The sequence below is a fragment of the Bos indicus x Bos taurus genome, chromosome 5 (assembly GCF_003369695.1).
Source record: "Bos indicus x Bos taurus breed Angus x Brahman F1 hybrid chromosome 5, Bos_hybrid_MaternalHap_v2.0, whole genome shotgun sequence".
NCBI lineage: Eukaryota > Metazoa > Chordata > Mammalia > Artiodactyla > Bovidae > Bos > Bos indicus x Bos taurus.
In genome coordinates this window covers 59,064,814-59,194,541 of record NC_040080.1, presented here as the reverse complement: position 1 = coordinate 59,194,541, position 129,728 = coordinate 59,064,814, and the positions used below count along the sequence as shown (strand labels likewise).

General features: G+C 39.4%; 1 protein-coding gene across 2 annotated transcripts; it reads left to right on the top strand.

Moving 5' to 3' along the window:
- The first annotated feature begins 31,011 nt into the window (after positions 1 to 31,011).
- NEDD1 (neural precursor cell expressed, developmentally down-regulated 1) lies at positions 31,012 to 83,325 on the top strand. 2 transcript variants are annotated; one of them, XM_027542089.1, is made up of 15 exons: positions 31,012 to 31,114; positions 33,260 to 33,403; positions 37,512 to 37,606; positions 41,319 to 41,435; positions 43,258 to 43,398; positions 53,072 to 53,301; positions 57,762 to 57,963; positions 58,322 to 58,517; positions 61,579 to 61,707; positions 67,599 to 67,646; positions 68,806 to 69,008; positions 70,046 to 70,199; positions 71,366 to 71,522; positions 81,517 to 81,583; positions 82,027 to 83,325. In XM_027542089.1, the coding sequence occupies exons 2-15, from the start codon at positions 33,268 to 33,270 to the stop codon at positions 82,129 to 82,131; spliced, it is 1,980 nt and encodes a 659-aa protein (XP_027397890.1). In that variant the 5' UTR covers positions 31,012 to 31,114; positions 33,260 to 33,267; the 3' UTR covers positions 82,132 to 83,325. The 2 variants fall into 2 exon arrangements, with proteins under 2 accessions (XP_027397890.1, XP_027397889.1); XM_027542088.1 differs by lacking the exon at positions 31,012 to 31,114 and adding an exon at positions 31,398 to 31,478.
- The last annotated feature ends 46,403 nt before the right edge of the window (positions 83,326 to 129,728 follow it).

The following is a 129,728-nucleotide window of genomic DNA, read 5'->3' as shown; positions in this document are numbered from 1 at the left end:
TTGCTAAAGATCATTTCCTATTTTTACTTTATACTTCTGTAAAGCTTTATGAGTTGCAACTTTGACACTAAAATTTCCATGGCAACAGATTTTTTTTTTTTGTCATAAACACAGGCATAATTAAGAAGAAGGGTTTAATGACAGCAGTTTTCTTCATAATTAAATTCATTACTTAAAATGCTGGGTTAAGAAGTGTAGGAATTTTATTACAACAAAGACGTTTTCAACTGGAGCTTTTGAGACGACACAAAATTAATTGCTATTAAATTGCCTTTGGTAATATTTGATATTTAAGATAACATTTATACATTTTGTATTTAATAGCTTAGAATAGAACATGTCTAAAACCATATTCTGCCCAAGGGCTAATCACCCTGAACCCTCCCTTTAAATTGTCCACAATGTGAAAACTCAGTTGATTTCTAAGTATTCCACGACTTTTCTAATTTAATTCTCCACAACAAGATTCACATGCATTTCTTGACCTGATTTCTCTTCTTGTCATTATAAAAGCGATTCAGAACTGATGGAGAGGATTTGCAAAATACCGAAATGTACAAAGTGGAAAATAAAAGTTACTCAGAAATCCTCTACTGAGAAACAACCAATGTTAGCTTTTAAATGTTTTTCCTATAGCACATCTGTCTTCCCTAATAACCAAGAAAAAAAAAAAACCTTCAGCTGAAAAGTATCGAGATTTATGGCAACTATCCATATGTCCTAAGGTTTAGCTCAGATGGGCTTTTTCAGAGTCTTGACTGGGAATATTTCTGAGTTGGGAGTATTTAATCCTGGTGGTTGGGATGAAATGCAGTTAGAAAAATCAGGATGTAAGTGAATCCAAAGGAACTGTTGAATTGTTTGGAGTTCTCCTTTCAAGTAATAAGATGTATGGTAATGATCCATAGGAGGGGAAGAAAGTCCTTTGGAGGCTGTTAGTTTTGTCCTTTGGAGGCTGGTCATTTAATTCTTTCAAAGATGCATTAGTATGTCCCTGACAAACAGCTCATTCATTCATGGACCCATTTGTTCATTTGATGGATTTTTTTCTGGGCCTTTGCTTCCCGGCAGAAATGTCCCTTCTCACTCTTTTTATCTAAAAAAAGACTTATCAAGTGCCTTCTGTATGCCAGAGATTGTGCACTTGCGGAATGCCACTTAGGCAGTCCCTGCCTTCAAAAACTCACATCTAATGATCCCAGCTCTTCTTTCCAGATTCTTCTGGGATCTCTCCAACCATGAGCCTGTATTTTATCTTCCCTCTGGTGTTTCCTTGTAAACACACATATACTCTGTCACAGCCACTCTATCCTATACATGCTTATCTGCATGTCTGTTCCCCTCCTTGAGGTCAGGGAACAAGGTAGGTGAATTCTGTCAACTACAAATTGGCACTTACCATCTACCTCTACAGGACTTCCCAGGTGGCTCAGCCAGTAAAGTATCTGCCTGCAGTTCAGGAGACCTGGGTTCGACCCGTGGGTCAGAAAGATTCCCTGGAGAAGGGAATGGCAACCCATTCCAGTATTCTTGCCTGGAGAATCCCCAGGACACAGGACCCTGGTGGGCTACAGTCCATGGGATTGCAAAGAGTCAGACGTGACTGAGCGACTAACAGTTTCACTTCATCTACCTCTATAAGGATTAAATCATGTGCTGCTACAGCTGCTGATTTTCAAAACCCCCTGAAAGGAGTTTCAGGGTAGAAAGCAGAAATGAAGCACTCTTTGCTCAGGGGGAAAACTTGCAGAACAGGTCTTCAGAGAAGAGAGTTAGATATTTGCAGGAGCTGATTTTATGAGCCCAATTCTTGTATCTCTTCATATCTAGAAAAGCACTAAAATCCTTCATAGTGACATCTGCTTCTTGTGACTAGCAGAAACCTTCTGGAAAAAAACACGTGCTTGATTGCATGTATTCCTTCTTCACCAGATTCACATGTATACTGACCTCCCCAGTACCTCTTTGGAGCAGTTTCTCAGAGCTATCTGAGGTGTTGTATCCCAGGCTTTCTATTGTCCTCATTTTTTTCCCAAATAAAACTTCACCCACAACTCTCACATTGTACAAATTTTTTTAAGTTGACAATTCCAAGGAAACCAATTTATTTTTCCATTGTTTATGGGAGTTTCTCATCAAGTTTTGACTTGCATTTCTTGAACTAAAACTGAGGTTGGGTTTTTTCCACATTGTTATCTGCCCATTGCATTTTTTTCTCTTCTTGTATCTTTTTTGGACCTTTCCCCAGTTTTTTACTTGCAGTTCACATAGTTTTCTCTTGTTGACTTCCAATATTCTTCACAATCAAGACTTTTCACCTTTTTTTATATGTCTTGTATATTTTGGTCAGGTTTTTATTTGCCTCTCAGTTTTCATTTACTGTTTGGTAGTTCTTATTTTTAAAACTGTGGTAGTCAAATTGAGAGCATTTAGTTTTATTCAGACTTTTTCAAAAAGGGATTTAAGGGGACTTACAAATAAGCATTTGTTAAAACCAGATAAGAAGCATGAGGCCAAGAAAACAAATAAAAAGAGAAAAGTAAGATGGAGCCAGAAGTTGTATTAATTTCTTGAAAAAAGATGCTGCTACAAGCTTTAGTCTTACTAGTCATCAGCCACAAAGATAGCTGTGTGCTTTCCTGCAGCATGTGTTGGCAAGTAAATACAACACATTACAAGATCAACTTTGTAATGAGGAGAAAGCAGACCATGGACTTTGAAGAAGTGCTGCTGTTCCTGGTACTAATTCCAGAAAACAGTTTTTGCTGAGGATCCTCATGAGAATATGCTCTAAATAAACTATGAGTTCAGCAGCAGCCTACAGTAAAATATAACACATTTCATGGATTATTTCAAGGACCGTAGACTTCTCTTTCAAGCGTTTTTCATTTATTTTATTTTTGCAAAACCGTATCCATTTCTGATTAATTAGTTTACAACAATTTGGCAGGCATGTAGCTAGGGATGGATGTCAAGGAAGGGATATTTTTATTGATCTTAAGAACAGTTTCATTTTTGTCCAAGGAAAAATACTTCAATGTGTGTTTTTTTCCCCTTAGAGCAATTTCACTGGTTAAAAATATTTTCTGAATATATGGGGTGGCATGGAAAAACACCCAAATGGCTATTTTTCAAAACTTCAAAGACTGATGCTCTGAATTACTTGAAGTAAGTTGGTTTATCAGTCTTGACATTACATTTGGAATCAACACAGGATGCAACCAGCACTTCAGCCATCAGTTCAGTTCAGTCACTCAGTCGTGGCTGACTCCTTGCAACCCTATGAATTGCAGCACGCCAGGCCTCCCTGTCCATCACCAACTCCCGGAGTTCACTCAGACTCACATCCATTGAGTCAGTGATGCCATCCAGCCATCTCATCCTCTGTCGTCCCCTTCTCCTCCTGCCCCCAATCCGTCCCAGCATCAGAGTCTTTTCCAATGAGTCAGCTCTTCGCATGAGGTGGCCAAAGTACTGGAGTTTCAGCTTTAGCATCATTCCTTCCAAAGAATACCCAGGGCTGATCTCCTTCAGAATGGACTGGTTGGATCTCCTTGCAGTCCAAGGGACTCTTAAGAGTCTTCTCCAACACCACAGTTTAAAAGCATCAATTCTTTGGTGCTCAGCTTTCTTCACAGTCCAACTCTCACACCCATACATGACCACTGGAAAAACCATAGCCTTGACTAGACAGACCTTTGTTGGCAAAGTAATGTCTTCGCTTTTCAATATACTATCTAGGTTGGTCATAACTTTTCTTCCAAGGAGTAAGCGTCTTTTAATTTCATGGCTGCAGTCACCATCTGCAGTGATTTTGGAGTCCAGAAAAATAAAGTCTGACACTGTTTCCACTGTTTCCCCATCTATTTCCCATGAAGTGATGGGACCAGATGCCATGATCTTCGTTTTCTGAATGTATATTGTGCTACATGAGGTGCTGTAAGTCAAATTCTAAAACAGAGAAAAGAGAATTGACTTTTGCAATAGCTGGGTAGACATGCAAATACTCTTATTTTGTGTGCTTTTTCTGGATTGAAGGGACATAATTTTTCTTACATAAAAACTTAACATTTTTTGCTGATTGAGGGTTATAATTTTTTTTAGACTAGTCGATTCATAGGTTTAAAAGAACTATAAAGGTTATTCAGTTGAATTCTCTAAGCTTAATCCCCTTTGAAATGTCTCCACCAAGGAACAACAAGCACCACTTAAGTAGCATCATAGCCTCACTGTTAAAAGGACCAATGTATCAGGTCATGTGAGTTACAGTCTTGGTTTCCCTAGTTACCATCCTTATGAACTTGGGCAAGTTTCTTAAACTTTCTGAACTTGTTTGCTTATCTGTCAACTGGGGACAGATAAAGCACCAAAATCATTGGTCTAGCAGATACTGAATACTCAAAAACAGTGATCTCTTATTATCATTACCATTATCACATTCTTATATTATTATATACACCTTCCAGGAAAGTTCAGTTCTGTCTAAAAAGACCAGAATTTTGTGTTCCTAGTAATAAGGGGAGTTCATTTCTGACAATAGTAGAGTAGCATTTATTGAATGACCATCTGCTCATCACAATTTTGAATTTTCAAAAAAATCAGCATAAACAATTATAAGATCCGAATTAAAATAACTGAAGCTCCTGGGGAATGACTGGAAATATGCAGATACTAGAGGATACATGATTATTGCAATAAGGGAGACCAACTAGGTGAGAGCCACACTGGACAGCTTTTTCCTTGAGGACATGCCTCATTTTGTATTGTAGTTGAGGAAGAGAGCTCAGGAAGAGGCTGACAGACTGGATTAAGGATTCAGAGGTCAGAGTGTGGCATTGCCAGAATTTCTGGAATTAAGGAGGGATGTTCCAGAATACAGGGAGGCAGGATGGAGTGCCCCCTGTCTGTGCACAAATTCTCTCAAATTGTTGGCTGACTACCAGACTGCAGGTGCTCACAATGAGACCTCAGGGAGTCCAGTGGAAAGCACCAGTGGAAAGGTCAAAGAAGTGGTCCCCAACCTTTTTGGCACCAGGGACCGGATTCCCAGAGGATGATTTTTCCATGGACCGGACGTGGTGGGCTCGGGGTGCGGGAAAAGTTTGGGGATGATTCAAGTCTATTACATTTATTGTGTCCTTTATTTCTATTATTGTTACATTTTTGTTGTTTAGTCACTCAGTCGTCTCCAACTCTTTTGAGACCCCATGAACAGTAGCCCCCCCAACCAGGTTCCTCTGTCCATGGGATTTCCCAGGCAAGAATAATGCAGAGGGTTGCGTTTCCTTCTCCAATTGGTACATTGTGATATGTATAATGAAATAATTACACAACTCACTATAATGCAGAATCAGTGGAAGCCCTGAGCTTGTTTTCCTGCAACTAACTGGTCCCATCTGGGGGTGATGGGAGACAATGGCTACGGCTCCCCAGCACTAGCATCACCACCTCAGCTCCGCCTCAGATCATCAGGCTTTGGATTCATAGCAATGTGCAACCCAGATCTCTTGAAGCAGATGTCTAGTGCAACCTAGAAGCAGTAAAGTTTGTGCTTCTTGTCACTGTAGATCTGACAGGAGGTGGAGCTCAGGTGGTAATGCAAATGATGGGGAGCAGCTGCAAATGCAGACAAAACTTCACTTGCTTTCCCACAGCTCACCTCCTATTATGCAGCCTGGTTCCTACCTTGGGGTTAGAGGAATTGTTGCTCAAGTGCTCAGACCCTTGGGTTAAAGATTCTAAGCAGAGATTTCATCAAATGCTTGATGCTGGAGAGACAAGGTTTGGAATTCAAGTCCAGCAAAGGACTTACTAAATTCCTTGTGCTTTTCATTGAAATCCTAAGAGGGCTACATGTTAAAAATAAAGATGCAGGAGGAAGTACTACAACTGAGACCCAAGAGCAAAACAACAAGGAGCCCATCCTGTCAAGCCTCCCTAAGATCAAGGTGATTCATTAGCATTTCAACAGTCTACTAGAACAAAACTCAACGCATCCCAAAGGTAGATAATGTATCCTCTATAACATATTGCTCACAGTGTACAGTATACAACAGAAAATTGCTATATATTCAGAGAAGCAGGAAAATACAGTCTACAGTCAAGGGAAAAAACAATGAAACAGAACCACAAAGTCCAAAGGTTAGAATTAGCAGATAATGACTTTAAAATAATTATGATATACAAGAAACAAATCTACTGGGAAAGATTGATATAATGGTTGATGAGATGGGAATATCAAGAAAGATATAGAAACTAATTTTTTAAAAGTAGAAATCCTTGGGCTGAAAACTAAAATATTTAAAATTAAAAATTCATTGGATGAACTTAACAGCAAATTAGGTATCAAAGAAGAAAATAAAGGGATGGAGAAATGTATACCACACAAATAGTGAATGTAAGAAAATTGGTGTGACTTTTATTAACATCAAGATATATTTCAAGGCATGGATTACTGCCAGAGGCAAAACAGAACATTTCAAAATGATAAAAGCATCAATTCATTAAGATGATATAATCCTAAGTGTGTATGTATCTATTTGATAAATGTTTATTTTCTCAACATCTGGTATAGGGAGAGTTGCCTTGATTTGGAAAATGTTTGATATGTCTCTTGGAACAAGTGGCTTCTGTGAGTCATGGGTGTGGGCTGGCTCTGCTGCTTCAGAAAGGGACGTGGTGGTATTTAGTCACTAAGTCTTGTCCAGCTCTTTTGCAAACCCATGGACTGTAGCCAACCAGGTTCCTCTGTCTGTGGGATTTCCTAGTCAAGAATTCCTGAGTGGTTGCCATTTCCTCCTCCAGGGCATCTTCCCAACTCAGGGATCAAACCCACATCTCTTGCATCTCCTGCATTGGCAGGTGGATTCTTTACCACCAAGCCACCAGGGAAGCCACCAGAGAGGTAGGTAAAACTACTTAACTTGAGACAAAAAGATAGAGTTAACAATCTTTCCAGTTTGCCCAGGACTGAGATATTTTCTTGGGGCGTGGAACTTTCAGTGCAAAAATCAGAATACTCTCTAAACTGGAAAAAGTCCCAGGCAGTCTGAAGTCATTATTCACCCTACAAAGAGAGGAACAGAGAATAAAGAGCGTTTGTTTTTGATATTTGTAAGTCTGTTTCTATTTTGTAAATAAATTCATTTGTATTGTTTTTTAGGTTCCACATGTAAGTGATGCCATATGGTACTTGTCTTATTCTATCTGATTTACTTCACTTAGTATGATCATCTCTAGGTCCATCCATATTGTTGCAAATGGCATTATTTAATTCTTTTTTGTGACTGAATACACAATAGTATTCCACTGTGTACATATAACACATCTTCTTTATCCACTGAATTGCTCTTTAAATATCTGCTATAAATTGTTTATATCAGGAGTTCACTGGTAACTCAGTGGTAAAGAATCCACCTGCCAATGCAGGAGGTACGGTTCCATCCCTGATCTGAAAAGATCCCATATGCCACGGGTCATCTAAGTCAGTGCGCCACAACTACTGAGCCTGTGCTCTAGAGCTCAGGGGCTGAACTACTGAGGCCTGCACACCCTAGAGCCTGTGCTCCACAAAAGAGGTCACCTCAGTGGGAGGCTTGTACATCACAACTAGAGGGTGGCCCCTCCTCACCGCAACTAGAGAAAAGCCTGTACAGCAATGAAGACCCAGCACAGCCGATAATAAATGAATAAACATTAAAGATAATAAATAAACAAACATTAAAAAAATTATTTACATCAGAGTGCCAGGAGGTCCCAGAAGACTCTCAGGGAAAGGAGAGTGTGACAGTGTGTGTGTGTGGGTGGATGGGTAGGTGTGTGTGTGTGGGTGTGGGGGTGGGGGTGTGTGTGTCTGTGTATGCATTCCCATGGAATTACCCCAGTGCCATCGGATGATGCTTCAGCAATCCTTATAATAGCTATCCCTCTACTTACAACGGAGTTACATCCTGATAAACTCATTGTAAGTTGAGAGTATCATAAGTAAAGAAATGCATATAATACACCTAACCTACTGAACATCAAAGCTTAGCCTAGGCTACCTTAACCATGCTCAGAACACTTACATTGGCCTGCAGTTGGGCTAAGTAATCTAATACAAATCCTATCTTCTAATAAAGTGTTGAATATCTCCTGTAATTTATTGAATACTATAATGAAAGTGAAAACTAGAATGTTTTATGGGTCCAGAATGGCTGTAAGTGTATCAGCTGTTGACATTCATGATCGCGTGGCTGACTGGGAGCTGTGGCTCACTGCAGCTGTCCAGTATCACCAGAGATTACTATACCATATATCACTAGCCTGGGAAAAAATCAAAATTCAAAGTATGGTTTCTACTGAATGCATATCGATTTTGCACCATTGTAAAGTCGAAAAATCATGAGTCGATCCCTTGTGGGACCATTTATATTTCTAGCACACTTATGGTGAAAAGGAAGTATTCTGATTGCTCTTTTTTTCCTCCTCAAGGGATGCATAAAACTTAGAAATAAATCAAGACTGTGACCTTAGACTGAGGAATTTTTCAGCAATATCTGTCAGCTTTTGGAAATTTGGTGAGAAGAAATAGACATGATTCAATATCTTGCTTGCACAGAAGGCTGCAGTTCAGACTTGGATCTTGCTCCACCTGATCAGTTATGATGTATCCAAGTGCTCCAGATATTGCTTTGAGATTTTTCTCTTGCTCAACTGGCCTCTTATAGCCATTAGGATGTCTTAGCTCTCACTGAGGCAGTTTAACTACTTCCCTCCCTGTTACTTACAGATCTGTCTCTTCAGCATGTCCAATGATCTACTTCCTTATCAAGTTGCTTTAGCTTCTCCAGTCATATCTGTCTTTTGAAAAGAACAAAATTTCAAAATAACAATGCATTTTGCTTGCATACTTAGTTCTTCATTTATTCAATACAAATTTTTTGTTTTTATTTTTGCAAGCAAGCATATTGGTTTTAATGATAACATAATGTTTGGGACCGATGAACAAAAACTATTCTAAAGACCACTTATTTGCATTTTAAATAGTATTAAGAAAAAGCCACTCCTCATTTTAAAGATGATGATGATCTTGATGGTGATTGTTGTTTGTGACTGATACACATTTTTTTTTTTATCATTGCTATCCACTAGACACATTGTCAGAGTTTGAAAATACAAAGATCTGTGAGCTGTGGTCCAGCCCATAAGATGCTCACAGTCTATTAAGGACAACAGAAATGCAGACTTAAAATTCATGGTACAACGATATAGATGTTAGAAAGAAGCCTGAACCAAATATTTAGGGAGAGAGGGAACGAACAAGGGTTCACAGAGGAGATAAGGGGGATACTCCTTTAGGGAAAGAAAGAACAAAAGAGGGAAGAAAGGCAAAAATGAGAGTCCCTAACCCAAGATACTGTTAGTTGAGCCACCAGAATGACTACTTCCAAAAGGAGGAAGAATTGAGAAGATGTATTGGGTAGATGAAATGCCTAATGAGACCATAAATGAGGAGAATTGCTTCTTACAGCATATGAGAAGATAATTTTTATCAGATAATGAAATTGTTTTCAGTCTTCAGAATGAAAATGAATCCCTTGCTAATGCAAATCATGCTAATAAAGGGAGTGAGAGAGAATGTCGGAATTACACTTGGCTGGCGGTAGGCAGAAACAGAACCTAAATAGTCTAGGAGAAAAAAAAAGAAAGATAATGAAGTAATCAAAATAATTGCTTAATAGGGAATGTGAAAGATCTGAAATGTTAAATTATAAATGTACATTTTCAAGAAAAATGAGGTGACCTTAAGGAACAGATTGGAAACCCAAATTCATGCCAGGTAGAAACGATGCTTTTCATTAGCAAAGCTGAGGATTAATTAAATCTGGCGCAAGCTCTTTGAAATCCACAAGTGCGAGTTACATTAGAATACAATATAACCGGCATATTGGTATCATAATTAATGATTAGCATGGACTTCTCTATTAAACTTGTTCTGGTATAGCGATGTAACAGATGTGAAATCAAGAGGACAAAAATGTGTTATTTAAAAACCAAAATTGACTTTAGGAGAATTTGCTTTCAAAAGTGGGGAGGGAAGCATAGTTTATTTAGTGAGGAATATATTGTTCCCTTTCCCCTTTGAAATTGCCTTGAGACCCATCCCAAGCATGATGGAGGGGCAGTGCCCCTCACCAACCTCTGTAGGGAACTAGGGAAGAGAGGGGAAGAAGGTGGTTTATCAACTACTTTTCAGTTATCTTTGAATTGATCTCTTGCTTCAGCTATATAACTTCGGAGACTGGTGGTAGAGCTCAGTGCTTCTCAAGACAGAAGAGTTGGAGAAAATGGTCCATTGTTTATACAGCATATTGTTGTTGTTTAGTAGCTAAGTTGTGTCCAACTTTTTGTGACCCCATGGACCACCAGGCTCCTCTGTCCATGGGATTTCCTGGGCAAGAATACTGTAATGCTAATCTGTCTTTGGTTGTCTAGTTCAGAGAGAACCTGAGTCAGTGAACCTAGAAGGGTAGAGAAGAATTTTTTACTCCTGTACAAGTGTTTCCAGAGTGAGGGGTGAAAAATCCTGGATGCTGTGAGCAGCAGATTCAGAACTGGATTTTATGTCCAAGATATTCATAAAGTGAAACAACTATGAGGGGGAAAGAAGAACAATGGTGAAGGCAGGAAATGATAAAAATCATGGCAGAGACAGGGAAGATCTTTCTGGATAATGGGAAATCTTAGAGCCAGAGTCACTTTTCACAGGAGTCCCACATCTCATAGGGACCTGCCAGCCTCAGTATCTGTGTCACTTAGTCAGTGAGCAGTCTAGGGAAGCAGGACAAATTTCCATTCTGGTTATCACAAAACAATTTATTGCATTTAAAAACAAATTTAAGGAATGTCCCTGGCAGTCCCGTGGCTAAGATTCTGAGCTCCCAGTTCAGGAGGCCTGGGTTCAATCCCTGGTCTGGGAACTAGATCCCACATGCCTCAACCAAAGATCTTGGATGTTGCAATGAATACCATATGCAGCCTAATAAATAAATTTTTGTAAAAGTTAAAAATTACATATGTGGCTATTTCCACTTTCTGCAAGGATTTTCAGAATAGAATCTGAATAGACTTTCAGAAATCTTTTAAATGTGACTGAGAGAAGCATCTCTAAATAGTCTAAAGTTTGGGTGTCACAAAAAAACTCAAAATCTTTATGCCAAACTCAGAGTAACAGCCAAACATAAAAACCATCTCTAACATGCAATATTAGGTGAGTTAGCCCATCATTAGAGTAAAGCTAAGCTAAGCTAAGCTAAGTCGCTTCAGTTGTGTCCAACTCTGTGCCACCCCATAGACGGCAGCCCACCAGGCTCTGCCGTCCCTGGAATTCTCCAGGCAAGAACATTGGAGTGGGTTGCCTTTTTCTTCTCCAATGCATAAAAGAGAAAAGTGAAACTGAAGTCACTCAGTCGTGTCCAACTCTTAGCGACCCCATGGACTGCAGCCTACCAGGCTCCTCCATTCATGGATTTTATAGGCAAGAGTACTGGAGTGGGGTGCCATTGCCTTCTCCTCATTAGAGTAAATTTGGCTGTAATTCCATCTTATCACATGCCCTCCCCCAAGACTGTAGGTTAGTTTCTGTCTCTTGCCAGCTCTGTGTATTTCCAAGATTCTGGGAGTGGATTGCACTTTACATTTTTATATCACCTTTGGCTCAGAATTCTCTGAACCAGTTCAGTTTAAGAATCATCTTCCCTCATGCACCCTAGTCCGGGATGGGTCTTTCTTGTTGTGCAGGCCATCTCGGTGCTAACTTTCTGTTTTCTTCATGGTCATAAACTTCCCTGGGAGAGGGGATTTATCAGTAATCATCATTTCTCAGAAGTTTCTGCTTTTCAACAGACATGAAAATCTCTGGGAAGCTTTCTTTCTGCATCTATTGAATCTCAAATGCTTTCAGCTCAAAATAATCCTTATCCTGAAGTGGCATATTTCAGGGTGGCATGTTTTGATCCCCTAGACACTACACTGTGGGGTAAGGAATCTGGTATCCTGAGAGGCTTCAGATGACATGTCCTGGGAGAGCAGGGCAGCTGACCCGACTTGGGTTGACTCTGTCCTGGGAAGCAAGAGGTAGGGGTCAGAACAAGCAGATTGCCCTCCTCCCGTCCCCTCAGTCTGAGGCACTGTTTCTCTCTCTACAGTCATCTTGAGGAATCCTAAATACTCCACAAACACATCTGCTGAGCAAACTGGTATATCTCTTCCAGGCTCACCATGAAGCAGTGGCCAGTGTGGTAACACAGTTCACAACCCTTCTTCCTTCAGTCAAGTCTTCCTCCCTCAACCTAAGATTACCCCTCTCTGTCTCCTGTATAAAGCACCAGAACTGATTTCTGGCCTTTAATTCTGTTGTCTAGGAAACCTGGGCTAAGACAAGTTTTAAACTAATCCTCTATATGTACAGGTAAGAAATAGCAGCTGTAGGTGGAGGAAAATAGTCTAGACTTAGACAATAGTATATTTGGACACCTAAAGGCAAAATCGGAGAAGGCAATGGCACCCCACTCCAGTACTCTTGCCTGGAAAGTCCCGTGGACGGAGGAGCTTGGTAGACTGCAGTCCATAGGATCTCTACGAGTCAGATACAATTAAGCAACTTCACCTTCAGTTTTCACTTTCATGCATTGGAGGAGGAGATGGCAACCCACTCCAGTATTCTTGCCTGGAGAATCCCAGGGATGGGGGAGCCTGGTGGGCTGCCGTCTATGGGGTCGCACAGAGTCGGAAATGACTGAAGTGACTTAGCAGCAAAGGCAAAATGGAGGCTGACTTTTCTGGAAGTTGTAAGAAGTTCAATTTTCCTGGAGCAGAACAAGCCTGGGCGGTACAGGTCAGGGCTGTGAGAGGATTGGCTGGAGAGGCACCTGGTCACAGATTATTGTAGGAGTATTGCATTATTAAGGAGTTATGACAGTGACAAAGGACTTGAAGCTCAGGAATAACAATCAGATTTGCATTTGAGATCTCTGTGGCTGCAGTAAGGATACTAGATTGAAAGTGGGCAAGGGAGAGGCACATTAATCTTTGCAAATATTCCTTAGGGTTGTGGTACTGATGTCAATTTTTATGATAAAGTGAAAGTAGCCTATTACACAGGGCTTCCCGGGTGGTTCAGCAGTAAAGAAACTACCTGCCACACAGGAGGCTCAGGTCCCATCTGTGAGTGGGGACGATCTCCTGGAGGATGAAATGGAAACCCACTCCAGTATTCTTGCCTGGGAAATCCCATGAACAGAGGAGTCTGGCAGCCTACAGTGTGGGCAGGGGTGGGAATGGGTGTCACAAGGAGTCGGACATGACTTAGTGACTGAACAAAAACAACAACAAAGTTACTCTAACATTTAAACAATGTTCTTTGAATAAGACAGCATCTTATAGCTTCCCTCATTAATTAATGAATTAAAGAAAGTCTTTGTCCTATATTCATTGTATATTTCTATAAGTATAGTGTTTTAATTTTTAAAAATTATATTTTGACAGGGAAAAACCTATGATAAACAATATAGGCAATAATGACAATAATTATTTATATGTAGTGGTACTATTTACCTTAATCATGCCAGAAAAGAGAGTCAAGAGATTGGTACTTAATAATCATGTCATTGTCTCCATTAGCACCTACTTCACCTTGGTTTTAAGACATAGACTTCTGTTTCCTAGATATTGCTTTTCCCCCCGTTTTCTCTCTCTTCTCTTCTTTGGAAACTCTTATTTTATTATACATGTTTTAAGTCTTTTCATTCTGTCCTCTCTCTTAATGTGTCTTATATTTTCTGTCCAGGTGTCTTTCTGGATAATGTCTTTAAATTTACCTTTCAGTTTGCTAATTCAGATTTTGTGTAAATCTTGTGTGGTTTGGGCTAAGTTTGGGCTTTTCCAGAGGGGATTTTGCCAGGAACCTCTCTCTGAGAGAGCAATTATGTTGTTAATTTCTCAGTTTGAGAGTCCCAGATCAAATAGTGAAGAGCTGGGCCATGGCAACAAATTCTCAGGGGAGATTTTTTTTTTTTTAACCGAAAGACATAGAAAATTAGATAAGATTTCTTGTTCTTTACCTGTGCTAATGAGCACACTTTTTTCTAGTCTATTACCTGTGGAGAGTGAAGTCTATGTTCATTTCCTACTGTTGCTATAGTTTTATAGGTCAGAAGGCCAAGATGTATATCACTGGGCTAAAATTGAAGTGTCAGAAGGCCTGTTTTTTTTTTTTTTTCTGGAGACTCCCGGGGAGAAGCCATTCTTTGTTTTTCCCCTGCTTGTAGAGGCTGCTCACATTCCTTGGCTGGTGGTCCCTTCCCATCTTCAAATCCAACAGTGGTGGGTTAGTCTTCCTCATGCTGCATGGCCCTGACAGTCTCTTCTGTCTTCCTCCTCCACTTTTAAGGACCCTCGTGACAATGAAACTGAATGGGGCCCTGTGGGACTCCCAGGCATAGAGGTCTTTCTGTCCCCCATTTCTTGCAGGAAGACTCCAGCCATTATAACCTTTGATGGATTCCAAAGGGTGAATTTGAACAGTTGCTAATAAAGGCAGGAATAGCCAAGAAATCACCTAACACAAGATTAAAGGGACCAGAGAAGTTCATCAAGATTAGGAGACTGACCACCTGATATGAGATTAAGGGGGCTTCCTTGGTGGCTCAGTGGTAAAGAACCCGCCTGCCAATGCAGGAGACTCGGGTTTGATCCCTGACCTGGGAAGATTCCAGAGCAACTAAGTCCATGTGCCACAATTATTGAGCCTGTGCTCTAGAGCCTGGGAGCCACAGCTACCGAGCCTCCTTGCCGAAACTACTGAAGGCCATGCACCTTAGAGTCTGTGCTCTGCAATAAGAGAAACCATAACAATGGGAGGCCCCGCACACCAGCCTTGAATATGAAGGACTGATGCTGAAGCTCCGGTTCTTTGGCCACCTGATGTGAAGAGCCAATTCCTTGAAAATGTCCCTGATGCTGGGAAAGATAGAGGGCAGGAGGAGAAGGGAGTGACAGAGGATGAGATGGTTGGATGGCATCACTGACTCAATGGACATGAGTTTGAGCAAACTCTGGGAGATAGTGAAGGACAGAGAAGCCTGGCATGCTGCAGTGTGGGATTGCAAAGAGTGGGACACAACTTAGCTACTGAACAACAACCGCTTGCCTCAACTAGAGAAAGCCTGAGCACAGCAGAGAAGACCCATTGCAGCCAAAAATAAATACAATTATATTTTTAAAAAGGTGAGATCAAAGGATTCAAGCCCTATTCACACCCTAATCTTGTCAGAGACCTCAACTTTGAACAACTGTTATAAAAACCCTAATCAAGTTTTCAGGGGTGGAGACAGAGTGTTTTGAAGCAGAAGCCTGTTGTGTCTCCCTTTGCCTGGCAAAGCAATAAAGCTATCCTTTTCTATTTCACCCAAATCTCTGTCTCTGGGATTTGATTTGACACTGGTATACAGAGGCCAAGCTTTCAACAACAATAACATTAGTAACACTCAGATAACCCAGGATAATCTTGTTATTTTAAAGTGTTAGTCACTTAGTCCTGTTTGACTCTATGCAGCCCCATGGACCATAGCCTGCCAGGCTCCTCTGTCCATGGAATTCTCCAGGCAAGAATACTGGAGTGGGTTGCCATTTCCTACTCCAGGGGATATTCCCCACCCAGGGGTTGAACCCATGTCTCCTACATTGCAGGTAGATTCTTTCCTGTCTGAATGTGATGGGTAACATTCACAGACTCTTGGCATTAGGATATAGAACTCTTTGAGGAGTTATTTTCTTCGAACCACAGAGTTTTCTGAGAATGTCAGCTTTTATACCAGAATCTTTGTTCTCACTTGCCATTCTTTGAAGTTCCAGGCCTCACAGTTATTAAAACCTATTTGCATTCTTAGTCACTTCAGTCGTGTCTGACTCTTTGCCACTCCCACATTGAAGGTGGATTCTTTACCGTCTGAGCTACCAGAGAAGCCCATTAAAATCCACATCCTTAGGTTAACCAAACCAAATACTTCATCCAGGGAGATTGCAGGATCAGCTCATACTCTCTTTACCTTGGATTTCATGTCTCCCTTTCCTTCTTTGGCGATTTCTTAGAATAAGAAATCTTACTACTTAAAGGAATATTTGTTACATTTAACCAGCATTTCTAGGGGTTCACAGAGAATTTGTGGATTATATGGCCAACAGTAATGCCAGAAAAATACATTTCCAGTATGATCATATTCAATCAATGGGGTATGGAGGCATGGGCTTCCCAGGTGATGCTAGTGGTAAACCCCCCCCCCCCCCCCCCCGCCAATGCAGGTTAGACCTAAGAGTTGCAGGTTCAATCCTTGGATCAGGAAGATCTCTTGTGGGAGGAAATGGCAACCCACTCCAGTATTCTTGCCTGGAGAATCCCATGGATAGAGGAGCCCGGAGGATGGCAGTCCGTAGGATCATACAGAGCTGGGCAAGACTGAAGCAATGTAGGGCACATGCACGACTAGAGGCATATAAAGCATATATTCAATACAGAATAAAAGAATACAAATAAATAGAAATAAATACAAATAAAGAATACAAATCAAGCTATAATTTTTTAAGACTAAAATGTATTCCATCATCCTAACTTGGAAAATACACTTCTGTCAGGACCTGTAAGGCCAGATCTGGATGTAGGATTCTCAGATTCCCTGAGGTTCTGTGCAGGACTTTGGCTGGACAGGGTAAGATGCCCTGGGCTGCTGTCTGTCCTTCTTCTCACACCTGGCTCCATGCAGGACTGTGAGACCTCATATATGTGTGCTTGATCCCCTCTACCCTCCCCACCCTCTGTCCAAACCTTTGGCAACTTGGCAATCATGGCTGCTGCTCTGTGTTGTGTATACAAATAGCAAGTTCTGGCCCAAACTGAAAGAGCCTGGAAAAGAATTCCATGAAGGATCTGGATATTCGCTGAGGGCAGTCTAGGCAGGGAATGGATCTGTGCACCTGAGGTTAAAGGGGGACGCGTGGACTTCAGCAGGCCAGTGCCCTTAAAACCATACAACTCAGAGTGGGACTTGAACCCATGCACCAGGACTCCATCCCAGGCAAAACCCAGACCAAGACTTGAATCCACATTCTTTTAATTGAGATCACACACCTGGTCTCAGGACTTAATGAAGCTCAGGTTCTTTTTCTTTTTTTTTTAAACACCAAAAGCATTTTGTATTGGGTTATAGCTGGTTAACAATGTAGTGATAGTTCCGGGTGAACAGCTAAGGGACTCAGTCATGTGCATACATGTATCCACTCTCCCCCAAACCCCACTCCCATCCAGGTTGAAGCTCAGGTTCTTAATGTGTCATTGGATGAAAAATTCAGTGAGAGACAAAGTGATAGGTAAGAAGTGGATTTATTTAGAGAGAAACACTCCACAGACAGAGTGGGGGCCATTTTAGAAGGTGAGAGCTGCACCAGGGTACGGGTTGTCAGTTTTTATATGGATGGGTAATTTCATAGGCTAGTGAGTAGGAGGAGTATTATAGCTACTTGGGGGAAGAGGTGGAGATTTCCAGGTTTGGGCCACTACCCACTTTTTGACGTTTATGGAAATGTCATGGTGTCTGGGGTGGGTCATTTAGCTTGCTGCTGCTGCTGCTGCTAAGTCGCTTCAGTTGTGTCCGACTCTGTGCGACCCCATGGACTGCAGCCTACCAGGCTTCTCCATCCATGGGATTCTCCAGGCAAGAACACTGGAGTGGGTTGCCATTTCCTTCTCCAATGCATGAAAGTGAAAAGTGAAAGGGAAGTCACTCAGTCGTGTCTGACTCTTAGCGACCCCATGGACTGCAGCCTACCAGGCTCCTCCATCCATGGGATTTTCCAGGCAACAGTACTGGAGTGGGGTGCCATTGCCTTCTCCCATTTATGGAAGTCAACTCATCCACCATCTTGGACCTAATTAATTTGAATGAGTTTATGTTGTGTCGTTGGGCTATGCCATTCTTTTAAAGATTTTGCCCTGCCCCCCTCCCTCCTGTTTCACCCTTAGGCCTATGGATCTTGCTCTGCAGGTAGGGGAGTGGCCAGAGAACACTTTTCTAAAGCACCATGCCCTGGGCAGGAGGCCCTCTTGCCTGGCTCTCAGCATAGTTCTGCAATTGGCCAAAATATTTCCACCTGTACCTTGACTGTAAGTTACAACCGTCCCAAGTTATTTCTTGGTTCTCCTATTGCAATAGCTTGCTAATTGGTATCCTGACCACTAGGGTGATGCTTGGTCATTAAGAGGCAGAAAACCTGTTTGGAATCCTGGCCTTGCTACTTATTAGCTAAATAACTTTAGGCTAGTCAACTAATCTTTTTTGAGTCTCAATTTGCCCAACATAACTGCTCTCAAATTCTTGACTCACAGAAACTATGAGAAATAATAAGTATTTATTATGTTAAACCATTGTTTTCTGGATAAATTTGTCAAGCAGAAAGACAAAACTAATATATTACCATTCCACCCCTGCTTCTCAAATTATGGCCTTGGTATCCATTACCTCAGAGAGCCTTTCTGAAGTAATAATGGGAATTTCCTACCTCCCTAATATGGGAATTCCCTGGTGGTCCAGTGGTTAGGACTCAGCACTTTCACTCCTGGGACATGGCTTCAATCCCTAGTCAGGGAACTAAGATCTTACAAGCTGCATGTCCAAAAATAAAAACCTAATGTAAAAACAATAATGAGGATGTTTAATTAGAAATATATTAAAACAGTCTGCCTGTTGTATGCTATTAATTCTTCAATATTCTAAGCCTGGATTTTTTTTTTTTTTTCAAGATAAAGGTTAAAAAAAAAATACTAGTAAATTGTACATGACAGGTCCAATCCCTCTAATACCAATGATTCTTCTCATGACATAAATTGAGGTATCGTAACATGGGGGAGGGAGGCAGTGCTGTGTGATGTATCCCTCACTCCAATTCTAAGCCTATCCATCTTGCCCTACAGCACTGCAGCTACAACACCCTTGAACGTTAGTCACTCAGTAAGAAACCTTATTTTTCCTGACTTTATCTGGTAATATTGAGGAACTGAGGAATAGACTGGTTTGGTTAAACATTGTATATAATACTTACCAGGATTATGAGATTCAAGCTGCTTTGTAGAACATGACCAATGTCTAAGATAATCATGAACATAATTGACTTGAGGGATCTTAGTTTCCTGACCAGGGATCGAACCTGCACCCCTTGCAGTAGGAGCACAGGGTCCTAACCATTCTGTGCCTAATTCCCTGGCACTGGACTGCCAGGGAGTTCTCCCACAATTGTCTTTTACAATGTAAAGAATACTAATTCATTGTATTCTTATTCTGAGACATTAACACCTGTTCCTAATTTCTTTAGTTTTGTTATTTATTCATTCCTGCAGTATATGTTTATATTTACCTAGTAGCTTCTCTATCCTAGCTCCCATAGAATACAAACTAAATAAAACATTTGGCCTACTCTCAAGGAACTTAGAGTCTAATAAAGAAAGAGAAGTTATAGTCTAATAGAAAAAGAGATGCTCTTAAGAAAGTGATCCTTTTGCGTGAAGAGGAAGCATGTGTGTTCCTGGGACATGAATGTATGTCTATTTTCCAGGTGGGAAAGGGACATTTCTGGGTTGTTGTTTACTCTTTACTGACCTTTAACATGAGTTCAGTTCAGTTCAGTTGCTCAGTTGTGTCTGACTCTTTGTGACTCCATGGACTGCAACATGCCAGGCTTCCCTGCCCATCACCAACTCCTGAAGCCCACTCAAACTCATGTCCATTGAGTCGTGATGCCACCCAACCATCTCATCCCCTGTCGTCCCTTTCTCTTCCTGCCTTCAATCTTCCCCAGCATTAGGATCTTTTCCAATGAGTCAGCTCTTCACATCAGGTGGCCAAAGTATTGGAGTTTCAGCTTCAGCATCTGTCTTTCCAATGAATGAATGTTCAGGACTGATTTCCCTTAGAATCGACTGGTTTGATCTCCTTGCATTTAACATACAGAAAATTGCACAAATCCTAAATATATAATTCAATGAATTTTTTCAAAATGAACTTAGTAACCAGCATCTAGGTAAAGAAATAGAGTTTTACTAGTACCCAAGAAGCCCTTTTCTGGTCAATACTTCAGGAAGGGGAAGAAAACATATCAAAGCAACTTTTTTTTTCATTTCAATCATCTGCTTGATGCATACCTTCCTGCATCATGAGTCACCCTCAGACCGTTATTAGTCAGTCTTTAAAAACAGTTTCTGGGACAACTCCCTCCTCCTCATAAGCTGAAATCAGTGATGAAAGTCCAGGTGAACCAGAGTAAAAATTTCCAGTTGTCAAACTAACAGCCGGGAAGCACTTTTTTCTTTCCAAAAGATGGGTCTGGACTTAACGGAAATTTCAAGAAAAAAAATCCATTAGGTCATCAGGTGAAGGATTGTTCCCTCTGATATAATTCCTAGTTTTTTTCTTTAGTTTAAAATGAGAGCAGCTGTTCTTATTCAAAGTCAAGCTGTACACACAAAGCAAACCTAATGTATCCTCTATTGTAGGAGTAGATGGCAAGCAGGCATAGAACCAATTAGATAGTACAACCCCATGATGCGGCATCAAAGCCTGTGGCATGTTTTTAGAAACCTAGTGATACAGAGTGTCTTTTATTTTGTGTTTAGAAAGTATAGGACAGATATCTGACCCAAAGGTGAACCTTACACAGGTACAATCAGACAAAGCACTTTTCATCGAAATGTAGGAGTTTAGAGCTGTGGTGTTCAAGCTTCCTTGAGTGCTATTATCTATCCTTAGCTATAAGAAATGCAAAAAGTCACTCTTTGGATTGAATCTTCCTTTAATCTTCCTTTGATCTTTTCCAGAAGTAAGAGTGGGTCTGTAGTCAGCAAACAACATAGGTTGGGGTCTCTTGTTCGTGGAATTAAAGGGAGAAGACGATGGCATCCACTCCAGTACTCTTGCCTGGCAAATCCCATGGATGGAGGAGCCTGGTAGGCTGCAGTCCATGGGGTCACTAAGAGTCAGACAGGACTGAGTGACTTCACTTTCACTTTTCACTTGCATGCATTGGAGAAGGCAATGGCAACCCACTCCAGTACTCTTGCCTGGAAAGTCCCATGGATGGAGGAGCCTGGTGGGCTGCAGTCCATGGGGTCGTGAAGAGTCAGACATGACTGAGTGACTTCCCTTTCACTTTTCACTTTCATGCGTTGGAGAAGGAAATGGCAATCCACTCCAGTGTTCTTGCCTGGAGAATCCCAGGGACAGGGGAACCTGGTGGGCTGCTGTCTATGGGGTCACACAGAGTCGGACACGACTGAAGTGACTTAGCAGCAGCAGCAGCATGGAATTAAAAAGAGTAAAGAAAACATGAATCACAGCATGTGTGTTGTAAATTTCCATCACATTGCTTAGTGACTTTCTCCAAAGAACTTTAAGCTTATTTGCAAAATATAAGCAAAACAAATAGCTCTTTAAGGAGAAATCTAATTTTTGTTTTCTGCAATTATAGCATTTATCGTAGCACTTGGGTTATGATAAGTATTTGTTAAATATTAGTTGACTGACAAATGGCTGTGTGTACTGAACTGAGTTAAAACTTTATCCTAAAAGCTCTGCGTGTCACTCCCTGAAGCATGTTCAGAAGAGTAAAACAATCCTATTTACTTTGTAGGAATGTGCTCTGGCAGTACGCCAGGCTCCTCTGTCCTCCACTATCTCCTAGAGTTTGCTCAAATTTATGTCCATTAAATTGGTAATGCTATCTATCTCATCCTTTGTTATCCCCTTATCCTTTTGCCTTCAATCCTTCCCATCATCAGGGTCTTTTCCAATGAGATGGCTCTTTGCGTCAGGGGGCCACAATATTGGAGCTTCAGCTTCACCATCAGTCCTTCCAATGAAGATTCAGGGTTGATTTCCTTTAGGATTGACTGTTTTGATCTCCTTGCTGTCCAAGTGACTCTCAAGAGTCTTCTCCAGCACCACATTTTCAAAGCATCCATTCTTCATTGCTCAGCCTTCTTTATGGACCACCTCTCACATCTGTACATGACTACTGAAAAAACCATAGCTTTGACCTTACAGAGCTTTGTCTGCAAAGTGATGCCTCTCCTTTATAATATGCTGTCTAGATTTGTCATAGCTTTCCTTCAAAGGAGCAAGTGTCTTTTAATTTCATGGCTGCAGTCAACCATCTGCAGTGATTTTGGAGCCCAAGAAAATAAAATCTGTCACTGTTTCCACAACTATTTGCCATGAAGTGATGAGACCGAATGCCATGATCTTAGTTTTTTGAATGTTGAGTTTTAAGCCAACTTTTTCAGTCTCCTCTTTCAACCTCATCAAGAAGCTCTTTAGTTCCTCTTCACTTTTCTGCTATTAGAGTGGTTTCATCTGCATATCTGAGGTTGCTGATATTTCCCACAGCAGTGATATCCCAGACTAAAGTAGGGGATTGTTAGGACTCCCCTAGTAGCTCAGCTGGTAAAGAATCCACCTGCAATGCAGGAGACCTCGGTTCAATTCCTGGGTTGGGAAGATTCCCTGGAGGAGGGCATGGCAACCCACTCCAGTATTCTTGCCTGGAGAATCCCCATGGACAGAGGAGCCTGGTGGGCTACAGTCCATGGGGTTACAAAGAGTCAGACATGACTGAACAACTAAACACAGTACAGCACAGGGGATTGTTAAGGTACTAATTTGAAGGATACACAGAAAGTGAAATCTATATGATCATATGATTGATAGAATGTGGAGGGAGAGAGAAGATAGGGGAGGATGATTCTAACAATGATTCTTGGGGATATAGTTTGGCCCTTTGGATGGGTGATGAGTTAACTGGTTGAGATGCAGAACATAGCAGGAAGAGGAGCAGATTTGGTGTCAAAAAAAATAGAGTTTCTTCAGCCCCTTTGGATTTTAGATGCTCATGGGATATCTGATATATAGTGACTAGAGTACAAATGGTTTTTGAAACCATGAGTTTTAATGCTATTTCACAGGAAGAAAGGCATAGCATGAAAATCCAGAGGGCAAAGAAAGAGACCATGATGGAGGGGCTAGAGAGGTGGGATAAAAGCTGGGGAAGAAAGAGAACAGAGCTAATGAAGATACGTACTTCAAAGAGATTGAATGAGGTAAAGACTGTGAAGTCAGACTGCATATATTGGAACTAATGTGTGAGAACAGTAATTGAGTCTCTTTGATCACAAGCACTAGAAACTCAAATCAGCTTAAGGAATTTATTGGTTCATGTTAATGGGAAGGAGAAGGGAGGATCCAGAGTCTTAATTAATATTAATACTGTTTTCTCCCTATCTCTACCATAACCCATTACAAGTCTCCCATACCATTACAAGTCTGTCCTTCCTGTTTGGTCTCACTCTCTTCTACTGCACACAAACATCCTGTCCATGGAGGGGGACAAACCGTAGGTGGCTCAGGGCTTGTATTTTCTCAGCCCTGTAAATCCAGAGGAGAGTGGAAATGTCTCTTTTTCTATTTCAGGATATACAACTTGCTAGAAAGAACTCTGATTGGTCAAGACAGCCGGGATCATGAGCCTACCCTTAAGGCAAGGGGAAGATACTGAGAATGGTTACTCCACCAAAATCATGTGATTTGAGGAAGGAGGAATAGATCCAAAAGAAAGAGGAGGAAAATATGCTGTTCCCAGAATCTAGGGTAGGAATGGAGGGTAACTAAAAACAACAGATGTCTACAATCTGTTGAATGATGCTGGTGGAAGCCAGTTTGCAGTTGAAACCCAGTCAGCTTTTCAGACTCAGCTGTCACAGATATTGATTCAAAAACTAAGACACATTCTCATAGACTGCGCTTCATTTTGAAAATGCTTGCCTATTAATTGAACATATGGATTAAGATATATGTATTCCCTAAAAGTCACACATAAGAGAGGCAGGCTTTTCACTCCTTTATGGTAATTGAAGTTTTGGCATGAGAGAAGATTATAAGGTTACAGGATTTAAAAGTAAATAAATAAAAACACTAGAAAGTTTTTCAAGGTGTTCCCTTTGGGAGTCTGTACATTTATCTTAGCAGTGATGTTACTGCACAAGACAGTTTTGAAAATTCTCTTTTGAATTTGCCTCTGGCTTGAAGGGGTAAAAATCCATGTCTTTTAAGGGCTAATTTGAATTTTGAAAAAACCTAATTTGTCATTTGGAATAAAATCTGGTGAAAAGGGCAGGTTAGAGGCATACAGCACAATCATGTAATCCAATAATGAGATAGATTGATTTTTCTCTCCAAGACCCTAATGACCTCCTCTCCTCTTTATCCTTCTCTCTCTCCCTCCTCCAGTAGCTCTTACACATTCATCCAGACTAATCTTTCTGAAGCATAACTCCAATAATATCACTACCTTTTTCGAAATCTATCAATGACTTGAACTACTGATTTGAAAATATCCAAGCTCTTTGGTCTGAAAGTCAAGACAATTTGTAGTCTCACTGAAGTTTGTTATTTGTTCTCCCTTTCAGCACCCTCAAACTGAACCCTTGAATAGTTTTTGTTAAATCTCTGAATTCTTAACTTGTTGTTTTCTATCCATGACCAGTTTCTATCTCACCCTTGTAACAAGGATCAGATCCCGCATCCGCATGTGCTCTTCTCCCCAAGTCCTGCCCTCCAGTTGATTATTCTTGATTTCTTTCACCCAAGATTGACAAGTAATTCTCACACCACAGGAATGTCTAAACTGCTAGTTTCTATGTATCTGGAATTTTGTGGGTATCTGGTGTTAGATTGTCGTGATGTTCTAGTTATTGATAATAATGATATATTTAATATAGCACTAGAACTTAAAAGAAGTGGACAATAGTAAGACATCTAACACAGATTATATTGATCTTTACAGGCTAATCAAAAGAGTAAGCATAGCCTTTAGAGGCAGATAGATTTTAATACTAACTTTGTTGTTTATTAAATGGGTATCTTTACACAATCTATTATAAACATTTCTCTAAGCATCCATCCTCTCCTATGTAAAATGGAAATAATGACACTAGTTTCATAAATGTGTTGTGAGGATTAGAAGAGGTCATGGAAAAGGTTTTGGAAAGAATCTTAGAGAGAAGAAGACTTCTATAAGCATGAGCAAATTCAGAAACTGTAAATAGTGATATTTTGATTGCATAAAATGTAAACATTTTTATGTGGCAAAAAAATACCACAACCAAAGCCAAAGAGGGTAACTGTTTGCAACATTTATGACACATAAAGGGATTGTTTTAATTCATACATCAATAAGGAAAAAGACCAACCCAGTAGGAAAAAAATACAGACATAGGTCTCAAAAATAATCCACAGAAAAGGAAATATAAATAGCTTTTAAACATGTAAAGAGATACTCAACCTCATGTGTAATAAAGCAAATGCAAATTAAAACTCAGTGATATACTGTTTCTTACCTGAGGGGAATGTACACAGATACAACTTCTTTGAAAGACAATTTGGCAATGACCATAAAATTTATGCACATACTCTTCTGAGCAATTCCATTTCTGGGGATGTATGTATCTATGCTATCCAATACAGTACCCTGTGGCAACATCTCATTACTGAGCACTTGAAAGGTGGCTCATCTGAATTGAGATGTACATTATGTATAAAATACACACTGAATTCCAAAGACTTAGTACAAAGAAAAATGTAAAATATCTCATTATTAATTTTTTTATAATGACTTACAAAGATCCATATAGTCAAAGCTATGGTTTTTCTAGTAGTCATGTAAAGATGTGAGAGTTGGACCATAAGAAGGCTGAGCACCAAAAACTGATGCTTTAGAACTGTGGTGCTGGAGAAGGCTCTTGAGAGTCCCTTGGACTGCAAGGAGATCAAACCAGTCAATCCTAAAGGAAATCAATCCTGAATATTCACTGGAAGGACTGATGCTGAAGCTGAAAATCCAATACTTTGGCCACCTGATGCAATGAGTCAACTCATTGGAAAAGACCCTGATTCTGGGAAAGATTGAAGGCAAAAGGAGGAGCAGGTGGCAGAGGATGAGATGGTTAGATAGAATCACTGACTTAATGTACATAAATTTGAGTAAACACCAGGAGACAGTGGAGGACAGAGGGGTCTGGCATTCTGCAGTCTATGGGATTGCAAAGAGTTGGACATGACTGAGAGACTGAAAAACAACAACCATATGTTGAAATGACAATAGTGCATTAAATATAATACATTAATAAGAACAATTTTAAATGTCTGTTTTAACTACTAGCACATTTGAAATTTTGTATGTTGCTCACTTATGAATAGTGGAACATATATTGTTCTACTTGCATGTATGAGAAACTATGTATGCATAAAGAATATCTGGAAACATCTTTAGTATTCACTAACAGAGGCTTCACTAAATAAAATATGATACATCCACAGAGTGGAATATCATGTGGCCAGGAAAAGGAATGAGACTAATAAGTACTAAGATGGGTAACTCTCCAAGACAAAGTTACAAAATAAAGCACAAAACAGATATAGGAAGTTAATGTTTGTGTTCCGTGTACACTGAAGAAATTTGGAAAAAATTATATAAAATTGGCCATATGCATAGAATATTCCTGGAAGGGTACACAAGAAATTATTTCTAGTTATTGTCCTAAAGAAACCTGAGAGGCCTGCATATACCAAGCCAAGTAGCAACAGTTAGAACTGGACATGGAACAACGGACTGGTTCAAAATTGGGAAAGGAGTATGTCAAGACTGTATATTGTCACCCTGCTTATTTAACTTATATGCAGAGTATATCATACAAAATACTAGGCTGGATGAATCACAAGCTGGAATCAAGACTGCCAGGAGAAAATCAACAATCTCAGATATGCAGATGATACCACTCTAATGGCAGAGAGTAAAGAGGAACTAAAGAGCCTTTTGATGGTAAAAGAGGAGAGTAAAAAAGCTGGCTTAAAACTCAACATTCAAAAACTAAGATCTCGGCATCAGGTCCTATCACTTCATGGCAAATAGATGGGGAAAAAGTGGAAACAGTGACAGATTTTATTTTTGGGCTCCAAAATTGCTGCAGATGGTAACTGCAGCCAAGAAATTAGAAGACACTTACTCCTTGGAAGAAAAGCTATGATAAAGCTAGAAAGCATATTAAAAAGCAAAGATATCACTTTGCTGACAAAGATCCATATGGTTTTTGTCAGTAGTCAAGGCTATGGTTTTTGCCAGTAGTCATGTATGGATGTGAGAGTTGGACCATAAGGAGGCTAAGCACCGAGGAATTGATGCTTTCAAATTGTGGTGCTGGAGAAGATGTTAGAGAGTCCCTTGGTTGGACAGCAAGGAGATCAAACCAGTCAGTCCTAAAGGAAATCAGTCCTGAATATTCTTTGGAAGGACTGATGCTGAAGCTGAAGCTCCAATACTCTGGCCACCTGATGTAAAGAGTCAACTCACTGGAAAAGCCCCTAGTGCTGGGAAAGATTGAGGACAGGAAGAGAAGGGGGTGACAGAGGATGAGATGGTTGGATGGCATCACCAACTCAATGGACATGAATTTGAGCAATCTCTGAGAGATAGTGAAAGACAGAGAAGCCTGGCATTCTGCACTCCACGGGGTCACAAAGAGTTGGACACCAGTTAGCGACTGAACAACAACTGTCCTAAAGGAAGGTAATTGTGGCTCAGTATCAGGGGTAGAGGAAGATTTATTTTTAACTCTACCTCTTTGCACTCATTAGTCAATGTCTTTACAATATGTATTCATTACCTATTCAGAAAAAAATACAATTACACATTTTCTTTTTTTTTTCACAAAAAGCTCAAGAAGAATTTCCCAAAGTCAGTTATGACAGCTTAACAACTTAGGTTAATTTTTTAAAAATAGAGCTGATAAACCATGGTGTCCCGCACACAGTAGATGCCTAAGAAATATCCCTTCATCTCCTTTCTCCACACTTGGACTAGTAGCACAGATACTATAACAGCACCTTTTTGTTTAGGGATGTTGTAGGTGCTAACTTCATGTTACAGCTCTGAAGATGTCAAGTGTTAACTGGGATGAGGCTGCCCTGATCCTATGACATGCCCTGGAAGTTAGTTATTTTCTCCCAATAAATCCCAGAAATACATTTGCTTATTTTTTATACCCCCTCATCAAAATGGAAGGCAGCTTGTATAATGTATATCTTCACAGTTAGTGTGGTATTGTAAGCTGTCTGCAAATTTTATTACTACATTAAGGGCTGAAGCAAACTTTTCCAGTTATTACATCCTCTGCACTAACATCCTCACTCTCCTTGTCAGTCTCTTGATTCTTCGGCAGTTAAAACACTCACTTTTATTTCTGTATCAGAGACTCTGTGTGCCTTGCTAACCTCTTTGTCGACTTCAGTCACCTCTTCTCACTTTCATGAAGTTTGTTGATTGATTGCTTCTCACAGGGTATGGCTGGCTTTCCAGCTTTTTGTCTAAATTTAAAACACTGGAGCCATCCTTCAGAAAGTACATAGCGCTCAATCAATTGCATTTGCTCATAAAATATCTTTTGTTTTTTGGAACAAAAGTCTCTTGATTCTGACTCCTTATTTCCATTCCCATTGCTTCTGCCTGAGTCCAGGTCCTCTTCATCTTGTCTGGAATATGTCAATTAGCTCTTAACTAGTCGGCATGCTCTCAGACTCCCTACCAGCAGTCCATTTTCCACTTTACTGGTAAAATTTAAAAACAGGGTTCTGAAAAACAGATTTATGCATTCATTCGTTCATTTATCAAACATTTATTAAACAACTCCTTTGTGTCAGGCATCATGCTAGGAACTGGGAACACAAAGAAATATTTTTCCTATGCAGCCACTGTGAGCTTTGAGTCTAGTCCAGGGGGTCAATGAGTAGACGAACACATGATTTATAGTCCATGAGGGTAGGCCCAGCATGCCATGGTAGAAGCCAGCAGGGGAGGACAGTTTCTCAGTCTTTGCCACTTGATCAAATTGGAGAGAGGCAGAGGGACGTGTTTTAACATGCCCTCTCCAAGGGCAAAGGCTGGACAAGTGATGCATAGCATATGTGATCAGTAAGGCTGAACAGATAGTCAGAGAGGAGCCGCAAACAACAGCATGAGGCAGTGAAGGGCCTAGTGCTCAGTCGCTCGGTCGTGTCCGACTCTTTGCGACCTCATGGACTGTAGCCCACCAGGCTCCTCTGTCCAAGGAATTTTCCAGGCAAGAATACTGGAGTGGGTTGCCATTTCCTCCTCGAGAGGATCTTCCTGAACCAGGGATCGAACCGAATCTCTTTTATCGCCTGCACTGGCAGGTGGACACTTTACTACTAGCACCACCTGCAAAGGAGTTTAGACTTTATTCTAAAGGTTTTAAGTAGTCATATGATCAGATTTGTATATTATAAAGAGCATCATGCTAAGAGTTTCAGTAGTTCAGTTGCTCAGCCGTGTCCAACTCTTTGCGATGGCATGGACTGCAGCATGCCAGGCTTCCCTGTCCATCACTAACTCCTGGAGCTTGCTCAAACTCATGCCCATCGAGTTGGTGATACCATCCAACCATCTCATCCTCTGTCGTCCCCTTCACCTCCTGCCTTAAATCTATAATAACACATACACACACACACACACACACACATATATACACTTTATACACACTATACTATATAACACACACATATATATATATATACTTTATGCATATACAGACATATAGAGTTTAGCGAAGTGTGTGCTCCATAAATATTATTATATATGTCATTGTATCAATGTTATATATTAATGTATCATTATTGTTTCATATATTCTAATCTTCACTTTTCTGTCTTCATTTTCAGAGATTTAGCTGTCTTTTCTTTCTTCTCTTTGCCCTTATCCTTCCTGTCTCTACTCTTACCCTATTTTATCTCCCAACTTTCTGGCTCCCATCCCTTTCAAAATTGATTTAATAACCTCAAGAACTGTACACTACAATTAAGGCAGTTCCTGCTCCCTATCTTTTTCGTTTTGAGGCTCCCTATCAATCTTTACAGCTTTTTTAGGACTTCAATTTCTGCTCTGAAAAAGTGTTTTCTCCATACTTATTAGTTTTCCAGTTATTTGCAATATTGGTGCAAATAACCAGGGCTTATGTACCTAGTTCAGAAACACAATCCAAGTATGTACTTGTGCTGAAAGAATAATAACACTCTTTGTAGAAGAAATGCCCTATATTTTATAAGGACTCTCGGCAAAAATTGTCAGTAGAGCTTTAAAAACAAAAGGGCCCTGGTATAAGGAGCATATGAAAGCTCAATTCACCTACTCCTTTTTCCACTCTGAGAAGCATCTCCTTCCAAAAAATTCCCAACTAGATGGGAATGTTCCTGACCCCACAGCACGATTTGGAAAAAAAAAATCACAGGTTTTGAAGTCTGATATCTGAAGACACTTACGCTTTCCATTATTTCTTAGCTTTTCTCATCGTGTCTCCTGGTTTGTAAATTGCATCGGGTATTCTTGGCTCTCCATGGTTTCCTCTTCCGGGAAGCCTTTCCCAAACTCACATCCATGTTCATTTCCCTTTCATACATTTTATACCTTTTCTCTGAGGCAACTCTCAAGAGTTTCCGCTTTTCATTTAAGTATGTAATTATTTATGATCGTCTGCCCCTTATACTGGATTGTAGCTCCACCTGGCTAGAGACCAAGAGCGCTGACCCAACCCCTGTATTCCCAGGCTAAACTCAGCACTGTAAACCCAGTCTAGCAAAGGGCCTGGCATGCAAGAGGCAGTCAGCGAACAAATGGATGACAAAAGGGAAGCAGCCAGCGGCACCAGCGCCTCCCTGGAGCAGAGAGGAGCCGCCCAGGCCCTCAGTTCCCGCCCTTCCGTCCCAGGCGCTTGGATCAGGACTCGAACCCAGGCCCAGCACTGTCCCTGGCTCTGCCTTGTCAACTTGAGCCCCTCCTTGCGGAAGCGCCTCTCCTGGTGACGCCACTCAGAGGCGGGACTTCCGGCCGCCGAAGTTTAACAGTTCAGGCGGGAGCCGGAAGCCTAGCGCCGGAGCGGGCCGCGCCGAGGCCCCCGGTGTACGGCGGCTGAGAGGTGAGGTTCCGGAGGTTCCGGGGTAGGGCCCGCCGCCCGCCGCGTACTTGCCCTCTCCTGGTTCCCCACCCGCCCTCCGATCACCTCAGGGGGCGGGTCGGAGGTCCCTGGGCTCCCCGCGACTCAGCGGGTCGGGCAGGGGCGCGGCGGCCGGGTTGGCGGGGAAGTGCCCCGGAGCCGTGGGCCGGGGTCGCGCACCTCCGATCGGGCCTGAGAGGTGGCCCGGGTCGACTGGGGCAGGTCGGGGGCGGCTCCGGGGGCTGCACCGACTCCGGAAAGTTTGCGCTTGCTAGCAGTCCCGTTACCTTTTTGTAAACCTCTCAAATTCGACTCGTTTAGCAGGCGCTCGAATGCATTTAACAAGGTAACTCCAGTTGAGCAAGACTCCTGCGAGTAAAATGCATTTTGGGTGAAAGAAAGTTGGAGAGCTTTTACTTAAGCTCAGTGTAGTGAGTTGTTTCTTGTAGCCGCGAGGCTGATGGTGTTACGGTCGTGTGTCCTGACAGCTCACTTTTGATGGGAGCCTCTTTCTGCGGCTAGTATGCCGCGCCCTTAAGTGTGCTCAGTTCTCAGAACACTGGTTGATGGGCCTTTCCCCGCTCTCCTTTGAGAGGAGCAAACAGACATTGAGTGACTCGGCCAAACTGACTGTCACCTAACTCAGGGGCAGGTCATCTGAGCCAGGACTAAAGTGATCTTTCCGCTACATCACACCGCTCAACATGTGTGGTCTAAGATTACAGTAAAGACATCTTTCAATGTTGTTTCCTGGGTTTACAGATGCTTTTCCAGCATTTCATTGTTGTTGAGGAGGAATCCAAAGGGCATAAGTTATAACATGTTAAGCCACCAAATCCAAACACTGTGTCTACATTTCAACAGGTGACTAAGGGCTCTTAGTAGAACTGTTTTTATCTGCTGAATGAAGCAGAGTGAATCACATAAGTGACTTTTCTAGTTAACGAAATTTCAGCCTCATTATAAACACATTAAAATTTCTGTCTCTTGAGAGTTGAAAGAGCCCTGTATTTTACTATGTCTCTAAATTGTCCTCTGAAATATCCTTACAAATGTGATGTTTTGTTGATGACTTGGGAACCTGTGACATCACTTAAGCTCTGCCACTCTCTTGACACTGTCCACACCAGGAAGATGTGAAGGTATATTTTTAGACCCTTCCCTTCCCTTCCCCTTTCTCCCAGGCTGTTTTTGACCTTTTTTTTTTTTCTTCTTACCCATCATGCACTACTATGTGTGTTTTGTCTTTTAGACGGCCTGGGTTTGTGAAATCACTTTGTAGGAATTATGGATTCGAACTGTGAATAGATAATACAAGCGAAGGCATTGTGGATCAGGTGTTGGTATAGGGACTTAGTGACATCTTCTCAGGTTGTATTTGCTAATTTTAGAGTTATTTGGAAGACCTGCAGTGGTGGGATTCTAACCTGCAGGAGTGCTAGAGTTTATCATATCTTTTTTTTTTTTTTCAAGATGAGGCATTTACCTAACCAACAGTTATTTGTTGAATACCAACTGTGTGCCAGGAATGTTTGATGACCAGTAATTAACAAGACAAGACAGTTTTGGTCAAGTCAAGGGCCACAGATGTTATGAGAATAAGAATTGCAGATAGCAGGAAGGGCCATGAAAAAGTGGAACAGGAGAATGGGGTTTAGAACAATGGGTTTAGCCATGGTGGTCAGGGAAGGCCTTTCTGAGGAAGAAACATGAGCTAAGACTGGGATGATGTGAAGGAGATGACCCTGGGAAATTGGGAAAGGTCATTCCTGGCAGACGAGGTAACAGAAACACTTGGAGGTGAGAAAGAAGGCCAGTGTGTTTGGTGGCCCCGGGGAAGAAAGGAAAGTTACATCAGGCCAATTTATGAAACTCTCCACACTAAGGAGGCTACATTTCATTGCAACTGCTGTGGAGAGCCATTGGGAAGGTCAGCTAAGACCATCCAGTTTACATTTTAGGAAGATCCATCCAGTAACTCATCTTTGTGGTGAGCGCAGTCTCTGGGACACAAGTGAAAGTGTGCAGCCACTTGTTTTGGATAAGATGCCTCATTTTAACTCTTTTTTTTGTTTGTTTTAAACCTATTAATTGTTTTTAAAGCATGTTGTTTTAAACAATTTGTAGGTGCAGTCATGCAGGAAAACCTCAGATTTGCTTCATCGGGAGATGATGTTAAAATATGGGATGCTTCATCTATGACACTGGTGGATAAATTCAACCCACACACCGCACCACATGCTATCAGCTCAGTGTGTTGGAGCAGCAATAGTATCCTTTTTTAAAAAAAACAAAAATAACCACTATGTTAAACATCCAGTAGCAGTGAAACTTTTTTGTGTGATCCATAATGAGAAATATATTTGGCATAGCTGTGAAAGATAAAATGAAATAGGAATTTAATAAACAATATGTCATATGATAGGGGCTTTCCGGGTGGCTCAGTATTAAAGAATCTACCTGCCACGCAGGAAATATGGGTTCAATGCCTGGATCAGGAAGATCCATTGGAGAAGGAAATGGCAACCCACTTCAGTATTCTTGCTTGGGAAATCCCATGGACAGAGGAACCAGGCAGGCTATAGTCCATGGGGTTGCAAAGATTCAGATATGACTTAGCGACTAAACAATGACATATCATGTGATTGAAAACTGATATTCTCCATTGATTTCATTAAAAAAATTTATTTGCAACCCACTACATTTAACAGCACTGGTATTAAAAATATATGTTAGCTACTAGTTGCAGACCATAGAGTTTTGTGTCAACAGTTCATTATTGAATTAAATGGAATAAGGTAGGTAATGGTGGAAATAATCCTGAAAGTTCTGGAATGATGTTTTGCATCTGCTGCTAAGTCACCTCAGTCATGTCCGACTCTGTGTGACCCCATAGACGGCAGCCCACCAGGCTCCCCCGTCCCTAGGATTCTCCAGGCAAGAACACTGAAGTGGGTTGCCATTTTCTTTTCCACTGCATGAACGTGAAAAGTGAAAGTAAAGTCGCTCAGTCGTGTCCGACTCTTAGCGGCCCCATAGACTACAGCCTACCAGGCTCCTCCGTCCATGGGATTTTCCAGGCAAGAGTACTGGAATGGGGTGCCATTGCCTTCTCCATTTGCGTATTTGTGGATCTAGTTGGGAAATTCAAGACAGAACTTGAAGACAAAAGCCAAAGTTGAGGGAGGAGATAAAAATTGTAGAACATTTCCATGTTACTGAGGTATTTCCTGTATTTCTCTTCCATTGTATCTGTGTTGAAAATAGTCTTGTTTCCCAAAAAGATAAATAATCTTGATTGAATTTTCCTAAGGTTTTTATGTTTCTGATTCCTATCCTTCCTGTCTTAGTAAATTCTGTGTACTAGGTCGCTTCAATTTTGTCCAACTCTTTGTGACCCTACGCAGTGTAGCCCACCAGGTTGCTCTGTCCATGGGATTCTTCAGGCAAGAATACTCGTGTGGGTTGCTATGCCCTCCTCCAGGGAATCTTCCCAACCATGGGATTGAAACCACATCTCTTAGGTCTCTGGCATTGGCAGGCAGTTTCTTTACCACTAGCGCCACTTGGGAAGCCCAAGTTCATTTATTTGGCTTCTCTGAGTTTTAGTTGAGTCACGTGTGGTCTTTTATTGCGGTGTGCAGGCTCTCTGCAGGCTCTTTATTTGTAGTGCTCCCCAGTGGCATGTTGGATCTTAGTTCCCTGACCAGGAATCAAACCAATGTCCCTTCCACTGCAAGGCAGACCCTTAACCACTGGACTACCAGGGAAGTTCCTGGTGGATAAAATGAACTCATAAATAGGGATTTCTCAATATCTCACTACTAACATTTTGGGCCAGATAATGTTTTGTCATGGAGGCTGCCCTGTGTGTTGTAGGATGGTTAGAAGCCTTCTTGACCACTACCAATGAGATACCAGTAGCCCCAGTGGTGACAGCTGCGAGGCATCTTCAGAATTGCCACATATCAATTCTGTGAGGGGCCAGAATCATCCTCAGTTGAGAACCATTGCTGGAAACAAAGTACTGTTACCACCTTTTGTATGAAAATGTTCTGTATTCTTGGTATGGTAGAGATAACCATTCTTTTGTGGAACTCATACAGTGTTTCTTAAATAACAGATTAAGCTTGAACATGTGTCTGATCTTATCAGTATCAAAGTAGTAATATTCGGCTTCTTGATGAAAGTAAAAATATCAAAGCTTTAAAATATGAATGATTCATGAACAAAAACATTAGAAAGTTTTCATGCCCAGTCTAATTATTCTTGTAAATATATATAACAAAAATGACAAGTTTTCTTATTGAATTAAACTTTCCTCTTATCATTCCTTGATTTTGTATTAAAGTAGCAAAGTAAGTTACTTTGGCTCCCTGTTAATCAAACTCATGTGAGGGGACTGTGTTTTTGAAGCCCTCTGCAGATCTATAGTGGGGGGAAATGTTTAAAGAGAGTGACAAATATGTGATGTTGCTTCTATTATTAGATTTTTATTATGTTTAGAGCTTAATTTTCTGTTACTTACTGCATAAAAGTACCAATTCTTAGTGATTATTTTTTATTCCAAGGAGTTTTATCAGGAGTTGGCATTTACTGATAAACCACTTAAAGGTCTAGCAACAAAATTGCTGTGACTATGACAATGTGATGGTGTCCTTTGGGTTTTGGAAACTGGTTTTATTTCTGTAGTTTTCTTGTATAAGTACATGTGCACTGGAAACCTTTGTATAGTTTTATTCCTATTGAGGCTTTGATGCCTTCCTTAGAGGTTAGTTACTGAAGACCAAGGGATTCCCAGACTCAGATATTTGGGGACCGCTTAGCATGGATTCCAAGGACAGAGTTAATGGTGAGATGCCATGAAGATCGGGAGAAGGTGATGGCACCCCACTCCAGTACTCTTGCCTGGAAAATCCCATGAACCGAGGAGCCTGGTGGGCTGCAGTCCATGGGGTCATGAAGAGTCAGACATGACTGAGTGACTTCACTTTCACTTTTCACTTTCATGCATTGGAGAAGAAAATGGCAACCACCCCAGTGTTCTTGCCTGGAGAATCCCAGGGACGGGGGAGCTTGGTGGGCTGCCGTCTACGGGGTCGCACAGAGTCGGACACGACTGAAGCGACTTAGCAGCAGCAGCAGCAGCAGCAGCAGCCATGAAGATCAGTTTTCTTTTTTTTTTTAAATCAGTTTATTATTTTTTTGGCCCTCCAGGTAACACTCCTCACTTTCTTAAGACTTCTAAAACTATATGAGAAATAAGTGGAGTAACTTGAGTATACTTTTGTAGTATCTTCTTTCAGTCCTTTCTTTAATATATTCTATAAAGAAGAGTAACAGTAAACATAGGAAGAAGCCAAGGAAAGGGAAAATGATTTATTTTTTTCAATATTGTAAAATCTAGATAGGTGGAAGTGATTTTGTTTGAATCATATGTCATGATAAAATTACAGTCCATGGTCTGTTCACAAAATAGCTGAATGTTCTACAAATCACTTAAAGTAATGCAGTTTGGACTTTGCTTGTTAAAAGTGTATGTTTAAACTTCTGATATTTTGTTTTGACTCTCAAAATCAGGCTCTTGTTCTTGGTTGTATTATTGTGTTTAGTCATGTAAAAATACTTACATTATTTTGTGTTTACTGATTATTTCACTTATTTATGTGAAATAAGGTAAATTTAATTTTAAATTATTAAATCAAATTTTAAATAATTCTTATTTTAATAATTTAAAATTGTATTTTAAATAATTTAAATTTAATTGAGCCGAAATAAAGTTAAAGTAAAACTCATAGGTGCTGTGTAATCGCACTTACTTATATTTGCTACATACACTATAATATTCTTAATACATTAAAAATTGAAATTCTCTATCATAAGCATTCCAGTCCATTCCATTCCAGGAAATATCAGGCTTTATTTTTTAGTGGAAAAATAGGAGACTAATATGGACATTTGCTTCCTAGCTTAAACTGGTATCAAGCACTGCATTACTAAATAATTATCTTAAACCATATGTGTAGAAGAAAAGGCTGATTGGTATTTGCTTGATGTTGCTTTTATCATGTTCTCATTCTTGAAGGATAAAATTAGACCTTCTGGCCTACTCTTTGAAAATGGGGTAGTATTTCACACAGGTTAAATAGCTTTCAAGTGATAGCAAAGTCAAAAAGGATAGTTCTTCCCTGCAGTAGTAAAGAGAATTAGTCTTAGTAATTAGTAATCTGAGCCAGTTTTGAAAGCTAATGTATCAACTATGTTCATTGTTTGTCTTCTTAGTTTAGTGTGCTTGCTTTTATCATCACATTTCTTATGGTGATAGTCGAGTGCTAGAGCTGCTCTTGGATTGTTTGATGTTCCATAACTCTTGATTTAGATAACTTTCTAGTGACAGCATCTTCCAGTGGTGACAAAATAGTTGTTTCAAGTTGCAAATGTAAACCTGTCCCGCTTTTAGAGCTTGGTGAAGGGGTAAGTGATTTTTTTTTTAAACTTTTAAAAATCTTAGTCCTGCTTGCGTGGTAATTGCTTATTTATTATGGTGCTAACAACTAAATTTAAAGGAGTTTAAAAGCATTATTCTTAACCTGAGCTTAAAAGAATACAGTTAACACTTGAAGGTGAGATAAGTGTGCTTACTGATACATCTTTAGGTAAAATAATATTGGATCCTAGGGGAGCAATCAAGGACTTAGATTTCGTCAGCTAGGTGGCATCTCCATTTTCCCTCTGTTGGAGGTTTCCTGGTATTGCTGTGGCTTTTTAGGACTATGTTCCACCAAGGTTCCTAGGTTGATCTGACCAAAAGGGTCCTAATGATGTAGCCCTTCCCTTACTAACAATAGGCTCAGCACCATCAGCTAAAGACCCTTATCTGATGGTGACCTTCTGCTTTAGCTTTGGTCCAGTGGGTGCTACCTGAGCCTCTCCAAGCCCTCCTGTAACAGAACAGGCTTTGTCAAAATGAGCTTTGGTTCCAGAGCATTTAAACAAATTTCTCACTATATATTCTTACCCTTTTGTTTCATAAGTTTATCCCTCTGATTCAGGATAATACTGGCTTTTTCATTTCCAATCACATATTTCTTGAAATTTGTTTCCATTTTAAATAAGATCTAAATAAAAAGGAATATGTAGTTGATGGTTCTTTTTTTAAATTTCAAAGTTTTATGGTGGACTCTAAGCCATAATGAGTTGTCATGATTTTATACACTGGAGTAGATAAGGTGGCCTAATTAGTAATTGTTCTCCTCCAGTTGCTTTGAAGTGGAACACAGCAGGACTACACAATATGAGTTCATCTAACATATTAATAAAAATGACTTAGAATTTCTAGCAGTCCTTTTATTTCTAGCAGTCCTTTCCTAAAGGTGTCTGGTAGGATTGGCCTCAGCATCAGTTCCAGCCCACAGGTGGTGGAGACTGGGACAGATAGAATGTGTGTTAAGGGTAGGAATGGCACTTGCCTTTCAGCCTCAGTAAGTGGAGTTGAGATATGTGGGATCTAGTTCCCGGACTAGGGATTGAATCTGCATCCCCAGAGTGCCACTGGGCGGTAAAGGTAAACTGTACTCTTCAAGAGCAGGCAGAACATCTTAGTCATTTTTGGATCTTCAGATCATGTCCAAGTTGATCAGCTAACATTTGTTGAATTAAATATCAACATCAAAACAGTCTTGATTTGGGGACTGCCCTGGTAGTCCAGTGGTTAAGAATCCTTCCAGGGCAAGGGATGCAGGTTCGAGCCCTGGTCCAGGAACGAGGTCTCACATGCCTCAACAAAAGACCCTGCATGCTGCAACTAAGACCCGATCCAGCCAAAACAAATAAAAAGTCAAAAAACAAAAACAGTTTTGATCTCCACTTCTGCCACTGTTTAAGGTGGAACTTTATTTAAAGTCCATACTAGTTTTCTTTGATTTTGTATTTTACCTCTCTAAAGTAGACAGATTGGTCTTGACAGTATGATAATGGATATGATAACCTAGAAATTTGACCTGATGTTATCTTCAGATTTTAAGATTCTACCCATTGCTTTTGTCTTAGGGTACAGGATTCCTGTAATAACCAATTTCCATTAATTATTTAAGTTCACTACCTACATTAATAATACATTAACATAAAAAATCCTCTCATTAGGGTAAGCAGCTAAAAATAAAGGTTTTGTTCTGAGCCCTTATGAATAATTTCAGTTGTTTTTCATGATTGGGATTTTAATATATTGATCTTTGATGGATGCCATTCTTATCTATTTTATTTAAAGGTAAACTCCTGATCTGCAGTAATAACCAGATTCTAAATTTTATTAGTCTATTTAGACCAAAGTCAATTCCTCGAATGATGTCTGCAAGAGAATTATAGTGACCATACTGAAATATTGATGTAATGTGCCCCTGATATTTTTGTGTGTTAATACTTTTGACTCGGTTAGAATTTCAAAGCTGGAAGAAACCTTGGGGGAGAGAGAGGAGGCCATCTGCACCCTTTTAAGAATCTGGTGCTCTCTTGAGCAGAGGATGTTTTTGAAATGCATGGACTATCAAGAACAGTAGATCAGGTCCTCATCTCTCATTTCTCAAAGGTAGAAATGTAGGCTTAGAAAGATGAGATTACTTGCCTAGAGCTAAGTAATTTGCCTTCAGTCACAAAATGTACCCTTTGGAATTAATTTCTATCCCTGCCCTGCCCCCTTATGGTGTTCAGCTGGAGTGGGAATAATTAATGTAACTATACAGTGTATCTGAAAGTTAATAGGAAAAAAACAACAACCATGCAACATTGTAGCATAGTTACTGATGATACCACCAGATAGATGACATGCATACATACTCATTATGAGAAAACTTGGTTACCACTGTATTTTTAGCCATTTGTTCTATAAATATTTATTGAACATGGATATGGTCTTTGCTCTAAGGAAACTAACATTCTGGTGAAAGACACAGAATAAATGAGTAAACAGTACCCAGTGATAGTGGTAAGTTGTTATGCAGAGAGCTGAAGTACGTTATTGAGTTAGCAGGTGGTTAGTTAGCAGTTAGTTAGGTGGGGAAGGGGTCTTCTGAAGTTGTGGTATTTAAGTTGATATCTACTGATCAGGTGAAGTCATTCAAGCCAAGGTTCAGGGGAATTGACTTTCCAGGCAAGAATAGCTGTGTAGAAGTCTGGAGGCAAATATAGTGTCATGACATTTAAGGAATGGAAGATGGTCCTTGTGCCTAGAGAATCAGTGGGTGGGGAGGAAACTGGTGAGAGACCAGTTAAGGAAGGGCTAGATGAATAGGGCATTGAAAGCCAGCTTGATGATGAGTTTGGAATTTAGGTGTGATTAGAAGCCACTGAGGATTTTAAGACACATGATTTGATATACATTTCATAAAGGTCACTCTATGTATAGAACATGGAATGTAGGGAAGCAAGAGTGGAAGGCAGACAACCAGTTAGGAGGCTGCTGTTGTGCTTTGGCAAGTTTTGGATCAGGGTGCTTGCAGTGACCGTCCATAGAGGGGGGCACCCTGTGGGGTATATTTTACGGTTGGAGTTTAGAGAACTTGCTGATAGACTGAGTGGAGGGAGAACAAGGAAACAAGGTTCCTTCTGAACTTCTGTCTTGAGTAGTTGGATGAATGGGACCTTACAGTAGGGGGGAAGAGTGTAGAATTAGTTTCTGATGACAGGATGTTTGAGATTTGGTCCATTTGGGGGAGATGCACTGTGCCTTGGGACTAGTATCTTGTCCTCTTTATAAAACTTCCCCCTCTGTAAATTGAAGGGTTTAAACTAGGCATTCTTCAAAGTCTCCTCTACCTTTAGAATTTTCTGAGCTGTGGGTTGATTTTGATTTGAGATATTCTGTGGAGTATAAGAGCAGGTTTTGTTAAAGGGAAATATGCAGGGCAAGTAAGCCCTAAAGGGACTCTGAGACTTGCTGGTTTCCTAAGCTTCCTCTGTCACCACCTTTATGTGAGAAGAACATGAATCTGGTTGATTTCCTTAAAGCCATTTTGAACACTTTGCAGACTGTTGAATTCTTGTGAAAGATGATGAGAGCTGAATCTTTAGTACAAGAATTGACATGTCTATAGCATTTCACTCAAATGTTTTTCATGTGCTTACCAAGTGTTGGATGAGAATTGATAGTCAGCTCTGGTCTCTATTAACATGACTTTTTTTTTTTTAATAGCAAAAGCAGACATGTGTCAGTTTAAATTCAACATCTATGTATTTGGTAAGCGGAGGCCTAAATAATACTGTTAATATTTGGGATTTAAAATCAAAAAGAGTTCATCGATCTCTTAAGGTAAGCAACTTTTTAAAAAAAATCTTTACAGAAATGTGTTTATTAGTAATTACCAAAATTTAATTTTGAGCTTTTATGATAACAATAAGCAGCTTCAGAATGAAGTGAGATTTGTTAGGGAATATAAAGATGTGTAGCCAAAAGCTTACTTTTTTGAGTTTATTTTTCCTTCCATGTATGTTACTGTGTTGCTGGGGTTAAAACTTTTTCCTTATTTTTTCACTTTGTTCTGCTCTTGAGTGGACCACTTCCTTCATTTTTAAAAAAATATGGTTTATTGTCATTAAAGATTTTTTTAAGGCTCTTTGAAAAAGTGAGAGTGATTTTGGGATGATAGTATTCAATCTGGTAATCAGTTTGGAGATATTGCTTCTTAGTTCTCTGCTGCTATTTGTGTTATTTTTGTGTGTATTTTCATCTTGGTAATAAAATGTTTCTGAAATAATTTACTATTTATAATTAGTGTTTCTTTAAATAGCTTTTGCAGTTTCAGAAAATGAAAAGAATCATTGTGAAAGCCTCTGGTTGTGATTGCTTTTTTGGACTTCTATCGTTTTGGTATTTGGAAGTTCATCTTTAAAATTGTTTTCAATTTTTGTCTTTCAAAAAAGTTTTAACATGTGAAATTTTAAACATATTTTATATATATACACACATACCTACACGGAAAAAGAATTTCCTAAAATATAAAGCCATCTCCTGGCATGCTTCAGGGACCATTTGAGAAAGTTGTAAAATAAGTGGAATATTATAGCTACAATTATTGTTATTACATTAATTGTTAGATACAAAGATTGGTTTGTTTCTGTTATTAAGATGTGACATCAAAGTGTTAAAAACTATGCTGACCACTGTGCTCTTAGGCTGCTGCCTTTAATTTAGTCTTGGAAAACATAATCCTTGTGAACTCAGTTTGTTCTAAACGGTTTTATTTCCTCAAAGTGGATTCCCCTGTGGATCAGGGAGACAGTGCTAGTATAATGGGAGGAAAATAAGCTTGAATCTGAGCTTTGCCACTGGCAGTTCTGTGAGCTTGCAGTTTGTTAACCTTAGTTAACTCATCTGTAAAATAGGAAAAATGACTTTGCCTCCCATGCTTGTTCTAAAGATTAATAATAATTAAAACTCCAGCCTAAGTTGGTACTCAACAGACGGAAGCAGCATCTATCAAGTCTCAAACATGCTTTCTCAATTCGGCTTTGGGGTTTTTTTTTTTTTTTTTTCCGCTCTCTTCCATTTTGCAGTGTTAGGTTTCATTCTCCTTCCCCTAACTTACCTCTTAATCGCTTTCTTTAAGGTTGAACTCAAGCTTCCTGTCTTCTGTAAAGCTTCCTTTGTCAACTCAGCCATAGTGAAGCCTCTTTCGCTTTCCTCTGACGCTTTGACTCTGCCCCTCCTTTAGGATTCATTCTGCCATTTGCATGTTTACTTAAACATCCTGTCTTCCCAGTTGAACAGTAATATTCTCAAGGGCAGAGACTCTCATAATAGTCAACTTGCAATAAATGTTACTTGTCAGTGGAAGTGAATTCTTTAATGTAGGCATAATGCCATTTAGAAAATTACCTTTCCTTTTTGTCTCTTGTTTCATAGTGCCTGATCATTGTTATGGTTATGAAAAATAAGTTTGTTCCCTGAAGACTTGGTGCTGATCAGATAGTTTACTACTCATTTGTGTACTTTTTTTTTTTTTTAGATTATTTTGAGGAAAATGTTAAGCAAATATTAGATTGACAAATATATAATATTTACAAAAAAACATGAAAAATATGCTGTTTGGAAGTTGTGTGGCACTCTATTTACTGTCATTTCTTTCATTCAGGATCATAAAGATGAAGTAACTTGTGTAACATATAATTGGAATGACTGCTACATTGCTTCTGGATCTCTCAGTGGTGAAATTATTTTGCACAGTGTAACCACTAATTTATCTAGTACTCCTTTTGGTCACGGTAGTAACCAGGTACAGTATGGGTTTATTCAAAATAAAGTTGGTAAGAGATTTTTAATTATCTTACATAAGGCAATGAATTTCAGTTTTTAAAATTAAGTATTTAAAATTTGCATTTAGCGTGCTTGAAAAACTTACAGGTAGCTATTTTTTAATGGTAGTATTTTAAAACTAGTATATATTAGATGATGAAGCTTATATGAGTTTAGTTATTCTTTGAATGGTCACATGCTCCTAGAACTTAACTGCAGATAAAAAACATAAATAATTATTAATAGATTAAGCCTAAAACATGGATATTAATCTGTGACATTACAGTTATAGAAGTATCGCATAACTTAAACCATGTCAGCTACAAGACAGATACTTAATGTTCATAAATACTCTGATGGACATGGAGTATTTGTTTTTAGGCACAGGGCAAATAGAGGCTTTTCTTTTTTGTTTGTTTCAAGTCTGTGATAGTTACAGTACCAAGGCATATTTACGTATTTCAGGTTAATACAGGAGTATTTAAGGAAATACTTTATATTTTATAAAGGAAATACTTTATAAATGCTTTTATAAAGCAAAATTAGTCAGTTACTGAATTTTTCTTTATAAAAAATTAGTCTGTAAAATTCTTAAAAGAATAAATGTAGTTTCTTCAGAAATCTAGCTCTTGACTAACTTTACATGAAATTACCCACAGGAATTTCCCATCAGGTGCAAGTTCTTTTACTCTTACTTTGTATTGTAATCACTTTGGCCGTAAGTATTTTTAGGTAAAATACGGGAGTGCTCCAGTTTTGAAAAGCCTTAAAATCATTCTTTGAACAGTTTATGTTTAGTGTTCAAGGAAAATTAAACGAGTATTAAAAATTACAGAAAAAAGTCTTTTCTCAGATTTCATGTATATTGAGGTAATAGAGATATAAATGATTAGGTTTATGAGAAAGTGAGAGATTGTTGAGAAACAATCTTATGGTCATTTAGAACAGAGAAAAAACTATCTGATTGGGAATAACAGAAAATTGGAGAAGGGACAGTTTGAGCTGGGTCTCAGGCTCGGTCTAAGGGTTTGGTTTTGTTTTACTCCTGTGTAATTTGATTCTGCCTTGTGCTGGGTTTAGCTCTTTGCGTGTCCACAGAGTAGTTGGAACTGTGTCTTGTTTCCTTGTCCTCAGCTGTTGTCTAACTTTGTGCCTTACATGGGAAAGATCGCCAATAAATATGTGAGTGGATGGGCACGTTCAAAGATAAAGATTTTAATACATTAATAAAGAACTTTGGGAGAGGAGTATTTTATTTGGAGGAAATCATACAAAAAAAATAAAGAGAAAGGAAAGTGTATGGGTTTTATATAGGGCTAATGTGAGAAAAAGAAAAGTAGGAGCTAATGTTGATGGGACTTTGAATGCCAGACCGAAGGCTTGGCTTTTATTTTGGAAGACAGGAAACTAGTCAGAATATTTTGATTAGTTGAATGTCAGAACCATAGAATCCTTGAACTGAAAAAAGCCTTTAGAGGTAATCTCATTTTCTGCATTTTATGGATGAGGATAAGTGATTTACCACAGAGAATGATTAATATGGCCATAAAGATAAGAAGTAATATTTTGTTTTTGTAATTTTTTGGTTATTTTTATTATAACTGAGACATAAAACCTAAGCCCATAGATATTGGAACTATTGGAAAAAAAAAATCTAGTGTTCAAATAGATGACTTGCTTTTTAAAGAAACAGAGTAGTCTTCTTCCTCTTCTACTTCTTTCATCTCTTTCCTCCTCTCCTTCCTCTTTTCTTTCTTCTTTTCCTTTCCCTCCCCCTTCCCTTCTTCCTCTTCTCCCTCCCCCAATTTCCCTTCTCCTCTTCTTCCTTCTTTCTCCTCTTTCTCTTCCTCTTCTTTGGAAGAAGCATGATATATTAGAAGCATGATAAGTTTAGATTTATAAATTCTGGGTTGACTTTTCAGTAACAAATATTAGGTTAGATACTGCCATGTATTTAAGTTTTTACTGTATTTTACTAGAGAGTTTTGGTTATTGCTCTTGGCCTTATTCTCTGTAAAATATTAAAGTTTTAAAAGGTGAGATATGTACGAGATACATACAGTAAAGTACACATATCTTAAATATACAGCTTGATGAATTGTTATACGTGCATACACCTGTGTTACTACATACTACCAAAATCAAGATACAGAACATTTCTGGCATACCGTAGTTCTCCCTCTTAACCCTTTCCAGTCACTACCTCATATTTCTTAAAAGAATTGTAGTGTCTGGTTTCTTCTGGTCTTCATTATGTTTGTTGCATGGAATAGTAGTTTATACTGCTTTAACTCCTGTGAAGTGTTCCATTATATGGATATACCACCATTTATCCATTCTACTATTGATGGATGTATGAGCTGTTTCTCATTTGTATCTATTGTGAGAAAGCTACTATGAATATTCTCATATGAGTCTTTTTGTGAATATGTTTTCATTCCTCTTGAGTAAATACTCAGGGGTGAAATTGCTGGGTCTTAGGGTAGGCATTAAGTTTTACTTCATTAAAAGTTGTCAAAAAGTTTTTAAAGTGCTTGTGCCACTGTATATGTCTATAAGCAATGTATGTGAGATCCAGCTGTTCCACGTTTTTGCTCTTATCAAGTATTGTCTTGCTTTTTCACTTCAGCCACTTTAATGGTTGTGTGATTGTATCTCATGGTGGTTTTAATTTGCATTTCTCTGTTGAATGAGTTGGGCACATTTTTGTATACTTTATTTTGTGAAGTAACTATTCAAGTCTGTTCCTTTTTGTTTGGGGTTGTGTTTTTCGGATTGATTTATAGTTTATTCTGTTTTCCAGATGAAGTCATCCTTTGGATATACATGTTGCATATGTCTTCTCTTTTAGCCTATGGCTTTCCTTTTCACTCTCTTAATGCCTTTAAAAAATGAACAGAAGTTCTTACATTTATGTCTTTTGTGCTCCATTTCAAAGTAGTTTTTGTATGTGGTGTGAGATGGGATTCATCTTTCCATACAGGTATATGTTTATACCAGCATTATTTATTGAAAAGACCATTCGACTGCCACTGGGGTAAGTGTAGGTGATGAGAGGGTTTGGAGAACATTCCAGGTAGAGGTTATCACCGTTATAGAATTCTTACCACTATTATTGTGTTTCAAGTACAGTAATTGTCACTATATATATTTTCTCACTTATTCTTTGCTGCTCACTTCTGAGGTATAGGTTATTCTCATTTTAAAAATGAGAAAACTCAGATTCCAGGACTTTGAGATCACAAGATTCTTAATTGACTGACTTGAAGGTCAACTCTTGAAGACTGGTAGCATTGTTTCCTTTTGGATCTCTTTCTGGCTCAGGGGCAGCTAAATGTGTAAGTATTTGAGGATCCATAGCTTCAGGAAACTTTGCAGCATTCTCTTGTCACTTTGTGCAGGAGTCCCAAATTTTATTATCTCTTCTTCACATAAAAGAAATATATTTTAAAATGCTAGGTGGCAGGTTGCTGTATTGTTGATTTTCAAAGGATTTTCATTGATTACTTTGCATGGCAGACCTGAATTTATCTTCTAGTTTGCTGCTGCTGCTAAGTCGCTTCAGTCGTGTCCAACTCTGTGAGACCCCATAGACGGCAGCCCACCAGGCTCCCCCGTCCCTGGGATTCTCCAGGCAAGAACACTGGAGTGGGTTGCCATTTCCTTCTCCAATGCATGAAAGTGAAAAGTGAAAGTGAAGTCGCTCAGTCGTGTCCGACTCTTAGCAACCCCATGGACTGCAGCCCACCAGGCTCCTCCGTCCATGGGGATTTTCCAGGCAGGAGTACTGGAGTGGGGTGCCATTGCCTTCTCCGATCTTCTAGTTTAGGAAGACAGTAATGCTGAAAGCTTATCTCTTGTGCAAGGTCAGATGAACTGGAACCTATATTTTCATGTTGCCGCTGCCTCCTGCTTGGGCAGTTGGCCTCTCTGTGAGCTTTACTGGGTACAGCTTTATGTTGTAAATCCCACGTTTATTTGGAGGGCTAGCTGTGTGAGCCTGGGCAAGTGACTTAACTCTCAAGTCTCCTTTTCCTTAACTGTCAAGTGAGAATGAAAATATACTTTCAATAAGGTTTTTATTTTGTTGTTTTTAGGGCTAAATGAGATGCTGATATAGTTTGTAATATGTGATAGGAGGTCAGGGAACTTTTGATAAATAATCATATTAATTTATTAAAATAGCTTTTGTGGTTAACTTCTACAGACTACTTTGCATCTTTAGGTTTAATGCATTCCCTCCAGATTAACCAGTTGTAACTTGACCTCAGAAATCATAATTTGTGTTTTAGAGCAATGTAGAGTAAGGAGAGCGTTAAGAAGGTGAAGAAATCAAACTGGAGCATGTTGGTTTTTTTCTCTTTTCCTGGAACAAATGTTTCTATATTTTTCGTGTACTATATTATTTCATTTTTCTCTACAGCATTAAAGCAGAGTGCATGGGCTCTCTGTAAATACCAGTTGGTCTCTAGGTATGTAAGTATGCAGTCTATTTTCTTAGTGAAGAAAGTTGAAGTTATGATTCTGCATATTTACATTTCCATTTTGCAAGCAGCATAATTGAAATCTATGGAGTTTTAAAAATTGATTCCTCAAAATTCATTTAAGATTTCAAGTATATTAAATACTCATTTTAGACATTCAAATAATGTTCATAAAAATTTCAACTCTAAAAATTGACATAATCCAATTCCAGTATACTGTCATCCAGCCAAGTTCCTATGCTGATCAGTTTTACTATAGGGTTTGGGTTATTGAGAAAAATAGTAGGTAGGGCACATCTAATGATTAAATTTAAAATTTCTAATTTTGTTCCTATGAGCAATCAAGAATTTGAAATCTTTAAAAATCATCAAATTGCTTTCTTAGCAAAAGTGACAAAACCACGGAGTCTCACTGAATCTTTATACTGAATTTCATATTAGAAATGAGATTGCCTGAATATATTTAGAATCTTACTTTGAAGTGTCTGAGCTGAATTGAAGCTATTAGTTTTCTGTGGATCGCAGTGTCTATCTGCAGGGGCAAAAAGCCTTACTGCTTCTGTAGAGCTGCCAGGGCTGACGCGCTCCTTAGATTATAATTGCAAGTCACTATTTGGCAAGCTCAGCAGCTTAGGCTCACCAATAGGTTAACCTGTGTTGCCTTTCTCAGACTGCAGTCTTTCTGAAAGCAGTTAAAATGTGGATATTTTATTGATTCCTTAGATTTAAAAGTGATCTTTAAATGTAATATCTGTGAGATTTTAAATATAACATTTTCAGTGTATGTTAAATAAGTCCATTTTCTTCAGTGAAATTTTTGACATTTTAGGTATAGATTCTGTAAATATTAATAAGCATTTGGCATATAGAGATCTGGTAAATAATTATTAGTTACATTTTAAAAATAATTATTTTATCAAGAATGAGTTTAATTCCAAGTTGGTTGACTTGGTTGACTGGTTTTGTTTATATCTGAACTTTGGCACTCAAAAAGTTTGACTTACTACAAAGCTTTGTATCTAGAGTAGTGGTTTCTTTTATGTTATATGGGGACATTGGTATACAGTTGTGTATTATGGTATAAAACATCCTTGATTATCTCAATATATTTCCTTAGTATTCGTCCACTTTTCTAGCCTTTATTTTATGTTTTCGAGCAGTTTTGTGATTAACGTGTTGGTGTAAAACAAACTTCCATATCTTTATATATTGCATCTTAAAGTATTATTTTGTCCTTTGGTTTTTCTCTTCTAAATTTTCTTTAATAGGAAGTGATTTGAAGAATGTTTTCTTGCAGTTTATCTATATAGCTCTGTCTTCTTTCCATAAATTTATAATTGTTCCATTGGTTCAGTCTGCTTTTTCTTATTAGTGTTCTATCCTAGGTATTCTCATATTGCTAGTGTTCACAATTATAATTTTTAGTGCCTATATAATGTTCCATTGTTCAAATGGCACAGTTTATTTAGATAATCCTATACTTTAGGTATTTTCCAAATTTTTATAATCACAGTGAATAACATAATACTATTTCCATAAGTATATGTTTTCTGCTTTTGACTTTTTCTTTGAGATTAAAAATTCTCTTTCAATGTAACTCTGTAGCAGGCTTACATTTTCTTTCCTTGAGGAGTTAAAGTGTGTTATTCTTATCATTTTTGGTCTCAAGTGTCTGATCATAATTTAAGTATTTTTTCCTTATAAGTTATTTGTTCCTTTTCCTATATGTGCAGAGGATTTTTTTTCCTTTAAAATCCAGTAATTCTACTAGATTGTGTCCTGGTGTTGGTTATTCCGTATTGCTATTTTTAGGTACATGGTATGATCAGTTAATATGTAATTTCAAATGTTTTTTTCTTTCAGGGAGTTTTCTTGAATTATGGTTTTTAGTATTTGATATTTTCTTTATCTTTGTTTTTTTCTTTGTTGAATCTTCTTCAGTGATTTGCTACTTTCATATCATTTTTAACTTTTTTCTTCATTTTTGATTTTTAAAAATTCTTTCCTTTTGACCTATCTTTAAGGTATTATTTGTTATATTTCTTCATTCTGTATTCCTTATACATTTAATGAAAGCTATGTAATGTAGCCTTCTTTTCTTTTTTTTTTAGACTTCATCTTTAGGATTAAAGGATTAAAATTTACAATTCTTTTCCAAGTTCTGACATCTCATTTTTGAGTTTTCTAATTCTGACTTACGTTGTTTTTTTTAACGTCTTGTATCATTTTCCTGTCTTTTTGGGCCTCTGTTGAGAATGTCTTCTTTCTTGTTCTCTTTGTTCTTATAATAACTTTGTCTGGGGTTCATCTGTGAAGTCCGTTTCCCTCAACTCTGCAACAGAGAAGGAGTTTAGAGGGTAACTCTTCTGAGATTGCTTGGTTTTGTTCTGCTCCTGGACTTGTATGTGGATTTTCACTTTGCTTCAACTATCTTGACTCCAACCTGTTCAGGTTTGTTTCCACTGCTAGTAGTGTCTCCTCATTATGGAGCCCTGACCTGGGAAGGAGATGCCTTGGCTGGACAGTTTTGGGGGTGTTCTAGCCCTTCAGACCTTTCTGCAAACTTCTTGGACAGAACTACTAATGCTGATTCTATGGGTATTCCTGGTTTAGCTGATATTGTCAGATTGGCCACCACACTTTCCCATGGATGCATTTTGGCTATGTGGGGCTTTTCCTGTTCTCAAATCTTTCTCAGTCCCTATAATTTCCCTCTGCTTCCTCCTGCATAGATACTAATACTATGAAGGACTATGGCTGTTAAATGTTTGATCTGCTAGGATATTTTGGGGCTCATGGGGATACTTGAAACAGTCTAGTTTTACTGTAAATGTTGTTCATGGGGTTTTAGTTTTGCTATCTGATTTGCTATCTGTAACACATACACACTCACACATTATACTTACAGTCTGTGCTGGGAGGACTCACAGGACTCAGTGTAGAGACGTGGTGTTCATGGCTATGATTTATTACAGTGGAAGGATACAAAGCACATCAGCAAAGGGAAAAAGGTGCATAGGGTGAAGTCCCAAGGAAACCAGGCATGAGCTTCCAAGAGTCTTCTCTCAGTGGAGTAGATGTATTTAATTTTTCCAGGATCAAATTGTGACAGCATGTATGGAATATGGTTTACCAGGGAAGCTTGTTAGAGACTGATTGGCCAGGGACTTTGTTGGAGACTGCTTATCTTGACATCCTCTGCCTAGCATGTACTGAATTTCCAAATTCTAATAATGATAGCAAGTGTTCATCCATGGTTCAGCCATAAACCATATCTTTTGCACAAACAGTTTGGGCACAGTGAGCCACTCTTTATCAGTCAGTGAGCCACTGTCTTCAGTTAGGGTGGTGGGAACCCCCCAAAAGATCCAAGTTTGAAGACTCCAGCCAAGGGCCCATCTTGAAAGCAGGACTTTATAAGGATAAGCAGTCTTAGGCCTGCTTGTGCACACATACACAACAAATGGAGGGACTTAGGGAGATTGAAAAACTCTGCCACGGTCGTATCCTCTATCTTCTCAGAGTCCTCCAGTTACAAGGACTTTAGGCAAGACAGAATTACATTCAGATTTCTGGCTTTGAAGAAGTTATTGCTGCAATGGTATGAAGGGTAGATAGCAAGACACTGAGAATGGAAATAGGCAGTAGCTCAGGTGACAGATGATTGGTGCTTGAAAGAAGACAAGTGAGTGAAGAAGAGGGAGGAATGGAGTTGAAGGGATACTGTATATATTAATACTTATGAGAATGTGTATGTGTATAAAAGGCTTCCCTGGTGGCTCAGCGGGAAAGAATCCTTCTGCTAATATAGGAGACATAGGTTCGATCCCTGATCCAGGAAGATCCCCTGGCAACCCACTCTAGTATTCTTGCCTGGAAAATTCCATGGACAGAGAAGCCTGGTGGGCTACAGTCCATGTGGTTGCAGAGAGACACAACTTAGCGATTAAACAACAACATAGTAGTTATCTTACCTTAGGTGTCAGGTTGCAAATACTTGGTTTCCTTAGACAGAATTTGTGTTATGTTATTCTTACATATTTTTTATTGTTGAGGGCTAATACTTACTATTTTGAAACATCTTAAAGTAGAATATGAGTTTTTAATATGTAAAAGCTAGTGGAATCTAAATTTCAAATTTTAAGTCTTTTTGAAGTGTGTTAGATTAGATAGAACAAACAAAAAGCCTTCAGGTTTGACTTTTGTTCTGTGGCAGTTTTATCTGGGACCTGTATGTGTAGCTGATAACTGCCAACTGTGATTCATTCAGTGATTTGTTGCTTTCCTTGAGACTATAAATAAAAGTGTCTTGTGGCTAGTTTCCCAATCTTTGGATTCTGCTTAATATTGATTTCTATACTTTTATTTTGCTTAAATGTAAAAAATCAGGTAATTGTGAAATATTTAATTCTCAACACAATAAATGATAGTATCAGCCAAGTTAGAAAGTAACATTTTAGTAAAAGTAGATAAATTCATCCACTTTCAGTCTCAGAAGACCTGCTTACTCAAACTGGATCTTTGTTTATTCTTGTCCAGCAGAAACTGAAAAAAGTCTCCACTGCCTCCAGAGATGAGTGTTTTAGAGAAAGGCTAGCGTTGCCCTCAGGCCAATGCTTTTGAAAGAATGGTAGGCCATCCCCAGTCTAGAGTGTTGCCAATACCCCCTTTATATTGAGTTAATTTTTTATTGTGCTTCCACTGTAGAACTGCCAGCACATCAGATTCAAAGAAATATATTCAAATATAAAAAATATATATTGAAAACAAATGCAGACTATTTTACTTATTCTCTACCAGTGTTCCCTTATGTTTATTCATGATCTGACTGTGACTGGGTCTTTTATTTAGGTGGAATGTTATAATCCTGATGAATTAATATAGTTTACCTCAATATATTGTATTTTTCTTCTGTAAAAGAGGTGATTGAAGTAACTCTACTCTGACATAATAAAATCATGAGTACTGTTCAATTACTAGAATTAGGATCTTATAGCCCACTGAATGATGTTATGGTTGTCCTGATTATGACACCTGTTATGCCATAAACCAGGGAAGTTCTGAATCCCTTGTGAATAATATGGTTGGTATTTGGCCATTATTTATACCTTATATAAAATGCTCTTACATATGCTTACAATTACATAAAATTTATTTTTATTTTCCTAGTCTATTCGGCACTTGAAGTACTCCTTATTTAAGAAATCACTCCTGGGCAGTGTTTCAGATAATGGAATAGTAACTCTCTGGGATGTGAATAGTCAGAGTCCATACCATAACTTTGACAGTACACATAAAGCTCCAGCTTCAGGCATCTGTTTTTCTCCTGTCAATGAACTGCTGTTTGTAACTGTGGGCTTGGATAAAAGAATCATTCTCTATGACACTTCAAGTAAGAAGTAAGTATAACATGCTCATTTCTTAATTTAGTAACAAATAATTATTTCACTAGTAGCCATATTTGTGATTTGCATAGACCTCTGATGAATGTTAAAAGATCTAGAGATTGTATATTTGTTGTCTAACAAGGTAAAATTTTCTCTTCTTCCCATATGCAGAAAAAACTTGATGAGTCTTTAGAGTAATTCTGGGTGATGAATGTTGAGAGATAGCATGTTGATGATTTCACATCTTTATTTTAACATGCATGCCATGTTATTCTCTTCAGAATACAACTAAATTTGTATATTTTTAAAGCAACATGATTAATTTGCTTTAAAATTACTTCAGTGTCTAGAGCAGGGTTTGTAAGCCTTCACATTTTGGGCTGGATGAGTCTTGGTTGTGGGGAGTTGTCTTGAGCATTGTGGGATATTCAGCACCTTCCCTGGCCCCTACTTACTATTAGATTGGTGCAAAAGTAATTGTGGTTTTACACTTGAAATTTGCCATTTGATATTGAAATACATTCCTAAATAAATGTGGTTATGTTATTGTTGTTCAGTCGTTCAGTTGTGTCCAACTCTTTGCGACCCCATGGACTGCGGCATGCCAGTCTTCACTATCCTTCACAATCTCCTGGAGTTTGCCCAAACTCATGTCCATTGAGTCTGTGATGCCATCCAACCATCTCATCCTCTGTTGTCCCCTTTTCCTTCTGCCCTCAATCTTTCCCAGCATCAGGGTCTTTTCTAATAAGTCAGCTCTTTGCATCAGGTGGCCAGAGTTTTGGAGCTTATGTTATAGATCATTTTAATGCACATTTACCACTTTGTTTGTTTGTTTGTTTATTTGCTAAAGCCTTTGACTGTGTGGATCACAATAAACTGGAAAATTCTGAAAGGGATGGGAATACCAGACCACCTGACCTGCCTCTTGAGAAATGTGTATGCAGGTCAGGAAGCAACAGTTAGAACTGGACATGGAACAACTGGTTCCAAATAAGAAAAGGAGTACGTCAAGGCTGTATATTGTCACCCTGCTTATGTCACCCTGCTTATGTAATTTATATGCATCATGAGAAACCCTGGGCTAGAGGAAACACAAGCTGGAATCAAGATTGCTGGGAGGAATATCAATAACCTCAGATATGCAGATGACACCACCCTTATGTCAGAAAGTGAAGAAGAACTAAAGAGCCTCTTGATGAAAGTGAAAGAGGAGAGTGAAAAAGTAGGCTTAAAGGTCAACATTCATAAAACTAAGATCATGTAATCCAGTCCCATCACTTCATGGCAAATAGATGGGAAAACAGTGGCTGACTTTATTTTTCTGGGCTCCAAAATCACTGCAGATGGTATTGCAGCCATGAAATTAAAAGACACTTACTCCTTGGAAGGAAAGTTATGACCAACCTAGGTAGTATATTCAAAAGCAGAGACATTACTTTGCCAACAAAGGTCCATCTAGTCAAGGCTATGGTTTTTCCAGTGGTCATGTATGGATGTGTGAGTTGGACTATAAAGAAAGCTGAGCGCAGAAGAATTGATGCTTTTGAACGGTGGTGTTGGAGAAGACTCTTGAGAGTCCCTTGGACTGCAAGGAGATCCAACCAGTCCATCCTAAAGGAGATCAGTCCTGGGTGTTCATTGGAAGGACTGATGTTGAAGCTGAAACTCCAATACTTTGGCCACCTGATGTGAAGAGTTGACTCATTTGAAAAGACCCTGATGCTGGGAAAGATTGAGGGCTGGAGGAGAAGGGGATGACAGAGGATGAGATGGTTGGATAGCATCACTGACTCGATGGACGTGGGCTTGGGTGGACTCCAGGAGTTGGTGATGGACAGGGAGGCCTGGCATGCTGTGGTGCATGGGGTCGCAAAGAGTTGGACACGACTGAGCGACTGAATTGAGCTGAACTGACTACTTGCTGTTTTTTAAAAAATATTTATTTTTATTTATTTATTTGACTTTGCCAGGTCTTAATTGTAGCATGTGAGATCTAGTTCCCTGACCAGGGATCAAAACCCTGCCCCCTGCATTGGGAGCATGGTGTCTTGGCCACTGTACCACCAGGGAAGTCCCTGCTGTTTATTTTATATTTATTTTAGACTATGGAAATGATGTTGGGCTTCCTTGGTGGTTCAGGTGGTAAAGAATCTACCTGCAGTGCAGGAGACCTGGGTTTGATCCCTGGGTTGGGAAGGTCTCCTGGAAAAGGAAATGGCTACTCACTTCAGTATTTTTGCCTGGAGAATTCCATGGACAGAGGAGCCTGGTGGGCCACAGTCCATAGGGTTACAAAGAGTTGGACTTGACTGAGTGACTAACACTTTTACACTTTACATGGAAATGATGTTAGACAAAAAGCAAATTTGAGTGATTTTCTTATTCGAGTTTAAAATGGGTCAGAAAGCATCAGAGACGACTCACAATATCAGCAATGCATTTGGCTCAGGAACTGCTAACAAATATACAGTGCAGTCGTGGTTCAAGAAGTTTTGCAAAGGAGACGAGAGCCCTGAAGACTGAGGAGTGTAGTGGCCAGCCATCAGAAGTTGACAGTGACCAACTGAGAGCGTCACTGAAGCTGATCCTCTTACAACTACCTGAGAGTTGCCAAAGAATTCAGTGTTGACTAGTCTATGATTGCTCGACATTTGAAGCAAATTGAAAAGGTGAAAAAGCTTAGTAAGTGGGTGCCTCCTGAGCTGACCGAAAATTAAAAAAATCATTTTGAAGTGTCATCTTCTTTTACTCTATGCAACAGCAACAAAACGTTTCTTGTTTGGATAGTGATGTGCAGTGAAAAGTGGATTTTGTACAACAACCAGTGACGACCAGCTCAGTGATTGGACCAAGAGGAGGCTCCAAAGCGTTTCCCAAAGCCAAACTTGCATCAGAAAAGGTCATGGTCACTATCTGGTGGTCCAAATCCACTACAGCTTTCTGTATCCTAGTGAAACCATTACATCTGAGAAGTATGCTCAGTAAATCGATGAGATGCACCAAAAACTGCAATGCCTGCAGCCGGCATTGGTCAACAGAATGGGCCCACTTCTCCATGGCAACACCCCACCACACGTCACACAACCAACACTTCACAAGTTGAATGAATCGGGCTACAAAGTTTTGCCTCATCCACCATATTCTCCTGACCTGTTGCCTACTGACTACCACTTCTTCAATCATCTTGACAACTTTTTGCAGGGAAAACGCTTCTACAACCAGCAGGATGCAAAAATTGCTTTCCTGGAGTTCGTTGAACCCTGAAGCATGGATTCTAATGCCCCAGGGATAAAGTTACTTGTTGTTGGCAAAAATGTGTTGATTTTAATGGTTCCTATTTTAATTTTAAAAAAAGATGTGTTTGAGCCTAGTTATAATGATTTAAAAATCACAGTCTGAAACCACAGTTAGGTTGGCACCCACCTAATAGATGTTAATAGTCCTCCTCAAATTAGCAAAGGTAGCAAAATTACCCCCAGTTGAGAACCCCTAAGGGTATGTGATTCTCTGAGAAGCAAGGGCTGTTATGCCTTCTTGTCCTTCTTACAGTTATAAGTGTGCTTGGTTAGCTTAAAAAAACAAACAAAAAAAAGCTTCAGGAGTGCTGGAGGTATATTCAAGACACCTACCAGTATCATGTGAAGAGAACTAGAAATGATGTAATAGTACTACTAGGGAAGGACCTACTGTAAGCCCCCTTTTAAAGTTTACTGTTACTTATTTCACTCTTCTTATTTTTTTTCCCCTTATTCTTTGTTATTCTTTTATTTTGAGCTGATTTACTGAAAACCCTAATAGTAAGCCATTCCTCTCATATACCAGACACCCTAGCCAGGAGCTCAGCTTAGCTTCCAGCAGAGTTAAGCCTCATGAGTTCTAGCTTTTGGGTTAAGAGATGCAGAACTAAGAGCAAAGTGGCAGCTGCTTCCTTGTCAAAGGTCACAGTCCTCTTGAGGCCTAAGCAGGTCCCTAAATGGAAAGGAGACACTTAGAGCCTCCTTAACCCTGAGGTTGTGTGTGTATGTGTGTTATTCGCTCAGTCATGTCCGACTCTGTGTGACACCAAGAACTATAGCCCACCAGGCTCCTCTGTCTATGGAATTCTCCAGGCAAGAATACTGGAGTGGGTTGCCATTCCCTTCTCCAGAACCCTGAGGCTATATGGAGTCATATTCACTGCCAAAATAATAATTACTCAAGAAATAGGTCCTGTTTCTAGAAAGTACAGAATGTATCTGTTAGAAGTGAATAGAAAAATAGGATGGAGTGCTTAGCAGTTCCTTATATAGAAATGTCTCTAGGTCTAATTCTAAACTTCTGCTTTAGGCAGGTATTTGAGATGGATATTCTAAGTAAATAACTTTGCTGAATTCCAAGTAACTTTGGTTTTTGTTTACAGTTATTTATGTTGTATAGGCTTATATGCACACACCCACATATCTATATATACTTTGCTGTCCTTTCCAAAGGCTCGTGAAAACTTTAGTGGCTGATGCTCCCCTGACCGCGGTGGATTTCATGCCTGATGGAGCCACTTTGGCTATTGGATCCTCCCGTGGGAAAATATATCAATATGATTTAAGGATGCTGAAATCACCAATTAAAACCATCAGTGCACATAAGACATCTGTGCAATGTATAGCATTTCAGTACTCCACTGTTCTTTCTAAGGTAAGATAGTTTCAGCATTTTTTGATTGTACTAAATAAATCTAGATCAGAGTATAGAGGTCATACTTTTGCTTCAGAATCATTCATATCAAAACATTTTTAATAATTTTAGTACAAATCCTTTTGATACTTAGTTTTAAAACTTTTATTCATTTATTTTTTTGTACTTTTCACAATTCTCTCTCTTTAAAACTATAAAAGGCTTTTATGGTTCAGAGGGACACTCTCACATCCATCAGTGAGCTTAAGATTTCTAAGGGAAAAAAATATTTTTTAAATGAATAGGGATTTATAAAATATTAATGTATAGTATGGAGCATTAGAAACCTGAGCTTTTTACATATTCCATTACATTTCAGTCAGGTTTGAATAAGGGCTGTTCAAATAAGCCCACAGCTGTGAACAAACGCACTGCTAATGTGAGCGCTGGCGGAGGAGGAGCCCAGAATCCTGGAGTGGTCAGAGAGGCAGCTACCACATCCATCGCCACAGTTCCGCCTCAGCCCACGGCAGCCGCTGTGGGGAAGGGAGCAGTTGCTCCTCAGGACAAAGCAGGTAACTGTTGCTTATATATAGTATTTGGAGTTCCCATCCTGTTTCCTCCCCAAATGAATGTCATTATCACTTTTCTCAAGAACCTAGAATTTCAGTTCACTTGAGGACTTGGGTAAAATTATTAGTAGATAATGAGAATTGAAAAAGTGATAAGTTCTACTTTAGCTCTAACTTTTTAAAAAAATTCATGAAAGATTCTTCACTTATTCTGTTTAGCTGAACTTCTGTTTTAAGAAATATTATCTTAAAAGTAGAATAATGCCCAATCAGAAGTACTGCTATGGACTAGATGACTTTTCATAGATTCTTTAGCTGAATCAATAGAGAATATGAAACTTTCATGGTTTCATTATGATTTGATCTCTTAGTTTAAAAAAAAAAGCTATTAATGGCTCTTTTACTTCATATTTCAAAATGGAAAGTAAATCAGGTGGTGAAATGAATATATTTAAGTGCTGAATAGTGCCTGGCACATATTAAGCAGTAAATTTGTCATTTGTTAAATAAAAGGGAATGAAAATGTTGTAATTTTTAAATAATTTCTATTCTGATAATCTTATCAGTTCTTAAATAAGAGTTCATTTAGACTTTGTAAAGGTATAATGTGATGATAAGCTTCCCCATACTTGTAGAAAATACTCTTCACCTACATTAAATAATTCCCTAAATTCCTGAAAGCCTTTTTGTTTTTATTTTAAGAAATTATGCTGTACTGTCAACTTTCAACATATTTTTTAAAATCTGCATGATATACCAGTATGTCGCCGAAGTACTTTTATCAGAATTGAAACTACTCATGTCTTTTTTGATTTTCAGGATAAGTACTTAACTTGAACACAAATGCTTGTTTGGTGCTTTTTCAGTTTCCTATAAAAAAATTTACTATTTCCAAGTATAAGCAAAACTTTAATTTGTTAGTCTTAATAGTGTAGAATAGTTTTTTTAAACAAATAGTAAGTATATTCACTATAAATTATCTGTGAATATCTGTATCATCCTTACATAAAAATCATTATAAATTATATAAAAATAATAGGTTTCTTATTTAAGAACTTGCAGGAATGAATACTATTGCTGTCTCTTTAAAAGAATAAATGTTGCATTAACTATATTATGAGAACTGGTATTTTTCAAAATTACTATTTTATTCATAATTTTCAAAAATTAAACAAAATAAAGATTCTGTCATTTATTGCAAGCTTGCTGAAGTCTCAGTGTCTTTCATTTAATTTTTCATAAGGAAGGTTATATGTAACAATGGCAACACTAATTAGATGTTCTAGACTTAGGTCTACAGGGCCATTATTTAATGATAATTCTTGGCTGATTAGCAGTTTCTGGCAAAATGAATGCTTACTGTGTACTCCCAAAGAGTTAGAACTTTGTGTTTATTAATTTTATTTTGAAATAATCACAGACTTACAGAAAAGTTTGAATAACACTGCAAAGAACTCTTGGGCTCTGGTATGTCCTTCAGCAGATTCACCATTTTGTAAACTCTGCCACATTTGCTTCATCATCTTCCCTCTCTCAGCTCACACACACAGATATACATTTTTCTCCCCCCTCTGAAGCATTGAGAATATATTAGGCTTCGGTCTTAGAACTGTCACCTTCCTACCTGGATGATGCTAGGCAGTTTTCTTTTTTGGGGGCAGTTTTCTTAACCACTTGTTGGAGTCTCATTTTTCTCTTCCGTAGATAATATTTAACATTTAGAGTTATTGTGAAAATTGGAGAAAATGTATCAAAAGTGCCTGGTGGATGTAGGCACCCAATAAATTATAATGTTGTTAATATTGTCATTACAATCATTATTGTTACTATTACTTTAAGCATCATGTAAAATAAATTTAAAAATTGAAACAGTTCATATGGCTTTCTACTGAAGGCATCCTAATTTAGTTATTGAAAACAACCTCTGCAGGCTTTTTGCTAGTGCTCTTTTTCTGTAGGAAACAGCCATTTAAGAAGTGAAAAATTAGACTTTCACACTATTTTCAAATGATACCAAGCTTCTGTTTCATAAAGTTCCAGAGGCTAGAGTTAGTCATTCAAATATGTTAAGGACCTAGAAAAAAGAGAGGAAATTTCCTCCGTTTAACCGTTTGTACACTTGGTATAAACACCCTTTTGTGATGGTGATAAAAATGTTTGGTCATATTTTAACTTTCTATGAGTGTACTATTAGTTAGGTTTATTTCATTAGCCAGGCTTGGACATTTTTTAATATTTTGAACAGAGCAAATCTTTGTTTTTATCCCAGGATTTTTCAGGTTTCATTTGGGACCAAGATGGCAAATAAAACACCTTTAAAAACAAAGGACAGAAATATGCTACTGATTCAAGTGCCAAGGTTTCATCAAAGTTCTTGATTCTCTAGAACTCAATCCTTGACCCAGAAATGAGCAAGAGGTTACTGAGCCTGCAGAATTCCTCTTAAAACGTCCCTGCCCTAAAGTCATATTGAGAGAGAAAGCACACTCTCTGCATAGCTGCGTGTCTCTATTAGTAGTCTACTGTGCTGTTCTTTATGAGTTTGGTATTCTGGTTTCCTTCCTGTCTGGAAGCTGTCCTAAGATTAGTGAAGGCCTTTAAGGTCAGTAATGCTAAGAGCAATGTTAGGTTCCCACTGTTAGTGAAGAAAAAGATAAAGAAGGGAAAAGAAGAGATCATTCACTGTAAGTTGGGAAAGGGAATCAACATCATTTGAATACTGCTGTGTGTTTGGTGCTGTACTTTATGCCTTAGAGACATTTTTTAATCATTGTAGATGATCCTGAGTCACTAACAAAAGTAAGCTGTGCTCAGTATACTTTGTATAAGAAAACTACAAAAAATATTTAGAAAAGTGCTATCAAAATAGATTTAAAAAGTGGTGTTACATAAATAAGTTAGTTGCTTTTGAGGAGCCCTTCATTCCATGAAAATGATGGTTAACTGAGCTGTTGTTTAGTTTTAGTGTTGCCAATGATATAGGTAAGACAGTTTTTAGTTCCTAGCTTCTCATGATAAACTTATTTCAATATAATAACTTATTTTTATATCCAATTTCTATAAGGTCTGCCTCGAAGCATAAACACCGATACTTTATCAAAGGAAGCAGAGAGTGGGAAAAACCAGGATTTCTCCAACTTTGATGATTCTGGAAAAAGTAGTTTAGGTGACATGTTCTCACCTGTCAGAGATGGTAAGTCTGTTCAGATCAGAGGATCATGTTCTCTTGCTCTGGGGGCCATAATGTTTTTATTCTGGCTATAAGATGTGGATAATAGCTTCAGTCTTATGCTATTCATGACAGTTGCTGATTTTCTCAGTCCCTGAGGTGTTATCTTTCCCTTTGCCCTGAGATTTCAAATGCCATCTTTCTAAAATATATGCTAATAGTTTTCACATGGGAACCAAACAAATCGCTCTCAAGTTAGCCTTTTTAATTTCCACTGAAGTTTCTTCCAGGACATTCTGCCTCCACAGACATTCTTTTACTTGTATTTATTTCTAAGAAAGTCTGCCCCAAATCTTGGATATTTTGATAGGCAGAAAATATCTTCCTAACATAAAAAAAATGTTTCTTTGATTATTAGGAACCGGTATTAAGGGTTTTCATGGAGAAATATGGCTGGGGGTTAGATTGCCTCATCTTTTACACTAACTGTATGAAAGTACCCCCAACACACACACACACACACACACACACACACACACACACACACACACACACACACACACACTCTTACTCACTCTCCATAGCTAGTAGGTGTTCACACACACACATACATACTTACCCACTCACTCCCTCTCTCCTCTCCCCACATCACTAGTACGCATTGCCATTAAAAAGAAATAAGCCTAAAAAATGAAACAAAAAAACCTTTGCCAGTTTTTAAACAGGAACATTATGTATCATTGTTGTTTACTTTCTATGAACTAGGCACATGGTTTGGCTGTACTTTTTTTGGTGCTAATGTTCATACTGTTTGCTTTAATGGGATAGTCTCACTACTAACAACAGTTTTATCAACAGTATGGGGTAAATTTCCAGAGGATAATTTGGCAGACATAAATATTCATACTTTTCGTCCTGTTAATTCCATTTCTATAAATTTACCTTAGAAGATATTCAGAGAAACCCTCAGAGATTTGTGTTTACAGTTTATTTATAATAATGAAAAACAGAAGTGAATCTAAATGTCAGAGGCATCAGTGTGTTTAATTTATTATGTCCACTCATGATCTTGAAGAGGAACTAAAAAGCCTCTTGATGAAAGTGAAAGAGGAGAGTGAAAAAGTTGGTTTAAAGCTCAACATTGAGAAAACGAAGATCATGGCATCTGGTCCCATCACTTCATGGAAATAGATGGGGAAACAGTGTCAGACTTTATTTTTTGGGCTCCAAGATCACTGCGGATGGTGACTGCAGCCATGAAATTAAAAGACGCTTACTCCTTGGAAGGAAAGTTATGACCAACCTGGATGGCATACTGAAAAGCAGAGACATTACTTTGCCAACAAAGGTCCGTCTAGTCAAGGCTATGGTTTTTCCAGTGGTCATGTATGGATGTAAGAGTTGGACTGTGAAGAAAGCTGAGCACCAAAGAATTGATGCTTTTGAACTGTGGTGTTGAAGTAGACTCTTGTGAGTCCCTTGGACTGCACGGAGATCCAAGAGTCCATTCTGAAGGAGATCAGTCCTGGGATTTCTTTGGAAGGAAAGATGCTAAAGCTGAAACTCCAGTACTTTGGCCACCTCATGTGAAGAGTTGACTCATTGGAAAAGACTCTGATGCTGGGAGGGATTGGGGGCAGGAGGAGAAGGGACGACAGAGGATGAGATGGCTGGATGGTATCACCGACTCAATGGACATGAGTTTGGGTGAATACGGGAGTCAGTGATGGACAGGGAGGCCTGGCGTGCTGCAATTCATGGGGTCGCAAAGAGTCGGACACGACTGAGCAACTGAACTGAACTGAACTGAACTCATGATCTTATAAAATTTAATTTTTTACTTTAAAATTGTCTTTCAAAATTTTCTTCACGTGTCTTCTGCCTTACCCTGGCTTGAAAATGACTCCTTAAATTGCCCAAATTCCTACTTCTATCTAATAAAAGAAGAAGGATTCCTTTATTTCAAAATGATGAGAGGTCATACTGCATAGTTGAGGGGTTCAGTTCAGTTCAATCGCTGAGTCGTGACTGACTCTTTGCGACCCCATGGATTGCAGCACGCCAGGCCTCCCTGTCCATCACCAACTCCTGGAGTTCACTCAGACTCACGTCCGTCAAGTCAGTGATGCCATCCAGCCATCTCATCCTCTGTCGTCCCCTTTTCCTCCTACCCCCAATTCCTCCCAGCATCAGAGTCTTTTCTAAGGAGTCAACTCTTCGCATGAGGTAGCCAAAGTATTGGAGTTTCAGCTTCAGCATCATTCCTTCCAAAGAAATCCCAGGGCTGATCTCCTTCAGAATGGACTGGTTGGATCTCCGTGCAGTCCAAGGGACTCTCAAGAGTCTTCTCCAATACCACAGTTCAAAAGCATCAATTCTTTGGCGCTCAGCCTTCTTCACAGTCCAACTCTCACATCCATACATGACTACAAGAAAAACCATAGCCTTGACTAGACGGACCTTCATTGGCAAAGTAATGTCTCTACTTTTGAATATGCTATCTAGGTTGGTCATAACTTTCCTTCCAAGGAGTAAGTGTCTTTTAATTTCATGGCTACAGTCACCATTTGCAGTGATTTTGGAGCCCCCCAAAATAAAGTCTGATACTGTTTCCACTGTTTCCCCATCTATTTCCCATGAAGTGATGGGACCAGATGCCATGATCTTCGTTTTCTGAATGTTGAGCTTTAAGCCAATTTTTTCACTCTCCTCCTTCACGTTCATCAAGAGGCTTTTGAGTTCCTCTTCACTTTCTCCCATAAGGGTGGTGTCATCTGCATATCTGAGGTTATTGATATTTCTCCCGGCAATCTTAATTCCAGTTTGTGTTTCTTCCAGTCCAGCGTTTCTCATGATGTACTCTGCATATAAGTTAAATAAGCAGGGTGACAGTATACAGCCTTGACGTACTCCTTTTCCTATTTGGAACCAGTCTGTTGTTCCATGTCCAGTTCTAATGTTGCTTCCTGACCTGCAGATTTCTCAAGAGGCAGGTCAGGTGTTCTGGTATTCCCATCTCTTTCAGAATTTTCCACAGTCTGGTGTGATCCACACAGTCAAAGGCTTTGGCATAATCAATAAAGCATAAATAGATGTTTTTCTGGAACTCTCTTGCTTTTTCCATGATCCAGCAGATGTTGGCAATTTGATCTCTAGTTCTTCTGCCTTTTCTAAAACCAGCTTGAACGTCAGGAAGTTTACGGTTCACGTATTGCTGAAGCCTGGCTTGGAGAATTTTAAGCATTACTTTACTAACATGTGAGATGAGTGCAATTGTGTGGTAGTTTGAGCATTCTTTGGCATTGCCTTTCTTTGGGATTGGAATGAAAGCTGACCTTTTCCAGTTGTGTGGCCACTGTGGAGTTTTCCAAATTTGCTGGCATATTGAGTGCAGCACTTTCACAGCATCATCTTTCAGGATTTGAAATAGCTCAACTGGAATTCCATCACCTCCACTAGCTTTGTTCATAGTGATGCTTTCTAAGGCCCACTTGACTTCACATTCCAGGATGTCTGGCTTTAGGTCAGTGATCACACCATCTTGATTATCTGGTTCATGAAGATCTTTTTTGTACAGTTCTTCTGTGTATTCTTGCCACCTCTTCTTAATATCTTCTGCTTCTCTTAGGTCCATACCATTTCTGTCCTTTATCAAGCCCATCTTTGCATGAAATGTTCCCTTGGTATCTCTAATTTTCTTGAAGAGATCCCTAGTCTTTCCCATTCTGTTGTTTTCCTCTATTTCTTTGCATTGATCGCTGAGGAAGGCTTTCTTATTTCTTCTTGCTATTCTTTGGAAGTCTGCATTCAGATGCTTATATCTTTCCTTATCTCCTTTGCTTTTCACTTTTCTCCTTTTCACAGCTATTTGTAAGGGCTCCCCAGACAGCCATTTTGCTTTTTTGCATTTCTTTTCCATGGGGATGGTCTTGATCCCTGTCTCCTGTACAATGTCACGAACCTCATTCCATAGTTCTTCAGGCACTCTCTCTATCAGATCTAGTCCCTTAAATCTATTTTTCACTTCCACTGTATAATCATAAGGGATTTGATTTAGGTCATACCTGAATGGTCTAGTGGTTTTCCCTACTTTCTTCAATTTAAGTCTGGATTTGGTAATAAGGAGTTCATGATTGGAGCCACAGTCAGCTCCCGGTCTTGTTTTTGTTGACTGTATATAACTTCTCCATTTTTGGCTGCAAAGAATATAATCAATCTGATTTCAGTGTTGACCATCTGGTGATGTCCATGTGTAGAGTCTTCTCTTGTGTTGTTGGAAGAGGGTGTTTGCTATGACCAGTGCATTTTCTTGGCAAAACTCTATTAGTCTTTGCCCTGCTTCATTGCTTATTACATGGCCAAATTTGCCTGTTACTCCAGGTGTTTCTTGACTTCCTACTTTTGCATTCCAGTCCCCTATAATGAAAAGGACATCTTTTTTGGGTGTTAGTTCTAAAAGGTCTTGTAGGTCTTCATAGAACCGTTCAACTTCAGCTTCTTCAGCGTTACTGGTTGGGGCATAGACTTGGATTACTGTGATATTGAAAGGTCTGCCTTGGAAACAAACAGAGATCATTCTGTCATTTTCGAGATTGCATCCAAGTACTACATTTCGGACTCTTTTGTTGACCATGATGGCTACTCCATTTCTTCTGAGGGATTCCTGCCCGCAGTAGTAGATATAATGGTCATCTGAGTTAAATTCACCCATGGAAAGATATGGGCAAAGCAGGTAGAAGTGGCTTGGGCTGGAGATCAGAAAGGTTTTGGAGTTTAGTACCCAATTGGGGAGCTTTGTTTATGAGAATCGCTGGAGTAATTTTTAATTTGAATTTAATTTTCTAATTAAAGGGGCTTTTTGGAAGTGTTTGAGTTATAAATAAATCTTATTTAATGGTGTTTGATGGTAAAGTACAGGATATAAACTTCCTTTTAATTGCTTTTGCTGTTTAAAGAAGATATGATTAGAATTTGAGCCATATGCCCTTCCATTTATTAGAGTTTGATATTAATAAGAAAAAATGTGGATACTAAATATAGTACTGGTTTCACTGTCAAGAGGTTTGAATTTTAATCTCTAAGAGTCAATACTACTTAGGTAAAAGGCTTAATCTTTTTTCCTCAATTTCTTCATTTTTTAAATAATACTTTTGTTTTTATTAGGAAAAAATGAATAACTTCTAAAAATGTGTGTTGTATGATTACTAGATGTAATACACACATGCAGACAGAGATATGAATGAATGGAGATATGGATGAGAGTCCTACTCATGTGATAATCATGTATGATAATTCATTGACCATTTGAATTTCTGGGGAATTTTTAAATGACCTTTCCCCATTTTTATGTTAATCTATTAAAATTGAGATAAGCAGTTTTTGGTTGTTACTTGATAAATGAATAATGAAATATTCTTAAACATATTCTGTCATTGAAAAGATATTGATAAAACCTTATATTTTTAATTAACATTGTGTTGTTTGCAAAATATTTTTACATTATTTCAGTTGATCCTTAAAACAGTTTTCTGAGGTGGTCGGGACATTATCCTCATTATATAGGTACAGAAACTGAAGCATAATTGTATTAAAGTCTTGTCCAAGGTCACAAAACTGTTAAGTGGTACAGGTAGACCTGGATGACAGGTCTTTGGAACCTTCTCCAGTGCTTTTTCTAGTATACCTTGTTGTCTCATTAAATGACTCTATATCATAGAATTATCTTTTCATATTTGCTACTATGCATGAAGGTAAAAGAGTGAAAAGAGAATTTTTAGGAGTACTAGCTGTACCTTCATTTAGATTTTTCTTCATAAAATCATTAGTCTCTGAACTCTTTAGGGAACGGATAGGAAACCTCAATTGTTGTGGCTTCTTTTGCATTTTTTAAATTTTATTTTCTAATTTTATTATAGATGCTGTAGTTAGCAAAGGAGGTGATGAGTCCATCGGCAAAGGAGATGGTAAGAACCGTTGAGAAGTATTTTTTATCAATGTTAAAAGTGATTTTGTGTTATCTACGTCTGTGTAACAAATTACCCCAACATTTTGAAGCTTAAAAGAATATTTATATCATATAATTGTGGATTAAGAATCCAAGCATGGCTTAGCTAGATGCCTTTGGCATCAGGTATCTCATGATGCTTTAACTAGGGTGTCAACAGGACTACAGTCATCTCAGGGTATGACTGGGCAAGGATCTGCTTCCAAATTCATTCATGTGGCTGTTGGTTAAAGATACCAGTCCTTACTCATGTGGGCAGCTGACAGCATAGCAGCTGACTTCACTCAGAGCTGTTGTGAGATGGAGAGAGCACTCAGGATGGACGCTAAAGGACTTCCCTAGTGGTCCAGTGGTTAAGAATCTGCCTGCCAATGCAGGGGACAAAGGTTTGATCCCTGGTCCAAGAAGATTGCACATACCGCAGAGCATCTAAGCCCGTGCACCACAACTCCTGAAGCCCATGCCTTAGGGCCTATCTGTACGCCTCAACACGAGAAGCCACTGTGGTGAGAAGCACGTGTGCAGTAATGAAGACCCAGCACAGCCCAAAGTAGATAAATAAAATATTTTTTTTTAAAGATGGAAGCCACAGTATGTTTGAAGTGAGGTCCACTACTTTTGCTATGTGCTCTTTTTTGGAAGCAAGTTCCTAGGTCCAACCCACATTCTAAGGGAGGTGATTATATGAGGCTGTGGATCCTTGGGAGGAGGCAGGGATCTTGAGGAGCCATCTTAGAGACTGTTTACCAAGATCCACCACAGATACATACCAAATTGACAGTTTTATCAAACATTTTTATTGACTAAAACAGTCATCATGCTTTGCAGTTTTTGGCATATCTTCACATACAGTTTCTCTTTTATACCTCATCATTTAGGGCAGTGGATATCATCATTCATACTTATAGATCACTTAAACAGTCACAAACAGTTTTACAACTCTTACCCCAAAAACTCAAATGAAGTGAGGGGTAAAGCTGACAAGTGAACTTGTCTTCTGAATCCAGATCCCATGTCTTCCTACTATATTAACATATCTATTATGTTAAGTGCTTTTCTTAAATATGCAAGACTGGGGGACAGTCCATGTAAGTGCTGGCTTTTTTCTTCTTTTTCAGGCCTTGACTTTCTACCACAGTTGAACTCAGTGTTTCCTCCAAGAAAAAATCCAGTAGTTTCAAGCACTTCAGTATTGCATTCTAGTCCTCTTAATGTCTTTATGGGGTCTCCTGGGAAAGAAGAAAATGAAAATCATGATCTGACAGCTGAATCTAAGAAAATGTATCTGGGAAAACAGGAATCTAAAGACTCCTTCAAGCAGGTATCTGCCTGTAAATGATATTGAACTCACTGCGTGTGTTTATTACTAGCAAGTATAATGCATCTCATCACTAGAAAGCAGGCAGCTGCCACTGGATATGTCCTAATTATTGACAGTGCTGTGCACTTACTAGGTGGAAAATATTCTTAAGTCTTGATGTCACATGCTAAAAACTGAAGAACACTTTTGAAATCTGTCTTTGGATATGTTGGAGGTAACAGCAGGTATAATCTTACACTGTTTTTTCCCTAAGACAAGATACTTGATTTAACTGTCTGTAAGAATATTTTATCCCTGAATTCTTTTAGAATGTATTTCCATTGCAGCACAAAGCACCAAGTTGATGCTTTTACCCTAAGTCTTAGAGCAAATTGACGGTGCTGAGAATGTGATTCATCATATTACCTTCTGCTGTAATCTAGTAGAATCTGTTGTTTAGTATGTCTGTTTTCATATTTATCTTTTAGAATGGTATTGAAAAGATATTTAAGAAATATGAAAATCCTTTGACTTATTTTTCAAATATTCCTGACTAGTTATCACATGAGAGTTTGGGGATTTATTTTTTATTTACTTTTTGGCCTGTGATTGCCATCTTAAATGATATTCAACAGCAGATTCTTAGTAAATAAGCTTTTCCTTGTCATCATCAAAATCATCAAAATTGTTTTTGATTAGTAAAGTTAATTATTTTGCCATGGCCCTAGCAACATTTTCTTTTCTCCTTCAAGATTCCTTTCTGTTCTTCCTTTTTCTGACCCTATTTACTGGGGAAAAATAGAGAAAAGTAGATACAAATTATATGGGTAGTATGGATAAAACCAGAATTTTTTAACTTTTGTATTGGGGTATAGCTAATTAACAGTGTTGTGATAGTTTTAGGTGAACAGCTGTGCATATACGTATATCCATTCTCGCCCAAACTCCCCTCCCATCCAGGCTGCCACATAACATTGAACAGAGTTCCATGTGCTTTACAGTAGGTCCTTTGGATAAAACCAGAATTTATATATTAATTATTTATTTTAAATGTGAAGTTTGCAAAGTTGATCTCCGGTGCTGAAACTGGAAATCTAAATGCCTCTCCATCATCTAACCAAACAAGAAGCCCTGAGAAATTTGAAAAGCCAGAAAAAGAAATTGAAGCCCAGTTAATAAATGAACCTCCAGGCAATGGATCCTCAACTCCAAGTAAGAACATAAACTTCTGATGTTTGAGTGTTAAGTTGAAAACTCCCATTATTTAACTTGTAAAGGATAAGTTGACAGTGATCACAGATGAAAAAGTTACAGGAATTTAAAATTTGTGACCCTAGTGCGTGACTCTCTTACTGCTACTGCTAAGTCACTTCAGTCGTGTCTGACTCTGTGCAACCCCATATATGGTAGCTCACCAGGCTCCCCTGTCCCTGGGATTCTCCAGGCAAGAACACTGGAGTAGGTTGCCATTTCCTTCTCCAATGCGTGAAGATGAAAAGTGAAAGTGAAGTCGCTCAGTCGTGTCCGACTCTAGCGACCCCATGGACTGACTGCATGCAGCCTACCAGGCTCCTCCGTCCATGGGATTTTCTAGGCAAAAGTACTGGAGTGGGGTGCCATTGCCTTCTCTGGACTCTCTTACTAGAAGACAATAAAACGAAAGGTTAAATTCAACCACATTAATTTGGTATTCTTTGGGTATGAATTTCATTTTCAATCCAATATGTAAGTGTCTTGTCTACTGTGGTACAGATAGGAATGTAATATAGGGTCATTAACTACCTGAAATGTCTTTTTCTTTTTCCATATTAAAGTGTCTATATAGAGTTCATGGTAGAGACCCTAAAAACTTGGTCACATTTAAAGCAATATTAGGTTTAGCGATAGGAGTTATCTATACAAAAGAACTCTTTGTATAGAAGGAGCTCTTTTATATAAATACCTGTATTTTGAGGTTTCTGTGGATATATTGCATTAGCTTAAACTCTAGGGCTTTGCCTGAGAACTACTTTACTCCTATGTCCCTTCTGTTTGTTTCTAATAGTCTTGGTTTATCCAGCAGCTCGTCACATTCATTTTTTGTAAGAGATAATGGTTCAGCGATCCTTTAAGACTTAATTCCTCTGTCAGATGTTAGTACATTAGACAGTTGGCAATTTATATATATATATGAATGACTTATAGAAATGACATCATAGAAAGTTTCTAAGACTTGTGTTCCAGACAGTGAATTTTTCTAAATGTCATGGGAGCACTGGTTTTTTTTTTTTTGGTGGGGAGGGGGTGTTGCCAGTTTTTCAGGCTTTCTCATGCTGAATCATATTTGATGTCTCTTAGTCCAAGCTGACTATTAATATTTTCTCAAATTTTTATTTCAGATCCAAAGATAGCATCCTCTGTCACTGCTGGAGTTGCTGGTTCACTATCAGAAAAAATCGTTGATACCATTGGAAATAGTCGGCCAAATGCACCGTTGTCATCTGTTCAGATCCGTTTTATTCAGAACATGATACAGGAAACTCTGGATGACTTTAGGTAATTGGGAAATTACTCTTTCTATCTAGACTTTGACTAGCTTTTATTGTTAGGTGTAAAACCGTACCTATGAGTAATGGTGGTGGTGACTACTTTAGCCTAGGTTCTAGGATCTGTAAAAACGTAGAAGACATGATGAGTTTTGTGACTCTTTAAGTGCCGAGTTTATTTTCTATCAGCTAGGGAAAGGCACGTTTCCGTGGGGCAGTTAACAGAGGACTTGAGAGTGTGGCAGCTAGCTGCCACTGTGAATTCTTTTATCATTAAAATGTGGACAGATTCTGATAGGCTCAAATGGGATTCCTACAGTATTTATAGACTGCCTGTTAACTATGCTATGTGCAGTAATATGGTAGAGAAAGACATTTTTAAAGGAATTCTGAATATTTTCAAATAGAATGTGTCAGAATATACCTGGTGGCTCAGACGGTAAAGAATCTGACCCCAGCACAGGAGACCCAGGTTCGATCCCTGGATCAGGAAGAACCCCTGGAGAAGGGAACGGCTACCCACTCCAGTGTTCTTGCCTAGAGAATTTCATGGCCAGAGGAGCCTGGTGGGCTACAGTTGATGGGATCGCAGAGAGCTGGACTCAACTGAGCAACTAACACACACAGAGAACATTAACACAGAATTTTTAAAAGTTCTTGCCTGGATCTGTCCTTGTCTTCTCATTCTGAATTTTGAACATTGTAAGAATGTTCTAGAATGTTAGTTCCTTTTATGTGTCTTCTCAATATATTTTGAAAGCTCTTTTCAATTATCAGAATCTTTTTGCATTTTTTTTTCCCTTTCTGACCTTTACTTACTTAGTACTCTTGCTCAGATTTGGGATATCATGAGCAAGAATGTTGGAGAAGATGTGCAGTTTTTGTTGTTACATGTTTCTTTTTAATGTTAAAAATGTTTTGAAAAAAAAAATTAAATGTTAAATATATTTCTAAAGAAAAATAATCAATTTGACTTTTAAAATTAATTAATTAATTAATTTAAATGGGAGGATAATTACTTTACACTATCATGGGAGTTTTTGCCATATATGAATCCTGGAGAAGGAAATGGCAACCCAGTCTAGTACTCTTGCGTAGAGAATTCCGTGGACAGAGGAGCCTGGTGGGCTGCTGTCCGTGGGGTCACAGAGAGTCAGACACAACTGAAACGACTTAGCATAGATGCACACATTGGAGACAACCCACTCCAGTATTCTTGCCTGGAGAATCCCAGGGATCCCAGGGGCTGCCTCGTGGGCTGCCGTCTATGGGGTCACACAGAGTCAGACATAACTGAAGTGATAGCAGCAGCAGCAGCAACATGAATCAGCCACGGGTGCACATGTGTCCCCCCATCCTGAACCCCCCTCCCACCTTCCTCCCTACTCCATCCCTCTGGGTTGTCCCAGATCACTGGCTTTGAGTACCCTGCTTCATGCATCAAACTTGCACTGGTCATCTATTTTACATATGGTACTATACATGTTTCAATGGTTTTCTCTCAAATCATCCCATCCTCGCCTTCTCCCACATAGTCCAAAAGTCTGTTCTTTATATCTGTGTCTCTTTTGCTATCTTGCATATAGGGTCATCGTTACAGTCTTTCTAAATTCCACATATATGTGTTAATATACTGTATTGGTGTTTCTCTTTCTTCACTCTGTATAATAGGCTCCAGTTTCATCCACCTCATCAGAATGGACTTAAATGTGTTCCTTTTTGTAGCTGAGTAATATTCCATTGTGTATATGTACCACAGCTTCCTTATCCTTTCATCTGCTGATGGACATCTAGGTTGCTTCCATGTCCAGGCTATTGTAAACAGTGCTGCGATGAACATTGGGGTACATGTGTCTCTTTCAATTCTGGTTTCCTCGTTGTGTATGCCTAGCAGTGGGATTGCTGGGTCGTATGGCAGTTCTGTTTCCAGTTTTTTTAAGGAAATCTCCACATTGTTCCCCATAGTGGCTGTACTAATTTGCATTCCCACCAACAGTGTAAGAGGGTTCCCTTTTCTCCACACCCTCTCCAATATTTATTGTTTGTAGACTTTGATAGCAGCCATTCTGACCGGCGTGAGATGATACCTCATTGTGGTTTTGATTTGCATTTCTGTGATAATGAATGATGTTGAGCATCTTTTCATGTGTTTATTAGCCATCTGTATGTCTTCTTTGGAGAAATGTCTATTTAGTTCTTTTGCCCACTTTTTGATTGGGTTGTTCATTTTCTTGTATCATTTTAACATTTATAATGTGCCTCGTATGTATTGGTACTGAGGATACAAAAACAGGTGATCTGCCCACAAAGACATTATAGTTTAATTAAGACAGGTATAGTGTGTCCTGCTGTGATGTGTGTTTCTTTGATGTGAAGTAACTCATTTGTAAATAGGGCAGCGATGATAGTATGATGAGGAAGTTTTCTTGGTTTGTGTAACAGCTGTCAAAACAAAGAACATGAACACAGGTAAAGGCTGCAAGCCACCTGTCTATGTCCATCTCTTTCTCTTCCCTTCCTCTTAACTTGATTTGGCTATGTGCTGTGTGTTAGGAAGTGCTTATTTTGTGATTTTTTTCCTCATCTTTGGGCATTTTATTTTTGCCTTCATGCTTGAGAGCCCCAGTCCTTTCTCTTACCTTCTTTCCCCTTTTATCAAGTAACCCTCACTTTTTTTTAGGGTAAAATCTTTGATTATTCAATATTTAAGCTGTGCTAGTATTTTTATTAGGATTTAATTGTTTCTGTTAGCACTCTGGTTGCAAAGTTTGTATAGATTTTGAGTGATCTTCCAGAGTTCTTTTCCTTTAAATTGTGTTCTTTTCTTTTCTTTTTTTTTTTCAGTGTTATGGTAAGAATACTTGCTATGAGATCTACTCTCTTGGAACTTCAAGTGTATAGCATAATGGTATTGTTAACTGTAGACACAGTGTTGCACAACAGGCCTCTTGAACTTACTCATTTTGTGAAACTGAAATTTTCTGTTCCTCAATTAGCATCTCCCTGTTTCCCCTTCTCCCCAGCCCCAACACCCATCATCTTGTTCCTTGCTTCCATGAGTTTTATTCGATATCTCATGACTATTTTATTAGACATCTCATGCACACGGGATTATGCAGTATTTGTGTTTCTGTGTCTGGCTTATTTCACTTAGCATTGTGTCCTCCAGGTTCATGCGTGTTGTCACACGTCACAATTTCTTTCTGTTTTAAGGCTGAATAATATTCTGTTATATGCACATACCACATTTAAAAAAATCTGGTCCTATTATTTTCCATACATAGTTTTTAAAAATATGAGCTATTTCAGGAATGTGTCTGTGGGGAAAAAAATAGCAGAATTATCTGGATACAGCTGTAATATAATGTGGAACAAAACAGTTGTTGAAAACACAGAAAGGGAGCAGTTACATTGGGGCAAATTTAGAAAGAAATCACTGTCCTGCCTTCAGCTTTCAGCTTGCGTTGTGTGCCTGTACCTAGGGAGTGAGGGCGGCTAGGGGCCCCTCTCCACTCTGCTTCCCCTCCGTCACCCATACGCAGCCTCTGCTTAGAAACCCGGTGAGGACCCGGAATGACTCAGAGGATTTCTGTAAATTCAGCTGCTCTTACTTCAGCCTTTAGTAGGTCTTGCCAGCCAGACCTTACTTAGAACAAGCTACAGATGGGGCTGTCTGATAGCTGTTCCCTCTCAGCCTGGAGGCCGCCTTTTCCGTGAGGGCCTTCATGCTTCAGGGGTTCTCCTCTGCTGCCCTAAGTCTTCACCAGGCTCTGTGCATCTGTGCCCCAGGGGCACTCTCTCTGAGCCCTCCTGCTTTGCCCCTAATTTTTACAGAGCATTCAGTGAAGGCCTATGGTGAAAAGTTGTTGAGTGAATGGAGACTTTACATTTGGCTGGGATTCCCTTGGGATTCTAAGCTTGTGGCAGTCTTCACTTGGCCTTTAAAAATCTAGAGAAGTTTCATCTAGTTCTCTTTACCCTGTCAGTGGCAGCTTTGTTTACACACTGCTCTTGTCAAGGATGAAAACAATTGTGGGTCTCTCTTCTTCTGGAGGGACTCACCATTTTCTGGATTTAAATTCACTTAGATTTCTTTGTACTCAAAGTTGAATTTATTTTGAAATGTGTGATTTTATAGGTTATCTGGCTTGTGCTCATTATTAGAGTTGGAGAGCTTACATCCTAAGCAGAAGTCTGCAGGTTTACTTCTGTTGTCTTTCAAGATTTAAGTTTCCTCTAGCAAGCAAATCACTTCCTGGGTTTGTAGTTTGTTTCTGGTTTTTTATCTAGCTTTAACCTCCAATTCTAAAGCATCACAAGGCCTCCCAGATCCTTTTCTCCTCTTTAGCGGCCACTTTATGTTTGGTTTCCTGCCATCTAACTTCAGTACAGGCACAGCTTAGGAGTCAAAGATGTCTTGAGGGGAGACTGCACAGTTTCAGGTTTATTTTCTACTGATACCCCCTTCCCAGGAACCTTGCAGCTCTGGCTGCCTTGGGAGTTCTGAATTATAATACTCCCCAACCCAGTGAGACTGTCTCAGACTCTGGGCCACTGCTTTCCTCCCCGTCTCTTTTCCCCGTACTGTGGAATCAGCTCACCCCCCAGAGGTGAAGAGGTAGTTGTGAAGCTTACCTAGTAGATCCCCTTGTTTACAAGACTGTAAAGCTACCAGCCCTGGTTACCTTAGTGGTTCTATGATGCCTTCACTTCTTGTTTTTGTTACTTTGTGTTTTCAATACAGCATTTGTCATAGTTAAAAACAGAAGAGAAACTTTTTAAAAAGTACTTGTAATTGTTGCGATAGAAAAAATAAGATTCTTGGGAGGATATCTAAGGATGGTAAAGATCTGTATAGAAAAACATTTAAAAATGTATTCAGTTCAGTTCAGTTGCTCAGTCATGTCCGACTCTTTGCGACCCCATGAATTGCAGCACGCCAGGTCTCCCTGTCCATCACCAACTCCCCGAGTTCACTCAGACTCACGTCCGTCAAGTCAGTGATGCCATCCAGCCATCTCATCCTCTGTCGTCCCCTTCTCCTCCTGCCCCCAATCCCTCCCAGCATCAGAGTCTTTTCCAGTGAGTCAACTCTTCTCATGAGGTGGCCAAAGTACTGGAATTTCAGCTTTAGCATCATTCCTTCCAAAGAACACCCAGGGCTGATCTCCTTTAGAATGGACTGGTTGGATCTCCTTGCAGTCCAAGGGACTCTCAAGAGTCTTCTCCAACACCACAGTTCAAAAGCATCAATTCTTCGGTGCTCAGCTTTCTTCACAGTCCAACTCTCACATCCATACATGACCACAGGAAAAACCATACCTTGACTAGACGGGCCTTTGTTGGCAAAGTAATGTCTCTGCTTTTGAATATGCTATCTAGGTTGGTCATAACTTTCCTTCCAAGGAGTAAGCATCTTTTAATTTCATGGCTGCAGTCACCATCTGCAGTGATTTTGGAGCCCAGAAAAATAAAGTCTGACACTGTTTCCACTGTTTCCCCATCTATTTCCCATGAAGTGATGGGAGCAGATGCCATGATCTTTGTTTTCTGAATGTTGAGCTTTAAGCCAACTTTTTCACTCTCCTCTTTCACTTTCATCAAGAGGCTTTTTAGTTCCTCTTTGCTTTCTGCCATAAGGGTGGTGTCATCAGAATAGCTGAGGTTATTGATATTTCTCCCGGCAATCTTGATTCCAGCTTGTGCTTCTTCCAGCCCAGCGTTTCTCATAATGTACTCTGCATATAAGTTAAATAAGCAGGGTGACAATATACAGCCTTGACGTACTCCTTTTCCTATTTGGAATCAGTCTGTTGTTCCATGTCCAGTTCTAACTGTTGCTTCCTGTCCTGCATATAGGTTTCTCAAGAGGCAGGTCAGGTGGTCTGTTATTCCCATCTCTTTCAGACTTTTCCACAGTCTGTTGTGATCCACACAGTCAAAGGCTTTGGCATAATCAATAAAGCAGAAGTAGATGTTTTTCTGGAACTCTCTTGCTTTTTCGATGATCCAGCAGATGTTGGCAATTTTATCTCTAGTTCTTCTGCCTTTTCTAAAACCAGCTTGAACATCAGGAAGTTCACGGTTCACATATTGCTGAAGCCTGGCTTGGAGAATTTTGAGCATTACTTTACTAACATGTGAGATGCGTGCAATTGTGCAGTAGTTTGAGCATTCTTTGGCATTGCCTTTCTTTGGGATTGGAATGAAAACTGACCTTTTCCAGTGTGTGGCCACTGTGGAGTTTTCCAAATTTGCTGGTGTATTGAGTGCAGCACTTTCACAGCATCATCTTTCAGGATTTGAAATAGCTCAACTGGAATGCCATCACCTCCACTAGCTTTGTTTGTAGAGATGCTTTCTAAGGCCCGCTTCACTTCACCTTCCAGGATGTCTGGCTCTAGATGAGTGATCATACCATTGTGATTATCTTGGTCATGAAGATCTTTATTGTACAATTCTTCTGTGTATTCTTGCCACATCTTCTTAATATCTTCTGCTTCTGTTAGGTTCATACCATTTCTTTCCTTTATCAAGCCCATCTTTGTATGAAATGTTCCCTTGGTATCTCTAATTTTCTTGAAGAGATCTCTAGTCTTTCCCATTCTGTTGTTTTCCTCTATTTCTTCGCATTGACTGCTGAGGAAGGCTTTTATCTCTTCTTGCTATTCTTTGGAAGTCTGCATTCAGATGCTTATATCTTTCCTTATCTCCTTTGCTTTTCGCTTTTCCTCTTTTCACAGCTATTTGTAAGGGCTCCCCAGACAGCCATTTTGCTTTTTTGCATTTCTTTTCCATGGGGATGGTCTTGATCCCTGTCTCCTGTACAATGTCACGAACCTCATTCCATAATTCATCAGGCACTCTGTCTATCAGATCTAGTCCCTTAAATCTATCTCTCACTTCCACTGTATAATCATAAAGGATTTGATTTAGGTCATACCTGAATGGTCTAGTGGTTTTCCCTACTTTCTTCAATTTAAGTCTGAATATGGCAATAAGGAGCTCATGATCGGAGGCACAGTCAGCTCCCGGTCTTGTTTTTGCTATGTAGAGCTTCTCCATCTTTGGCTGCAAAGAATATAATCAATCTGATTTCAGTGTTGACCATCTGGTGATGTCCATGTGTAGAGTCTTCTCTTGTGTTGTTGGAAGAGGGTGTTTGCTATGACCAGTGCATTTTCTTGGCAAAACTCTATTAGTCTTTGCCCTGCTTCATTGCTTATTACATGGCCAAATTTGCCTGTTACTCCAGGTGTTTCTTGACTTCCTACTTTTGCATTCCAGTCCCCTATAATGAAAAGGACGTCTTTTTTGGGTGTTAGTTCCAAAAGGTCTTGTAGGTCTTCATAGAACCGTTCAACTTCAGCTTCTTCAGTGTTACTGGTTGGGGCATAGACTTGGATTACCGTGATATTGAATGGATTGTCTTGGAAACGAACAGAGATCATTCTGTCGTTTTTGAGATTGCATCCAAGTACTGCATTTCGGACTCTTTTGTTGACCATGATGGCTACTCCATTATTTAACTCAAAAATGTATTAGAAAGCACTAACAAATACATGGGAAGATACTGTGAAGCTATCAGTTCTTTTAAATTGGTCTACAAGGTTGAATACAATTCCAATCAAATACCAGCTGGGTTTTTTGGAAGAAGATGGTAATTCCAAAATGTATATGAAAAATGGAAGATCTGGAAATAACTAAGGCACCAGAGAAGAATAAGGTTGAAGGGGACTAGTTTGTCAGATAGATAAGCTATAATTAAAATAGTGTAGCATTAGCACAGAGTGGACAGATTTTTCAAAGCAATCAAATGTATCCCAAAGAAGCATATATGTATCCCATATATACATATATGTGGAAATGTGATATATCACAGAGGAAATGTATAGATCCCTGTTCCATTTATTTAAAAAATCAGTTCCATACAGAGTAAAAGTTTAAATAGAAATGGAAAAAGTTTAGGCATTGTAGAAGAATTTATATATGATTTCGGGTTTAGAAAGTTACTTAAATATAAGAGGGTACACTACCTATAAAAATAGATTGGTAAATTTACATTAATATTAGGTTAGTAAATTTGAGAATGTCAGTAGGAAGTGTTCATCCAGGACACCATTAATAAAATGAAAAGACAAAAGGTATCTGCTGCTAAGTCACTTCAATCGTGTCCGACTCTGTGTGACCCCATAGACTGCAGCCCACCAGGCTCCCCCATCCCTGGGATTCTCCAGGCAAGAACACTGGAGTGGGTTGCTATTTCCTTCTCCAGTGCATGAAAGTGAAAAGTGAAAGTGAAGTCACTCAGCCGTGTCCGACTCTTAGCGACCCCATGGACTGCAGCCTTCCAGGCTCCTCCATCCATGGGATTTTCCAGGCAAGAGTACTGGAGTGGGGTGCCATTGCCTTCTCTGAAGGATATCTGCAGTACTCATATAACCAATAGAGGATCAGATTATGTAAAGAACTGTTATGAATAATTTCTTTTAAAAAGACATTGAATAGAACAATAGTTTAAATACACAGACAAGCATTTCACTGAAGAATAGTATGAACATAAGGAAAGTTGCTCAACCCTGAAAATTAACCAGAGAACTGAAAATGCAGTTGGTTACCATTTCACACCCAGTATATGGAAACACATTTGTAAAAAGTCGGGCAACACCAAGTCTTGGTGTGGATGTAGAGCTAGAGGAACTCTTTATTCTGATGATGAGCATGTCCATTAATACTACCACTTCGTAAAATAATTTCTATTATTTTGTAAGTTTGAACACTGTACCTTTCGATCATACCTGTGACTCAGCACATCTTGGATATATTATCTACAGAAATTGGCACATGTGGGTTGGAAGACATATACATTATTGTTTATAGCAACATTTTAATAATAAACACTTAAAAACAGTTCAATTTGACAGAAGAATATACACTAGTACAGATCAATGAATTATAGATAAATAGAATATGACCTTGAAAGCATGATACTGGATTATTTTTAACTGTACACTAAAGGCTACATAGGATATGGTACCCTTTTTATAATGCTCAAAAGTAGGCATAACAAAAATACATTGACTACAGATTCTATGTTATGTAAAAATATATAAATACATATATATATATATATTTTTTTTAAAAAACATATCTTTGCTCAAACAAATTTGAGAGAGTAGTGACTTCTTTCTTGGACTTCTCTCAAGAGTTAAGTGAGGAGCACCACAGGAAGCTTCTGTGATTTTCGTTATGTTCTAGCCCATAATTTCTGTGGCAGGTGACACACAGATATTCCTTTTATTATTTCATAACTTTTATGCCTTCTCTTTCTTTTTGGCCATGCCACGTGGCTTGTGGGATCTTAGTTCCCCAACCAGGGATTGAACCCTAGCCATGGACGTGAAAGCCCAGAGTCCTGACCACTGGGCCACCTTGGAATTCCCACTCATGGTTTTGCAGGCATGACTTAATTGCGTTTTATTGAATAAACCTCTGTTATAAATAGGCTCTTTGCTTTCTACTGGAAGTTTTTTTTTTTTTTAATAGCTTAAACATTGGTAATACTTAAACATTGTAACCTAGAGCATTGTCTGTATTTCCTTGTAATATAAACCTGTGTCTTTCCTTAATGATGATTTCTGTATTAAGGAATGTAGTGTAATGAGAGTTCCGGAAGTAGACAGCCGGGTTTATGTCCTAGCTCGAACATATACTAGTTGTGTGACTTTGGTTGAGTTACAACTTCTCTGTGACTCAGCTACATGGGTAAAATAGAGGTAGTAATTCTACCTAGTTGTTAAGATTAAATGAGTTCTTACATCTGAAGTACAAGACACAGACCCTAGCACATAGTAAATAAATACTAGGTGCAGTGGCATTTTTACTGTTATTATAATAATTGTTAATAGTAATGTGAAATAATAAGAGTATAGTCATTTTCTTGAGTGATTCTAGAATTGGTAAAACTGTTCTAATTCTAATAAATATTATATGTTCTCCCCTAGAGAAGCATGCCATAGGGACATTGTGAATTTGCAAGTGGAGATGATTAAACAGTTTCATATGCAACTGGTATGTATTGACATGTTTTATTGTAAGTGAGCATAGCAGTGGCTAAAAAGTCCATGAAAGGGTGACGTATTCTTACTTAGTTATATCTAATTGCTAAGAAATAAAAGAGTGTTTTAGAAATTTAGTAAATAAAATAGATTTTAACTAGTCACCCTTCTTTATAACCTATGATAGTTAAGGCTACTTTTTCACAGCTATTTTTTTTTTTTTGGCAGTAAGTAAGCAAAAACCTTTCTAAATGTGGAAATGTAAGCTTTCCAAATATGTAAATTTTACCAGTGCTCTTTCATTTATATTAGCAAAGTAGTAAGGGTGGTTAAATTGAAAAAAAAAATTACTCAGTTAATTGAACATGAGAAAAATGATAGCTGAAAATGCGTAAAGCAGTGTCAAATAAATGTGAAATGCCAGTAATTAAAAAAATTTTTTTTCCCCTTTTCTAGAATGAGATGCACTCTTTGTTGGAAAGATACTCAGTGAATGAAGGTTTAGTGGCAGAAATTGAAAGACTACGAGAAGAAAACAAAAGACTGCGGGCACACTTCTGAAATTTCAGTGAATACTTTGATGTTTTGTAATTTGGGAAGGTTCTGACACACAGAACTACATGAAATCAGTATTGTTTTCATAACCTCTGGGAGAAAAAATTTTTTTCAGTAAAAGGGTGATGGGATTTTATACCAATCACTATTTCATCTTTTCTGTCAAATATATTTATATTTTTATATTAAAAACTGTACACTATGTCATCTGCCTGAGAGGAAAGCCAGCAGAATCTTTATTTTATGAAAGCTTTAGCTATACACTAAGTGCCCTTTTTCATGAAAAAATTGTGCAAAAAAATAGGTTATGTATGTTTTTTAATCATCCTTTCTAAACATAATATTTTTGGTTGACAGTTGCCTTCCAAATTTTTTTGGATGTTTAATGATTAAAGAGTTTGATATACCTTCTATTTTTATGGAGAACATAAGTTTAATTGGTGTTTTGTGTTTCTAAGCAATTGACTAATAAAACACAAAGTTGGTTAGTAATTATTTTGTTAACTTGGTGAAGTCAAGTATAACTATTATTTATTACTTGTACATTTGATAAGAAAATTTTCAGATTTTGAATTGCACAGATCACATTATATCTATTGCATTACTTTTCTATACTTCTAACTGGTCTCTACTCTGGTTGATATTTTTTGTAGTTAACTTTACCTATGAAAACTTTTAAGGGTTTATAAGACTCAACCAGAACTACATATCTGGTGATTATCTCATTAATTAACAGCATAAAATTTATACTATAATGTTTCAGTCAATATAATTCCACTTAATAATTAGTGAAAATTTCATATTATCCTAAGTATTACAGTATTAGTCCATTTTTTTCTTCTCCTAAATGAGGTGTGGTTTATTTTGTTCTGTGGTTTATATCATTAACTTTCTTTAATTCTTTTTTGTGCTGTGTGTAATATTTTTATATTACTGACCCACTATAAAATAAATAAAAATTAAAAAAAAAAACAGTAAGGTTAATTGTCAAAAGAATATACACCTCTTTGACAATATGTGAATATTGCATGGTGTGATTTACATTTTTAGTGGTATAAGATTAAGAGGGCAGCTGGCTTATTTACCTCTTGTAGTCTCTTGTCCCAAAGATTTAAACTATACCTTGTATATAGCACTCCTGCTCAATTTTAACTTTTGAGATGAAAGTATTTACTAAAATAAAAAAGAAGTCTAGCTGGATTACTAACTTTTTCCTTCCAGGTGATGAAAGATTTTAAGGATATATTTCAGTTCAATTCAGTTCAGTTCAGTCTCTCAGTCGTGTCTGACCCTTTGTGACCCCATGAATCGCAGCATGCCAGGCCTCCCTATCCATCGCCAACTCCCGGAGTTCACTCAGACTCACGTCTATCTAATCGGTGATGCCATCCAGCCGTCTCATCCTCTGTCGTCCCCTTCTCCTGCCCCCAATCCCTCCCAGCATCAGAGTCTTTTCCAGTGAGTCAACTCTTCGTATGAGGTGGCCAAAGTACTGGGGTTTCAGCTTTAGCATCATTCCTTCCAAAGAACACCCAGGGCTGATCTCCTTCAGAATGGACTGGTTGGATCTCCTTGCAGTCCAAGGGACTCTCAAGAGTCTTCTCCAACACCACAGTTCAAAAGCATCAATCCTTTGTCGCTCAGCTTTCTTCACAGTCCAACTCTCACATCCATACATGACCACTGGAAAAACCATAGCCTTGACTAGACGGACCTTTGTTGGCAAAGTAATGTCTCTGCTTTTGAATATGCTGTCTAGGTTGGTCATAACTTCCCTTCCAAGGAGTAAGCTTCTTTTAATTTCATGGCTGCAGTCACCATGTACAGTGATTTTGGAGCCTAAAAAAGTAAAGTCTGACACTGTTTCCACTGTTCCTTCCCATGAAGTGATGGGACCAGATGCCATGATCTTTGTTTTCTGAATGTTGAGCTTTAAGTCAATTTTTTCACTCTCCTCTTTCAGTTTCATCAAGAGGCTTTTTAGTTCCTCTTCACTTTCTGCCAGAAGGGTGGTGTCATCTGCATATCTGAGGTTATTGATATTTCTCCCGGCAATCTTGATTCCAGCTTGTGCTGCTTCCAGCCCAGCATTTCTCATGATGTACTCTGCATATAAGTTAAATAAGCAGGGTGACAATATACAGCCTTGACGTACTCCTTTTCCTATTTGGAACCAGTCTGTTGTTCCATGTCCAGTTCTAACTGTTGCTTCCTGACCTGCATACAGGTTTCTCAAGAGGCAGGTCAGGTGGTCTGGTATTCCCATCTCTTTCAGAATTTTCCACAGTTTATTGTGATCCACACGGTCAAAGGCTTTGGCATAGTCAATAAAGCAGAAATAGATGTTTTTCTGGAACTCTCTTGCTTTTTCCATGATCCAGCGGATGTTGGCAATTTGATCTCTGGTTCCTCTTCCTTTTCTAAAACCAGCTTGAACATCAGGAAGTTCACGGTTCACATATTGTTGAAGCCTGGCTTGGAGAATTTTGAGCATTACTTTACTAGCATGTGAGATGAGTGCAATTGTGCAGTAGTTTGAGCATTCTTTGGCATTGCCTTTCTTTGGGATCAGAATGAAAACTGACCTTTTCCAGTCCTGTGGCCACTGCTGAGTTTTCCAAATTTGCTGGCATATTGAGTGCAGCACTTTCACAGCATTATCTTTCAGGATTTGAAATAGCTCCACTGGAATGCCATCACCTCCACTAGCTTTGTTCATAGTGATGCTTTCTAAGGCCCACTTGACTTCACATTCCAGGATGTCTGGCTGTAGGTGAGTGATCATACCATCGTGATTATCTTGGTCGTGAAGATCTTTTTTGTACAGTTCTTCTGTGTATTCTTGCCACCTCTTCTAAATATCTTCTGCTTCTGTTAGGTCCATACCATTTCTGTCCTTTATCAAGCCCATCTTTGTACAAAATGTTCCCTTGGTATCTCTAATTTTCTTGAAGAGATCTCTAGTCTTTCCCATTCTGTTGTTTTCCTCTATTTCTATGTGGGCGCAGGAGGGCCTAGAGGAACTACTCCACGTTCAAGGTCAGGAGGGACAGCAGTGAGGAGATACCCCTCATCCTAGGTAAGGAGCAGTGGGTGTGCTTTGCTGGAGCAGCTGTGAAGAGATACCCCACGTCCAAGGTAAGAGAAACCCAAGTAAGATGGAAGGTGTTGCAAGAGGGCATAGAGGGCATACACACTGAAACCATAATCACAGAAAACTAGTCAATCTAATCACACTAGGACCACAGCCTTGTTTAATCAATGAAACTAAGCCATGTCCTGTGGGCCCACCCAAGACAGGTGGGTCATGGTGGAGAGGTCTGACAGAATGTGGTCCACTGGAGAAGGGAATGGCAAACCAGTCAGTATTCTTGCCTTGAGAACCCCATGAACAATATGAAAAGGATGTATTTAGTAAGTGTAAAATACTAATAATTACTTCAAGAAATAAATTACTTTGTCTTAGTGGAATACATTTGTATTAAAGCATAAGGGAGCTTCCCAGGTGGCACCAGTGGTAAAGAACCCCCCTCCCAGTACAGGAGACATGAGATCCAGGTTCAATCCATGAGGCAGGAAGATCCCCTGGAGGAGGGCATGGCAACGCACTGCAGTATTCTTGCCTGGAGAATCTCATGGACAGAGGAGCCTGGCGGATGGCAATCCATAGGGTTGCAGAGAGTTGGAGACACTGAAGTGACTTAGCACACAAAGCATAAAGGGATGCTAATCTTTTTTTCCTGACAGGTAATGAAAGCATTGTGGCTTGTCACAAATTTTGTCATATCATTATCAAAGAGATTTAGAAGACATAAAAGTGTGTTTTGCATTATCTGTTAATATTTTCCTATTGCCTTTTTCTATAAATGCACATAATGTATATTAAAAGAAGTTAGATAAATAAAATAATTTTGGTAACCTTATGCATACAGATGAAACATTTTTTGTCATGGAATTTAAAAGCTAAGTAAGTAAAAAAAGTTAAATTTTAAATGGTAAAAATGGGAAATCAAAAATTGAATTTTAGCCTGTAGCCAAAATAGAATAATAGGAGATTAGATTTACACAATGCAACTAAATTTTAAAAAGACACAAAATACTTGAAATGGTTTTCAAATACTGAATTTTTAAAAATAAACTTGGAATTCTTTACCTAGATAAAATATCTTTAAAAATGAAAATTAAAACTTCTTCAGACCTAGAAAGGTTGAAAGAATTTATCACAAGCTAACTTTTGCCCTACAGGAAACATTGAAAGTACCAGATAGAAATCTGCTTCTATGCAAAGGAATGAAGAGCAACAAAAATGGTAAATATGTGAACAAATATAAGACCTTTCCTCCCCTTATTTTAAATTATCTTTAAAGGGTAGCAGACTATTTAAAACAAAAATAATAACAATTATGTGGTAACATATGTAAAGTGAAATGTCTGACAAGCGTATCTGTCTTCAAGGGTGGGAGGAGGGAAATGAAAGCACACCACTCTAAGGTTCCTTAACTGTGGGGCAGAGTACTACCAAAAAGTAGGATGCTGCGAGCTGAGAATGTGCCCTGTAAACCCCAGAGCAACCACAAACGCAGAACAGTTCTAGTTAGTAAATCAACAAAGATGATGAAATGTAGCCATCAAAAAACCCAAAAAAAGCAAAGAACAAGGGGCAAAGAATAAATGGGACAATAGAAAATAAACAGTAAAATGGTAGATTTAAGCAGCAATATCAATAATTACATTAAGTATGAATTATCAACTACCCTTATGAAATTGAATTTTTTTATCCAGCTGTATACGAAATAGATGAAATCCACTTTAAATATGAAGATACAAATAATTTAAATACAAAAAGTTGAAGTAAAAAATTAGTACATGAACAATGGAAATGAAAGCAAATTATCATATTTTGTGGGAATCAGCTAAAGCAGTACTTACAGGGAAGTTTATATCATTAAATATCTGTATTAGAAAAAGAAAGGGCTCAATAGCTTCAGCTTCCACCTTAAGTTAGAGAAACAGCAAGTAAAACCCCCAAAGAAGCAAATGAAAAAAGAGAATACAAAGCAAAAGTCAGTTGAGGAAATCAGTGCAAGTAAAAGCTAGTGCTTTAAGGTCAAACCTTTAGCTAACCAGCTGAGAAAGAAACAAACAACCATAGATTACTAGGATCAGGAATGAAAGAAGTGACATCACTACAGAGATGTGCTGCTGCTGCTGCTGCTGCTAAGTTGCTTCAGTCATTCATGTCCGACTCTGTGCGACCCCATAGACGGCAGCCCACCAGGCTCCACTGTCCCTGGGATTCTCCAGGCAAGAACACTGGAGTGGGTTGCCATTTCCTTCTCCAATGCGTGAAAGGGAAGTTGCTCAGTCGTGTCCGACTCTTAGTGACCCCATAGATATACAGCCCACCCAGCTCCTCTGTCCATGGGACTTTCCAGGCAAGAGTGGGGTGCCATTGCCTTCTCCGACAGAGATGTGCTACTTAGGTATAAATTTGATAAAAGTTATGTATGACCTGTACTCTGAATTCTACAAAACATTACTTAGAGAAGGTAAACCTAAGTAAATGATATGCCAGGTTCATAGACTGAAAGGTTCAACATTGTTAAATATCAGTTTTTCCCATATTGATTTTCCAATTCAATGTAATAATAAAAATTTGAGCAGAAACTATTTTTCTCTTCAGCTATGCCTAATTTAGCGTTAACCTAATCTGGTAAGTATTTAATATCATCTATTTTATTTTTCATCCTAGAATTTCCATTTTGTTATTTTTTATAGTTTCTAATTCTCAGTGAAATCTCCTAATTAAGTATATTGATTTTAGTTTTTTTTAATTTAAATGAATTTTTTTGGTAAACTATACTGAAACAAAACTAGAAAAAAGGTGTGAAGTATATAACATATATGTATGTTTATCACTTAAAATTAATTTGAATTTATCTTGAGAAAACAGGAACATTAAACAAATCAATTAGTTTAAATCACATTAAGGATCATCTCAATAGATACAGAAAGGTATCTGATAAAAGTTACTACTGATTCATGGTAATCTTGTAAACTGAATAGAAGAAATTTTCTTTATGCTGAGAAAATATATCAGAAACCAACTGCAAATGTTTTGTTTTCTTTTTTAACTGAGATATACTTAATTTTCAATAGTATGTGTTTCAGGTGTGCAACATAGTGATTCATAATTTTCAAAGATTATGCTTCATTTATAGTTATAAAATATTAGTTATATTTCCTGTGCTATACAGTATTTCCTTGTAGCTTGTTTATTTTGTATATCAGTTCAGTTCAGATCAGTCAGTCATGTTCAACTCTTTGTGACCCCATGGACTACAGCACGCCAGGCTTCCCTGTCCGACACCAACTCCCAAAACTTGCTCACACTCTTGTCCATCAAGTCAGTGATGCCATCCAACCATCTCATCCTCTGTTGTCCCCTTCTCCTGTCTTCAGTCTTTCCCAGCATCAGGGTCTTTTCCAATGAGTCAGTTCTATGCATCAGGTGGCCAAAGTATTGGAGTTTCAGCTTCAGCATCAGTCCTTCCAATGAATATTCAGGACTGATTTCCTTTAGGATTGACTGGTTTGATCTTGCAGTCCAAGGGATTTTCCAAAAGTCTTCTCCAACATCACAGTTCAAAAGCATCAATTCTTCGGTGCTCGGCTTTCTTTGTAGTCCAGGTCTCATATCCATACATGACTACTGGAAAAACCATAGCTTTAACTAGACGGACCTTTGTTGGCAAAGTAATGTCTCTGCTTTTTTTTTTTATAGATAGAATTCTTTTTTATTTTTTTTCTTTTCTTTTTTTAAATTTTATTTTAGTTTTAAACTTTACAATATTGTATTGGTTTTGCCAAATATCGAAATGAATCCGCCACAGGTATACATGTGTTCCCCATCCTGAACCCTCCTCCCTCTTCCTTCCCCATACCATCCCTCTGGGTCGTCCCAGTGCACCAGCCCCAAGCATCCAGTATCGTGCATCGAACCTGGACTGGCGACTCGTTCCATATATGATATTATACGTATTTCAATGCCATTCTCCCAAATCATCCCACCCTCTCCCTCTCCCACAGAGTCCAAAAGACTGTTCTATACATCAGTGTCTCTTTTGCTGTCTTGTACACAGGGTTATTGTTACCATCTTTTTAAATTCCATATATATGCGTTAGTATACTGTATTGGTGTTCTTCTTTCTGGCTTACTTCACTCTGTATAATAGGCTCCAGTTTCATCCACCTCATTAGAACTGATTCAAATGTATTCTTTTTAATGGCTGAGTAATACTCCATTGTGTATATGTACCACAGTTTTCTTATCTATTCATCTGTTGATGGACATCTAGGTTGCTTCCATGTCCTGGCTATTATATACAGTGCTGTCTCTGCTTTTTAATATACTGTCTAGATTGGTTGTAACTTTTCTTCCAAGGAGTACAGATCTTTTAATTTCATGGCTGCAGTCACCATCTGCAGTGATTTTGGAGCCCCCCAAAATAAAGTCAGCCACTGTTTCCATTATTTCCCCATCTATTTGCCATGAAGTGATGGGACTGGATGCCATGATCTTAGTTTTTTGAATGTTGAGTTTTAAGCCAGCTTTTACACGCTCCTCTTTGACTTTCATCAAGAGCCTCTTTAGTTCTTCGCTTTCTCCCATAGGGTGGTGTCATCTGCTTATCTGAGGTTATTGATATTTCTCCCGGGAATCTTGATTCCAGCTTGTGCTTCATCCAGCCCAGCATTTCGCATGATGTATTCTGCATGTAAGTTAAATAAGCCGGGTGAGAATATACAGCCTTGATGTACTCCTTTCCCAACTTGGAACCAGTCTGTTGTTTCATGTCCAGTTGTAACTGTTGCTTCTTGACCTGCATAAAGATTTCTCAGGAGGCAGATCAGGTGGTCTGGTATTCTCATCTCTTGAAGAATTTTCCACAGTTTGTTGTGATCTACACAGCTATGCTATTTTATACATAGCAGTTTGTAACTCTTAATCCCCTGTGTCTATCTTACTCCTCCCTTAGTTATTTGCAAGTCTTGGTCTGATAACTAATATCTGGATATCCTGTGCTTTTGTTTCTATTTTACATTATTTCAGTTTTTGATCACATTGTGCCATCTGTTCTTGAATGTTTCTTTATTGAATGGTTGATTTCATAAAAAATTGTAGGAATTCTTTGAGTCTCAGTGCTATTATCGTCTCTCTGAGAAGTTTTACCTCCACTGTAGCAAGCAGCCAATTAGGGGAATGAACATGCCCATGGCACCTTAATGCAATCAGGGATTGAGGTGCTTCCTAGTTGAGTTTAAGTTTCTGGTTTATTCTCATGTTAAAGGTTTAATCCTTCAGAGTTGCAAACAACTCTTGGAGTTCAACAGGACTGTCCTACTTGGCAAGAAAAGAACTCTACTTTTTCTCTCTCCAACTCTTCTTTCCAAGTTCTGTTTTTCACCTTATATCAGTAAGGTTTAGATGTATTAGTTTGCAGTGGAAGTTAACAAAATGCCAGACAAGTTAATACTGTAGATAATCACTGTATATTTCTAGTAAAGAATTATTTTATGTGTTTTATGTATCAAGTTCCACATACTTAGCTGGAGCCCTTAAATCCTACAGAAACAAAAAGATAAAGAGGTAGTCTGTCCAGACTTAGATTATTTGTGGGAAAATCAAGGATGTAGCTATGGAAACTATAGTTAGAAGTGCTGAAAGGAAAAAAAAAATGTTTGGTAGACCAATAATTCTTAAAATGTGGTTTAGTGAGCCCTGAGAATTTCCAAGATCCTTTTGGGACCCTGTGAGGTTAAAATTATTTTTGTAATGCTACTTAAGACATTGTCTTTTTCATTCTTATTTTCTCATGAGCATAAAGTGAAGTTTTCCAGTGTGGTTACATCACTGTCTTGACACCTAATCAAAGGGGTTCTTGTGTATGCTTGTACTTTCTAGAATTTTCAAAAGTAGCTGTTTGGAATCTTCAATAATTTTTAATAGTACAAAAGATAGCTGATACTAAGAAAATTTAGGACCTGTGTTATGCCTTTTCAAGTGGTATAAAAGACATTTAAGAAGCTTAAAGGCATGGTCTCACATGAGTCTGATATGCATTTATTAGTAATTAAGTAGAGAGAAGCATATCTGGAAAATAATTGTGGGTGGAAAATAATTGTGGATATGACTTTTGGTTCACTGAGTGCTGCTGCTGCTGCTGCTAAGTCACGTCAGATCAGATCAGATCAGATCAGTCGCTCAGTCATGTCCGACTCTTTGTGACCCCATGAATCACAGCACGCCAGGCCTCCCTGTCCGTCACCAACTCCCGGAGTTCACTGAGACTCACGTCCATCAAGTCAGTGATGCCATCCAGCCATCTCATCCTCTGTCATCCCCGTCTCCTCTTGCCCCCAATCCCTCCCAGCATCAGAGTCTTTTCCAATGAGTCAACTCTTGACCAAAGTACTGGAGTTTCAGCTTTAGCATCATTCCTTCCAAAGAAATCCCAGGGCTGATCTCCTTCAGAATAGACTGGGTGGATCTCCTTGCAGTCCAAGGGACTCTCAAGAGTCTTCTCCAACACCACAGTTCAAAAGCATCAATTCTTCAGCGCTCAGCCTTCTTCACAGTCCAACTCTCACATCCATACATGACCACTGGAAAAACCATAGCCTTGACTAGAACCTTTGTTGGCAAAGTAATGTCTCTGCTTTTGAATATGCTATCTAGGTTGGTCATAACTTTCCTTCCAAGGAGTAAGCGTCTTTTAATTTCATGGCTGCAGTCACCATCTGTAGTGATTTTGGAGCCCAGAAAAATAAAGTCTGACACTGTTTCCACTGTTTCCCCATCTATTTCCCATGAAGTGATGGGACCGGATGCCATGATCTTCGTTTTCTGAATGTTGAGCTTTAAGCCAACTTTTTCACTCTCCACTTTGACTTTCATCAAGAGGCTTTTTAGTTCCTCTTCACTTTGTGCCAGAAGGGTGGTGTCATCTGCATATCTGAGGTTATTGATATTTCTCCTGGCAATCTTGATTCCAGCTTGTGTTTCTCCCAGTCCAGCATTTCTCATGATGTACTCTGCATATAAGTTAAATAAGCAGGGTGACAATATGCAGCCTTGACAAACTCCTTTTACATTTGGAACCAGTCTGTTGTTCCATGTCCAGTTCTAACTGTTGCTTCTTGACCTGCATACAAATTTCTCAAGAGGCAGATCAGGTGGTCTGGTATTCCCATCTCTTTCAGAATTTTCCACAGTTTGTTGTGATCCACACAGTCAAAGGCTTTGGATAGTCAATAAAGCAGAAGTCGTATCCAACTCTGTGTGACCCCGTAAATGGCAGCCCACCAGGCTCCCCGGTCCCTGGGATTCTCCAGGCAAGAACACTGGAGTGGGTTGCCATTTCCTTCTCCAATGCATGAAAGTGAAAAGTGAAAGTGAAGTCGTTCGTGCCTGACTCTTAGTGACCCATGGACTGCAGCCTTCCAGGCTCCTCCCTCCATGGGATTTTCCAGGCAATAGTACTGGAGTGCTGTGCCATTGCCTTCTCCGGGTTCACTGAGTAGACTATCAAATGTATAAACATTTACAAAGTGTTTTAAGTGGTAGATTCAGCAAAAGCACTGCTGCCACCTAGGACTAAAAGAGTGAGACTTTTCAAAAATATAAAAAATTATCTAACCCCTCAACTTTGTAATGCAGGAGGTAGGCTGAGAAAGTCACTCAAGTTGCCAAAATGACCTGCCTTCCGAAGCCCTTTTCAGAAATGACTGAAGTGAAGAAAAAAGAAGGACATCTTGAAGAGCAGTCAGAAATGTGGGGAACAGTGGATTTGGGAGGCACCCCTAGGGGGCAGAACGCAGGTCTAATTAAGAAACATTTCCCATCCATAAAGCAACTTTGGCCCACTTGGATTTCAGAATTGCTGTGGGTCAGTGACTGCTGGGAGTCTCTCATTCTAAAATACGAGTGTTTATTGCAGTTATCCTGTACAAAAAAGATCTTCACGACCCAGATAATCATGATGGTGTGATCACTGGCCTAGAGCCAGACATCCTGGAATGTGAAGTCAAGTGGGCCTTAGAAAGCATCACTACGAACAAAGCTAGTGGAGGTGATGGAATTCCAGCTGAGCTATTTCAAATCCTGAAAGATGATGCTGTGAAAGTGCTGCACTCAATATGCCAGCAAATTTGGAAAACTCAGCAGTGGCCACAGGACTGGAAAAGGTCAGTTTTCATTCCAATCCTAAAGAAAGGCAATGCCAAAGAATGCTCAAACTACCACACAATTGTACTCATCTCACACGCTAGTAAAGTAATGCTCAAAATTCTCCAAGCCAGGCTTCAGCAATATGTGAACCGTGAACTTCCTGATGTTCAAGCTGGTTTTAGAAAAGGCAGAGGAACCAGAGATCAAATTGCCAACATCCGCTGGATCATGGAAAAAGCAAGAGAGTTCCAGAAAAACATCTATTTCTGCTTTATTGACTATGCCAAAGCCTTTGACTGTGTGGATCACAATAAACTGTGGAAAATTCTGAAAGAGATAGGAATACCAGACCACCTGATCTGCCTCTTGGGAAATTTGTATGCAAGTCAGGAAGCAACAGTTAGAACTGGACATGGAACAACAGACTGGTTCCAAATAGGAAAAGGAGTTCGTCAAGGCTGTATATTGTCACCCTGTTTGTTTAACTTATATGCAGAGTACATCATGAGAAACGCTGGACTGGAAGAAACACAAGCTGGAATCAAGATTGCCGGGAGAAATATCAATAACCTCAGATATGCAGATGACACCACCCTTATGGCAGAAAGTGAAGAGGAACTCAAAAGCCTCTTGATGAAAGTGGAGAGTGAAAAAGTTGGCTTAAAGCTCAACATTCAGAAAATGAAGATCATGGCATCCGGACCCACCACTTCATGGGAGATAGATGGGGAAACAGTGGAAACAGTGTCAGACTTTATTTTTCTGGGCTCCAAAATCACTACAGATGGTGACTGCAGCCATGAAATTAAAAGATGCTTACTCCTTGGAAGGAAAGTTATGACCAACCTAGATAGCATATTCAAAAGCAGAGACATTACTTTGCCAACAAAGGTTCGTCTACTCAAGGCTATGGTTTTTCTAGTGGTCATGTATGGATGTGAGAGTTGGACTGTGAAGAAGGCTGAGCGCCAAAGAACTGATGCTTTTGAAGTGTGGTGTTGGAGAAGACTCTTGAGAGTCCCTTGGACTGCAAGGAGATCCAACCAGTCTATTCTGAAGGAGATCAGTCCTGGGTGTTCTTTGGAAGGAATGATGCTGAAGCTGAAACTCCAGTACTTTGGCCAACTCATGCGAAGAGTTGACTCACTGGAAAAGACTCTGATGCTGGGAGAGATTGGAGGCAGGAGGAGAAGGGGACGACAGAGGATGAGATGGCTGGATGGCATCACTGACTCGATGGACGTGAGTTTGAGTGAACTCCAGGAGATGGTGATGGACAGGGAGGCCTGGCGTGCTGCGATTCATGGGGTTGCAAAGAGGCGGTCACGACTGAGTGACTGATCTGATCTGATCTGTCCTAGTTTCTCTGTTTGTAGGCTCTCTGTGTGTATATACACCTCAGGAGTAGCTCATTCTTCTGTTTATTGTTCTCTAAACAAAGAGCAATGCATTGTTTTTATTATGATGAAACATATCTGAATACAGTATCGACTGCATGCATGCTAAGTCACTTCATGTCCAGCTCTTTGCAACCCTATGGACCATAGCCCGCCAGACTCCTCTGTTCATGGGATTCTCCAGGCAAAAATGCTGGAGTGGGTTGCCATGTCCTCCTCCAGGGGATTCTCCTAACCCAGGAATTTGAACATCTCTTATGTCTCCTGCATTGGCAGGTGGGTTCTTTATCACTAGTGCCACCTGGGAAGAGCCTGCTGCTGCTGCTAAGTCACTTCAGTCGTGTCCGACTCTGTGCGACCCCATAGACGGCAGCCCACCAGGCTCCCCCATCCCTGGGATCCTCCAGGCAAGAACACTGGAGTGGGTTGTCATTTCCCTCTCCAATGCATGAAAGTGAAAAGTGAAAGTGAAACCAGCCACTCAGTCGTGTCCGACTCTTAGTGACCCCAGGGACTGTAGCCTTCCAGGCTCCTCTGTCCATGAGATTTTCCAGGCAAGAGTACTGGAGTGGGGTGCCATTGCCTTCTCTGGGAAGAGTCCAGTGCAGATTAAAAATCTTAAACAGCCTGATGCTGTGATTGAATGTGACTTTTAGAGTCCTAGGGTTGGGGTGAGCATATATTTCATTTGGGAATAAAATGAATTACTGTGGCCTGGAGGCCAGAGTGTGGTGTGTTGCATTTTTGTCACCAGTCCTAAACCCCAAGCTGTATTCCTGCCCTTTGCCCTTTGACATTGCAGTTCTTTCTGCTAAAGAGGTGGAATATGTGTGACTGGGTTTGGCCTTGTGGCTTGATTTGGCCAATAAAGCAGAAATGATGGTGTGCCAGTTCCAAACCCAGGCTTTCAGAGCTCTCACATATTTCCACTTGCTCTCTTGTACCCCTGACATGGACCTTAAAAAACAAAACTAAACAAAAAGCTACCCAGGCTAGCTGCTAGTCCCAAGAAAGATGAGATGCAGGGCTGTCTCAAACAAGCTGCTCAGCCAAACACAGCTTAATCCAGCCCAATAGACCCTTAGATCTCTGGGAACAAACGCCTATCATGGTATGCCATTGGGAGTTTCTTGGTTGTTTATTATGCAGCAATAGATAACTTAACATTTTGGCTCACCTTTATTCCAGCTGCTGTGATTTGGAGCTTCTTCATGCTTTGCTGAGATTTATTTCAGGAGCCTCTTAATTAGACTTTGGGTCTTCCTCTATTCTTATCTGTTGTATACACTTCTATTAGTGTTGCCCTCACCCAAAAGGCAAGTCTCATTGTCCACAGAAAAAGACCACATGTAATCTTTGGCGTGGCATCCTAATCCTTCCTGCTGCTCTGCACACCCTGCCCCAGATATTTCAATCTCGGGCATCAGAAAGTACCATGCCATTTCATAGATCTAGGCAACTACTTCCTTCATTCTCTCTGCCTGAGAAACCCCTACAGATCCTTCAGGACACTTACCACATGTTGCCTCTTTTGTGACGTTTTTCCATGACCTAAAGACAATCATGCTCTCTTCCATGCGTCTAAAAATTAATTTCCTGTCATTATAATTCTTAAAGGATTGGGATGGTCTGTCTCTAGGTTCCTCTCCTCATAGGCAGAGGCAGTTTTGGAAAACTTTCTGTAGATGCAATACCTGGTGTGATGCTTAAACTTCATAGAGGTTCAATATCATTTCATCTAATTTTATCCATTGTTAAATAATTGGAAAACATGTAGGGATTGTTATAAATTATTTCTGTATGGTGTTTATGATATTTGCAATAAACTGGAAATTTGGTTCATAACTCTTCCTTCTTTGCACATGTCAAATAGTATTTATAGTAGGAGGATACATTTATGAACATAGAAAAATGACAATAATGGTTGAAGATAGTTGACATGCCCTTGATATGTAGATACTGTGGGTCCCTTTTAAGTGAAATCTGACAACCAGCTCACTTAAAATTAAAATGTCAAAAATCAATTATGCTTCATATTGCATTCAGACAAATTGAACTTCTCAAAATTTGGTTTGAAGCACATCTTATGTCAAAAGACACCTACTCTATTATTTGAATACTAGTGATATGAGAGAACATTTTATTTCTCATTTTTTAAGATGATCATACACACTAAATCTTTATCTGACAAAGAAGGAACAAGAATATCTGGATATCTAAATATTGCTATCATTATTGAACTCTTGTTAAATAGCAAAGTCATTGACTTTAGCAAAGAACGCAGTTGCCTAAATTTAATAGGGAACTGCTGGGATGTGGCCTACACAAAGAAGGTTGTACAAGAGAAGACTGGAGAGGAAGGTGGTCTAGATCATGAAGGACTTTGTAAGACATGGCTAAGAGTTTAGACTTTATCCAATAAACAGAGGTATGTTTGCCTATAGATGATGGAATGAGGGGAATGACCGCCCTGTTTCTGCTCTTCTTGTTAGAAAGTGTGCAGACTCAGGTGTGGTCACCAGCTTCAGCTTTGTGAGGTAAGTGTAACTGACATTCACTTTGTACTAGTTTGGCTTTGTAAGTTTGAACATGAAATAGCACATCCTCTGAGTGTGGGTGTGAGGTGATCTGAGTGCTATATATGATATCCCTTTTTGTACTGTCCATGGGGTTCTCCATGCAAGAATACTGGAGTGGGTTGCCATTTCCTTCTCCAGTGGACCATATTTTGTCAGAACTCTTCACTCTGACCTGTCCATCTGGGGTGGCCCTGCACAGCATGGCTCATAGCTTCATTGAGTTGCCCAAGCCTCTTTGGTGCAATGAAGCTGTGGTCTAAGAAGGGAGTCATAGAATGCTGAAGAATTGATACTTTTGAATTGTGGTGCTGGAAAAGACTCTTGAGTCCTTTGGAAAGCAAGGGGATCAAACCGGTCAATCCTAAAGGAAATCAACCCTGAATATTCATTGGAAGGACTGTTGCTGAGGCTGAAACTCCAGTAGTTGGCCACCTGATGTGAAGAGCCCTCTCATTGGAAAAGACCCTGATGCTGGGAAAGATTGAAGGCAGGAGGAGAAGGGGATTGACAGAGGATGAAATGGTTGGATGGCATCACTGACTCAGTGGATATGAGTTTGAGCAAATTCCAGGAGACCATGAAGGACAGGGGAGCCTGGCATGCTGTAGTCCATGGGGTTGCAAAGAATCAGACACAACTTGGTGACTGGGCAACAATGACAATTGAAGTTTGATTTGTTGGGGTTTCTCAGGATTAGTGGTAGATAATACTCTCAGGCATTATCCCCGTGTCTGGGCAACTCCCATGGGAGATTCCATTCTTGACTGTGCTTCAGGAGAGATGTTTCAACTGACAGGACTCACTTCTGCTCCCTTGTCTTCATTTTTTTCATCATTCATTCAGTGAATTGTAGTCATGTCCTATGTGCTAAGCACTGGGAATCATACCGAAGAGCACACTCATTGAGCAGAAAAAACCAGATATATTAATAGAAACTGAATACTCACGTGCTAAGAGTGAGGAATGGGATATATGCACAGGGCAGCAGAGATGGGTATTAGCTGCAATCTGAGAGTAGTATCTGAGAAGGCTTCCTAGAGGAAATAGGAGGTAAAAGTCCTGAACTGATGATTCTGATTGATGAAATCAGATGATTACCCATCTGAGGATTACAGATGGGTAAACACCTGGTGGAGAGGGAAGATGTACCTCTAAGACAGGAGGCTGGAAATAGGCATAGGACCTGCCAGGGCCAAGCAGGGGAAACAGGATGTGAATTGCAGTGATGGGCCCTGTCAGGTCATCAGGAGGCTTGGGAGTATACTGAGGTACTAGGATTCTCTTTGGAGGAGCCAGTCAAGTGTTTTTAAACATGAATGTGACACAACCAGCTTTAGAAAGATGATTCAGATCACAGTGAAGAGAATGGTTTTGAGCGAATTAGATTAAAAGCAGTGATGTTATTGTAGTGTTTGGGCTGCTATAACAAAATACCATAACGGGGTGGCTTAGAAATAACTGGGATGTATTTTCACAGTTCTGGAGGATGGAAAGTCCAAGATCAAGGACCAAATATGGTCCTGCTTTCTGGTGCATAGAAAGTACCTTCTCGCTGTGTCCTAACATGGGAGAAGACATGAAGGATCTCTCTGTGGCCTCTTTTATAAGAACACTAATCCTATCCAGGAGGGCTCTTCTCTCATGACTTATCACCTCCAAAAGCTTCTACTTCCTAACACCTTCACCTTGGGGATTAAGATTTCAATGTATGAATTTGGGGGGAGGCAAACATTCAGATCATAGCATTCATCATTTAGGAGACTGTTCAGTCTTCCAGGTAAGAAACACACCAGGCCTGAACCGTCAAAAGATTGGAAGACTATTTGGAGGATGAAATAAGCAGAGCTTGATCAAAAAGATAGTGGGTTTAAACTGGAATGCATCTAAAAGCTGCTTGTTACACATTAAGCGGGCTATTGATTTGAGAAGGCTTTTTAAGGTTTAATAATTATCCTATAAGCCCTAATTTTCAAAGTGTTTTAAACATTAAAGCTATGAAGAGAAATTTCATAGTTTCTAACATCTGTCGAACATCCCCTCCTTTAATATCTATAGATGCGAGTTGCTGTGATTTGGTTTTGAATATGGACCCATCTTTTGTTTGAGAGATGGTCAGGAAGGATTACTCCTTTCATATAGTGTTGTATTTTCCCCCCTTGTATTTTACTTCAGTGTTTCAATTCTATTTTCATAGCAATATAAATTTATAATTATCTTTGCCAGATTTTTGAATAGGGGATGTTAGCTTCTTAACAAAATTAGGTTAAGTTAAATACATTTATCTAGTCTAGCATACCAGTTAGATTAAAAATAATGTTATAAAGTGACATTTTATACCATATATGTTGATTATGCTAGTTGTAAATTTATAAGCAAGATGAACAGTCTTTTTATGCCAATCTTTATAATTTGAAGCATAATATCTTTATTTTAAATTATTACAGTGGCTCTGAATCTCTTCTTTGCTTTTATTATATATAAATTGACCATATCAGTCACAGCAATGACTTATTTGATGCTGGGTCATCAACTTCTTGTGATGGAATTAATCCTAGGAGAACACTGACTCCGACAGCAGAGGCAAGGAAGAATTGCAGCAGGATAGGTTGCGGGCTCTTTCGTGTGTTGCTGTGTATTGTATGGTAAGTATACTCTTCTGTTTGTTTTTTTATGGTTGCATTTTGATCCTTAAAACTGCTGTCTTTTTTTTTTTTTCCTTTCATCTGAAAGCAACAAACTAAAAGCCAAAGAGACTGCTAAGAACGAAAGCCTAAGGCAGGGGGTTGGGGGTGGAGGTGGTGGTGGAAAGTGAGACATCCTGTTGTAAAGTAGAGCAAATCAAATTAAAGCACTCAATAGTCACTTTACTTTATTGGGGAATTGGCTACAAAGCATTTAAATGTTGTTCTAACCAATATATTCTTTCAATCATTCATATAGTATTTAAGCCATTTAGGAAAATAAGTAAGAAACACATAGCAACAACAAAAACATCTTCACTAGCTTAGAATATACATTAGTGTCTATTTATGCATAAAAAATGGCCACAAATTAACAGCTTCAAGCAATCCACAATTTATTGTCATGTGTCTGGCATGGCACAACTGGTTTCTCTGCTCAGGGTTTCACAGGGTGATAATCAAGGTGATGGCTAGGGCTGCATTCTCACGAAGAATGGCTTGACTGGGGAGGAATTCATTTCCAAGGTCATTCAGGCTGTTGGCAGCATTTGTTTTCTTGTGGCCGCATGCCTAAAGCCCCCACTTTTCACTGGCCATCACTTGCTGGCTGCCCACAGTTCTTTGTTACCTTCTCTGCCATGGCTAGTTCCTTCATTATCCTCACAAGTGAAGTTTCTTGCTTCACAGAACATCCAGTTTCTCTTTTGAGGGATTTCATTGGAGTAAGTCAGTTCCTCCCTGCTGTAACCCGAATAATTTCCCTTCTAATTGGTCAACACCAACTGACTTAGAACGTTAATTTCATTGGCAAGATTTCTTCACCTTCACTGTGTTGTTTGGGCTCCAAGTAAGTCACAGGTTCCACCCACACTCAAGGGTAAGGGATTACACACAGTGAGAACACCAGGGAGCAGTGTTCTGCAGAATCACACACTGGGGCCTCCCTAGAATCTTTCCACCAGAGAGTTTTTTATATTACCACACATTTCTCATATCAATGTTTTATTAGAAAGTTATACTTTTATCTTTTAGAATGAGGGAAAGGGGCAGTTTTTCAAGACTGACGTTGTCAGCTGTGGCGTGGGCTTTAAATTTGGAATCTCACCTTCCAGTCTTACCCTCTCGAGCCCTGTGTACCAGTGTGGGCCACTTGCTGCTCCCAAACATGTCACTGTCTTTCATCACAATTTATTACTGCTAAATACTTATCTCTGAAAACCTCTTCTTTCCCATTCGTACTCATTTTTCAATACCTAGCTAAATTTATACATTCTGTAGTAGAGTTTTGATGATTTTCTCAGAGAAAACATCTCTGTTCCCATGATAATTTTTAGAAGACTTTTTCATATCATATTTTTTCATAAAGAACTTTTATCTGGAGTTACAGCTATTTGTTTATCCCCACTTCAACCCTGTGCTATGCTGTGCTTAGTCGCTCAGTTGAGTCCAACTCTTTGTGACGCCATGGACTGTCCCCCCCACCCCCCAGGCTCCTCTGTCCATGGGGATTCTCCAGGGGGGATGTTGGAGACCATGAAGTCTGCTTTGGAAATGTCGAGGTGTTTGTATTATATGGACTGATGGATACATATAGGTCTTAAGCTCAGAAGAGAAATCTGCATAAGAGATAATAAGTGTTCCCGTGTATCTATGGTCAACCGGGTTGTTTTTTTTTAGTATATTTTTCAAAGGATGGAATTAAAAAAAATTAATTATTTACTTTTAATTGGAGGTCAACTAATTTTTGACAAAGATGCCAAGACCATTCAATGGGGGAAAAAACAATCTCCTTAACAAATGGTTCTGGGACAACTGAATATCCACACACAAAAGAATGGAGTTAGATTCCTATCTCGTATTGTTTACAAAAATTAACTCAAAATGAGTACTCAGGAGACCTAAATTTAAGAGCTAAAACTTTAAAACTCTTAGAAGAAAGCATTGGGGCAAGTCTTCATGACTTTGGATTTGGAAATTTTTTTTTCCGTCTTTTAATGACTTCTTATATATGATACCAAAGCAAAGGCATCAATAACAAAGAAGGATAATCTAGACTTCATCAACACTAAAAACATCTGTGTATCAAAGAACACTATCACAAGAGTAAAATGTCAACCTACAAAACTGGAGAAACGAATTGCAAATTGTATGTCTATTAAAGGTCTAGTATCCAGAATATATAAAGAGCTCTTACAACTCAAAAGCAAAGTGACAAACAACCCAATTTAAAAATGGACAAAGGACTAGAAAATGGACAAAGGACTAGAATAGACATTTTTCCAAGAAGATATATATAAAAAGCCAAAAATCATATGATAAGATACTCAGTGTCATTATTCATTCAGTTCAGTTCAGTTCAGTCGCTCAGTAGTGTCCAACTCTTTGCAACCCCATGAACTGCAGCATGCCAGGCCTCCCTGTCCATCACCATCTCCCAGAGTTCACTCAAACTCATGTCCATCGAGTTGTTGATGCAAATGCAAATCAAAACCACAACACATGGTCCTTTGCATCCATCAGGATGGCCATAATTTAAAAAAAATGAAAATAACAAGTGTTGACCAAGATGTGGAGAAATTAGGACCCTCATATATTGCTCATGAAAATATAAATTGGTGCAGCAATTTTGGAGAATAGCAATTACTCAAGTTAGTAAGTTACCTGCTTTTCCAGGTAGCTCAGCTGGTAAAGAATCCACCTGCAATGCAGGAGACCCTGGTTCAACTCCTGGGTCAGGAAGTTTCCCTGGAGAAGGGATAGGCTACCCACTCTAGTATTCCTGGGCTTCTCTGGTGGTGCAGATGGTAAAGAATCCGCCTGCAATGTGGGAGACCTGGATTCAATTCCTGGGTTGGGAAGATACCATGGAGGAGGGCATGGCAACCCACTCTAGTAATCTTGCCTGGAGAATCCCCATGAACAAAGGAACCTGGTGGGCTACATTCATAGGGTCACAAAGGGTAGGACACGACTGAGCAACTAAGCACACAATAAGTTAAACATAGAACAACATGACCCAGAAATCTCACTCCTACTTATAAACTTCACCATCCTTAGGGGCTTTTTGGTTTGCTAGTTTTCTCCCTCCCTCTGTCCATTGTTCCACTGACTTGTCAGTATAGTCAGATGGCAGAGGTATCAGAATGTGACATGTATTTCATTTATTAATAAAGTGCATATTAAGAATCTACTGTGCACTACTTATTGTTTTAGGTCCTGGATATAAAAAGGAAAACAGATGAGTCATGATCTCAAATTTTTCTATTTTGAAGGTGGTGTTTAATTAGTTTCCAGTACTCTTTTTGATATTGCATAATAATTTTTATGGCTGTACTCAAATAAAAAATAAATGACACTTTTTATACGTATAATGTGAGGACTCAGAGAGAAGAGTTTAAGAATGAATCCCCCATGGACATAGAGTATGGATTTCAAGATTTAGTCAATGCTGTGGTCACGTGTACTCATATTTCTTTCGCATCTTGTAGTTATTGTTTATATCACATACAGTGTGGTTAACTTGTTATGGAGTCAGATAGCACGTTCTTTCTGTTCATCCAAATTTTCCAGTCTTGAAGCTATTGATAATATGCTTTGAGACATTCAACTTCTTTTGCTTTCATAAGGAACTTTTTGCTTATGAATTTTCACTTTGTTCAGGTGTTTATCAGTCTGATGTTTGATTTGATGTCTATGGCACCCCCCTCCAGTACTCTTGCCTAGAAAATCCCATGGACGGAGGGACCTGGTGGGCTGCAGGTCCACTCAGTCGGACACGACTGAGCGACTTCACTTTCACTTTTCACTTTCATGCATTGGAGAAGGAAATGGCAACCTACTCTAGTGTTCGTTCTTGCCTGGAGAATCCCAGGGATGGGGGAGCCTGGTGGGCTGCAGTCTATGGGGTCGCACAGAGTCGGACACGACTGAAGTGACTTAGCAGCAGCAGCAGCAGCAGCATATGCAAGCATACTTTTACCTTCAAGGAGTAACGGATGACTGACTCTTGTGGTTCTTAACGATAGTGAGTGACAACTCACTCAGATTCCATCCTATTCAGAGAGTAAGCACTCATTTATTCAATCAATTTATTTCTTCAATTTATCCTGTGACTCTAAGTCCACCGTCCTTTTTACTTTTTTGACATGGACCATTTTTAAAGTTTTTGTTGAATTTGTTACAGTATTGCTTCTGTTTTATGTGTTGGCAGGTGTTTTTTTGGCCAGGAAGCATGTGGGATCATAGCTCCCCAACTAGAGATCAAACCTGCACCCCCTGCATTGAAAGGTGAAGTCTTAACCACTGGACCACCAGGGAAGTCCCTAAGTCCATAGTCTTTTATCTGATACTGTTTGGGGCTTTGGAATTTATAACTTTTTGATTTAATTGAAGAGTTTGTGCCTTAGACTGTCTGACCATCCTGGCAGGGTCTGTAGCAGCATCCTGTAAGCACACACACATACACACTAGTTGTTCCTTAGCAAAACATAGAAATAGTCACATTACATGGGATAAGTGAGGACCATGGGCAGCCTCATGTCTATGAAGGGCATGTCTGTTTTGACACCAGATGAGTTACAAAAGGACTTCTGGTTTTCATAGGTTTATGGATTTTGGAATCTCAGATAATGGAATGTTTGTTTGCTAACAAAATGGTGAGTAATATGTAGTGTCTTCCCTCAAAGGACACAGACACTTCATGTTTTGTCTATTAAGTCTTTTCTGTTTGTTATAAGCCAGTTCAATGTGTTTAGATTTTTTTTTTAAAGGAAGGTGTTGGTGTTGGAGTGACTTATTGATTCAATAATTGAAAAGTCTAGCAGGCAGATTTGGACAATGCTGTACTCAGGGATCAAATGATGCCATCTGGCTGGTTTTTCTTAATCTTTCACACATCTTCTGTTCCAGAGGTTTCAGTCTCTCTGTCTCTGTATGCTCTAAGCCAACTCTTTTGTGGTGACAAAGATGGCTAGGGCAGGTCATTTCATAGTTAAGTTTTCTAGGGAAGAAAAAGAGCCCTGTTTCCTGTTGGAGCATTCCCAGAAAAAATCTTTTTGCATTTCATTGGCTCTGATCTGGTCACATGCCATCTGTCACTGAGGTCAGGGAGATGAAATGGGCTGATTGGTCTAGACTGGTTATGTGATGCACTTTGGCATCAGGAGAGTTAAGCACATGAACTGAGCAGATGGGATTTTCTCAAAGAAAAACTGGGAGCTGTTGCCAGAGGACGTGGGGAATGTTGGGTGGCAAAGCATTCATGTAGACATTCATGGGTTGACACTGGATTTCCTTTGAAATTAAAATTCTTCTGATGGAATACAGTGGAGTTAATATCAATTGATTTGGTCAGCTGATATATAACTTTCCTGCTGATCATATAACTTTCCTGCTGATTATATAGCAAAACATTATTGCTCTTTTATATGTACCAAAATATATATGAGCCTGCAAGTCTAAAATCAAAATTGACTCTAAACTGAACTCCTCATCAGACCATAAGAATATACAGCCTGGAACCCAATTACCTTCATTTGAATCTTTGCTTCACCCACTTTCTTGGATGAGTTACTTAACCTCTTTGTACTTGTTTTCTTGTGTGTGTAAAGCAAGTGTAATGGTAGCATTTACCTCACCAGGTTGGTTTGAGGACCCCATGAATTAATACATGTAAAGTATTTAGAATGGGGTTTGACACATAGTAAGTGTGCTATAAACTTTAGCTATTATTATTATTATTCCATAGGGTAACACTAACTCTGAAATTCCCCATGGTGAAGTAGGAATTTTTACAGCATGGATATTAACATTTCTGTGCCTTTAACTAATATTGCAGCTGCCCTGTGTACATTATTATGGGAAATGCCATTTGTTTTATTGTCAGATTAAAGTTTAAAAAATAAGCCAACCATAATTTTTTTTTCCAGAAAGCATTTATTTTGACCCAAGAGATTCCAGTCAGCCTTATAAACTTAGAAAGTGGAAATCCTTTCTGAACTGATGGAAAATGAATCCAATTTCAAATCCCAAACCAGGTTCCTGTTTTTGTTGCTCTTCTTCCCCTAAAAAGACAGAACCTGATGTTTTCACAGTGTATATAAAACAAATTTTAAGATCCATATATAGCACAGTGTTTACCACCCACCCCTGTCCATGGCCATGAATATCATAAATTCTTTAAATTTCCCAAACATGAGATAAATGTCAGACCATTCTATAAATTGACTTTATGAGGCATTTCTGAGCTGAGCTTTCTGACATTCACACCAATGTTTCCATAGTAACTAATGTGTTCAGAAGGGGAAAAGCAGGAGGAGATGAAAAACAAAGGAGATGATCCAAATAAAAGAGATGCATAAGTAAGGGAGAGTAGAAGGTTCCATAACTTTGAACCATTGCTTCTTGCAGGAAACAAGCATTCTTGTTCAAAGGAGCAACCTCCCCTGCTGGCTGACTGATTCAGGGGGTCCTTACTGGGAAAAACTCCCAAAGCTTGACCAACTGATACCCGTCTACACTTGGACAACGTTTCAATAATGCCAATTTAGATTATTCCTTCCCCCTTTTATTTTAATCTTATTTTTTTCTCTCTTTGGAGGTCCCTTAGTTACCACGGTAACAGTGAAGTAATTTGTGGCTGTCACTGAATTGTCAAAAAAATGCAGTATCAAGTCAATTTAAAGAATAGTTGGAAATGGAGTGGGGCAACACAGGTGTTAGTGAGCATCACAATTTGCAAACATTGAAATAATGACTGCTAGAACTCTCCTTGGAGAAGGCAATGGCACCCCACTCCAGTACTCTTTCCTGGAGAATCCCATGGATGGAAGAGCCTGGTAGGCTGCAGTCCATGGGGTCGCTAAGAGTTGGACACGACTGAGCGACTTCACTTTCATTTTTCACTTTCATGCATTGGAGAAGGAAATGGCAACCCACTCCAGTGTTCTTGCCTGGAGAATCCCAGGGATGGGGGAGTCTGGTGGGCTTCTGTCTCAGGGGTTGCACAGAGTCGGACACGACTGAAGCGACTTAGCAGCAGCAGCAGCAGAACCTCTCCTAAAATATAGGTTCTCTTTTCAAATCTTATTCAGTGGTGGCCGATTTGTTGCACTTAAAAGCAGATTTTACTGACCAATTATTCTCTTGTAATGGAGAGGGAAATGGCAACCCACTCCAGTAGTCTTGCCTGGAGAATCCCATGGACAGAGGAGCCTGGTGGGCTATGGTCCATGAGGTTGCAGAGTTGGACATGACTGAGCATACAGCACATTCTCTCATGATGTCCAGAACACAGTACTTTTTCTTACTAAACATCAGCAAACTTACTTTAATGAAGTAAGTTTAAACCCCAAGTTGTTTGTAGGCTTGATCAGGTTAGAGAGTAAAAGTTTTTTTACTGAACCATTTGAGGAGAAAAATACAGGCATCTGACTCAGGGAAATAGGCACTTGTTGATAAGCAAAATCATGGCCCCTCAAAATTTCCATGTCCTAACCCCACAAACTTGTGAGTACTGGTATATAAAACATCGTATATAAAACAAATTTAAAAATCCATACATAGCACCACCCTGGTCCATGATAATGAGTATCACAAATTCTTACAAGGCAAAAGTGACTTTGTCGATATGATTAAATTAAGGATCTTGAGATAGGAAGAATATCCTGGATTACTGAGGTGGGCCCATAGATAACCTCAAGGGTCCTTATAAGAAGGAGGTGGGACGGCAGAAGCAGAGATGAGAGTGATGTGGGTCCAGGAGCCAAGCTATGCAGGCAGCCTTTAGCTGCTGGACAAGGCAAAGAAGCGAATTGTTCCCCAGAGCTTGTAGAGGGAGCACGGTCCTGCCGACACCTTGATTTTAGCCCAGCGATGCCTTTGACTTCCAGTATTGTAAGGGAATAAATGTGTGTCATTTGAAGCCACTAAGTTTGCAGTAATTTATTACAGCAGCAGTAGGAGAATAATAGAGCATTGTTTGCAGTCTCTGGCCCCACCAATTCCTCTAAGACAGGGTCATTTGATATTTACTCTTACTTGGCTGCAGAAAATGAAGCCAGTTCTGGTTGTAGGCTGAACGTTCTGAGTGTCACTGACTGAGGGTCCTGTGAGTAGGGTGTTCTCTGTGTGATACTTTAGGGGACCTTGGATCTGGTCCAGGTACTTAGATCTGCCAGTTACTGAGGCAACACAGACCTCCGAAGTCCTGGCTTGAACACCACAAGGGAACAAATGCTTGCAGGTTCTGGGTGAAAAGTCCTTGAGAGAGAACTTTTGTGTTCATAATCCATCTCTCTATGAAAGGGCATCTGTTTGTTTGTCTTTCCAACTAGATTGTACATGTGTCAATGGTAGACATCCGGCCTTATGGAAATCTGTAAATCTCACATTTCCCAACACCATTCTGAGCCCCCAGTAGGTACGATGAGAAATAACAACTCCTCCTTCTCTGAGTTACTTCCTGTTTTATTTTTTTTCCATTTATTTTACTTTTACCATCCAGGTGCTGTGTAAAGCATCTGATGTGTATTATCTCATCCAATGCTTACAACTCTGAGAGAACCCCTGTTTTCATTCTATAGATGTCAAAATAGAGATTCAGTGACTAGACTGAAAGGTTAAAAAGTGAGTCAGTGGCAGAGTTGGGCTTGCTGTGTCTTGCTGACCCACCACTTCTAATTCCTGCCTTGCTGCCAGGCCAGAAGCACCATGGGGTGGGTGTTGGCCTTTCTTCTTTATGGCCCCCAGTTAATACCCTTTATCCTCTGAGCTCCAGCTTTGGCTCTTACTCTCACTTATGCAGGGGGTGGAGGAGGGGAATGAGAAGGTTGGAGAGGGCTGAGGGCTCAAGACTGGATGGAAGGCAAGTATTTTGGGTACTGAGGCCTCTTTGACCTTTAGAGAATGGTTATTTTAGATAGGAATCTGGTGTCCATAAATTAGCACAATTCTATAGCTTTATGCTTTCTTGATTTATTTTCCTCTATCCTTTCCTGTGTCAGGCAGAATTCTAAGATGACTTGAAAGCGTCCCATCCCATGGTATGCATGTTCTGTTTGTGTCCTCCCCCCACCAATGCACACACTGAAGCCCTAATCTTCAACCTAACAGTATTAGGAGGTGGAGCCTTGGAAGGTAATTCCAAGGGGTAGAGCCTGTCATGGAGATAGATATTCGAGCCCTTTAAAAGAAGAGATACTAGAGAGATGATCACTTTCTCTGGCTGTGAGGATAAAATGAGAAGGCATCTATCTGTACACCAGGAAATGGGCTGTCACTGGGAACTGAGCCAGCCAGCACCTTGACCTTGGATGATGTGAAATAAAATTTGTTTGTTTGTTTAAGCCACCCAGTCTATGGTACTTTTTGTTATTGTTTAGTGGCTAAGTCATGTCTGACTCTTGCGACCCTATGGACTGTAACCCCCAGACTCCTCTGTCCCACAGGCTTTCTTGAGCAAAAATATTGGAGTGGTTTGCCATTTTCTCCTCCAGGAGATCTTTCCAACCCAGACATTGAACCTGAGTCTCCTGCACTGCAGGCAGATTCTTTACCACGGAGCCATGGGAAGCCCATCCCTTCCATTACCATTGATCTATTAACTTTAAGGTAAAAAAGGCTGTGCTTTCCCATGGAAGAGCCAGGAATGAACAAACCCTCTCTACCACAATTGGTTGGATGAAGTTGATGTAGATTCAAACACCTAATAACTCCTAACAGTTTCCAAAGACTGAGCATGTTCTAGGAGTTGGGCTAAGATGGCTACATGCACACATGACCTCATTTAGGCTGCTCTGGGTTAATCCTATTAGAATGTACACTCAGAGGGCAGAGGCTGGCTCCAATTTGATTGTCAGGGTATCCTTAGTGCCACAACATTGCTTGGAACATGTGGGGACCTCAAGGCATATTTGAGTGAATGAATGAATACATGAATACATGAGCACGATGGCTTAGATATTAGGGTTGTCACCATATTCTTAGATTAGGAGGCTGAGGTTCAGAGAAGTTAAGAAGTTCAGAGACGTCCCTGGTGCTCCAGTGGCTAAGACTCCAGGCTCCCAATGCAGGGAGCTGGGTCAGGGAACTCGATTCCTCATGCAACAACTAAAGATCCTGTGTGCCACAACTAAGACCCGGTGCAGCCAAATAAATAAAATTAAAAAAAAAATTTTTTTTTAAAGTTCCTCATGTCTTAAACATTCGTCCATTTCCTTACCCAGTAGCCCATCTCCCTGGCTCCTTGGCTACCCTGGGTTGGACCTCCGGGATGGCTTGTGGGCCCACGGACGCCCTCTGTCGGCGACGCTCGGGTGGCGCACGGGCCTGCTCCTGCTGATGTGCAGGTGCGCACGGGGAGGGTGCCCCCGAGTGGCTGTGGGGCCTGAGTGCTGGCTTTCACGTTTGGGGGTGCTGAGCCGTTCCCTAAATGGGACCTGGACATCATTTGTGAGTTTCAGACATGTAGTCTTGGGCTTCTTTGAGGAATCGGCGTCTGGATGGGCGCTCGACCAAGGGTCAGGAGAACTTGAAGCGTTTACAATTGCCTGGGTGGCTGGGAACCAGAGGCACGAGGGAAGCCGACAGGGCTGAGGTTCAAGAACTCCGGCTCCTTGTCTTGGCTCCTTGACTTCCCTCTGAGGAAGAGCGAGGACGCGGGGGGTGGGGAGTGAAATTGTCTTTGGGCCGATGATCAGAACCTGTAATGCAAGAGTGGCCCAAAACCAGAAGCAGTAAGACCTTTGCATCCATTTTCCAGAACCTTCTGTCGCAGTCCCGCCTGTCAACGCAAGTGCGCTCAGGGTAGTTGGGTGTAATCTCTTAGACTCCGATGCGCAGTAGTTCTACTCTCGCTCCACGCACCAGCCTTACTCAATCCTTTTAGTTTCCTTCCCAGTTCTTTACAAAAGAGATATGTGACTCACATCCAAGGCAGATTCACAACCAAAAAGATGTCTTCATTTTCTCTTTAAAAGTGGTGGCTTTGTTCTTGTTTTCGTATCAAGTAAGGACTACTTTTGGGGTTGTTTTGCTTTTGATCCCCACTCCATAATTACATCTTTAATTTTTTTTAGGTTTTTGTCTATTGAAATTGTAACTTTATTAATATCTATCTCTAAAACTCCAACAAGAAATACTTACCTCTTACTTCTCCCACTGGAATAATATATTCCCCAGATGGAGAAATTTAGGAATGAAGTAAAAACCTACAGGACAAAAGGAAAATGAACGGGAGGAGGTGAATTGTTCTGAGAAGATAGAATACATGCATTTGCTGGTCCAGATGATTCGATTTTCTCTGGGAGTGTTGGAAAATATGGTTTGAAGGGGGAAGGCAGTCTGCTCTCATGCACTGTTCACTAGAAGAGGTTTTGAGGGTATTTGATTTGGAACTACCGTTCTTTCCTTTCATAATATTCAGCATGTCCCTAATCGTTGTATTCCAGATATTGAACACCAATTTTTAATCCCTTCTACCAAAATGTTTTGCACTCATTTGAACATTTCTAAATTGAAATTCTAAATTAGTATTCATTGAAAACTGGTTTGACACAAAGAAAGGAACATGAATGAAACCTTCTGAGCCTTCTTTGCATTTCCAAGCGCATGTTCAATTCTTTAGAAAAGTCATTGTTGTTGGTTTAGGAAAGACTTATTCAATTCCCAAGTGCCACCTCCAGAGGGCACAGCTGTCTCAAAAAAAAAATTTTTTTTTTTTTTTTTAAGTTCCTTCAGTTTTGCCAAGGAACTCTTCATAGTCTGTAATTGTGATTCTTTGGGATCCAAACTTGAAATAGTTTTACCTAATATATTTTAATATTCATTGAGGTGTTATGGTATTCTATATTTTCAGTGATGAACATTTATAATATTTTAAATTTTTATTGTCAGTTTGCCCCCTACTTAAAAAAATCTCTCTGTTCTCTCTAGTTTTATGTAATAACTCCAGACAGAGTCAGACAGCACCCTTTAATTTTTTAAAACACATTTAAAAGTTTATTTGCCAAAACTTTGTATTTTCAAGAGATTGCACTCATGGCCTCAGTTATCCTAAAAAATGAAGTATGAAATGTGCATATAAATTATTTATGATTTAGTGCCCAGTGTATTCTTGTAGAGTCTGCTATTACATTTAGAGTAAATGCTTTGGAAGCTTTCTACTCCTGAAGCTACACAAGCTGTCTGGGGGATTTATTTTTACAACATCAAAGTTTATGGTAACTTTTTATTTTAAAATGCTTTTATTCATCCGCAGAGGAGAGGAAGTTGAAGTGAATTTGCTCAGAAAAGAATGGGGTTATTTTCTTCTAGAATGTACATTAAACGATTTACTCTCTCCCTCGTTTGTCTCAGCCATCTCTGCTGTGTTTAGTGTGAAATTGAACCCTGTAAGGCTAAAATCCAAGAAGAGGGAGACTAAGGATTCATGCAAACAATTTATGTGTATTTCTTTACTGTGTTTTCTTTCAGGCTTTCAGTTGCTGCTCACTTTGGGCTATTTTTCTTTTCCTGTTATTTCTTTCCCCCCTGTTAACATTGTGCAAAAAATCTAACAACAGGGTGTGAAAGGGATTGTTTGTAAGTATTTAAAACCACTTAACATCTATTTATATGAAAATGCTGTTTAGGTTTTGAAAGCTTATTTGCATGTTGACACAGAAAAATTTGAAAACTTGTACAGGGTTGATATTGAAAGTGTTTAACTTTCATATTTGCTTTGCATGAATAAGGAAGAGCTAGAGGAGCCACCAAATCAGTGTGTTCTATAAAGAACCATGCTTATGAAGTGTTTTCAGCTAAACGTGTGGAAAAATCAAGAAAGGGCTTGATGAAATATCCTTAAAGTCAGGTTAAGCCAGGGATAAGCAATTCAGGGCTAATGTGTATGGCACAGAAGTATAATTAGCAAATCCATGAATTATCCCTCTTCTATTTCAACTACACATAACAAATGTTAGTTTAATGATATATTCCTTTACTTTGTACATTAGTCTTGTCTCCCCAGTGGGATGATGGAAGATCTTTGATAGGAAAGAAACATGTCTGATATGCATTTTTTCCTATTTCATCGCAACGACTAGCCCAGTGTTAGACCAAAAAGGCCTTCCACAAATAGTTGGCAATTAATTATTAGTCTGTGGAACTGTTAGCCAGGATCTTCTCCCAGGTAGAGAATGCCAGACTCAAAAGTTTAAAGCGTTTGCGGAATCCAAAGTGTTTTTTTCTCCATTGTGTCTCCGTGAGGCTCCTGGCACTCTGTCTCCTTAGGTGAATGAATGTGCTGTTTTAATTTGATGGATGATTTACAAGAAATTTGTCCCAAGTATTTGGGATTTTTGGTGCTGCCATTTGTATGACTTAGATAATAAATCTGAGGACAGTGTAATGGAAGGGATTCAAATGCAGGTGAAGTTACTTAGAATATTTGCAATGGAAGGGTTGGGAAACTAGTATTTCAGCAGAACACAGACGACTAAGATAAAAATATGGTCTCCCCTTGTTAATATATGGTAGAACTTGGCTTGTTCATCTGTCAGTGTTAACTGTTCTATACATGGTCCTGTGCCATTGTGGTTGAGTGACACATAGAGCCTTGGAAGGTAGTTATCTCTTGTCAGTGGATATACTTAAGCGAGTCTGTCTTGCATGTGCCATAGGGCCTTGAGCCTTGGAGGAACATTTTGTTAGGTGACCATGAGAAACGCTGGGCTGGAAGAAGCACAAGCTGAAATCAAGATTGCCAGGAGAAATATCAATAACCTCAGATATGCAGATGACACCACCCTTATGGCAGAAAGTGAAGAGGAACTAAAAAGCCTCTTGATGAAAGTGAAAGAGGAGAGTGAAAAAGTTGGCTTAAAGCTCAACATTCCGAAAACTAAGATCATGGCATCTGATCCCATCATTTCATGGCAAATAGATGGGGAAACAGTGGCTGACTTTATTTTGAGGGGCTCCAAAATCACTGCAGATGGTGACTGCAGCCATGAAATTAAAAGATGCTTACTCCTTGGAAGGAAAGTTATGACCAACCTAGATAGCATATTATAAAACACAGATATTACTTTGCCAACAAAGGTCCGTCTAGTCAACGCTATGATTTTTCCAGTGGTCATGTATGGATGTGAGAGTTGGACTGTAAGGAAACCTGAGCGCTGAAGGATTGATGCTTTTGAACTGTGGTGTTGGAGAAGACTCTTGAGAGTCCCTTGGACTGCAAGGAGATCCAACCAGTCCATCCTAAATGAGATCAGTTCTGGGTGTTCATTGGAAGGACTGATGCTAAAGCTGAAGCTCCAATACTTTGGCCACCTCATGCAAAGAGTTGACTCATTGGAAAAGACTCTGATGTTGGGAGGGATTGGGGGCAGGAGGAGAAGGGGACGACAGAGAATGAGATGGCTGGATGGTATCACTGACTCGATGGACATGAGTTTGAGTGAACTCCAGGAGTTGGTGATGGACAGGCAGGCCTGGCATGCTGCGGTTCATGGGGTTGCAAAGAGTCGGACACGACTGAGTGACTGAACTGAACTGAACTGAAAGTCACCTGCTGATGAAAATGCTGTGTGATTCTTCATTAAGTTTGCATTACACTCATTTATTGGAATCAAAGACAGTTCTACAAATGCTGGAGCATAGTAAGGAAACGTGAGATGACAACCAATGGGCTAAAAGCCCAGCATCATTAGATTAAGGGTGTGTCATCCCCATGCAGGGTCCTATTTCAAGGCCTGTTAGCCTGGGTACATGTGTTAATTACACGAGCAGTTCAGATATTCTGTCTCTGACGGGTGAGTCTAGTTTGAAATGCTTATAATTCTAATTTAATTAGAAATGCATTCAGAGAGCTAATGTTATTTGTGAGAATTTAGAAGTAAATCCCTTAGTAAAATAAATGAAAATTTGGTAAAGTGAATCATAACCTAATTTTGAATGTATGGATGAATATTCTATCAGCTTTGCTTGAAGTCTGGCAGAATTGAGGGAAAAATTCTGGTGTAGACGCAGTACTCATCTGTTCTCACTGTACGACTTAGTTGAAGATCTGTATTCTCTCAGCTGCCACCCCAGTCTTCAAAAATAAAGTCATTTATTGAAAAAGTCAGTAATCTAAACGATTCCTACTTTTCTTTTTGACAAGGCATCTCCTGGTTACCTGCGCATCCATGGAGATATGTGACCTCTTAGCAGGGGGGCAGTGCTGTAGGTGGAGAGTCAGTGCAGTGCTGATGTTCACTTAACATTCAAGTAGCAGTACTCTCACCTTTCTTTGGTTGTGGTCAGTGATTTTTAGTCCATTATAGTCATGGGCTGACTGCATGCAGTCAGCCTAAAATCCAGGGCTGTGCTGTGGTCTGTCCTGTAAGTGGCTTCCTGGTGACACCGGAAGGTGACTTGCTTGGCGCGGACAACTACACGTTTGGAGGCAGAAAAGATGCAGGGTGCTGTGCCCACAAGTCAGTGTGCCTTTTCAAAATCCGTTTGATGACATTCACTGTGATGTGGATGGGTTCCCCCAGTTTATCTTCAGTCTCAAAAAGTGGTTTAGGGCTGGACGCACATGCTGGTGTTTGTTAATTCCTGAGGTAACACTTTTAAGTCCCAATGTTTGATGTTCCAAAGTCCTGGAAAGAATGATTTTTGACTCTTTGATCCTGTAAGAAAAATCCAATTGTTCTGCATCTTGCAGTTCATGCCGATGGCTTTTGTTCCCTCATCATTTTAGCAGATATTTTCTTTTTTTCAGGGCAGAGTTGTGATGTGATGAGGGGAGGTCTGTCAGTCTACTGCAATAATATAAATAACAAGTTGGTGGAATTACAAGTAGAGCAGAGATTCTTAAGAGGTTAGAGCAAAAAAAAAAAAAAGTGGTTCTGATTACCAAGCTGGAGGACTATTTCAGAAAGGGCCACAACCCTTTTTTAATGTCATGTCTGTGTGCAGCTTTCCTTAGTTTAAAAATCCTCCTTTCTTTCCTAAGAAAAGAAAACACAGGCTAGGGAATAAAACGCTCTGGATAAGTTTCATTTAGTTAGGTTTTTCCCTCCTTGGTCTTCCTGGTGGTTTTCAACCTCTCCTGTTCTCTAATAATATTACTTAGAGAATTAAAGACAACCTGAAAAACAAAAACTATAGCAAAGGAGAAGGGCAGCCAACAACAATGAACTGAGTTCTCTAGGCTGTTCACAGAATGGTAGCAGAGACAAAAGAACTTTTTTTTCATCTTTATAAGAGCTGATGTTACCTTTTTCTTCTCTTTCAGACCTCTTTCTCCCTGTTCTTTCTTGGCTTCCTTGCAGCTTTCAGTGTCTCATTATGAATGGCTATTTTAACTCCTTTTTATTAATAAATAAGATAATGTTACAGTTACTAATTTGCTGTTTGGAAAGTAGAGCTTTTAATGGGGCATTCTTGATGGTTTTAGAGTAATTGTAATTTTAAGTCCTTTTTTTTTCTTTTTTCACCCATTGAATTGAGTTTTCTCTCAGCCAGAGTGCTTTGCCTATTCTTTACTGCGTTTTTTTTTTTTTTTTTTAAGGATAATTGAAAGTTGTTCTACAAATATAGCTTAAAAAACTCATGTTTCTCAGTGAAAAACAACCCTGAAATGAAAGCCAACTTAAATCATACCAGAAAAGACTCACAAAATGAAGCTGACATCCTGGAAGAAGGGAGAAACGCTAAGGCTCCCGAGTAATCAGTTTAGGCCATTTAAGTGCTAAATGACAGGATCAAGAAGAAAAATTTTAAAATTGATTTTTAAGACTGTCTGAAAAAGGAGGCTGAAATGAATATTAAGTGATTTCTTTGGGGCTGTCAGAAATAATAACGGAAGAAGAGACAAGCCCGGTCTTGCTGCTGATGGTAGGATCAAAGAATTGAGAGTCTGCGCAGGTTGGAGATGAAGTTCTGCACTTCAGTTGTTAAGAAATATGAATGAAGAGAAGGGAGAGGAAGCAGCAAGGGAACCTAAGATGAGTAGGTATGAGCTGGAAGGGGAAGTGAACCCATGCTGGGTTGTTGGGGAGAGGTACTGTGGTGTGTGCCGTGCTTTGTGTTCTGTGAGAAGAGACCCCATTCCTGGCAGAGCCTGGTGCATGAGGGGCTCCTCACAGAGGGGATGGGCCAGTCAGGACACATCCATTCTCTCTCCTACCCCCCACCCCCCACCCATCAGCCCATGTCCCGGCCAGTAGCCATATATATCTATCTGTCAGTTGGCTGATAGGAGTGGGGCTCCAAGCTGGCTGTTGAACAAGCCCATATGGCATGAGGGTTGCATTTGTATCTTTGGTCTCATTAGCACCATGTTGGAACCAACAGAGTTAACTGACTAATTAATAGAGAGATGCATTGAGTGTTCTCTGGGATTTGGAATCAGTTTCCCTTAAATTAGCCATGTCAATTACCACAAGCCCATAGATACCAGGAGCTGGAAAAAGATCTGGCAGGATTTAAAAACACATGGGGACCATGGAGAATGTGAATAAAAATGGAAAAGTAGACCCACCTCACTAGGACTGTGCTTTTCCAGCACACGGATGCTGTCACAGCACTGTGAAGGACTGATGCAGCATTCTGATGGATTATGTTTCCCACCATCTGTTTTCAGAAGTTTAAGTTCTACTTTTTTTTTTTCTTGTTCTCTGAATGCATTGGACTAGAAAACATACCCTACCGTAACGTTCTGCTTACTAATGTGGAAATGGACAGCGAGCCTTAATGCCCCAATCATTTGGCAACAGGATCCAACTTTCTTCTCGGAGACGTATCCATGCTCCCACTTTGTCATGTGGGATTCTACATCAAGATGCCTGGCCTTACCTAAGCCATTAGGAGGTCAATGTTGTGATTCAGTCTCAGCCTGTGGTTCTGAACTAGGGATGAGTTTCTCTCCCTGGGGATACCTGACAATGTCTGGAGACATTTCTGGTTGCTACAGCTACATCTAGCATGTGGAGGCCAGAGATGCTGCTTAGGATCCTACAATGGACAAGACAGCCACCTCCAAAGAGGAATTATCTGATCCAAAATGTCAGTAGTGCACAGGTTGATAAACCCTGTCTGAGCCAACTTGACTTTCTCTTCTGAGACCCTGAAACATCAGTGATGTTGTATAAGCAACAAACCCCCCAAATTAGTCAAACTCATTTATTCTAGGAGCAAAGCCTCATTCAGACGGTCCTGTTAGCTAGATCTCCTCCTCAAATGTGTCTGGGTTCCCACTTTTTTTTAATGTTAGATCCTCAGGTTGTCTGTTTTGTGAACTCCACCATACCCTTTTGATACAGTCCTTTTCTGCTGGAATTAGCCAGAGTAATTTTCTGTTGCTCACTATCAAAGAACTCTAAAGTGTGTGTGGAATAACTGATGGTTTAGCATAGATATGTCAGATGATACGTCATTTGGCAATTCCTTTATAAATCCTGTCTTTGGTTATTAAGCATCTAGTAAGTTGAGAGTCAAGTTGGAGGAAGCAGAAGCAGTATTATAGAGAACCCTGTACATTTGAGGGTTCTTGTGGTGACGTTTCACTGCAATGGGAAGAGAATTGATAGACCCACAGAGAGCTTGAGAACTCACTCTCAAGCAAGGAAATAAAGTTTTCCTGTATGGTAGGGCATCAGTGGCAGCAGATCAAGTGCAAACCTCACAAAGCAGGTTAAAAAAAAAAAAATAACCTACCATTTTGAGACTATGCCAGCCTTTGACCTCCTTGGGCTGCTCTGCACAATGTTGAAGCCGGGGGTTGCAGATGAATAATTTCTTGTCTTTTAAAAAATCATTCTTCTCAAGGTTCATTTTAAAATAATGAAAGCATAGATGGAGTACCTTACTCACAGGCACAGAAGTTTTCTTTAAAGATGTTTAAATTCAGAACTGGTGCTGGCATGGAGCTCTAACTCCATTAAATAGAAACTCTACTCAAATTAAGACGATCCAGGGAAAAGAATCTCTTGATTACCGAGGCTGGAATAGGTGGGTGTGGTGGTTGTCTGAGCCCATTTAGCTGTTGGAGACCTTGGGGGCTGCCTCATAAAAAGACCTGTTTTGTTGGAAGCTTCTCTTTCTCTAAGTGCATGGGTTGGAATATGTTAAACTATTCTTCAGTGAACAAAGTCATAAAAGGATGTGAGCATACAAATAGAGAATTCACGTTGGAGATCTCATGAGGTTCATTGTACTTCTCAGACAGGGTTTCTTTTTTTAAGATGCCAGCAAAATGCCACGGTATTTTATTTTTGTCTCCAGTAAATTGCTTTGGAAACTTAAACAAATTAAACATCCTGTTTTGTGTTTCTGAGACTCACTGGGGAAACTCAGTCTCTCTAGTCTGATGTTTCAGGTGGAAGTAATAGGTGTGTGTAAATCACCTTTTTAAAATAGTTATGCATGTGCATGACCCATTCAGTATCACCTGGGCTTGTATATATTATCTAAAGAAGAAAACAAAAGTGAACTTTTTGGAGTGTGTATGTATGTAGGTATGTGTGACATTGTTAAGAAATCATTCCTGATGCTTTTTATGTTTTACGAGATGATTTTTAGTACATTATATTAGTATACTCAAAATCCATTGTTGAAGCCATTTGGAAACAAATTTAAAGTAAATCTGGGTTCAGGATGGGGAACACATGTATACCTGTGGTGGTGATATATGGCAAAGCCAATACAATATTGTAAAGTTAAAAAATAAAATAAAATTTTAAAAAAAGCAAATAGTTAAAATAAAAAGGGACATATTTAAAAAATAAAGTAAATCTTAATAAAAATAATTATCATCATTCAAATGGAAGGTAATATGACAGAGATTAGCAGCTAAACCTTAAGAGTCTGCCTTTCAAATTTAATGGGGCACAATTTTTCTTGGATTCCTTATCACAAAAACCACTTTCCTTTGTTTTCTGTGTTGGTCGATGAAAACGGCTCCTAGATACATACATGCCCCTGCCTCTCCCCTCACTCCTTCCCCCACCTCACTGGATTTCTCTGCAGTTGAAGGATTGTTTCCTTTTAGTACCTCCCTGCTAGGTGGAATGGAACAGCCTGGAAGGCTGGTGCCACTGAGCCTGAGCAATAAAATTAGCCTGGGAGGTTAATTTTAGTGCTTCTCCCCTTCGACAGGGTCTCTTTGACCATAGGAACTGTCTGACTTGGTTACTTCTCATGGAAACATTTCAGACTCCCACGGCTTGAACTCTCGGTTGAAATATTACATTTAAAGGCCAGACAGAACCCAAATCAATGGATGATTGCAGCACCTTTCAAATGTCACTTAAAAAAACTTCTTATGTAGTGACGACTCAAGTCCTTTGGGAAGGAGCAGGAATGAACTGTCACCCTCATTCCCGCTTGGCTTTGATTGTGCCTCTCTCTCCTTCTTGTTGGCTTCTCTGCTCTCTCCCTGTCTCCTCCTTCCCTTCTCCCTGCACCCCGTTCTCACACACACACCTGAGCTACATGAGTGGGTGTATGCCCTGGAGGCTGAACTATGCAAGAGGTGTCACCTACAGAGGTGTTTCCTTTCGGAATGTCATTGTTTAACTTCAGGGTCCTGTTATTCTTGTGTGAATGAAATGTCAGAAATGAATTTCACCGTGTAATTTTCCAGGCATTGACAGGCCTTTGCCATCTGTCATTGGATCATGATTTTGCCTTTGGTTTCCTGCCATGTTTAGGGTTTTGACCTATCCCTTTGAGTGCCAGTAATTTTACTTCTCAATATAGCCTCCAATGGAGGTCTCTGCTGCCAAGTGTGACTTGTAACTTTAAGGCATGGAGGGATTTCTTCCCCGGGCTTTGCTTTTTATTATTTTTAAAACCTCAAGTGTCATGAATCCTGTCACTTGAACAGCATTGATTTGCGATTAATCCCATGGGTATTATCCATTTTTGTCTGTAGTCTTTGCTGATGAGGAGGGTCCCACATTACAGCAAAGTCTCAGTCTTTTTGAAACGTAGGACTGAGTTTTATTGGCTGAAAGAGGCAGTTTAGGGGAGAAAGATTGGAGTAGGAAATAATAATGTTTTTTATAAAGAACCCAAGTTTAATTGGAAAGAAGGAAAACTGAAGTTTTTCATTTCACTACATAGTGAAGATTTTGAAAAGTCCTACTGCTCTGAAGTCAGAAGACGGATTTTATAAAGTACAAGCAGATTGTTTTTGAACTGAATGTTAAAGCTCTGCTGTCAGAGTTGACAAGTTCCCGAATTCAATTTTCAAACTAAAACTTAGAAAACCGAGGAGACACTGTGTCTTCTCAGTAGCTTATCAAAAGAAATGCGGTGGCAGGCTCCCACCGCTGTCTCGGCCAGCCAGGTTGGAGGGAGGCGGACAGCACCCCCTTCACATCATCTCTGCTCCCCCTGGCACCTGGTGCATTCTTGATATGGGCTGGATAGGAAGGGCTCCAGCTGCTCAAGCTTGCTGAGATTGGACAACGATGACAGGCCACCCTGCACTTCTCTCCAAGAATGGGGAGAGGTTTTTTCTTTTCTTCTTTACCATTTTTAGAGAAGCTTCAAGCACCAGTGATCTTTGCTCAGGACTTATTGGTCTTCATGGTTGGCAGACAGAGGATTAAGAAGCATCGATATTAGCACACTCGTTATTGCTTTACAAGAACAGTGTAAAGCTATGTAGAATTCTAGGCATGGCCGCCACCAGCCCTCTCATTTTTCTTTCTTTGGGGATAAAAATTAGCTAGTTACAGCTCATGAGTTTTCAGGATCTTCTTTATGCATGTAGACAATAAAAGGTTGTCCTAAGAAAAAAAGGTATTTTGCAATTAACTACTAAAGTAATGTAGGTAAGTATTAAATATTTACCAGGTGCCACATGAAATTTACATGCCTTATAAATTTACATAACAACCCATGAAGCAAATTACATCATCACCATTGTGCAGATAGGGAGAGTGAGGCTCAGAGGGCTTTTTCATGATTTCCCAACTAGTGAGGAGAGCTAGGATTTAAACCCAGCTCTAATTCCTAACCTTGCCCTCTTAACATTTTACTGTAAAACTGCCTCCAAAGCGACGACAATGATGAGCTCAGTGGTAGAATTTCTTCCTACAGATTCTTTCAGCAGTAAATAAATATCATGACCTTTTGAATACTCTTCAGGTTGTGTGATTCTATTAAGTCTTAAAATTTTCACCAGCTTTTATTTTGTATCCATTTGGTCTTTGAAAATTCAGAGTTATTAGTTGCTATATTTCGTTTTTATTCCTGAAACTGTTATAAAACCTTATTAAATTGAAATCTTATTACCTGGAACTCTCAATTAGCCAGATGTTTCTTTTCTTTTTTTTTCCTTTCCTATATTCCACTTGTAGAAGGAAGAAGAAAACCATAGAAAAATATGCCCATATCAGAGTTGCTTTTCAAGATTAAATATGTCCTATGGTCCTTTGCCTTTTAGATGTTATTCCTAATTCCAACTGTGTTAGATGTTAAAATATAAGTAAATCTCTTTATGATTTTGAAATGCTTAACAGAAAAATCTGCTAAAAGTGTTAAGGGAGTTGTATTAGTAAGAGTAAGCTAAGGGCTATAACAAAGAGTCCCTGCATCTTAATAGCTTATCATAATAAAAGATGACGTCTCATTCACTTCATGATGCAGTGGGAGTCAGCAGTGATAGTGGGGAGAGCAGATTTTCTGCTCCAGACCCTCATTCAGATAACCTTGTGGCTCTGATAATTCTTCTAGAATCTCAGTTTTTCACTGAATTTAAAGAACAAGACTGGCAAACAAAGGAAGACAGCCAGCCTGGAAGAGTCTTTGAGAAGTTAGTAGGGACCAGGATTGAAAGTGGTTCTGCCCACTGTTCTGCTCACATTCCAATTGCATGACCCCACCTAACTAAGGGAGGCTGGGAGATACAGTCCAGCTCTGCGCCCAGGAAGGAAAGGACATGGGGTTTGGTGTCCACCTAGCATGGTCTCTGTCACAGCAGAGACATAAAATCCTGAGGTCTTTATGGCTCTTCTGATATTCAAAAGCATGTAACAAACATCTGATTCTGAACTGGATTAGTGATTTCCAAAAGTTTGCGTCACATGTGTGTACTTAGTTGTGTCCAACTCTTTGCAACCCTATGGACTGTAGCCTGCCAGGCTTCTCTGTCCATGGGATTTTCCAGTCAAGAATACTGGAGTGGGTTGCCTTTTCATCCTCCAGGGGATCTTCCTGACCCCCGGATCAAACTCACATCTCCTGTGTCTTCTACATTGCAGGTGGATTCTTTACCAGCTGAGCTACCCAGGAAGCCTCCAAAATTTGAGTTATTAAAAAATATTATTGGAACGTCACTTAGACCCACGCAGGATCAGAATGGAAGTGTGGACTTCCAGGGGAGTGGATGAAGTGGACCAGGAATCTGCATTTTTCAGAGGCTCTCCAGGTGATTTGGATATAGCCAGGTTGGCACCAGTTTGGTGTTTGGTAATCACTGGTCTAGATAATGCACTTGATAAGGCAGGTTATTAATACAGATTAATTGATTTCAGAAAGGACTTTTTAGCAAAAAGGACTGGGAGGAAAAAGAGTGATTTTTAGTTACCTGGTTAATGAGCCTAAATTCCTATTTATACCACCTACTGTAATTAGTCAAGACTTCAGACATATTCTGTGGCCAGTTGTTTTGAAAGTCCATAGAGTGCTTCGTAGGTAATACAGTTTCATTTCCCAGGGAAACACCCCATATAGAAGAAAGCCATCCTGGATATTGCAGATGCTGACCACCTATATTTTAATTGTTAAAAAATTCTCCTTGTCTCATTTCAACCTTTTTCACCCTCCTAGCAAGCACAATTATAGATTCCTAATTACCTAAATTATGTCAGTAGATGTGAAGGCAATTATAGTAGTAAAAACAGTTTTCTATTTCAAACAGTCACTGGGTTTTAAAAATCAAATTGTGTTTTCTGTTTTGGTATTTAAGAGTATGGCATTGCCAGTTTGTTTTTAACCCACATGTTCCTCACATGACATCCTTCTTCTCCATTTAAATTTTTACTGCTGTATGGCTTTTGAGGGATAAAGATAACCTCTTATAACTGATACAAGTTGCTAGGTGAAATCGATCTCGTTGATTCTGTGAGGCCGTTCCGTGGTTACTACCCCCAGTGAGAGTGGGAGGACTCAGGGTGATATTTCAGGTTTACTCTTTTGTGTTGCCATCAGGTTGGATTTATGAAAGACAGTGGAAATTTATCACCTTTCTCTGTTATTCTGAAACCATAATTTTCTGGTCTCTCGGTTGCTTGTGAACATTTCTGATAAAATGCACTGCTCTCTGAACCTTTGAAACACAGATTTGTTTAAGATCTTAAATTATATGTTGCTATCCAAGCAAAGGAGGAGAAACCTGTCTGCTGTACTTCAGTATTATAGGCAGCATTGCCAACCATTCTGCAAGTTCTGATCATACTACTCTCACAATTACTCCAGAGTGCTTACCCAATCAACCCCACCTTCCTTAGCCTTGTGTTCACGCATCCCTATCATCTGACCTCTGCTTGAAACTGCTGGTGAGCTTTCCAGTCATTTAGCTTAAAGAGCCCTTCCTCGAAAGTAAGCCTTTTTTACCCTAGCCAACTGGTCAAGTCCTCATCCAGCAGAATGTCTTGAGTTTCTTTGCACCTCATGTTTCTACACCCCATCTCTTCCTAAATGAAATTCCATCCATTGTTTAAGAATCATTTTGAAATGCCACAGACTCTAAAACCTTCCCTCTTCAACTGAACTATGATGTACCACTTATAGTGATACATTATTCAGTTTGATATATGCTGATTAGGTTTTCTACTAGAATGTAAGCTCCTGGAGATCAAAGAGACTACTTTATTCATCTCTTATTCCTTATGGCCCTTTAACCATAGTGAGCATTTATATAACCTTCATAATAAACAACTTTTGGTTGAGAATTAAAATTCAGAGTTAAAAATGCTATGTTAGACTATTAATTTAGAGCATGATTTCCCAAAGTGAAGCAGTAATATGTTATTTGGGGAAAAAAATATCTGGCTAAGTGTACATAGGTTGTTTTACTACGGGGCTTTTCAGAGTCTTTTAGTATGCTTATAGAATGTAATATGCTAGTATGAATATCTAAGGGAGAATGTGGTAAGCATCATATTTCACATTCTTTTCACCATAGAGCTTTGTGTGTGTGTGTGTGAGTATATTGGTAAACCAGGGTTTTTGTAACTGATTTTGGGAGCTACTACTTGAAGTAGTAGTCTGCATTTTTTTAGTACCTCCTGTTATCAAAAGTACTTTCACTGTTAAAGTCATCCTTGATTTCACTAAATATCACTGACTGATTGTAAGAAAACAAAAATACTGTTTATAGTTTGCACTTCTAAATATAATTTTGGGTGTTATATGTATGTGTGTTTGCTAACTGCCAAAATTCATCAAATCTACTGTTTAGCTAAGAGGCAGATATAGATGGATTGTTGTTGTTCAGTCACTCAGTCATGTCTCTTTATGATCTCGTGGACTGCAGCATGCCAGGCCTCCCTGTCCTTCACCATCCCCCAGAGCTTGCTCAAACTCACGTCCATTGAGTTGGAGATGCCATCCAACCATCTTGTCCTCTGCTGTCCCCTTATCCTCCTGTCTTCAGTCTTTCCCACCGTTAGGGTCTTTTCCAGTAAGTCAGTTCTTCACATCAGGTGACCAAAGTATTGGAGCTTCAACTTCAGCATCAGTCCTTCCAATGAATATTCATGGTTGATTTCCTTTAGGATTAACTGGTTTGATCTTCTTGCAGTCCAAAGGACTCTCAAGAGTCTTGTTCAACACCGCAGTTTGAAAGCATCAGTTCTTCAGCACTCAGCCTTATTTATGGTCCAACTCTCACATCCGTACATGACTATTGGGAAAACCATAGCTTTGACTAGATGGACCTTTGTTGGCAAAGTAATGTCTCTGCTTGTCCAGGTTTGTCATAACTTTTCTTCCAAGGAGCAAGCGTCTTTTAGTTTCATGGCTGCAGTCACCATCTGTAGTGATTTTGGAGCTCAAGAAAATAAAGTCTCTCACTGTTTTCATTGTTTCCTGATCTATTTGCCATGAAGTGATGGGACCAGATGCCATGATCTTCGTTTTTTGAGCGCTGAGTTTTAAGCCAGCCTTTTCACTCTCCTCTTTCACCTTCATCAAGAGGCTCTTTAGTTTCTCTTTGCTTTCTGCCCTAAAGGTGGTGTCATCTGCATATCTGAGGTTATTGATATTTCTCCCAGCAATCTTGATTCCAGCTTGTACTTCATCTAGCCCGGCATTTCACATGATGTATCTGCCTGCAATACGGGAGACCTGGGTTCATTCCTTGGGTTGGGAAGATCCCCTGGAGAAAGGAACGGCTGGCTACCCAGTCCAGTAGTCTGACCTGGAGAACTCCATGGATTATACAGTCCATGGGGTCGCAAAGAGTTGGACATGACTGAGCAACTTTCACTTTCACTTTTCACTCTGCATGTAAGTTAAATAAGCTGTGTGACAATATACAGCCTTGACTTAGTCGCCAATTTGGAACCAGTCTGATGTTCCATGTACAGTTCTAACTGTTGTTTCTTGAGGTGCATACAGGTTTCTTAGGAGGCAGTAAGGTGGTCTGGTATTCCCATCTCTTTAAGAATTTTCCATAGTCTGTTGTGATCCACATAGTCAAAGGTATTGACTAGTCAATGAAGCAGAAGTAGATAGATAGATATTTCAGGAAAAGTCCTGGTGATCTAAATGAAACCTTTAATAACGAAGACATGCAGCTGAGTCATTCCTTTGTCAAACATCTTTGAAGAGACATGCAAAGGCCTTTCTCTTAATAGTAATTTTCCTGAAGGTCATCTGCATTCAGACTATTTATATAAATCTCTATTAATTCAAACTTTACTGAATGATTTGCTGAATTAAAGTCAATGCTTAGGATTTTCATTTTTTCTTTAGCTATTATTGATTTATCTGGTCTACCCATTCTTTCTGTGGACACAGATTTAAGAAAAAAAAATCAGATCATTTTGTGTTTATATTTGTCTCCTTTAAATGAGTCTGTTATCATCAGCAATCATTTGTCAGGGTTGTAATTGCATGTACAGTGGATGAGATTAAATTTCAGAGCAAGAGGAGTTAAAGGATCTTTTACATCAAAGTTAAACCTGTGATTTTTTATGAACTTTGGTGTGCCTAATTAAGCGATTAGTAACAAGCAGGAGTTTCCAAATGTCAAGTGTATAATTATGAAATAAACAAGAGCTGGTTTTTCCAATAAACTTCTGTACTGTGCTCTATTACCTCTTGCTGGGGACCAAACAATGTCTTCTGGTGAAGAGTACGAAATTAGGATGGATTTCCATTGCCGAAGGCGAGAAATCTTATCTGCTGAAACATAACCACAAGATACTTAGGATAAGAGTAAGTTTTAACCTAGTAAATCTATGGATGGATATTAATTCCACCTCTCAAACCATATATTATAAAGAAATTCCATTTTATTCCTTTTTGCATTTTTATTTTGCATGCTTTGGACTCTCTTGCTCTTAAGCTTTACCACCAGTATTTCTCTCTCATTTCAAAATTCAAAATAGTTATTTTTTTTAACTGAAAGGTGAATTAAATTTGGTGTGGATGAGGAGCTGGGAGTTACATGATAAGTTAAACATATTACTGTTTAACTGAGTAGAAAGTCCTCTGTGTTATTTCAGATGAAGGATATAATTTTTAAAGCCCATCCCCAACATTTACTCTTGGTGTTTCTGTACAGATAGTCAGTGTTTGACTGATTCCCATAGGTTTTAGCCAACCAAATATTAAGGTCTATTGTTATATGCTAGGGAGAGTGGCAGAGACAAAGAAAATACAAGTTTTTATGTCTGTGTTTGGGAAGTTTAAAAGATAATTGAAGAGGCAGAGCATATGTTAAGTAGAATGAGTAATACTTATCATGAAATATTTTTGTCATTTGTTATAAAAGTAATACATACATTAATTAAAAATATAATGCACATATGGCTTATTTTTCTCTCAGAGAGGTAGGTAGATCGGTCAATCTAGTTCTTTTAACCACCCACTTTTATTCATTCATTTCTTTCATACTAGGCATTTATAATGTGTTCCAGCTTAGTTGCAGTCAATAGAGAAGCCTGAATAACAGGGTTCAACTAAAGTAGAAATTCATTTCTCTCTCATGAGAAAGAAGGCCAGAGAGGCAGCATAGGGATCCTCCCTCGTGCTGGTAGATACCCAGGTTCTTGCCAGCTTACTGCCCAGGCATGTCTTTGCTTTCTGGCTCAATATAGCTGCTGGAACATAAGAAGCACAGCTGAACTCCAGTCGGTGGGACTGAGGATATGGTGGTGAAAGATGGGCTTCTCTGTCACTGACCAAAATTTAGTTCTGTGGCCATGCCATATTTAGCTGCATGGAGGGCTGAGAAATGTGTTTTGTTGATGTTGTTGTTTTTGTTTGTTATTTTAAGCTGGGTGGGAATAGGCCTAGCTAAAGATCAGAGCTTTTATATTAAAAAAGAAAGGTAGAAGAGATTTGGGAGGCAGCTGGTGATTGTTACCATGTGTTACTGTTACCAAGAATGCAAAAATGAGCATTCCTGAACATGTTCAGTCATGTTGGTTCATGCCAGTAAGTGATATGTGTCATGAGTTACAGGGAAAGAAAGTTCTAGAGGAAGAGCTTGGAGAAGGATGAGATCAGGGTGGGCTGGTGGCTGGAGCAGCCACTGTCATGGAGATGGATCTGAGCTTGGTCCTGATGGCTGGTGAACTGCAGATGGGAGGACTAATAGCATGTCTGGGCCAGGTGAATAGCATGTACCGGTTCGTTCAGTCAGTCATTGAACCACTGTTTATTGAGCACTTACCATGTGCCAGACACTAGTCATACAGGGATGGAACCAGCATAGCTCCTGCCCTCATTGGAACTCACAAACAAATAATTCATGCCACTTTGATCAGCAGAATGGATATCTTTGGGATAGGCAATGAAGCGACCCTATGCTGGATAAGAAGGCTCAGGCCAACTAAAGAAAAATTGGAGGCCTGTTTAAAGATTGAATTCTGATTTTGTAGCCAGTGGGGAGACACTGAAAGTTTTGATCAGAGGAATGATCTGATCCAACTTGTATTTGAGGAAAACCTGACATGCAACAGGCCAACTAGAGAGGGCAAGGAGGACTTGAAGCAAGTGCTGTTACTGAGCCTTTCCTGTGTGGTCACCAGGGCCTGAGCTAGGGAGCTGGCCTTGAGGCACAGGCAGGGGCACAGTGCTTTGGCTCAGGGCATACTTTCTGGAGACAGGGGTCCTAACTTTGGATCCTACTCTGTCTTCTAGGAGTGGGCTGGACATGGTCCCTGCCTTAGCCTGACATAATGAACTGTCATAGACTGAGTGAATTAAACAACAGAAAATTATTTTCTAGTAGTTTTGGAGGCTGAGAAGCATAAGATAAAAGTGAAAGTAAAAGTGTTAGTTGCTCTGCTGCTGCTGCTGCTAAGCCGCCTCAGTCGTGTCCAACTCTGCGACCCCAGAGACGGCAGCCCACCAGGCTCCCCTGTCCCTGGGATTCCCCAGGCAAGAACACTGGAGTGGGTTGCCATTTCCTTCTCCAACGCATGAAAGTGAAAAGTGAAACTGAAGTCGCTCAGTCATGTCTGACCCTCAGAGACCCCATGGATTGCAGCCTTCC

What these genes read in the sequence shown, in the direction of transcription:
- NEDD1 (XM_027542089.1), top strand. Translation starts at nt 33,268, where the DNA reads ATGCAGGAAAACCTCAGATTTGCTTCATCGGGAGATGATGTTAAAATA. An exon ending in GTCCATCGGCAAAGGAGATG is followed by an intron (nt 67,647 to 68,805) that starts GTAAGAACCGTT and finishes CTTCTTTTTCAG; the next exon opens with GCCTTGACTTTCTACCACAG. An exon ending in CAATGGATCCTCAACTCCAA is followed by an intron (nt 70,200 to 71,365) that starts GTAAGAACATAA and finishes TTTTTATTTCAG; the next exon opens with ATCCAAAGATAGCATCCTCT.